Source organism: Psittacula echo (genome assembly GCF_963264785.1).
Source record: "Psittacula echo genome assembly, chromosome: 24".
Classification (NCBI taxonomy): Eukaryota; Metazoa; Chordata; class Aves; order Psittaciformes; family Psittacidae; genus Psittacula; species Psittacula echo.
The window spans coordinates 4,117,446-4,259,576 of record NC_137759.1 but is presented as its reverse complement, the minus strand read 5'-3'; the positions used below and the strand labels follow the sequence as shown (position 1 = coordinate 4,259,576).

The window sequence follows — 142,131 nt, the reverse complement described above, 5'->3', positions numbered from 1 at the left end:
TGCCTTGCAGCAGAGGTCCAGGCGGCATCTCCATGTACTTGTGTTGCTTTCAGACACTGCCTGTTTCTGATGGTGAGCGATGGTCTCTTTTGAGTCTGTGGTTAATGTCAAGACTATGCTGGTGCTCAGAAGTAAGGTGAATGCATGTGCACTGGGATGCATGGCAGGAAGCCTTATGAAGGCACGGAGAAAGGAGCAGAAACAGGGATGGATGAACCTCCTGGGGCAAGCACAGGCCAGCCTGGAAGCCTGCCTGGAAGCAGGAGCGGGGCAGGCCAATGCAGGGAGGCAGCAGCTGGGTAGGGAGAGATTTTCTCTGTGTTCCCTTTGCCTTTCCCAGTGTTATAAATTCAGGTCCTGTCTGGACCCGGAGACTGTCTGCAGGCCAGAGGGCACTGCGGCTGCCAGCAGACGTGACGGGAAGCGGGGTGAGATGGATCCTCTGTGGTGAGCCAGGCACAGAGGAAGGCTCTGGAAGGTCAAATGAGCCCCAGGCTGGGGTCCCACCGTGTGCTCACCCTTAATGAAGGCAGGGGCAGCTTTGGAAGGGCAAAAATCCCTCGGGAAGGGTACATGGGGCAAGCAGAGGGCTCAAGGCTGCACAGAGAAGCGTCTGCCTCGCTAATGGAATGAGCCTCCAGCTTAATGCAAGGCAAATCCTGACATAACTGAAATAAACCATGTCCAAGTGGAACTTCTTCCCAATTACAATTCATTAGCGAGCCCTGAGCTGCGGGTCTGACCACAATCAATACTCAGCTGGGTTAGAAGCAATTTGCATCCCTCCCTGGGGACCTCAGGAGGAGGCAGGTCCATCCCATACCAGCATGGCTGGAGCAGAACCTACCTCCAGAGTGGGGTCCCCCGTGGGTCCCAACTGGCTTGGACCCCTGTGTATGGCACAGGGATGAGGACATGGTCCTCCTTCCCTCACCTTGCCCCTCCATGGTGTGAGAAGACACCCACTGTTGGGGTCTTGGTGTGATTTGAGGTGGGTTGGCCATAGAGGACACGAGCTCCTGGCAGCTCCCCACATACCCTCTGTTTGGAGGAGCTGTTGTAGAACCATAGAATGGGTTGGGTTGGAAGGGACCTTCAAAGCTCATCCAGTCCAACCCCCCTGCAATGAGCAGGGACATCTTCAGCTTGGTCAGGTTGCCTTGGGAAGGCTTCTGGGCATTCTCCATTGCCATGGCCACTGGGTCAGGAGGATGCAGTGGGGCCATCGACTGCAGTGGCTGGGACATGGCCCTCTCCTCTACCCAGGTTATTTGAGGGCTTTGGAGATCAGCGATGGGGCCAGAGGGCTCAATCCTGCTCTGGCCAAGAGCTACTTTTTGCCAGTGAGTGGGGAAGTGCCTCCTTCTTGGAAAGCCAAGGTCACCCCATGGAGCACAGCATGCCAAGGGGGGCTGTGGACATGTCACTGTTGCCTGCTGCTCCACAAGCACTGTCCCTGCAGACCAAGAGCCACTGCAACCTGTGGTGGCCTGGCTGCCCCTGGGTAGTGCTGGATCCAACTGAGGGCATTGAGCCAGCTGGGTCTACAAATGCTCCCATTGAATTCATGGACAAAGTCTTTAAGAAGTGGTGGTATCTCCACTAAAGAAGGCTTCAGGCCTGGATCAGATGGCTTTTGGCAACAGACATCTTGGCCAGTCATAAGTCTTGGGCAGCATGGTCTAGCGTGAGGTGTCCATGTCCATGGCAGGCGGTTGGAACTGGATGAGCTTTAAGGTCCTTTCCAACCCAGACCATTCTATGGTCCTATAAGTAGGTACCTGGCCTGCATCACATAGAAGGTCTGACTAAATGATCTGCTTGTCCCTTCCAGCATCTCCACCATCAAGATGTAGGAGCGGTCTTGATACCCTGAGGAGCAGTGGGATAGATTGCCATCTCAGACCTTCTCCTGCTGTTATCTCCAGGCACTGAGGGCTTTGCCCTGCTGTTCCTGCTGCCTTTGAGCTTGCAGTGTGTGTTTGCAGACCAAACACTTCTCACAGAAGATTTTGTTCAGCCATTTCCAAGTTTTATGCTTGATTTTGATCAAGTGTGGCACTCGGGATAGTTCTTGAACGTGTCCCCAGTGACTCCTGTGGTTCACTTGGTTGTCTGTTCCTCCACCAAATGGCACAGATTGGGATGCAGCCCGTGCTGCCAGATGCAATTGTCCTCTTTGGACTCTCTGGCACAGGCTTGTTTCTTTTCAGACTTTAGCATACAAAATGTTCACTGCCAAATTACAGCTCCGAGGTAAGCGCTGTGCCAAGAACAATGCCTCAACCTCATTTAAGAACAGCTCATTAGAGGTGGAAGTTTGGGGCAGGAGGTGTATTTCATCTCAGGAACGTACCTGCCTGGCGCAGGTACAGCTTTATGGAACAGAAGTGTTGTGTGCTGCCTCTCAAGACGCTCATCTGCCAAAGCCTCTGAGACGGGTTCATTCTGGTGGTGAATGACTCCAGAATGATTCTGGAGAATCATGGAATGGTTTGGGTTGGAAAGGACCTTAAGATCATCCGGTTCCAGCCCCCTGCCATGGGCAGGGATGCCTCACACTAGACCATGGCACCCAAGCCCCATCCAACCTGGCCTTGAACACCGCCAGGGATGGAGCACTCACCACTCTTTGGGCAGCGTGTTCCAACCTCACAGCATCCATTTACACACGGATAAGCTCTGCGAGCACAGAGAGGTGGTTCCTAGCGCTCAAGGCGGGTTTGAAGGCGCACGTGTGAAATGTGCCGGCTCTTAAAGTGCGGAGTCACCACGGAGACATGAAACCTGATCAAAGCAATGGCCACCCTCCTCTTGTCAGCTCCGCATTATGATCTGGGCAGCAGCTGCAGATGCCATCAGCAATTTGCTTTCCAGAGGGAAAGTGCTCAGCGCTTCCAAACATCACATCCACGTTAAAGTGTCTAGAGGCAGATGCCCAAACTGAAAAGCATCCTCGCCCAAGCTCAAGCAGGTTGGAGCATGTGGCCAAACACGCTGCAGCCAGGAGCTGTCAGCAACAAGGCACAAAAAGCTTGCAGACGCCTATGGGAAAACTCCCAAGGATGTTCTGGGAACGGAGAGAGGGGCTGGAAGGGCCTTGGAAATCCCATTGGGACCCAGCACATCTTGTGTTCCCCTTTAAAAGCCATCCCACTTCCATGTAATATTTGTACTGCTTGTTTGCAGAACAACTCTTAATAGACAAATGACTGCAGATTAAAAGATGAATACATTAGTTTTCTTTTGTCCTTGATCTAAATCTTGTATTTCCCTGGTATGCTTTCAAGTGATGTGTTGTATACAACAGCTTTCCTTCATCTTCACTCTGCTGCTGCAATGCTACTAATTGGTAACTGGAGCTATTTGATGGCATTTACGTGTTATTTTGAAAGAGAGAAACATCCCCAAAATGCCACATTTTAAAAATACAAATGCAGCAGAAACTGAAGGAAACCATTTCCTTAAAATACACTGAAAATACGCCGTGGTTTTGGAAGACTCCTTTCTCCCAGGAACGTTAGCTCTTGGAAAGGATGCGGGGCTGAATCCTAACATCCTGACAAGCTCTAATTGCGGCGAGGTCTGTAACCATGCTCTGACTGCCCAGGCAGGAGCAGCTCCTCAGCACGCACTGAAAGCTGCCTGGGAACATGTGCCAAGCGGGTGGAACGCGTTTCCCTGCCAGGCCCACCTCATGCCTGTGTGTGTGGGATGGTTGCTTCTCCCGATTCGGTTGGCATTTGGGTTGCATCCCCATCGGTTGCTGTGTGGGTCTGCGTGGAGCACCTGCCCTGATGGAGATGAGCTCCCGCAGTCTCTATTGACACCATCAAGTCTGATTTCCCCGGTAACGTCTTTACATCCTCTGACATGATCTGCTGTAACCATAGAGACACAGCAACACTTTGCCACGGTTGGGTTTGGGTTTTTTTCCCCTCTCAGATGCTGTCAGCCTCCTTGGGTATGCGACGGCTCGGGCTGTTCCCTGAGCTCAGCGTTTGAAGCAAATACAAACAAAAGCTTCTCTTTGCTCTGAGCATCCCACTGCTGGGAGGCAAAGGGCTCTGCCTCACCAAGGCCACCTCTTCCCATTTAATGAGAAGCCAACAATGAACTTCTGCCCCGGGCGTTGCTTTGAGGCAGCCCAGAAGCTTCCCTGCTCTTGGGAAGCCAGGAGGCAGCCTCAGGGCAGGATGGAAAAGGGGAAAACCTGGAGAGGGGCTTGGGATAAGGGCCTGTAGGGACAGGCCAAGGGGAATGGCTTGAACCTGCCAGAGGGGAGACTGAGCTGAGCTCTTAGGCAGAAGCTCTTCCCTGTGAGGGTGCTGAGGCGCTGGCCCAGGGTGCCCAGAGAAGCTGTGGCTGCCCCATCCCTGGCAGTGTTCAAGGCCAGGTTGGACACAGGGGCTTGGAGCAAGCTGCTCTAGTGGAAGGGGTCCCTGCCTGTGGCAGGGCTTGGAGCTGGAGGAGCTTTGAGGTCCCTTCCAACACAAACCAGGCTGGGATTGTGTGATTCTATGATTCCTGCACCTTCTCCTGAAGGCTGTGCAGACCCTGCAATGCCTGGAGGATGCAAGAGGAACCAGAGGAGGGGAGCAGGATGGGATTTGCTCTGTACATACAGTGGTCACTCCTGCCTTGGCTTCAGTACCAGCGCCAGCCTCCAGACCAGGCATGGGAACTCCTTTGCAGCATCACAGCCTGTTCTTACCCTCTGTGGCACAGATGCAGCCACATTACTCTGGGATCATCTCTTTTCAAAGCAGATCCAGGAGCTGCATCCACGTCCTCTGCACCCGGGCAGGGGGAGGCACAGCCCTTCTGTCCCCATAAAACCAAGCGTGCCCCTTTGCTGAGTGCCCAGAGCATCCTCAGGAGGGACAGTTCCCTGCCAGCGCAGTTGTGGCTTCTTCCAGACGCTGGTCTGGGAGGGTTTCACATCCCTCCTTGTCCCAGTTCATCTGGGCATATCCAACAGCTCCCGTTGGCCAGAGCAGGGGTAACACTGGGCCCCATGGGCCCAGCACCCAGGCAGTGCTGGAGCTGCTCTGCAGGAGCAAAGAGCTCAGTTAGCGAAAAAGGACTTAGCAGAAGGTGCCTGTGCTACCGTGATACAAAGAGCCGGGCACAGGCCGCTGCAGTGACCTTGCCTGGGCACAGCTCAGGCTGCCAGCACCCAGTGTCACAGCATAACCCCCACCGGTCCCCAGAGCCAGCATCCCCCAGGAAATGAGCTGGAGGGAAGGAGGAGCATCCATTGCCGTCAGTGGTGGGTCCAGCACTGCTGAACACTGGGCTGGGTCCTGCTATAGGAGCGTTAGAGTACCTGTGTGTGGGACACAGGCCTGCAAGCACAGACTGAGCATCAGCAGGAGCTGTGTTGACCCGTCCCGTCCTACCCACCAGCAGTAGCTATGGCTTTGAATGCTCCTCTAACACCTTTATTGCTCTGTGCATGTATTCTGTACCATTGCAGAGGACAAGAGTCCAGGTGACACAATCCTGCCTGAGAAGATGCTGGAACAGGACACAGGAACACAGGAGGCTGGGGAGCTTGAAGCCTCTTTAGGCTGAAACAGAGGAAAGCGGACATGGTCATTCTCACTGTGTGCAGGAAGCCAGCTCTGGTGCATTGCTCAGGAGAGCAGGAGGGATGGATCCAGGCAGGGATGGCTGCGGTGCAGCAGCAGCAACTGTGCTTGGCTGCAGGGATGGTCTGAGGGTGCGCTGGTAGCACCTCGCTCGGGAGGACCTGCAGCTCCATCACTGCTCCTGTCTCTGCTATCACCCCCTGCTGGCTCTGCAAGTCCCCTGCAGACGCCCCAGTAGGACAGGGGAGCTCTGCTAATCTTTGATAGCCAAGTGTGCTCCCAGCTGTGAGCTGGTGCTGAGCACAAACAGCAGCAATGCTGTAACAGGAATGCATTAGACAGGGATCTTTACCTAACTGGAGAATCCTGGATTCCTCCTGCAAACTGTCTACTTCAAGGCTGTGGTCCCTTCCCCAGCATCCCTTGGCTGCAGCTCCTCTCTTGCCCCTCTGCTGCCCACAACCTCCTGCTCCGACCTCTGGCAGCATCATCACCCCTTTGGTCCCACAAGCACTGGGGCACTCCTCACGCACTGTCCACCTTACACAGCCACCCCTCCTCATGGCACCCTCCCTCAGGACCACCATCCTCCTCACAGCACCACTCCTTGTGCCCCCCCCTGCACCCTCAAAGTGGACCCACAACCTCCCCTCACTGCTCCCTGCTCCACAAGCCCCTCACCTCCCGTGTCCCCACAGTAGCCCACCAGTCCTGCATCCCTGCTCCTGTGCATCCCCAGTGCCGCACCCCTATCACCCCAAGGCCATACCTGTCCCCTGCATCCCCACATGGGACTGCCATCCCCCTGATCACCCTCCACGCCCCTGCAGCTACCTCACCCCCCCTTAACCTCCCTGTGTTTCCACAGCAGCCCCATGTCACTATTCCTCCCTGCAGTGGCCCCCACTGCATCCCCAAGGTCCTCCCACAGTACACACCAGCACACACCCACTGCAGCCCCCAGCCACCCGGGTGGCCTCCCCAGGGACCCCGTAGCATCACATTCCCCTGCATCCACATTCCACACACCCCTCCTCATGATAGCACATCCCTTGTGTGCCCCACACTTCCCTCATCCTCAGGGTACCACACCCCCCTGCAGCCCTCCTCAACCCCCTGTATCACCCCAACATCCCCTGCATCCCCAGGGTACCACATGCCCCTGCAGCCCCCCACATCCCCCTGCAGCACCCCAACATCCCCTGCATCCCCAGGGTACCACATGCCCCTGCAGCACCCCAACATCCCCCTGCATCCCCAGGGTACCACATGCCCCTGCAGCACCCCAACATCCCCCTGCATCCCCAGGGTACCACATGCCGCCGCATCCTCAACATCCCCAACTCCCCCCCACTCCTCCCCTGCATCCCCAGTGTCCCACCCCCCCGGGCACTCCATCCTCCCCCCCTTCCTGCATCCCCACGTTATCCCACCCGCCTGCCAACCCCTACCCCCCCTCCTCATCCCCACCTCCCCCTCCCGCCCTCCCCTCCTCCCAGCCTCTGCATCCCCCCGTTCGCACCCCCCTGCATCCCTCCACACCCCCCCCCCCGCTCCCAATCCCGGGCCCCACCCCGGTGCCCCCCCCCTCCTCCCGCAGCCCAATCACGGCGGGTCGGATGAATTCAAACCCCGGCCCCGCAAGCGCCGGCGGCGGTTCCGTTCCGGGAAGCGGTCGGGGACGGGGCCGGTCCGGATGGGCTCGGGGAGCCGCGGAGCGCAGGTGAGCGGAGAGGAACCGGGGATGGAGGGGGGATGCTCCCGGTACCGGCTTCTGCGTGTCCCGTTCCTCCCCCCCCCCCCTCGTTCCCGGTGTGTGTGGGGTTCCCAATGAGCCCTGGGAAGATGGGGTGTGCAGGGGATGTGTTTGTGCTCCCGAGGGTCTGTTTGAGGCTGGGAAGGGGGGTTTGGGCAGGAATAGCGCTCCTAAATGGGAAAATCGGGTGGGGCATTGTGGGGAAGAAGTCGGAAACAGGGAATTTCTGCGGCTGCTGCAAACGCGCTGATTTTGGAGTTCTTACAGCAGGAAGAGATGGGGGGGGTGTCTGTGGAGCACCTCTTGGGTTGAGGGGCCTGGGGGATGCTCGGGTGTGGGGAGCCAGCGCTGATCTGTGAAACTTTTGACTTAAATCGGGCTGATTTCTCCCTTGTGGGGCTGTGCGGGAGCAGGGGAGAACGGCACCGAGACTGGGGCAAAGGAGCCAGCCCAGGCAGCCCCACGGAGGAGCTGGGGTCATCTAAACCTCAGCCCCCTTGGGAAGAGTTGAAGGTGCGGGAAGTGCCCGTGTGGTGCTGGGAGTGCCGGTGAGCCCTGCCCGTGGCAGAGGGAATTCGGCTCTCCTGAGCCCTGGGCAAGCCGGAGGCAGTTTTTGGTGCAGGGCCTCATGTTAAACATGAGGATGCAAGCTGCTTGTAGTGGCAAGTGGGGATGTGACAATGGCTGGGGGCTCCCCAGCGCTTTACTCCCATCCTCGCCTTCCTGCCATTCCCAGGGATGTGCTGTTTGATCCCAGCTGTAATGATTTTTCCCCCAAACCAGAGGAAGAAAACCTTTAGGCTGGCAGGGCAGACCTGTTTGCAGTGCATGGGGATGCACTGTCTGCTGGACAAGGCTCCCTTGTCTCTAAGCACAGCAACCTCATCACCCCAAGCTTTGCTGTGTTAACACAGAGCTCAAGGCCTCCAGCCACTTCAATACCTTGCTTGGGGCATGGCTCTTGAGCTGGATGGAACCACCCCACCCAGCAGGAGCCTATTGTCCCAGTAAAACCCAGTTTGGGGCTAAGTGGGCAAGGCTCCTGCAAGATAAAACCCAGGGGACGTGGTGGTGTTCCTTGCTGTTAGTGTCATTGGGAGCGTGCTGGTCCTTGGGTTTGCAGCTGGGAGGTGGCAGAGTTGGAAGCATCCTTTGGTTTTGCTGTGGGTGGTTTTTGGTAGGGCTGGTCCATGGGATGGGAGGTGGGGAAGGGTGTCCTGGGTCCTGTTTTGTCGTTCCTCTGCTCTTGCCTTCAGCAGCGCAGCCCCAGCCTGCTCCTTGCAAAGCTCTGGGTGAGGCCATGCTTTTCCCTGAGCTCCAGGGAACCCCTGCGGATGCGCTGTGGGATGAGTGCTCAGGATGCTCCCCATGGCGCTGGGAAGGGAGAGACCTGGCATCATCCCTGCAGGCTGCATGCACATTGCACGGGCGAAATGCCCAACCTGCACATCCCCCTGGAAAGCCTTTTCCAGGGGGATCAGGGTTGTGCTGCGGGATGCACAACCTCGCTGCGTGCTGCCAACCGGCTCCATAGGCTGGGAGAGGCTGGTTCTATCCTCACCATGCTGCTCACTTGTTGCAGGTGGCACAGGCTGGGCCATGGAGACCAAGTCCTGCTGCTTCCCCCTGTGCTTCTGCCAGAGAACCTGCTCTTTTGTCCCTAGCAGTTGGCAGCTCCACTGCCCTGTCTGCAGCGTGGCCAGGGCAGCAATCCCAGTCCTCAGTGGGGATGAGGTGGGCTGCACACCAGTGACCAGCGCTCCCTCGGTGAGGACAGGGCTGGAGCAATGGCTCACAATGGGAGGATGCTGGGTTATAGCAGCAGACCTGTTCTATTGCCTCTGTGCTTTCTTCAGGGGTGCTGATGGGGGTGGCATCCTCCGGCTCATGGCTCTGAGCTACCTCCTATTGCCAAGTAAATCCTGAGCCGATGTGTTATCTAAAGAGCTGCTCCCAGGAAGAAACCCCTGTTGGGCTGCCGGGAGCCCAGGAGCTCGCTCGGATTTTACTGCAAATATTCTCTACAAAGTAAAATTGATGGATCTAAATGTAATATTCTGGAGGGGAACTTAATGGCCATTAGGCTGCTTCTTTCCAGCTTTGAGTGCGGAGCTGCGCCATTTAACTGAAGGATTAAAGGCATAAAGATAAATGAAGAGGCTGCCAGATGGGTGGAGGGTGGCAGGGGGTGGCTGCTCCGGGGCATGAGGCCAGGCAATGGAGAGCAAGGACCTAGAGGCTGCAGCAAGGTCTGTGGCAGCAGCACTTGTGTAAGGAGGAGCTGCTGCCTGTCAGGGCAGAGCTGTAGTGACCCAAACCTGACCAGTGATGTGGACAGCCAGTGTGTGCCCAGGCAGCCAAGAATCACCCAGCATCCTGGCCTGGATCAGCACCAGTGCAGCAGCAGGACCAGGGCAGGGATTGTGCCCCTGCAATGGGCACTGGTGAGGATGCACCTCGAATCCTGTGTTCAGCTCTGGCCCTTCACTACAAGAGAGACATTGAGGGGCTGGAGCGGGGCCAGAGAAGGGCAATGGGGCTGGTGCAGGGCCTGGAGCACAGTGTGATGGGGAAGGGCTGAGGGACCTGGGGGGTTCAGTGTGGAGAAGAGAAGGCTCAGGGGGACCTGATGGCTCCCTAAAACTGCCTGAGAGGAGGATGGAGCCAGGAGGGGCTGGGCTCTGCTCCCAAGGAACAGGGATGGGACAAGAGGAACCGGCCTCAAGCTGCACCAGGGCAGGTTTAGATGGAGCTGAGGAACAATTCCTGCCCCAGAGGGTGCTCAGGCATTGGAACAGGCTGCCCAGGGCAGGGCTGGAGTCAACGTCCTGCAAGGGTTCACACCCCGTGGAGATGAGGCCTCAGTGCCATGGGTTAGGGGTGGCCTTGGCACTGCTGGGAATGGTTGGACTGGATGCTTTTAAAGGTCTTTTCCAACTCGGCTGATTCTGTGATTCTGTGTGGGTCTGAAGTGGCCAAGCCTCCATGGGTCAGCATCCTCAAATTCCCCAGTGTTGGCTCTGCTTTCAGCAGTGTTCTGCTTGTGGCTCTCAAGCCTGTGGTCCCTTCTGGGGACACGATTCAGCCCCTGACCTGCTGCCCAGCATTGTCCTGGTGCCCTTTTGGTTGCGCTGTTGAGACAAGCAGGGCAATTCCTTGGGCTGTGCATGTGCCAGCAAAGCCAGCATAACCTCTGTCCTGGCCTGTCCCTGGCCCCTTCCAGGCTCTGCTGTGGCTCCTGGAGCTGCTGAATGGTGTCTTCCCTCCTTAGCTGGTTGCTATTTAACTGGCTTTGAAGCAGTGCTTAGCCCCGGTTCAGGCATGTCTTGATCAGTCCCTGCTTGTTGCCATCAGGCCAGTTCTTGTTTGTGCTTCCCCAGCTAAAGCTGGAACATGTCCCTGCCTCATGCATGTGCTGGTGTCCATATGAGTGTAAATCAGGGCTCTCGCCTCCCCTTCTCTCTCCAGCATCCTGCAGCCAGGCGCAGGCCAGCAGCACCCCATGTACCCCTGGGGATCACGGCCAGCCCTTCCCTGCACGTCTCCATCCCTCTGGGCTCACTGCAGCAAGCATCCTTCCTGCAGGGCTGCAGAGTTGAGCTTGTGGCATTTCCCTTCTATTGAGCTGGGAAGGGGCAGTGCCAATCCTGCTGCAGCCTTTGCCACCCAGCGAGGTGCTCACAGCATCCCTGCGGTCAGGAGTGCACTTGTCTGAGGCTGAAGCTGGTGGGGAAGCTCTGGGGGTCCCTGGCTGGTTGCTGCTGCTGCTGGCTCTCGTTAGGCAAGAGCAACCCCAACCCAAAGCCCCTTTGTGGGCCAGGGGCTGGCCTTGATGGAAGGGCATTTCCCCAGCGTCCCTGGTTGGGCAGCTCAGATCCGTGCTGATTCACAGAGGTGCTGCAGGGTCCTCTTGGAGACCTGGATGTGGGCGCCTCACACCCTGCACTGTTGTCGCAATACAGTTGCTCAGCACCCGCTGAGCGGTACCCAGCCCAACCCCAGCAGCAATCGGTCCCTTCCAGGTAACTGCCCCAGTTTCTATACTGGACATGATGTGCTGCGGGATGGAATAGCTCTTTGGCTAGTTCAGGTGTCCTGTCTCTGTCATTCACAGAGCATGCGACTCGATCACATCTAGGACCACTCCGCATAGGCAGAAGGTTTCTGTTGTGTGGGGAAGCAGGATGCTGTGTTGAAGCTGGGACATAGCTGGGGTGTAGATCTGGAGCCTGGGCCAGGATCCAGTAATACAGACATAGCTGTGGATATTAATGGCCTCTCAAGTCCTTATTTGCCATTCTCTTCCTATCCTGGCGGGGCTTAGTGCCTACTGGACCTCTACATCCCAGACACTGAGGAAGAACCTCCTTTGGGGAGGGTTTTTGTACTCTAAACCACTGTATTTGGAAGCACACTTAGCTGCTGCTTGAATTACCCAGTTAATGGAAGCATTTAGGAGCAGAAGGGGGTTGAGCAGGGATCATTGTGCCCACAAGAGAGCGATCACTTGAGTCCATGGAAAGGAACAAACAACCCCTGGGAGCTCCAAATTAGGCAGAACATCATTTACTGAGCTTTGCTTTCAGCCCTGGTTGGGCTCTGAAGCACTAAATGCTTCTGAGCTGCATTAGAAGGCTGTAGACCAAAAGCAAGCTCGCTTCTCCTCCCACATTCCAGGGGTGTCACAAGTCACATGCAGGGTCTCTGGGAGAAGGGAGGTGCTGTGGGCATGGGATGCGGTTGGATCTGGCTTGGCAGTGTGCTGGTGCTGTCCTTGATCTGCCTGCCCAGCCCTGCTGCTCAACAGGAGGTGCAGTGATGTGAGTGCAAGGAGTTCGCTGCCCCTCTGGGTGGGATCTGAGGGTTAAACTGCATCAGGTCTGGGGCCTCAGAGCTGGGGGGCTGAGGAGTCACCTTTGGGTGTGATGGGCTCTCAAGGATCTTGGTCGTGTCCAGGCCTGCGTTAACCCTCCTGTTCCTTGCTTGCTGCAGGGGCTCTGAATGTGCAAGGTGGCAGCATCCACTGGCACAGCAATGGATGTAGTGCCAGCAGGACGGGGATCCCTTCAGCTCAGGGAGCCATGGGGCAGTGCTGCTCACAACCGATGTGGCTTAAGGCTGTTGGGAAGGGATTCACCCCACAGCTCTGTGAGCTGATGGTCATCTTCAGACTCCCTTTAACAAATGCCATGGGCTGGAGCAGCCTGATAGTAACCTACAGTGGGTTGGGTTGGAGGGGACTATAGTGCGGTGGTGCTGCAGTGGGGACAGGCACAGAGGTGTGGAGGACACTTTGGAACAGAAGGTGTTTAAGTGCTGGTGCTCCCCAGATTTGGGGCAGCACATGTTCTCCTGCCCTTCCTTAAGCAGTGTGGGCTTTGAGAGCAAGGACCTGGGGTTGCTCAGCCCCATTCCTGAGCATGGACACCTTAGTGGTGTCCCACTCTTTGAGGTCCAGGTCATGACTTAGCTCTTCTCTGCCTGCTCATCCCCGTCTGCCAACGGTGCTGTCTCAGAGCATCACTGGTCAGTTAGCACCGAGGCAGTGGTTGAGGGGTAAAGGGGTGATGCTGGCCATAGGAATAGATTCCTAGCTGCTGTTTCTCTCAGGGTTGGAGCTGTGGCTTGATGGCTTTGGGGGGACAGGGCAGCTCTGTGGGATCAGGAGTCTGGGGTGGTGGGAGTTTGTCCTGCCTGCAGGAGGCTTGGAGATGTTGCCCACACATGTAGGGGTTGGTGTCCGCACACCTTAGTGCCAGTTTTGCAAGGGAGAAGGGCATGAACAACCGGATCTCCCATCTGGCCTCCAGTACGGAGATGCTGGAGATGCCAACGCTCCTGTCACACTCATCCTAGGTGTGGGCTGTGCTGATCTCATCTTCAGGCTCTTTGGTGAGATCCAGGAGCAGACTGTCCTCATCCCTCCTCAATACCAGGGGCTCCTCCACAGAGCCCAGTGCATGGGGTGCAGCTGGACTTGGGGGCCAGCCCCACAGAACTGGATGATATGGGAAATGCTCCTTGGCTTGGGAAATACCAGTTGATGCAGAGATGAGTTCAGAGGCCCCTTTGCTGGAGCAGATGGTCTGCATGGCAGATTTGGGACTTTGTCTTTCATTGCATTGCGTATGTGTGCTAATGAAGGGATTAAGGCCTGGAAGGGTGAGCAGGGCAGGCCAATTTTTCCTTGCCTATTTCAAGGTCTTGGTTTTATAATATCCCTCCTCTCTCATTCCCCTCCCTCATCCCTGTTCTCCACCTGGGGCAGCCTCCTGGTTTGTCCTGCATTGGAATGGGGTGATGCTGATCCACCTGCTGGGTATGGACCACTTGCCCCACACTTCCTTCTCCCAGCAGCTGGCCAAGCCCTACCCATTGACAGAGGGCCACAGGGACACTGAATGAATCTGAGCACGGAGGTGATGGAGGAGGAGCAGGGCACAGCCTCTGTGTGCAGCACATGGGCTGCAAACAAGGCTTGGGGGAAGCGTCAGCTCCAATAAGCTCAATGGGGAGGTGGATGGTGACTGAGATGTGCCATGGGTCCAGTTACACCATTAGACCTGGTGTTTGCTTGGTGGAGTTGACATAAATGACAATGGAGACTGGAGCTGGGGCAAGAATAGAGCAAACCTCAGCAGATGGCAAGGGAGAGAGCATCATCTCTATCAGCCAAAGGAGTTCTTGTTCTGGAGGTGCCAGGGTTTGGGTAGAGACCGTGTGTCTTTGGGTTATGATTCTCTTTTCCAGTAAGAGCAGTCTTGGAGGAGGCAGCAGGACTCGGACCAGCCACGCATCCCGGTGTGCCAACATGCTTCCAGGAATGAGCATGGGGATGCATTTCTCAGTTGTTATGTGGCAGGGAAGCAAATCCAGAAGTGATGACAAGTGCTTGGCATCGTGATGGCACACAGTGTCCTGGCACAAGGGGCCTTGTGCAGTTAGCAAGGGGAGTACAGACAAGACCAGCAGTGCCCTGTGAGTTTAGATGCCTGGCACCTTGCCGGAGCTTAGCTCAGTGGCAGCTGGCCTCGCTGCAGCCCGAAGGATGGGATGCGGGTCTCCATGGAGCGTGGTCCTTCTCCCGATGTTCTGTAGCTGCAGACAGGCAGCCCTCGCTCCTGCTTGTCCCTGCCTGTTCCTGCTCTGCACACACAGCATGAGGCTGGCACAGCGGATGTGGGAAGGGGGAAGTGTTTCAGCAGTGGGCTGAAGGAATAGGGCGTCTTTGTTGCCTGTGGCTCTAGTTCTGGAGATGCTCTTGCCTCCCACTGCACCTCGTGCTCTGCTTCCCAGGCTCACAGATACAGGTTTGGCTCTTCCAGAACATGGGACTGATCCTGAATTTCACCTCCCCGGTGGGGGATGGCAGCAGCCACAGGACTCGGGATAAAAAGCACCATGACCCTCAGCAAAGCTCTAACAGCGAGAGCTGAGCTTTGGGAAAGGGCTTCGGGTGACAAAGCCCACACAGAAGGAACCAGCCCACAGGAGCCAAGTGCCTTTGATTGCTCTGAACACACTGGCTCCATGGCAGGGTGCCCCATGGCTCTGGTGATGTGGGCAGCCTCTATCTGCTGGGGGTCTGGTGGGCAGCCTTGCATCAGGGTCTGTGATTGTGACCCAGGTAAGAGAGGGCTTCAGCCACCCGTGTGCTGAGCTGCAGGGGTAATGTTGCTGCTCTGGTCCCCCACATCAGGGTCGCTAGCTCTGAGAGGAGAGCAGGGTAGCTTTGTTTCCCCTTATATTATATGGTGAATTCCAGAGCTGCAGAGTCCAGCTGTGAGAGCTGCAGTGGGATGCAGAAGTAGCAACCCTTTCCAGGTCTGAAGGTGATCTTCTGGTGCATCCAAAAGATCCCCAGGGTTCATTAGCACCAAAATATGTGCAGATGAATATAACAGGCAGCATCAAACATCAGGGCTATCTTTTGTACTGCTGAATAAGCTCACAGTAGGGATTAGAGAGCCTTGCCCTGTGCTGGGTGAATGTCTGAGCTGTTTATAGTCACTGGTACAAAAGCAAAGTCCTGGGCCTCCATTAACACTAAAAAGCCATCAGGCCAGGCAGGAAGGTTGAGCCTGGCTGTCCTCTTTGTGTCACTCATCCCACCATTCCCTCATGGATGCATCCTTGGCCATGGTGTCACACTGGGGAGGTTGTGGGCAGTTCTGGCTCCAGCTGGGGTAAGGAGATGACATTGGGTCAGAGGGATCTGCTTGAGCCCTTGTTGTGATCCATGGCAGTGCTGTGTCTGTAGTGGGTTCATGGTTGCCCAAGTACAGGTTGGGCTAAGGGAGTGCTTCAGATGCTGGGAACTGTGGCCAAAGTGAGATTTGATGAGCACCTTCCCTAAGGGAAGCAGAAATGGGATACCCTGGCTTCCTGCAGCCTGCTGTCTCTTGCTGCTGATGGTAGATAACATTACTTGAGTTAGTAGCAATCTGCTCCAGTCACGAGAACAGCATCGATTTACACAGGCTGGAGACCTGGCATCGATCTGCATCTTTATCAGCTCATCTCAGCTGACAGGAGCTGCAGAGAAGCTCTGTCCTGGGGATGCTGCTGTTGGTTGCTTCAGCCCCTCAGGTCTTTGCCTGGTCCTGCAATGTCATGCTCCTGCCTGCAAAGACTGGAGGGATGTTCTCCAAGTGAAAGCTCTTGCAGGGGTTGCAGTTTCCCCCCGTTAACCCTGCAGGATGCTAAGAGTCAGGGTGCTTTGTGGAAGATGCAGACCAATTCCAGCAAGGCTTTGCCTTCACTTTTCTCCCTCCCTCTCCTGCTTCCATTTGCCTCTGAGCTGGAGGGGTGGAAGGGATAAATCCCAGAGCATTCAGATGCCAGCAGCAGGGTGATGGCTCTTTTTGCCTTCGACATTCCTTAATGAGAACAATTGGCCCATGCTGGCTTTTGAAATCTTCGTTGTCCCTTTGAATTTGCCATTGTGTGGGGATGCTCTGATGGAAAACGCTTGTCGGGCCCTTCGCAGAGGAAGCTCTTTAAGGCTCTTTCAACAACTCACTCTTTGCGGGGCCCTGGCTGTGCAGTTTGCTCTGCCCTTCCTGGCTGCTGGTTTCTGAGTCTGGCAGGAGCCACCTGGAGCTGGATCAAAGCCGTTACTGTCTGTTCGGATGGATGGCGTAGTCCTCTCCAGTGAAGAAGTCCAAGCAGGGCTGGACTTCTCATTTGGAGAGCAGGAGCTCCTCAACTGAATAGCAGGAGTCCTGTCCAGTTTGATGGGACCCTGCCTCTATGTGCTTTCATGAGTGTTCCCCTCTGCTCAGCAGTTGCTTCCCTTTAACTCCTGGCTATGCCCTTTCTAATGCAGCCCAGGACCTAGATACTGGAGTCAGGTTATAGACGAGTTCCCCAGCACTGTGGCTTGTCCATCTGAAGATGCCAGCAGTGTAGAGCAGGCTGCAGCCACCTATACCCTGAGCTGTGGATGCTCCTATCCCCACCACAGCCAAGATTACTCTGGAAGGATTTGATTGCACCAGACCAGGCTGGCTCCTGGGTCCCTTCCAGTCTTTGGGTTCCTTGTCACTGAGCAGAAGAGTGACAAAAACTCCCCAGGAGCTTGTGCTTGGTTTTGCTGTTAACCTCAAGCTGAGCTATGGGGCGAGAAGGCAGAGTCCTTGCTAGGAAAAGCATCCTGTGCAATTCCTCCTTCTTCCTTCTCCTCCATGCTCCTGCCTGCCAGCAGACAGGAAGCTCAGAGCAGCAAAGGGGGTTGGTTTCACAGGTTGCCATTGCTGGAATGGAGAAATGGAGCAGCTTTGGGCAAAGCTGGAGTTCTCTTGCCAAAAATGGCATGAATAATTCAAGTCCTCAAGGAGGTGTTTGCTGATTTGGAAGGATTTTTGATGCAAAAGGCTGACGGGTACCACCTGAGCAGGGCAATGCATTCATCTAATGCTGCCTCTCTTAATGTTACCTATTTCTATGATTCTGTTCTCCACTGAAGCTGCAGTTGAGCATGCTGCCTGGCAGGTGCTGGGCTTTGGTGGTGATGCCACTGTCTGAGCAGGAGGCTTGCCCAGAAATGATCTCATTTCAGCCCAAGAGCAGGCAGCTCCAGGCTCCAGCTCATCCCCTCTGACCCCAGGACTCATCCCTTCTGCACAATGTGGTGCAATCCAGCCCTCTGTGACTGTGTCCCAAGCAAAGCACAGTCAGCAACCCATAGCAAGCAGGCTTGGGGTGGGATGGGATGGGATGGGACGGGACGGGATGCGGTGCTCCTCTTGCAATTGTTATCTTCTTCTTGGGCTTTCCCATATTCCACCAGACCTGAGAAATATGCTTAGAAACTGGGAAGTGATGAAGAAGTGTGGGAGCAGGGAGCCTTGGCAGAGTTTTTTCTGGGTGGCCTGGTTCCCTGCTGGAGATGCATCCTTCTGCAGAGCCCTGTGTGTTCCAAACATCACTCCCACCCAGCTGCAGCAAGCAGCAGGACTTGAGAGAGTTAAGAAGGATCAGGGGGGCTGGCAGAACGAGCTGGATTTGATTAGCAAAGAAAGGGAGCGAACCCTTCCCAACGCATAAAGCTGTTATAAAGTGATCAATTGTTCTGTGCGTCTGCTGGGACAAGATGAGAAGTGATCAGCTTAATCTGGAGGTAATGAGATTTAGGCTAGAGATGAGTGAGATGGAGATGGGCGACAGAGTTCTGGGACAATCCACTCCAGCTGAATTTTAACAAAGCTCCGGGCTGTTCTCAGCATCCTTGGGCTCATTTCAGTGCTGGGGGCAGGTGGGTTTTGGAGATGCTCATGCTTTCATCTTGTTGGTGCCAGCTCTACATGTGCAGACGCACTGTGCTGCAGCATGCCAAGGGAGCCGGGCCGCCTGGGGTGGGCAATCCAACTCCTGCATGTTTGCAGCCACCATGATGGAATTCGGCTCCATCATCGACAGAAACCACAGAACAGTTCCGCTTGGAAGGGATCTTAAAGCTTATCCAGTTCCAATCCCCTGCCACGGGCAGGGACACCATACCCAGGCACCAGTCTGCATGTTGCTGCACATGAATGGTGGCAAGCAGGACAGCAAGCCAAAGCAACAACTTAAAATCACTTAATTGCAGCAATGGATTTCTTTGCAGTAGCTTATTTGCCCACTTGCTAAATAATTAATATGAGAGCCTGGTAATTAAATGCTAAGGCCCTGATTCGCTTTGCATTGTTTAAAGTTCTATTACTATTTAAATCCAAGAAATTACCAAGTAATTTAATTACCAATTAGCAGTAATACAGTTACTTCCCATCTTACAAGCATTAGTCAGCATTTATGTGCGTTTTTTGCACAGGGCATAAACACTCGTGCTCTTTCTTCAGCAGCTATCTTGTAAGCTTATCAAGCATTTGTGCTGATGGAAGGCCTGTGGCACATCTGCTTTTAATGGCTATTCAAAACATGAGTTAAAATGCAGATCCAAAGGCACAGGCTGCCTGTGGAATGTGCCCAGCTTTGTTCCCCATCTTCCCCCTTCCTTTCCCTGCTGAAGGTCCCATGAACACCAGTCCCTGCTGCATGTAACTCACACTTACAAGCTCTTTTGCTGTATATAGCCTTGGGTGCACTGGTATTGAAGGTCCTAGAGCTAGAGAACAGGCCTGAGCATCCAAGATGTTGTTTTCAGGTTAGGAGTGACAAATAGGCTAAAAAGGCATTTTCTAATCCCTGAGAGCTGAGCTTGTTGGGAAAGGCCCTGGAGGAGGCAATGAGATGAGCTGGGATGTTTTGAATTGTGCAGAGGCGTCAGGAGGAGGGTGAATAAGATCGAAGATGCAGGGACTGAGGAGGGCCATGGAGATGCTGCGAGGGCTGGAGCAGCTCTGCTCTGGAGCCAGGCTGAGAGAGCTGGGCTGGGGCAGCCTGGAGAAGAGAAGGCTCCTGAAGGGGAGACCTGAGAGCAGCTCCAGTGCCTAAAGGGGCTGCAGGAAACCTGGAGAGGGGCTTGGGACAAGGGCCTGTAGGGACAGGCCAAGGGGAATGGCTTGAACCTGCCAGAGGGGAGACTGAGATGAGCTCTTAGGCAGAAGCTCTTCCCTGTGAGGGTGCTGAGGCGCTGGCCCAGGGTGCCCAGAGAAGCTGTGGCTGCCCCATCCCTGGCAGTGTCCAAGGCCAGGTTGGACACAGGGGCTTGGAGCAAGCTGCTCCAGTGGAAGTGGTCCCTGCCCGTGGCAGGGGTTGGAACTGGATGAGCTTTAAGGCCCTTTCCAACCCAAACCAGTCCAGGATTCTATGACTGGAGCTCCCAGTCTTAAGGAAGGCTGTCAGGAATTAAAAGCCATGCAGGTCTGCTGGATCAGATGAGGGATTTGGGTGCAGATCAGCGGTGCGTTGCTTTGGGCTGTGTAGGCACACTGAAGAGCGCATGTACTCACTGCGGGTGGGTGGGAAGGAGAGGATGCATGTGGATGTATGCAGAGATGGGGGACGTATGCATACGTGTTGCATGCCCGCATGCCTATGGAGGCTGTGTGCATGTATGGTGTATACAGCATGTGCTGGGAGTGTGTGTTGGGGGGTACCAGGGGTGTTTGGGTAAGGGACTGTGTCTGTGTTTGTATGCTATCCCCAAGAAACAGTGACTGCTTCTCAGCTCTTCCAAAGGGAGCTTGAGGGATGTGCTGAGGTCTTGCTCCGATGAACTCATCATTAAACATTTGTAATGAGTCACACGCTCCCAATCAGGAATACTTACTCAATGTCAGTTCATTACCCAGCTTCTTCCAAGGATTTACTCATAGCTTTTGATACGGGAGCAGGACAGGCCACATTCACAATGCCAAAGCAAGGCTGGGTCCCTGTAAGGCAAAGTCTCTGTGGCCCCTTTCTAAGGGCTTCCATGCTAGGGTGGCCTCTGCTAACTTCATCCCTTCCTAACCTGGGCCGCTGTGTCTGACCCACTTATGGGTGCCTACCTACAGGGCATCTTCCCCACTTCTGGTGGACCCAAGCCTGACCTAAAGTGGGTCCTCCAGTCTCTCAGTGATAGTGCTGGATGAGGGCTTGCATTTCCTTGGTTCCCTATGGATGAAGATTTCCTGGCACTCTTTTCATCAGCATCTTAATGTTTTGGTCAATATTTTCCATGGGGAAAATGTTAACTTGGAGAGAAAACCAAAATGCTGTTCTGAATGAAAGCCTTCAGCTTCAAATGCTAATTCAGATGAGAGGATTCTGCTTTGTGCAACGTTTTAGCACAGTGTTCAGTGCTGGAGCGGGGACCAGTTTTGTTCCTGTTAATGATGGGAATGCTTCATTCTGGGAATCTCCATGGGGAGATGTTTACCTCCCATTGGGATGATTTCACTGCGATCTCTGAGGACCTCAGCCCTGTCCCCAGACGTATCCTTGTCCCGTCCTCACACTTCTATTGCATTCAGAGATGTCTAGAGCAGAGAATGTATCTGTAGCCTAAAGAGGGGTCTGGATGTGGCTCTGAGCTATCCAAGGCCCCAGTTTACTGAAGGAATCAAGTCATCACTAATAATAGTCTGCCAGTTTCCATTAGCCTGGGTCGTTTCCTTCTCTGAAGTGATAATCAGAAATGTGAGATGATTCCTTTTAGCTGCTGAGTTCAAGCAGCTCTGGTGAAAGCCACTTTGCTTTGCACCCTCCTGGAATCTGAGCAGCAAAGAAGGGACTGGGGCTTCTGGGGGAGACAGGAGAATTGCTCCTGACCATGCTGCAGGGTGGTGGCATTGCTGAAGGCTTTAACTGGTTCTCCAAGCTCTTGGAAATGAGTCCCCTTGGCTCTGGCACCTCTGTCCTTTCTGCTGCTCCCTCATTTCACTCTCCAGTGGAGCTCTGCTCCTCACTTGTGTTTTGGTTGATGGGTTCAGCTAATGCCTTCCCTACATGATGCAACAGTTAGCTGTATACCCTGGAGGACGTGAAGGCTGACTCGTGGCCAATGTGTCCACCAGGATCTCCATGTCCTCTGCTGCAGATCTGCTCTCCAGCCATTTGGTCCTGGTGTAGAGCGTTATTTTGCCTCCATGAACCACAAAATCAACCAGGTTGGGAAAGACCTTTAACGTCATAAAGTCCAAACTTTACCTTTACTGCAAGTCCACCACCAAACCAAGTCACTTTGTATCTGCTGAGGTTTCTGTTAGTTCTTTCCTCCAGCTTTCTGGGGTTTTGAGACTGCATCTGGACCAGTATTGCCCTGTGAAGAGCATCACTGGTAATCAACTGCCTGTTCCACTTAACCATCAGCCTTTGAGTCTAGCAGTCCATGTAGGTTTTCACCTACCTGCCATCCAACGTTCAGCCTCAGTTTGTTTTCCAGGACACAATGGAACACTGGAACCCTTCCTGTTTGTGTTTTAGCCAAATGTGAGATTTAGCCCAGTTGGTGATGGCATCATACCACAGGTATCCCGTGTGGTGCTGCCTGGCTGCCATAAGAACCTGTGTTGGATGCAGTGAGGGTTGTCAGGCTCTTTCACAGTTGGATCAGCTGGAGCACTCTGGGGACACCCCTGACCATGAGCTGGCTGAAAAGAGAACTGATGGACTTCATGGGGCTGGGGTGATGCTCTTCTGGAAGGGCACTAAAGCAGAAGATGGGTTGTTACTCTAGGCTGCACACTTGTGCAGGCTGAGAAACAGCTCTGAGAGCTAATGACCATGGATAGAAACTGGGTTCTGCAGGGCTGCTTCTCCTTGGTGATCAATGCCTGGAAGAAAACCAAAGTATGATCTCTGAAGACCTTTGTGGGGGCTGTGAAGACACAGAGGGAGGTGTCTATATGTGATTGAGGAGGCAGCTGATGGTAGAGGTGGGTTGCTCCTTCAACAGGCTCATCCAGCCAACTGTGTGTGTGTGCTGTTGAAATGAAAGAGGCTTGGGGAAGCCGGGAGAATGCTGAATGGGATCTGGGCTTCCAGCGTGTGGCTGTGACTAACACTCCAATGAGATCCTTGGCTGGGGAATTGCAGTCTGGAGCAATAGTGCCATTACTCACCAGGGCTCATCAGAAGGATATTAATGAGTTGGAGAGAAGTCAGTGAAGAAAGTGACTGATGAGTGAAGATGAGAAATGGAGGCTTTACATCAACAGCTTGGCTTATCAGAGGTATCTTCATCACAGGGTACTAATGTCTGGCTGGAGAACCGCCTTGTTCTACCAGCAGAGATGTACCTAAGCCCAGCAGCTGAAAGCTAAATCTAAATAAGCTCAGGCTAAGTACAGGTGCAGGTTTTAAGGATATTATCCAGTTACCAACAGCACAGGCAGTTTGCAAAGAATAAAGCAGTTTGTGAGTATCTACTGTGAAGAGGAACCACCTCAGGGCAGGTGAAGCACTTCAGCTTCCTGACATTTGCCTGGCAATAAGCATCTAAGGAAAACAATCTACAATCTATTGAGTGCTTATTTGTGGTCTAGTTAAGATTTGATTCCTATTTTTAGCTGGTGTTTGACAGCTGGTGCTGGTTTAAAAACAACCCCCAAAAACCTAAACCCAATACATCCTCCTCTGACACCAGAGGCCTGGCAGGAGACTTCTGGCAGCACAAGAGGTATGAGGAAATGGCAAGGACTGGCAAGTACTGGTGATTCTGGGCTTTCGGAGAGCCCTGGCTTTGCGTTTGCTTCCTCTTTCAGTGGGATTCCTTTTGTCTTGCCAAGCTCTAGACACTGGTTCTGTTCCTGCCTTTGGATCTATTGCCCCTAAGCTCTCTGGATCTGGTTCCATCTGCTCAGAGAGGGAGACCTGCAGGAACATATTCTTACTGGTGTTGTGATCTCCTCATATTGCCCTGACCACCTATTCCTGTTATGTTCAAGGTGCTCCCTTGAGATAGAGCCATTTGTCCCTCTCTTAAAGCTGTCAATGCTATAGGATGTTCGGGGTTGTAGCCTCAAAGACTGACTCCTGTATTTCAACCCTGTGTTTTGGGGATGGAAGGCAAGACCTGAGATAGGCATCCCTCTAGAGAGCTCCTGGGGGCTTGGGAAGTGCATTTTGGCTCTCCTTATGGCAAGCCTGGGTCCCGAGGAGCGGACACTGCACCAGTTCCTGACCTGCAGTGGAGTGGCAGAGACGCTTGTAAGGGTGTTTTAGTTACTGAGACACTCATTCTAATTGTGTCCCCTGGTTCCTGTTCTGCTGAGATTACATCTGCTCCTCATTTTCTGTATACTGGCTCTTCTCCAAGCCGCTCTGCTGCGCATATGGAGCATGCACAGGGGAAACCGCCCAATAGACCAGACAGTGGGATGCTCACTGCCCAATCCCACCTACTGCTAAGGTAGGGAGGAGACCTCGAACACTGAGGATGGTCCCAGTGCAGCCTTGGTCATGGCTTGGTGATAACTCCTGTGTCCCCATGATGGCCTTGCAGACCAACCCCATGCTTGTGCATGCAGCTGTGTGGTTGCAGTAGAGATGCAGGCATCCTTCAATGCGATGCTGCTGTGGTACTAGCAGACCCTCAGGGAGATGCAGCTTCTTCTGGCCAAGGACATTTTGCAGGTGCTTTGTGTACCCAGCCCTAGAACAAACCTAAGGTTGTTTCTCTTCCCTTTGTGACCATCTCCAGTTCCACTGCTGCAGTATTGTCAGCCAAGTTGGTAGCATCTGTTTTATGCTCCAGAGTGCCTTAGCTTTGCTGGAAAGGGTTTGGAGTGCAGACTGCTCTCAGACATTGGAAGTGGATAATGGGGAAACATCTCAATGGAGGAACATCCAAGCCTGCTGTGGTTTGAATGGATGGTTCAGGATGTTCTGGGTAGCAGCCATCATCTGCATCTCTGAGGCATCCAAAGCCCTGGGAGGTACCTAGAGGGACAAGCAGCTGTATGTAACCTTCTGGTGAGCAGATGGGGGTTCCTGTGCCCGGGTCAGGATGTTCTCAGGCTGAGGATGAGTAGCGCCTGAATCCAGCCAAAACGTTTCCCTGCTGGCCTAAGACCCTGTGCTTGAGCCACTCTTGGCCTTTCTATTTAACAGCACTTCACCTTCTCTGCTCTTTATTTCACTTGTGGATTTTTTTGGACAGCAGCCATTGCCTCTCTGCTGGTTTTTCACTAGGCTGAGCTCTTCTGGTCTCTTATCATAGAACTTCCCATGCCACTGATGAGCTGCACAGCTTTCAGTGCATCCAGCCCTGTTTGAGGCCATGCTTTGGAGCTGCACGCACTTCCAGATGAGGGCTCGTAAAGCCTTACCCTTATTACTTGCCTTGTTTCCTTCATATCCCCTCTTCTTTACGGTTTAGGCTCCTTGTGAATGCTCCATCCTTGGCTGTGTTCAAGGCCAGGTTGGACAGAGCTTTGGGTGCCATGGTTTAGTGTGAGGTGTCCCTGCCCATGGCAGGGGGTAGGAACTGGATGATCTTAAGGTCCTTTCCAGCCCAAACTGTTCTATGATTCTATGACCCTGTGGTCTTCCCAGTGATCTCCAAGTCTTCCATGAGCTCAGTGATGCCTCTCAGACTCCCATAGTCCATTTGTTCCCTTACTCTGTTGTGTCTGGCCAGTTACAGCACCTAAATGCAGTCGATCTTCAGGAGCAGGCTGTGAGAACTCCATTAGGAACAGCTCTGCACACTCCCTTCTTCTCAGCACCCCCCTCACATCTTCCTCTGTGGCTGACAGCTCATCCTATTTCCTTCGCCATCACCCCCAGCCTAACTACAGATTTCTCACCGTACCAAGTACTTTGCTGAAATCCTGGGAGATGCCAGTAATTGGGATTTATTTCTATGAACAGGGGTCTTGGTAAGGAAACCCATCAGCTTGCCTGCCATGGCCATGCATGGCCTGCCATGGCTGGGGCATTTTATCTCACATATATGTCTTTGCTTTGTTCCCAGTTTGCTTTGAGCCATGAGTGCTGCCGTAGCTGGACTATATGGAGTCTGTAGTTGCTTGTGTATCTATTTATATCATTGTGTATTGTTCTTTCTTCAGCCCAGGAACTATATTTGCTGTTCTCTAGAAAGAAGAGAGTAATCAATAGCCTGTAATCCCATAGCCTGGTTTACCATAGTTATCAGCATTCCCAACCAAATATTCCTGACTTTAAGCACTGTTTTTCCATGGGAGACACGACATAGGTTATCTGGTCCTGCTGATTAAAACGTGTTAGATCTCAGACTGATGCTCAGCTTAACCAAGCTGTTCCCACTGGCCCAATGCCTGTCTCTCTCTCTGAATTGGCACCCTCTTCCTGTGCCCTGGCTGCAGCTCAGCTTCCCAGAGCAGTTAAGGTGAACACAAGAGCCCTTTGCTCTGACACCCAGCAAAGCCAGGACATCTGTGCCTGCCGTGCCCCAGCCGGTCCCCCTGCGCTGAGGAGATTTCTAGGTAATCTGAAGCAAAACCAGGCACCAGGTTCCCTTCCCTTTGTCAAACAGCTTTTCACTGAGGTCCAAGCTCTCCGACTCTCCTCCCATGGGCATTGCTGGGTTTCTGGGAGAAGGAATTGCAGGCCATAGGGCCCGTAGAGTGGTTCCTGGAATGCACAGGGCATCATAAACAGAGGGTGAGTGGATCTGTTGGAACCTGAATTTTCCCATGGGTGATGCAGAGGAACCCCACAGGAGCAGAACCATCACTGTTGGAATACCTGGAGAATACTGGGGTTGTTTCTTAGCTCCTTGAGCACATTGCTTTAAGATCAAGGCCCTTTAGCACTGTGATACTTTGACACACAACTGCCCTCACTGTAACGATGGCTGCACCTCTGGGTGCAGGGGCAGCCCCTCCAATATCTTTATATTGCGCACCCTCCTGCTCTGGGAATAGATTTCCAGACAAAACTGGGTTATGATGCAATTAAGACTGAGAAGATGAATCAGTGATTTTAAGGGGGGGGGGGGGAAACACCTAGTGAGGGAGGTGGCAGTGATCCCACATCGAGCTCTGCTCACTGTTAAGGCAGAGCAAACCAGATAGAGACAGTGGTTGGATGTGAGCACCTTAACTGTGCCCGGGAGCTGTGCCAGGCATCGAGGGCCACCGAGCTAGAGCAGCGTGATTAGGTGGTTAATGTCAATGCAGTTAAAGAACATTGTGGGTACCATGGCAACTGCACTGGCCACCGGCTTGCTCTTGGAGTCGGGATGCTGCAGGAGCCTCAGAGATGAATGAGCTGGGAGAGAAACTGCACTGGTGAAGCATCAGGAGGGTGCAACAGGCACCGTGCATGGGTTGATCCCCACTGGGGGTGGTTTTGTGTCCTCCCTGATGTGGCTGCACTTCTCATTTGCATGGATGTTGAGTGTTTGAGGATAAATAGTTCAGAGCACTGGACTGGATGAGCCCTAAATCAATAGACAAGATGATGGGAGACTGGCAATAAATACCCTGGCAATTTTCCCCATGACATTAGGAGAGGTCATGAGGTCTTTGGGATGGTGGCAATGTCTCTGCTATGCCTGAAGGAAGATGCTGAGGTCTCTGGCTGTATCGGGATACAGACAGAAGACAGAGGAGCACAAGTGCTGAAGATGAGCAATTAGCTTGTGGTGCTCACACTCTTCCAGATTGTCAGCACAGCCCCAAGGAGCCAGCTCAGCACTCAGAGTCCCAACCTACAGAAGCAGTGACTGTGCATCTTGGTTTCACCACTGAGTTTAATGAGGCTGAATGCACACATCCACGGCTGGAGCTCCTGTCCCTCGGGGCTCAGTGATCCTCTGGTCCCCCTTGGCCTAAGATCTCTCGTTCCTGGTCAGGGCACAGCAAACAACACCTTAGCATCTGCAAAGGTTGCTCCTGCTCCTGGGGAGCTTGCTAATGAGATGGTGAAGGGCTGCTGCTCTTCAGAGCAGATGTTCACTGGGAGCTTCTTTCAGCCAAGGAATTGCTGAAGTTGTTTTACACAGCCCTGCTCAGGGCTGTGGAAGTTGAGCACAGGAAGGTCCCTGTAGGCAATTTACCTGCTGTTGTCAGCCAGCACATGGTGGAAAGGAGCTGGTTTTGTACAGAGAGGACGGAAGATCTGTTCCTTGTCACTTAGGGGGTATTTCCATGCTTATCCAAGGAAAGGCTCATTAAATTGTGCATGGACTGACCAGGTGTCTGGCAAACTATCCCAAAGGGTTGGAGACGGCTCTTGTCCTATGTTGTTCGTTTCAGTGAAGTCTCAGAGTTGTTGCCCTGGCCTTGGAGCAGGGATTGTAAATCAGAGAGCTGAGGAGAGTGGAACACGTTTATGTAGTGTTGGACGAAAGGCCCCTGGGGAGCTCTGGAGATGGGTTATCTTGATGGGGTCAGAGCTGTAGGCATGAAAAAGAACACAAGTGATGTGCAAGACGCCGATAGCATTTGCTTATTCCTAGCTTGAAGTTACATTGAGCTGGTTTTTTTGCTGCCTAAGCCCTTCCGTCTGCCCTTTCTTCCTTTCATTCCCAAATAACAGACTCTAGAGGCATCTCGGTTCCTTCACGTCAGAGCCAGAATCTGAATTAATAATGTGCTAAGAAAATAAAGGCAGTTCCACAGACTTTAAATCAAGGAGAGAGCAGCATGTTAAAGAGTTTGAGCAAATCACATTACTTTGGGTGCAGTTTTAAGGCTGGCAGAAATAAATCTCCCAGCAAATTATTGATGGTGACATATTCTTTCAGAAAGAGCCTGCTCAAGGGATGCTCCTCTTTATCATTAGGCTCTCAGTGTGAAGGACCAGATTAATGTGTCCCAGTGAAGGTGTCAACACGATTTGTGTCCCAGAGCCTCCATGTCACCTGGGCTGCCACATCATTTGAATATCTGCTGAAAACCATCTTGCCTTTGTGGATGCTTCTCCCTTTGCCATTGTGTGGGCCTGGGTTTGGCAGAACCATTCCCAAAGCCGGGCAGAAGATGGGTCTTCCCAAGTGGAGGAGGATGGGTCAAGAGCCTGGCTCTGGGGGGGGGTCTCAAGCACTGTGAGCCTGCCCAGATACCACTCTTCACTCAGCAGCTACATTCCAGCTTAACAAGGAGGAAGGCAGAGAAGTTAATTTATTGCTGCAAATGACTTTGAAGTAATTAATTGATCTTGTCAAAGGCAAGGGATAATTTCATGGCTGTGTAATCCCAGCAGAAAGATACTTCTTGTCCCCTGACAAGGCAGCTTTGATAGAGCTATTTCACCAGCACATGCTGGAGTCAGGAAGGGGACATCTTATTTAATGCTTCACACTAATTAGAGTGAAGCAATCGTGTTCCCTCTCTGTCCCAGGGGGGGCTCAGCATGTGCCACACAGGCAGGTCCCTGGTGACCAGCAGGTCTCAGCATCCGTGCATGGACTTGGTTGGGACCAAACGGAGCTGGAAATGAGAAGATTCCTGACCATCGGATGAGGGAAAGGGGGATGAAAGCAACCTCCCATCCCCGGTGGAGCAGAGCTCCTGTTTCAAGGGCTTTTAGCAGATCCATTCTGCAAGGTGGCAACTCCCGCAGCGTTGTCTTCCTCAGTGGTGCTGCGCGCTGGGTTTGGGGTAAAAAAGTGCAGGTTTCTCCTCGTTTTCCCATCTCTTTGTAGCGCCAGGGCTGCCCAGTGGCTTCTGTTGTAAAATCATATATTGATTGCTTGTCACCATGCCCAGCTCTGTCTGTTTACAAGAGCTTGCTGTGCATCCACCGCAGGGCACGGTGGGTTGTTGAAGGAAAACCTTGGCTCAAATGAAAGCGGAAGGAACTCGAGTTTCCTTCTTGTTGCAGATAAAAACCGGTGTCGTTTAGAACCAAACCACAGCAGTGAATTCCTCTTTGTTGGCCCATCCTTGTCCATGGGAAGAAAACATCAGTTCCCTCATCTGTGAGAGGAGACTGAAACCAGCAATGATTTCCTCCCAACCCTTTGTGCTTACGGATGTGAATCTTCAGCACTCCTGGAGCTTGGCTCCACCATAGTCATAGTGAAGGGGTTTTGCATTCCAGGCAGGGTTGGATGCAGCACGTGGACCAGCAAGGCCAAACACTGAAAAAGGAGACTAAACAGAGACATTGAACAGCTGCCCAGGCATAGGAAGGAAGAGTGAGTGGTTCTGTCATTGATTGCTGTATCATAATGCTGTTACAGAAGGGGCTTAATTGGAGTGGCAGAGGAAACCTTCTGTGTGACAAATCCCAGCTTTCAAGTGGCTTGACCTTGTAACATCAATAGCATTCCTTAGCTGTGGATTTGGGGACTTAATCCAGCAGCTGCCAATGACCTGGCCAGCTCCTTGGCATTCTGGGGCTGTTCAGCCTGGAGAAGAGAAGCTGCATGGAGACCTCAGAGCAGCTTCCAGTGTCTGAAGGGGGCTGCAAGGATGCTGGAAGGGGGCTCTTCATCAGGGACTGCTACAAAAGACAGCACACATTTGCTTGAAGCCTGGTCTTTGGTGATGGCTCCAAATTTGCATCCCAGCCTTGGGTCAGCCCCATGAGCCTCTTCCTCTTGGTCACTGGCAGTGGAGCAGTTTAGCTTCAAGAGAATTATATGGACTGAGCTGGACAAAGTTAGTTGAGTAAGTAGGAGATCTCGATAGTCCATTATCAACAGTCTAATGACCAACGCCAGCCACCAAAGCCAGAGTGACTGATGACACATCCATCCTGGATTTCCTTAAGACTGTCTTTTGGGTGGAAGATGTGATGGCAGCAGCCTCTGGGAGCGAGGAGGAATGACCTCTGAGGTGCTTCTGCCTTACCTGATGCAAACAGACACGGAATGTGGAGGTTTGGGGCCCATGGCAGCTGGTCTTACCACCCCTGCACTTGCGCACCCACCAGACATGGCCTAGGAGCTGTATCCCAGTGCCCTTTCATAGAACCATAGGATCACAGACTGGCTTGGCTTGGAAGGGACTTTAAAGTGCATCCAGCTCCAACCCAAGGCAGGGACACCTTCCACTGAGCTTCCCTGGTCCTCTCCAGGGCTGACGGTGCCTGTGGCAGTCCCAAGCTGCAGAGGACTTGGAGATGACGCTGTCATGAACTCTACAGGTGCTGGAGTATCTGAAGGACCATGGTTCTTTCCCTTGTCCCATAATGGTTAAGGGAAGCACTTGGTAGCTACTGAGCCAGGAGGCTACCCAGGGAGAGGTCGCAGTACTGAGAGATATCAAAGAACAGGTCAGCTCTAAAGCATCATTCATGTTATCCATAATAGCTTCGCGAACTGGACTTGGCTCGCAGGAAGAGCAATGAGGTGCAATTCTCTGCTTGATCAGCTGCCATTACAGAGGAGTCAGCGGCTCCCAAGTGCTCCGGGTGAGCGTGGGGAAGGACACTCTTCCCTCATGGTCACCCAAGTGACAACGTGGCACTGGGGTGTCCTCAGCCCTTGGAAGGAAGGGTCAGGTCAGGACTTGCCGGGAAAGGGGATGGCAATGTGCCACCAGCCCTGCCTTCTCGGGGGAGGAGGAAAGGGAATCAGTGCATCCTGGCCCCATCCTCGCTCCTTGGCCATGTGCTGCAGCTCAGGACATTGCCTTCAGGCCAAGAAGCTTCCCAGGGCTGTCCAGCCCTCCGGAGGCAGCACTTGCTGCAATCCAGCCTCGCCGTAAGTCAGAAGAGATTCTTTGTTAATTGCCATTGGCAGCTACATTAAAACCTTTCCTAGGTGAAACCGGCATGAATAAAGGGTGGCTTTCACTGAGCCGCGGGCAACTAGTTTGGCTTTGAAGTGGAACATCCAAGTGCGCGCTTGCAGTCGCCGTCCTCCAAGACAAAACCAGTCATTCCATGCCACGGGGTTTTACCCAGGGCCGTATTGCACAATATCTCTTTGTCAGCACTAAAAAAAGAAGTGCTCAGATCCCTTTCCCAAATGTATTGCGTTTCATAGGTGAATGGATTTTTGATTAGACAAACACTCTGCTCTTTCCTTTCAAAAGTGCTTGGCTGAGAGAATGCAAAGGCTGAACCTCATTTAATTACCAAGCTCTATAAGTCCAGGAAGAACAAACTCTCTTGCTGTCTTCATGGTGCAATTAGTTAATCCAAAGCCCGGACCAGCCCTCCTGGTGCTTTGCTGGGATGGTGACTGTGGCGCAGCATTAAATCCATGCTCTGAAGTGCACTCAGAGTTGATAGTTCTGATTGCCAGAGTCTTCCACGTGCCTCGGGGAACCTGTGTCCTGCGTTTCCCCGAGGCTCATCCAGCTTTTCTTGTTCTAAGAGGTAAAATCTTCAGCAAAAGGGTACCTCCAGGTCTTAGAGCCTTCCAAGGGTTAGGGCAGGGTGGGAAGCTCCCACCAGGCATGTGCTTTTGGGCAGACGCTGCAGGAGGTGGGGAGGAAGTTCAAGACCAAGTTATCAGAGCAGTTGGAGTTGGACTTCCAGCACAGACAGGGCTCGTCTCTATCTGCTCAGGGACAGAGGAATGGGATATGGGGCTGGGAACCACATCCTCCTTCACTGAGAGGTTTCATTGTTTTGTTGCATTATGTTGTAATGGTGATTCTTTTACATGTTACATCCCTATCTCAAGTGCAGGGATACAGCTGGAATCTTTGCCTGCATGCTGAAATCTTTACCTCCATGCAATCAGCTTTCACATCCATCCATCCATCCAACTGCCTGCAGGTGTCTTGGGAGGCAGAGCAGAGATGTTCCTGCATACACTACAGGTTCTGTGTTCTGTAGGGCCTGGTATCCTGTGTATACTGGAGCTGGAGAGGGGCTCTTCATCAGGGGCTGGAGCGACAGGACAAGGGCTGATGGATACAGACTGAAACAAGGGAAGCTCAGGTTGGAGATAAGGCAGAAGTTCTTTACTGTGAGGGTGCTGAGGCGCTGGCCCAGGGTGCCCAGAGAAGCTGTGGCTGCCCCATCCCTGGCAGTGTTCAAGGCCAGGTTGGGCACAGGGGCTTGGAGCAAGCTGCTCCAGTGGAAGGGGTCCCTGCCCGTGGCAGGGGTTGGAGCTGGATGGGATTTAAGGTCCCTTCCAACTCAAACCATTCCAGAGTCCTATGATCCTGTGTACAAGTCATGGCTTCACTATAAAGGGGTGCAGGGGTAATTTGGGCAATCCACATGTTTAGTCACTACAGCTGGTTTTTTGCTCATCCTGCTTTTGCTTTCTTGAAGGAGAAATCTGCTCTCCCCATACAAACCCCAGAGCTGCAGGGTCCTGCACAAGGTCTATTGAAGCCTTGCTCCAATGGGATCTTTGCCTGCATTCCTGGTTCTGGACCAGAGGAGCCCTGCTTGCTCTCTGCAAGATGCCACCATGCAGAACAGTAGAAGCTGCTGCCAAGGAGTGAGCCCAATGCCTGGTGTGGGTTTGTGCTCCACAGCAAGCCAGGGCCTACACCATCTCCTGGCTCTGCTGCTGCTGACCCGTACTCTATTCCTTGTGCTGTTGGGATGGTGCAGGCTGCACCCCTGCATGCTCAGCACTCTTCCTGCTCCTCTTGGCTCTCCCTCAGTGCGAAGCGCCCAGTCGGTGTCACAGATGCAGCCTGCTCTGCTGGAGACAATCCCAGCAAGGGAAATCCTGTCCGACCCACACCATGGCTCAGCTCCTGGAGAGCTCTCAGTTGGAGTAATTGTGGTTGCACAAACAACCCTCCTCAGTTTAAAGAGGATAAAATCAGCAGGAGCTCATTGAAATGCAGCCCCGGTCTCCGCTGTGAGCAGAGATGCTGTCACAGTCTGACACCGCAGCAGCTGGACCAGAGGATGCCCTGGGGGCATGGTCCTTCCTGGGCTGGTGCAGGGTGCTGGCTGCAGCCTGGGTGTCCAGAGCATCTCTGTGCATTGCACCCAGCTGCCTTCCGAGAGAGGAGAAAGGCTGGAGGAGGCATTGAGGACCCCTTTGAATAGATTGGGCTTAGAAATGGTAGCAAAGGCTGGAGCAGACTTCTTCCTAGAAAGCAAAGGGACACAGAGAGGGACTGGTTTGTATTCTTTTGTCCTCACAGCCCAACAGCCTGGGGAACAGAGTGATGGGGAAAGACCCAATCACTCTGAGAGATGTGATGGGCAAATGAGGCACCATGAGGATGCTCATAGCAACATCTGGAACTGGTGACCATTGATGCCATCATCTCAAGGGACCTGCTGCTACCCTGAGACTGGACACTGTGCAGCAGCAGAGGCACGCTCGTCCTCTGGGATCTTGTGCAGGGCTGCTGGGCAGCAAGGGCTGTGCTGGGTTCCTGCTCTGGGTCCAGGCTTGTAGTCAGGCTCCTGCAGAACCTGGGCATGTTTCCCTGTGAGCTGCGTGTGACTCCCTGCAAGCCCTGTGCATCCCAGGATGCTGGGTTGCTGCTTCAGCCTGGGGTGGGAAGGTGCTCATGGGGCTGCTGTGGGGTTCTGCAGTACCTTGAACATAGAATCACAGAATCAGCCGGGTCGGAAAAGACCTTTAAGCTCATCCAGTCCAACCATTCCCAGCCCTGCCAAGGCCACCCCTAACCCATGGCACTGAGGCCTCGTCTCCACGGGGTGTGAACCCTTGCAGGGACGGTGCCTGCAGCCCTGCTCTGGGCAGCCTGTTCCAATGCCTGAGCACCCTCTGGGGCAGGAATTGTTCCTCAGCTCCATCTAAACCTGCCCTGGTGCAGCTTGAGGCCGGTTCCTCTTGTCCCATCCCTTGTTCCTTGGGAGAGGAGACATCTCCATGGCCAGCTGTGTCCTCACATCTCTTTGATGCACAGCCCCTTGTCCTGGGTGCAGCAGGCAGTGGTCTGGGTGGCAGGGCTCTGCCTGCCCAGCAGAGATGCTGTGCTTGCTCCAGCGCATCCCAGGCTTCCAGGACTGGGGCTGCTGGTCTGGGATAGGCACACTGGGGACAAACAGAGGTTTTGGATGCATTGCCCTGGGGATTAAAGGGTCTTTTACAGAGGTAACAGAGGGATTCAGGAGCTTAAGGCCAGGCTCAGCCCCCAGCCCTGTGCTCTCCCATGGTCTGGCATTCCCAGGCAGGCAGCTCAGGAAACTTCTCTCGTCTCCAATTGCTGTGCTCCACCTTTTATTCTAATTGATTCTGCATCGCCATAGGAACCCGCTCCAGCGTGAGTGAGGAGCAGCTGCCTTCCCTTCCCTTCCCTTCCTTCCCTTCCCTTCCCTTCCCTGGGCGCTCCGGGAGAGAGGCAGCTGCTCCTTCCCTCGAGATGGCAAGTGATGGAGCCGGGATTCCGCGCCAGCCAGGTACCACCCGTGCCCCATCCATCCCCTCTGGAGCACTCATGGGGAGTGCAGGGGGGGGGTAGTTCCCTCTGTGCTTGGCTACCAGGGACCCCCCCACCCCTCACGGTGGTGGGCGCAGGAGATGGGGCTGGCGCTGTTTGTGTGGTGCTGGGGTCCAGTGGAGCTTCTGATGGATGGAGAGGGCACGAGGCTGGGCTTTGGGGTGGGATGGGTGGGAGCAAACTCTTGGGGGGGGGTTATCTTCTTCTCGGGTTGGCAACAGCGGGTTTTCCGTGTGTGCTGGGATAACCATGGAGAGGAGGCAAGTGAGGGTGTGCTGCAGAGCCCTGCGCTTGGCTGGGCTTCCCATGCCCTCCAGGGAGACCAGGGACCACAGAGCCTGCCGTTTGGAGGCAAGCATCTCCCCATGGCTGAAGGGTCACCCCTTTCCCTTGCAAGAGAGTGGATGGGACACCCCTCACACTCTGTGTCTCATGCTCCTGCACTGGCCTGATCCACTTGGTTCTCCCCTCCATGCCTGTGGTCTGTTTATCTTCCCCTGGTCCTGTGGAAGGGTATCTCCTGGACCCCTCATCCATCCACATGCTGAGCCCTCGCAGGGCCAGGTGATGGAGAGGGGTTCATGAAGGACCCCCCTGGATCCTTCTGTAGGTAACAAGCATTAGCAGACAAGGAGCTCTGGGACCTTGGCAGAGACTGGCCCTGCCTGCCCCTGGGCATCTGCCCGGCGTTTGCCTCTGCAGCCCACCCATAGGTGGTTCAGACACAGCCAGGCTGATGCAGGGGGGCCTCAGCATCCCTCCTGGACCACAGTGTTGTGTACACATACATAACCCACCTTGATGGGGACAGGGGGGCATCTCCCTGCCAGGGATGGTCAGTGCAGGGTGCTGGGGTTAAGGCTCGGGTGCAATAAGAGGGAAGCTGGGAAGGAGAGGTTGGACACGCTGGATTCCTGAAATGGGAAACAACTTTGCTCCTGCTGGGCCTGGCTGTGTGCTGAGGAAGGGCAGAAAACATGGCCCCTGCGTGAGTCCTGCATCAGCAGCTGGTGGCAAAGAGAGGAGCAGATTCCCAGGGATAACGCAGCACCTTGGCTTTGGGATGCACAGGAAGGGAGTACAGAAAAACATGCGGATAGCCCCAGCCCTGTTGGCTCACAGGGCCAGGGCGCATCCCATCAAGAACCTGGAGGTTCACAGTGTGCTTTGCTATGGGGCAGAAACACTTCTGAGGGCACAGTGCAGCTCTTTGCTCCAGGGGTCTGCATCCCATTGGAAGCGCATCTTCCCTGGTTGTGCTCACACCGGCAGCCATGCGGTGTCAGCACCATTCCAGTGGGATTCATTCGCTTGACCCAGCAGCAGCATTTACTGGAAAAGGCAACGAATGGGAGCAACATGGGACAGTGCCAAGCACAAGGGTGCACTTCCTAGAAAGGCATCCAGCTGCCTCCATCCCAGCAGCATCCTGTGGCGAGCGGATCTGCCTTGGGCTTTGGGATGCAGCAGTGGATGGGGAGCACCACAGCCCTGCTGCACCCGCAATCAAAGCCTTTCCCCATCCCTTAAGGAGCTTTGGACCTAGAAATCCTCCTGCTCGGCAGATCCTGTTTGCCTGCAGCCCTGGCGAGGGCGTTTGCTGTTGGGTCTCCCTGGTGATCACATTTGCTGTCTGGTGGCAACAGGCGGTTGAGCACCATGTGCAGCGCTGCAAGGGATATTTACCAAGGGGAGCACACAGGGCCTGCGAGGTCCCTGGCTCTCAGGGAGCAGCAGATGCGCCCAGAGCCCTTTGCCAGAGCCCTGTGTCAGTGCTTGTGCCACGTTGCCCCCCCTGCTCTGCTCGTTTTGGCCACAGAACCAGCTCCGTTTCACATCCCGAGGATGCTGGATGCAGCGTTTTGACTTTTACTCCTCCACGTCTCAGACCTGGGGAGCAAGAATAGGGTTGTCCTTTCCAAAGCAGGGTTATTTTAGCACCGGCCTGATGGATTCGCTCCAGTTCTTCTTCTGTGTGCAGTCATTTCAGGCTGGTCTCTATCACATCTTCATTTGAATTGAAGCGATTTAGCCCCTCCTGGCTCTCCTCCCTCAAAACTGGCTCCACTTTCTCCTTTGAAGACTAAAGTCGCATTTCTCATTGTTATATAATTGTAAATGTCTATTTTGGGGTATAAAAGCACTAAGTTGGGTTTATTTTCAAGTGTGCAAATTGGATAATTCCCTAGTTGCTGGACTGCATTCCTGACACCTTGTCATGAAACCCTGCTCCACAATGCCTCGCGTCATCTTCCAGTGTCATTCTTTGAGCAGATCAACCCTTCCTGGTGCAATTCTGCTTCATTGTGCACATCATGGGGCTCTTTTTGACTCCCTGCTTAGGAAATACTCATCCTGCACCCAGAGCTGGGCTCCCTGCTCACCATCCCCTCTACACCACGCATGGAGCATGGGCTGTGCACTAATGCACAGCAAAGCGCGGCTGTGCCAAGGCTCCAGGCTTCATCTTTTATTTGCTGGTGGGTGTAAGGTGTTTGGAGGAGGAACAGATTTGTTTGAGCAAGGTTACTGTGCTGTAAATTGGAAGTAAGCAATACCCCAAATGTTAGCATCCAGAAATTGCTTTCTGGCTGACACAGGAGACTTCCTCCAGCTGCTTTTCCTAATTAGGTTCTGATTCTGCTCTGGACACTTCCAATCCCAGCCTGGTTTGGGTTGGAAAGGACCTTAAAGCTCATCCAGTTCCAACCCCTGCCACGGGCAGGGACCCCTTCCACTGGAGCAGCTTGCTCCAAGCCCCTGTGTCCAACCTGGCCTTGAGCACTGCCAGGGATGGGGCAGCCACAGCTTCTCTGGGCACCCTGTGCCAGCGCCTCAGCACCCTCACAGGGAAGAGCCTCTGCCTGAGAGCTCATCTCAGTCTCCCCTCTGGCAGGTTCAAGCCATTCCCCTTGGCCTTGCCCATCGCCTCTCTTCTGTGCCCACTCAGCTTCTCAGCCTGGAGGTGTGTGCAGTGGGAAGGGTGAGCCCTGCATCCCAGATGGCATCCTGCATCCTGCATCCTGCATCCTGCACCCTGCATCTCATTCCGTGTTTGCCATTCCCAAATTAACATTTGCAACATGTTTCATACCCAGGAAGATCTCAGCCCGGCGCTGCTGGGTTGTTGACAGTGATCCTCTTCCTTTGTGAGTTCTGTCCCTATTAAGCAATTTCCTTGCTCATAGATTCTTTTTAGTTACTAAGGGAACATGAATCTTAATAAAACTCAATCAGATGTTCCTTAAATAACAGCTGCCTTCGTTTAACTGCCTCATCAGTGGGTTTTTTCCTCCAGGATCTGCTTCTTTACACTGTAATGAAAAAGCAACAGATCCCAAATGTGAGGGAAATCCTGGATACTACAGGATATGATACTAGGAACAGCATTGAACAGAAGATCCTCTGTTCTGTCCTGAACGTGCCATTTCCTCCCTGTACTTTTGACGTGAATTAGTTGGGCACCTCCAGATACATGATTTGTGCTCGGGTAGCTCCTATTGCAGCAGTGCCCGTCCTGCACATCTCTGGCACTGAGAACCACGGAGAACCATGACGAGGGGATTTCTCAACCCAGATGTGTCCATGGGAAGCATGAATCTCCCGTGAGCACAGGGAATTGCAGCCAAGTGGCAGGAATGCCAGGAATGCGACGCTTTCAAAGCCCAAGGGGTACCTGAGGAGATGGAGGCTGTAGAGAGCTGGGATTGCCCCCAAAGACCTCAGTGGAGAGGAGCAGGATGTGCACTTCCGAGGTGCCTTGTGCTGTTTTGCTGTGACTCTGAGTGGCTGCTGGTCCTTTTTAACCTCTTTTGCTCTCTTTGTCCTCTGCTTTGCTTCCCCAGCCCAAGAAAGCTCTACTGTGGAGATCTTCCCTCAGTGACGTGGCTGTTCGGACGCAGCCTTCTCCTCCTCCTGCTGCAATAGCGATGCTAGTGTCCCCATGCAGCTGCAGTGAGGTACGTGCCCTCCTCCTCCATCAGGACTCAGCTTCTTCTATACCTGCTTCAAAACCCCCTCAATAGGAGCGAGCAAACTCTAAGCTCGTGTCCACCTTGAAGACCTTCAAGGCCAGAGCAGCTGAAGCCCTCAACCCGCTCTGACTCCACTGCTGGGGTCCTTTTCATTGTGAATGTCCCTGTGATCCAGAGCACTTGGTCCAAAAGGGTTCTGCAGCATTGGCTTTGGTGGGCCCCTTCTCCAGAGCATTGCTGGGGATTTGTGACCAGAGAGTCAAGCTCTGCACCACTGCCCATCCATCCCATGCCCTCATCCCCTTGTGAGTGGCTTCTTGAGCTTGCTGGAAGACCCAGCATCCACTTGGGAACTTCCCTGCTCCTGGTTATTTGGCAGCATTGCTGTAGCCCGTGGCCAGTTCCTCCTCCCTCACCATCTCTGCTTTCTCTTCCAGGAGCTCTTGGCTTGGTCAGGAGTGAATCCCGAGCTTGGCATAGCAGCGCCAGTGGCTATGGAGTGACCTGTGCTCCGAGTGCATGCCTGAAGCGACCGCCCAGGCACCGAATGCGCCCGGCCCACGTGCTCCTCGCCTCTGCCATGAATGATGCATCGACGATGGATTATGAACTGCTGTCCCCCTCCTTGGTTGAGCACCCAGCCGGCGCTGCGGGTATGGATGCTGAGCAGAAAACCGTCTTTGCCTTTGTTATCTTCCTTCTGGTCTTCTTAGTGATGCTGATGGTGCGCTGCTTCCGCATCCTGCTGGACCCCTACAGCCGCATGCCCGCCTCCTCCTGGACTGACCACAAGGAGGGGTTGGAGAGGGGCCAGTTTGACTACGCCTTGGTGTAGAGGGCAGGGATGGGGCGAGCCTGGGTGCTCCGTGTGCCTCCCACCCCGGCTGGCCCCGGCCCCGGCCCCCCCTTCCTCTGTGGTGTTGCCCTGGGCCAGCAAGGATGCTCTGGGCCGGGAGGGGAGGTCAGGCTCTCGCCCGGGGTGGGTTTTGTAGGGGGTTTCTCTCTTTTCTAAGCACTTTTCAGTCCTCTTTGCAGTCTGCAGGACTCTTGGAGAGATGTGTTGGAGGGGGGGGATGTGGCTCTGCATGGTCCCTGCTGCCCACCTTGGGACAGGGGCAGGAGGTGATGGGGCAGGGCATGGCGGGACCTGCCCTTGGCCACAGCCCACGGGGCTCCTGCTCTGGGTGGCTCTGCCTGGTGCCAGGCCAGAGCTTTGACCCCCACCTCCTCCTGCCCCCCCCATGTCACCCTTGTCTGTGTCCTCCGGGGAGTGCTGATCGTGGTCCAGTGCGTGTGTGTGTGCGTCCCTGTAGCTGAGCTGTGTCTGTCAGGGGGTTTATAGGCACCAGACCCAAGTGCTGGCTTTGTTCTTCTCTGTGTGGCAGCCCCAAGTGCCCCCAAACCCCAGTCCGCAAGTGATGGGGAGATGCAGACTCCCATGTGCAGCCCCCTGTGCGCATCCAGCCCTGCAGCCTGCTCCGCTTTACACCGCAGTGACCTGTCCCTGCCCAGCTGATGAAGATGGTGCAGGCAAGCAGCTTCCTGCATTCCTGCTGGGGGGGCCCTGCTGGGACCCCAGGAAGGATCCATGGTCCCACACAACACTTGGGAGATGCTTCTCAGCCAGCCCAAGCCTGGCAGCCTCCCACCATTATCCCACTATGGCCAATCCCTGCTCCAGCAGGATTGGGGTGGCTTCCCCATGGCTGAGGGCTGCTAGAAGGGGCAGGGGGGTGGCCCTTCCCTGGCCATCCTGCATCTGGGTATCAATGTGTGTGTGAGTAGCTGAGGGGAAAGCCAGGCTGTCCTCCTGCCGCGCTGCTGGACCATGCCTGGTGAGTAGGGATGCTGCAGCTAGCCCAGGGCTAGCAAAAGCCGTGGTGGGTTATGGCTGTGGGCTGGTGAGAAGGTTTGTACTAAGGGATGTGAGCACAGGAGGGAGAACCTCTTCCTCCACCATGGAAATAAAGCTGCACTGTGCTAACCCCACACAGCTCTTCCTCTGCTCTTTGATGCATGCCATCAGGTGCTCAATGGAGAACCGGCTGCTGGGCTGCCCCATGTCTCTGTCTGAGCCAAGGCCCCACGACTCCCAGCACAAGCTGGAGCTGCTCAGTGGGGGACAGGAGCATCAGCGGTGGGTGCTCCATACCTGGGCATGTGTTCTCTCAGGGATGTGCTCCTTGGCCACAGCGCGTCCCCTCGGCCAGTGTTGCTGGGCAGGGATAGTCCCAACCTGGCCATGTCTGCAGCAGGGCCCATGGGTCATGCCTGGATGTGTCTTCTACATCCATCAGTCCAGGTCTCAGGTGCCCCCAGGGTTGCATGAGCACGGGCATGGAGGAAGAGGCAAGGAAGGCGTCACTGCAGAGACCCGCAGGACCTGGGTACCAAGCCCAGCACCTCCTCTGGTGCCACAAGTCTATCACCACTCACCTACCGCCAAGCGCAGGCAGCTGTTTGAGGGACAGTTTCCAGCTATGAGCTCCATGGGATCGTGGTTTCCTCTGCTCTTGTTTCATGGCTTCACTGTCCCCTGGTCCAGGAAAGCAGCAGCTCGCTCCCTGTCGCGGGGATGCTGCAGCTCTGCAGCCCTCTTGTGGCACATGGCTGAGTCCAGAAGGGGAGGTCAAGGAGGGATGCTCAAAATGAGACCATCAGCAGGACCCTGACTCCTGGATGAAGGCACAAGCTGTGGGCAAGTGCCTGTATCCCTGCACACACCATTCACTGCACAGGCCACACGAGCCCTGCCCTCTGCATTGCAAGCAGTGAGTGGTGCTGCTCCCCAAAGGGGGACGAACCAGGAGCCAAGGGTGAGCACAGCACAGGCAGGGTGAGCAGGGCAGGAGCTGGGGGAGCAGCAGCTTTGTCCCCACTCTCCTGCATCTCCTCTGTCTCCTCTTTGCCAGCCTTTGTCCTGGTGCCTGGAGCTGCTCCTCAGCCCAGCAGCACTGAGGGATGGGGTGCAGACACCCATCCGGACCTGCTGTCAATCACTTTCCTTCCACTCCCCTTGCTGGGATAGAACAACAGATCAGAAGAGACTCCGCTGACGGGTCCATCCTTCCTCTGCCTATTGATTGCTCCGGGAGGGACCCCAAAGCCCCTCTGGGTGCTGAGACACGAAGGGGTGGGCGAGCTGGGTGATGCTGTAAGACTGATTCTGTGTCCGTGAGGAGAGCAGAGAAGAAACCAGCTTGGGCTCCATCCGAGCTGGAGCAAGGACGGATCCCGCCACATTCCCAGGCTTCCCGGCAGCGAGGAGGAAGAAACAGCCCCGCTTAACCCAAAATAATTTTATTGTTGCTGTTGCTTCTGATACAAAAAAGGGATTCCACAAGGAGCCGCCTCCGTGTGCGGGACAAGGGGGGCAGGGGCTGGGATTCAACGCTTCCCCCCCCCCCCAAAATCAAACCACCCCGCAAGAAATGTCAATACAATAAACACCACAACAACCAAAAACCAACCCGGCACCAGAGAGGAAGGAAGGGCCCTTGAGCTTTGTCACGCACACACCAACCAGCGCTGCTCATTATTATTATTATTAATAATAGGTTTTGATTCTTAAAAATAAAAATTCAAAAAAAAAAAAAAAAAAAAAAAAAGCACCTGTTGGAAAAAAAAAAAAAAAAATTAAAAAAAAAAAAAAAAAACAAAAACAAACAAAAAACCAAACCAAAATAATACTAAACCCAACCCCCAGCCACGAGCCCCCCCCCGGGCACAGCTCCAGGACTCTTGCACAACCCAGAGCCCGGAGCTGCGCTATGGAAAAGCTTCTTCAAGTTTGCCATTAGCCCCAATCCAGTCCCCATTGACTGCCCCCAGCCCACGTGGAGGCAGCGCACGGGGGACAAACCACCCCCCCCTCCCCAAGTACCAACCCGGGACTGCAGGAATCTGCCCTCCCCAGAGCCCCCGGCAGCCCCACGTGTGGTGGTGATCCATCAGTATGGAAGGGGGGATGGCTACAGTGCACTGACGCGGACCGTTCGATACCAGCTTCGGGGAGCTGGAAGCACCTTAGGTTTGGTGATAAGGTAGTTCTGTGTGTCACCGGAGTGAATTAGCACCTTTCTTTCCTGTGATGAGGAAAATGCAGCCAGGGTTGCTGCAGAAGTGAAAAGAGGGTCATGCAAAACGAGGGGAATGGCATTGCAGAGAGGAGCTGGGTGAGGAACACTCGTGAAGGAGGAAGGAAAGCCAGGACAGAACAGTCTGGACAGGCTGCTTGAGGCAGCAGGGAGACCCCAGTTCACTCAATTCATACTTCCCAGGCTCTTTTTAGTGCATTTCACTTGTCTGCATTAACCAGAGAGCATCCATCCCGGCTGTCACCTTGGCATGACAACCAGAGGGGAGGCACCTGCAGCCCCTGCTCCTGACCAAGGGGGATCTGGCCCATAAGCACCACTCACACAGATGGGGTGGCTCAGAGTCGAGGGCTGTTTGCAGAGTGAAGCTCTGGCTGCCCCTGCCTCTTCCTTCCTGCCAGGCTGCAGACACCTCCCCTCCCACTCCATCCCCAACTTGTTCCTGTTGGTGGGAAGCTTTTCCCAGGATTTTCAAGCACTCCATCAGTGCTGGCAAGGAAATGTGCCCTGCAGCATCCACACACATCCGGCCAAGCCCTCCATCCCCGCTGGCATGCGAAGCAGCCAGATGCTCTTTACCAGACTCATGGCCTTTTTCCTGCCCGTTTAGTTTGTCCAACCACATTCAACAATGCAATAATTTGCCTTTCCCCAGGGCTCCTCCTCCACAGAAGGACACCTTAACCCCTGAACTTGCTGGAGCTCTGGAAAAGCCCTTCCAGCTCCAGTCTTTGGTGGCCATGAGCACGTGTTCAGCATCCTGCAGTGTGAAAACCCTGGCTTCCCTTCAGGAGCTTATGGTCTTGTAGCCTGGCTGCTTCGTGATGTGAGGCTCACAACGTGAACTGCCCCTTCACTCAGAGGGGACCTTTTCTGTTTGACAGAGGAGCCCGAAAGGACCAGAGAAAGACACGGAGGACAGAGAAAGACAGAGCACGGGCAGTGCGGGGATGGGATGGTTTCTGCGCAAGCAAAGGAGGAACAAGAGCTGTTGGGAAATGCACTAATACCACACCGTGCCATAGCTCCTTCCAAAGCTGCCCCCAGGCCCCCCTCCCATTTCCTGGCCTGTGACCATGAAGGACAGGCAGCTTCCCCGTGGTACCACCCTTGCCAGCTCAGGCTAACACAGTATCTTGGTTAAAGGAGACAGGCAAGAGCTGAGCAGAGGGCTGGGGGCCCTGCCGCCAAGGTCTGAGCCTTTGGCACAGGTTGCCCGAGCTCGTTTGTGGTGTGGCTTGGTTTGGACCCAAGCCCCCCCGTGAAGCGGAGTCATCGCTGCATGGCCAAGGTGAGTGCTGAGCCCAGAGGGACATTGCCCATCAGTTGTACAGTGCAGTGGGGGAGATGGTGGCAGGGGGTGCAGTGAGAGAGGAGGCAGTTGTTTCCAGATGTGGATGGCAAGGCGAAGGACTGGACTGTCGGCTGGGCGGGTGGATCTCATGGATGTTAGTAGAGCTGGAGCTGAAGCTTCATCCTCAGTGCTTGGCCCAGCTCCCCTGCTAAGTAGTTGAGGTGGTTCTTGGCCTCCAGTTTCTGCAGTTCCCTCTTGCGGTACAGGGGCACGCTCACGATCTCCAGCAGGTAGGTGCCCGGCAGGATCTTCTTGCGGCCGAGGTGCAGGAAGCTGAGCCCCTCCTTTTGGTGGATGCGGAAGTAGCCATCCTCATTCCCATGGGAGATCAGGTACCGCACGCGGTTCTCCAGCGGCTCCACAGCCGGCAGGAGCTCCAGGATGTGCTCCTTGTGAGCCAGGTCAGAGAGGTTCAGCATCATGGACAGAGGAGCATCCACATCCATACTGGCCAAGTTCACAGTGTGATCCTTCGGAAGGAACCAGGTATATTACTTACAGACACCAAGAAAAGCTCCTGGCCAGGTGAAGGAGGACTTGATTTAGAGGACTTCTGCCTCACAGAATCCGAATGGATTGGGCTGAAGGGCCCATAATGACCTCCCAGTCCAATCCATTCCTCCCAGGCCTGTGAAATCCTTGGGGAAGCTTTAGACAGAGGCCAGAACTTCCCTCCAAGGAATAACCTGTTATTTATAGTGACAGGTGCAGTCTGGAGTGAGACAGTAAGTGTTTGACAGGCCTCTATGGCTCTATGGGAACTTCTCCCCTGTTCCCTTGCAAGGAAACACGTGTGTTTCATTCCTTGGTTGCATGCATCTCCAGACACTTGTGGTCAAATGACACAAGTGCATCTCACTTCAGATTGTCCTGACCTTCTCTAATGTGTTGTGAAGGACCTTGTATTCCTGCAGGACTTCTGGACTCAGTGGCACTGACCAACACCCAAGCACCCAGCACTGGCAGATACAGAGCTGCTATCTCTGCCTGGGCTGAGGCAGCTCCACGGGAATGGGTACAAATGCATGGGACCTACCCCAGGCAGTTATCCCTGAGTGCCCCAGCTCTTCCCTTGCTCCACCCCATGCAGGATGCCATGGATTTCTCACCTGCTGCTTCTCAGTGCCATTGACACTGCGTCGCTGCCGACCCCTCTTGGGGTAGCCATTTATCTTGCACTCATAGCAGGTTTCAGGGGAGAGCAGGTTGTCCTCATCCTCTTCTTGGGGGGCAGGAAGGTAGGAACCCTTCCCAAAACCCAAGCCAGAAATGCAGTGTCTGGTGGCAGAAGAGCAGAGAGCCCCATCTCAGATTCATGCTTTAAGAAGGAAATCTTACCATTGCTCCCACAGGTTCTCCACGTGGCACCCAGAAACACATGAAGGATAGGATATAGGGTATAAGACATGGCTTGTACAGAATGACTTTAAATTGGATTGGTGGCAGAGAACACAATTGTGGTGATTGAGCATGTCTGGGGGTACCATGCACTTGGCAGCCTGCAATATCCCCCAGGACCATACAGGGACTACCTCCTGGCTGCTCTCTTACCCTTGTCCTGCTCGGAAGTAGCCTCCAGGACATCCACAGAGGTAACCTCCATCTGTGTTGGAGCAGCCGTAACTGCAGGGGCTGCCGCCTGCTGAGCATTCATCCACATCCTGGCACCCACCAAAGGCTTGGTCAAAATCAAAGCCCGATGGACAGACACACTTGAAGCTTCCCAGAGTGTTGTAGCAGGAGGCAGAGCCGCAGGCAGTGGGGCTGGAGCACTCGTTTTCATCTGTACCCAAAGACAGAACTAGTCAGAAACTCATGGTGCTGCTGGTGCTTCCCCACCCCTATGGCCAAGGACATCTGCCCATGGCCATTGCTGAGCTGGCAGTGAGCTCCCTTCTGAATAGAATAGAATCACAGAATGGGTTGGGTTGGAAGGGACCTTCAAAGCTCATCCAGTCCAACCCCCCTGCAATGAGCAGGGACATCTTCAACTGGACCAGGTTGCCCAGAACCACATTGTCCAAGGGTGGCTGGAGAGGGACTTGGGGTTTCAGTGCCCTCTATCCCCCATCCCACAGCTACAGGACACAAGAGCCCTCATCCTGCACTTACCCACACACTGGTTCCACTGGTAGTGCTGCACGTAGCCCTGTGGACAGCCACAGCGGTAGCCCCCGAGCACGTTCTGGCACCCATGCTGGCACCGGTGGTTTCCATCACACTCATCCACATCTGCAGCAACAGAACCCAGATGGGGGTGAGACAAACTCTGCCTGACTCACGGACAGCACTGGGGGGCACAGGGGCCATTGCACATGGTATGTGCCTGGCAGCCAGGGCCCTTGAGGGTGCTCAGGTGGGTTCTGCCTAATTCAGTCTCTGCAGCTAGGAACAGAACGATACCCACAGCCCCCAGGCCAACATCCATGCTCTTGCAGCCCCTGCTTGGATGTTCTGGCCTTAAGATTCTGTTAACTTAGATTCTGTTACCAGATCTACTCTGCTCCAGGCTGCCTGTGCTGGACACAGGCTTTTCTTTAGTGTAGCACATGGTGGGTTTTGGCCAGCGTGAGATCTCCCCTGATGAGCTACAGGACCATTCCTATCCCAGCTTTGGCTGCTATGGCTGCAGCACTGAGACCTTCCTCTACTTGTCCAGCAGCCGGTGCTCCTCCAAGCAGGTCAGACACTGACCTCTTATTTGCACCAAGAACCTCTTCTTTTGCAAATCCCACGTGGCTTTCTGGTGCCCCACAGTAAGGAGCAGTCCCTTGTTGCTGGACTGCGCTGCCTTAGAGAGTGTGAGTGAACAAGGAATTCGTCCACATGGACCATGCCTGTCAAAGCCCCAGAGGCACAGACCCACCTTCGCAGTTGACTCCAGAGCTGTCCAGGGAGAACCCTTTCTGGCACTCGCAGTTGTAGCTGCCTGGCGTGTTCAGGCACTGGCCCTTGGCTCCACACAGAGAGGGCTGAGCCGTGCACTCGTTATTGTCTGCAAAACACAGGTGCCCACTTGTAAGTCCATCGCCAGGGCTGTGGCTGTGAGCAGCTCTGCAGGCGGTCACCTCCCATCATGGAGCTTAGCAAAGTCTGAGCAGCAGATGCACCCCTGGAAAGGGGCAGTGCTCTGGAGCCAGAGCTGGAGGGCTGGAAAGACTCTCCTGTGCTTAAAGCTAACCCCTGGAGCCCCTACTCACCGATGCAGGATGAGTGGTGCTGAGTGAAGCCTGGGGGGCATTTGCAGTTGAATCCCCCGATAATGTTCACACAGAGGAACTGGCAATTGTGCTGCTTGGTGGAGCATTCATCCAAGTCTAAAGCAACAAGCACAAGAACACGTGTCTCAATTTGTCTTACGGAGAAAGCTTCGTGGTCTGAGTCTGCAACACCTCCATGGACATGGTGATGCACAGTGGGCCTGGGCAGAGCACGACCTGACCTGGACCAGCCTCAGCAACAACACACACAAAGTTCTTACATGCAAACCCCAAGTCCAGCGAGCCTCTCCCCACCTCATACACAGACACATTTAGAAGATGTAGAGATTCATCTCTGCTTATCCTGTAATCCCCAAATCCCAGGCCCTCCTGCATTCTTAGGGCACCTTCCCCACAGCCTGGCTGCCAGCACCAGGAGGAGCCCTGACAGTGACATGCACAGCCCATGATGATGACACAGGTCTAGAGTGTCTGTGGAAGGATGAAACCCTATTGCATCAGTCCACAAGGTCCAGCAAGGCAGCTTTTACCCTATCCAGCCTTGTCCTGGGGCTGAACAGTAGGACCTGACTGGTCTGTCAACCAGCTCGTGTCACCCCCCCTCAGCTGCCAGAGATGAAGCAGGGTCTCTGCTGCCTTCTCCTGGATGAATACCTTTGCAGATCTTCCCATCTTCTTGCAGAATGTACCCTCGGGGGCAGGAGCACTGGTAGCTGCCTTCTGTGTTCTTGCAAATGAAGTTACACGGCTTAGGGGACTGGTTACACTCATCCAAATCTAGACTCGAGAGACAAGACACATCAGCATCCGCGGGTTGCATTGCTGGACTCTGTCCCCACCACCCCTTGGACCATTCAGTCTACACATGGCAATCCCAGGTTTCATGGCCCCACATAACTAAGTGGTCAGATGTCCCTATGATTCTGGCATTTCCTGCCCCAGATAAATGCATCTTTTCCACTCTCCAGGAAGCAGGCGAGCAGAGACAAGGGCTTGGAGGGAATACCTCAGTTCGAGCCAGCACAACAAACCTAGGAGATCTCCTGCAGGAAAAGAGCTGGATCAGCTCCGCGCTCAGACCATGGGGTGCTGTGTGACCTGGTGGATCTGAGTGACACCTTTCCCAGGCTGAAGAGATGGGGAGATGCTCCTTTTGAGTACTGGGAACATCAGGGATAGGGCCAGCCCCTAAGTCTGCAGCTTTGTCACCTCTGCTCATCAGAGTTAGGGAGTTAAACAACATACAAAGACAGGCTGAGAACATTGGGGCTGTTCAGCCTGGAGAAGAGAAGCTGCATGGAGACCTCAGAGCAGCTTCCAGTGTCTGAAGGGGGCTACAGGGATGCTGGAGAGGGGCTCTTCATGAGGGGCTGGAGTGACAGGAAAAGGGGTGATGGGTTCAGACTGAAACAGGGGAAGTTCAGGTTGGAGATAAGAAGCTCTTCCCAGTGAGGGTGCTGAGGCCCTGGAATAGGTTGCCAAAGAAGTGGTGAATGCTCCATCCCCAGCAGTGAGAGCTGGTCCTGGGCAGGGGATGTGTGCGTGTGTGCTTCAGGACCCTACGTTTGCATGCTGAAAGTAGGGGTGGAAGCCCCCTGAGGCCACGGGCTGTCCAGAGACTTGGGTTTCCCTCTCCCAGCTCACCCACACAGGCAGTGCCGGTGATGTCCGCGGTGTAGCCGAGCCTGCAGTGGCAGCGGAAGGAGCCGATGCTGTTGATGCACTGCCCATTCTTGCAGAGGTTGGGCAGCACCTTGCACTCATCGATGTCTGCAGGAGGGAGGGAAGGACCTCTTAGTGATGGCGCTGCCTTTGCCACCATGCTCCTGTGCCAGGGGAGATCAGACCCTCCCAGGGAGCCAGAGACTATGGTCAGGGAGATGAAGGGGCTGGAGCACAGTGTGATGGGAACGGCTGAGGGACCTGAGGGGTTCAGTCTGGAGAAGAGAAGGCTCAGGGGGGACCTGATGGCTCCCTAAAACTGCCTGAGAGGAGGATGGAGCCAGGAGGGGCTGGGCTCTGCTCCCAAGGAACAAGGGATGGGACAAGAGGAACCGGCCTCAAGCTGCACCAGGGCAGGTTTAGATGGAGCTGAGGAACAATTCCTGCCCCAGAGGGTGCTCAGGCATTGGAACAGGCTGCCCAGGGCAGGGCTGCAGGCACCGTCCCTGCAAGGGTTCACACCCCGTGGAGACGAGGCCTCAGTGCCATGGGTTAGGGGTGGCCTTGGCAGGGCTGGGAATGGTTGGACTGGATGGGCTTAAAGGGCTTTTCCAACCTGGCTGATTCTACGATTCTGTGTAAGGTAATGTCACAGAGGCTTCTTATCTGCTTCAGGCACTGTGTTGGTCTATCCCAGGGCAAGTCTGCCTGTTTCTGCATCTTTGCTTTTGCCCCAGCTCACCTCTGCCATCAGTGGAGTACCCTGGCCCATGAGGACACATTTTCTTGTACTGGGCAGTCCCAGGAAGGGGGCAGAGCTCGCACTGGGGGCCCCAGCTGCGCCCACTGTTGCAGCAGCACTCGGATTTGGTGACCAGGTTGCGGTTGGTGGAGGACATCTGGCACATGGTTTGCAGTACTTCAGTGAAGCAGAATCCTTGGCGGGTGTCTGGGCAGAGAGAGTGAGGAGGCAAGGTCAGGATCTGAGCCAGGGTCATCTCCAGGGATAACCGAGCAGCTGGTCCAGCCTGTGCCAGTCCCAGCACAGAGGGTAACGTGGTTTGGGTACTGCTAAAGGCAAACCCCAACAACGTTCTGCTCAGAAACACCTGAAAACCATCATCTGCTGCTACAGAGAGGCAGCTGAAGCCCCACAGGACTTGGTAATTACCAATACACTCTGTGCCAGAGGGGCTGACTTCAAAACCTTCATTGCAGTCACAGCGGTAACTTCCCACCGTGTTGATGCAGCGGCCGTTGGGGCAGATGCCAGGCTTGGTGCGACACTCGTTCTCATCTGGGAAGGAAGGAGCCACAAAGAGGTGAGGCACAGGACAAATTCCAGCTTTCCATGAGTCCCTGTGTTTGCAACACCCTCACATAGACCTCGAGGACAACTTCTACATCCTTAAGCAGCTGACGAACACATCCACCTGCTCTGGACCTCTCCCAGAGCAGGGTGGCTTTGGGTGAGAACCCAGCTGCCCTGCTTTGCACATTCTCCACCTGCAAGTGGCCAAGCTGCTGGGCTAGGAGTGGAGCTGGGCTCGCTTTGCATTCCTGCTGTGCCTAACACTGTGCAGGTCTGGGCTGTCCAGTGCTGGCCCCTCCAAAAGCTGCTCAGTGCGAAGAAGCTTGACACAGACCTGGAGAGACTCAATAGAAAGGATACATGGCATAATGTTGTGCTGGAAGTGTATGGACCATAGGTCCAGAGGTGAACAGAGGTTTTGTGTGTGTAGGCATCTAATAGGACATCCCGGAAGTTCTGACACATGGGCAGCCCTGGGAAGGAGCTGTTTGACAGAAGGACATCATATAAAGCTACATGGACAATGCCTAGAAGAGGATGGCCTCCAGCCCCACTGGGAATCCCTCCCAGCCTGGTCCTTGGTACCTGTGCAGCCCTCTCCATCGGGCCTGCGCTGCATCCCTGGTGGGCAGATGCACATGAAGGTGCCGATGAGGTTCTTGCACAGCATCCCTCGGGACTCGCAGTCGTGCAGTCCTTCTGCACACTCATCCAGATCTGCAACCAAGAACCTCGTGAGCCCACGTTCAACCTGCCAGCACTGTCGAAGCAACTAGGAACTGACTCCTTGCATCTGCACTGCTCCAGCAACCCCTTCTGCCTTGGTCCAGGCTGGCTGGCACACAGCATGAACATCAAGGTAGGTGAGAGCAAGCCCAAGGCCAGGGATGCCAGCTCAGAAGTCCTCTGCACAGCACCAGAGACCAACTGAGTACAGGAGCTGGGGAGGGTGTGGGAGCTCCCCTGATGGGCGCAGAAGGGGATTTTACCTCTGCACATTCTTCTGTCTTCTCGCAGGGCGTATCCGGACGGGCACGTGCACTCATAGGAGCCAAAGGTGTTGATGCAGCGGAAGGCGCAGAGCAGAGGGTTCAGTGAGCACTCATTGATATCTGGGAGGCAGGAGAGAGGAGAGGGCTCCACTCTGTGCTCTCAGCTGGGCAGTAACAATGGTGGGGCTCCCCCCTCCCTGGGCATTCATCTCATGAGAACTCTGCTCCACCAAGGCTTCCTGCCATGGTCTCCAGCACTGACAGACACCTGGTGTCAGCAGCTTTGACAGTCCCTGCTGAGGCAGCTCCTGCATTAAGCACGTCCCCAGACCTCCTCTTGGGCTCCAGCCTCAGAGGAAGCTGGAGGGGACCAGTGCTGATGTGCACACTAATGTGGAGATGAGCCCCAGCCAGCTTTTCTGCACTGCCCATTGGAGGCTGACCTGCTGCTCACTCAGGCAAATGACCCAGTGTGCAATGGGGGCGAAGGGATTGCCCCACAGCAGCATTACCTTCACACGTCATCATGGGACCTGGCTCAAAGCCCTCGTCACAGGCGCACTCAAAGCCTCCCACCACGTTGGTGCAGGTGCCATTCCCACAGGGATTGCCAATGGAGCACTCATCAGTATCTGGAGGAAGCCAGGACCATGTTAGATAGATGAGGTGCAGGCTGGTTTCTTCTTGTAACCAGAGCACTCAAACAAGCCCAGCGAGCTTTAAGGCTTAAGATCCTAAGGATCTTAAGGTCCTTTCCAACCCATTCCATGATTCTATGATGGAAGCAAGAGAAAGCAGGCGCTCCCCACGCACTTACCCACACAGTTGACTCCTGTGTAGTCCAGGTTGTAACCAAAGGGGCACTCGCAGCGGAAGGACCCATCAGTGTTGATGCAGGCCCCATTTATGCAGACACCCAGGTTCTCTGAGCACTCATTAACATCTAGAAGGAAAACCAAGGCAATAAACCTCATGTGAGCACGTAGCCAGAAACATCCCTGTCCTCTCAGCACTGACCCTGCAATCCCAGATGCTTCCTCTCCAGAGCTTCAGTGAGCAGCCAGAGATCATGAGCCTGGGAGAGCACTCAGCCCTATGTCTCTCCATCCACTGACATTCACCCTCACTCTCCAGACAGCCCCTGGTTGCTTCTAGGCAACCTCCCCATCCCTAGACCAGACCTTACCTTCTCGGGTGTCACCGGGGCCTGGGATAGCTCCATGGCCATATGGACACAGCTCCTGGAAGGCAACTGGAAGAAAGCAAGCAGAAAAGTGAGCTATTTTTACAAGTGAAATGTGCTTTAAAGGCTTCTAGAGTATGATGGAGTTTGACCGCTCACTGCCCGTGAGAGGCCACAAACCCTGGCTGTCTGGAAAAGACCTGTGCTCGTCTTGCATCTGGAGGCACAGAGATGCTTTTGCCTTATCTAAAGCCCTGCAGAGAGCTGAGAGCAGACCCTCTGGACATCATCCAGTCCAACATCCTGCCAAGGCAGGGCCACCCAGAGCAGGGCACACAGGAACGTGTCCATGGGGGGTTTGGGATGGCTCCAGAGAGGGAGACTCCACAACCCCCCTGGGCAGCCTGTGCCAGGGCTCTGCCACCCTCAACGCCACCTCAAGCTCCTCCTCATGTTGAGGTGGAACTTGTTGTGCTTTAGTTTCTGGCCATTTTTCCTCGTCCTGCCCCTGGGCACCACTGAGAAGAGTCTGGCACCATCCTGCTGGCACCTGCTATTGATCTGCATTGATGAGGTCCCCTCTCAGTCTGCTCTTCTCTGACGAACCAGGCCCAGCTCCCACAATCTCTCCTCATCAGAGAGATGCTCCAGACCCCTGAGCATCCCTGTGGCCTCCGCTGGACCCTCTCCACTATGTCCAGAACAGGACATAGTCCAGTAAGGGCTCCTAGGTTTGAAGGCAGTACTCTCCAGATGGAGGAGCCCACTGTGCTGGCTGTCTTAAACCCTTAAACCTTCCCCACCCTCTGCACATGTCAGAGACACACAGAGCCACCTCTCCCATGGAGCTGGCCCTCAGCACACCTACCATTCCCTTCCTGTGGGCACAGCTCACAGGGGTCTCCCCAGCCTTCTCCTGGCATCTTGCTGCAGCAACAGCGAGCCTTGGTGGTGTTGAAGGCCTTGGGGACGGAGCACTTCCCGTTGTCAAAGCGAGTGAAGCAGAAGCTCTGGCGAGTATCTGTGAGAGGATGGGTTATGCAGAGCTCGTTGCAGATATCCATTGTCCTCCCTTCCCACCAGGATGAGCTGCACTCACCAAAGCACCGCCGGCCATTGTCGGACAGCACAAAGCCTGGAGGACACACACACTGGAAGCTGCCAGGGGTATTGGTGCACGTCCCAAAAAGGCAGATGTTGGGCTCCTCTTCACACTCGTTGATATCTGGGAGCATCAGGGACACACAGAGGAGCCAAAGGTGACTCCTTTCATCGTTGCATTAAAGCCAGCCATGAATCTGTGATGTGTGGGGAGCTCTGATGCCTGCAGGACATCATCCCAGCCCTGATCCTTAACCTTCCCTCAGGGCATATGGGGCAATGAAGAGGCCAGGGCACAGCAAAACCACCAAGCCCCCTCTGTCATGGGAGCAGGCCTTGCCTTGCCTTGCTCTGGGTCCAATTGCTTTCAAGAAGATATTAGGGGGTGGTGATGCCCCAGCCAGCTCAGGAAGAGCAAGGCTGTGGTGGGATTAGGCCAAGGTCACCCCCCAGTGCCATGGGTTAGTGGTGGACTTGGCAGTCCTGGGTTAAGGTTGGACTTGATGACCTTAAAGGGCTTTTCCAACCTGGTTGTTTCTATGGTTCTATGAAGCAGATGAGCTGTGCTGGAAAGGGAGGAGGCACAGAGCCAACATTACCGATGCAGTTGTCATTCTGCACCTCGTAGCCAGGGGGGCAGATACAGCGGAAGGAGCCCTCCAGGTTCTGGCAGGTACCCGGGGAGCAGGTCCCAGGCAGGCTCACACACTCGTTGATATCTGCAGAGGAGAGGAAACCACCAGGGATAGCATCTGTGCTCAGCACGGAGGGCTTGGGCGCGGGGTGTATTCCTGCCCTACATGCAGCTGCATCCTTCTCCTCCCAAAACATGGAGAGGAAACAGGTAAGACATTTTCCAGGATGCTCTACCTCATGTACTCTGGGGACACGGACTGAGCCCTGCAGGACCTGGCGCTGAGTGGTGGGCACAGAGTGCAGTGTGCCTGTCTGTCCCCACAGCCCCTGGCTGCAGGGTAGCTCCCAAGGCATCCCTTGGTGCAGGGGCATGAATAGGACAACATTTCTTCTCACTGCCCACAAGTCTCAGCACATAGAAAGGGACTGCCTTGACGGCTCCCTGCATTGCTGAAAGGGAGATGCAGGCACAGTGAGGTCCAGTCCAGCTTTCATGGGCAGTCAAATGATCAGGCTTTGGTTCTGGAGGACTTGAAGCCCTGCGAGTGGAGCTCTCAGTTGCCTCTAATGGGACCATCTTGGGGACCACCTCTCCTCGCACTGCACAGTGCTAGCCACACCAGCATGCAGCAAAACCCCCAGAGGAGGGCCAGCCTGCTGCCTGGACACTCACCTACACAGTTCTTCCCGTCAGGGGTCCGGTCATACCCTTCTTGGCACAGGCACTGGAAGGAGCCAATGCTGTTGATGCACTGGCCGTTCCGACACACCTGCCCCACCAGGGATGAACACTCATCAATGTCTGCGGGAGGGAAACGAGAAGCACAATGGGAAGAGGGATGCGCATCATGGGCGCGTCAGTCCTACACCTCTGACACATCCAGCTACCCCTACAGCCACTGCCAGCTGACACCCAGAGCTGGTCCCTGTCTGCCACTGTGTGACACCCCAGGCCCCCCAGCCCCTGCCACGTCGACCCCAGTCAGCAATCCATGCAGTCAGGATTTCATGCAGCTCACCCATGCAGTCGTTGTTGTGTGTTAGCTCGAAGCCAGGGAAGCAGAGGCAGTTGTAGGAGCCAACCGTGTTCTTGCAGGTCCCATTGCCGCAGGGCTGTCGGTCACACTCATCAATATCTGCACAGAGAAGGGCACAGCTCATTCAGGGGCTGGGTGAGCTGAGAGCCACGGTTTTGGGTGTGCAGATGGGGTCCAGGTACAACACCCCTGTGGCTTTCAGGGGCAGCCTGGGACCCATGGGACACCGTGGCCCTTGGCTGCCCTTGGCACTACCCAGCGGGTGCTGGATGGAGCTCACATCCATCCTGATCAGTGATTGCCAGCAGGGCTCTGGCACCACACTGACCCATGCACATGGTCTGCTCCCCCGTGGCCTTGAAGCCGTTGTGGCAGATGCAGATGTAGCTGCCCTCGGTGTCCACACAGTCCCCGTGGCTGCAGACGTTGGGGATCTCCTGGCATTCGTTGCGACCTGAAACAAAGGCAAAAGGGCACCAATGAGCAGAAGGGCTGGACGAGATGGGGGCAGCGTGTGTGTAAGAAGCAGCTCAGCATAACAGGGTCTCTGTTTCCTGAGAGCTGGCTTCACAGAGAACAAGATTTCTGCACCATGGTCTCTAACAGAACAAGTAGACATTGAACTGGAGCAAATGGCCTGAGCAGCCAGACTAAAGCTGCACTTCCCAGAGACCTTTCCTCACCCCTCAGCAGCCCTCAGTCCCCAGGGATTTTTCCAGAAATAAAGGTGTGCCATAATCTTTACCCCTCTTCACTGTGAGGGTGCTGAGGCGCTGGCACAGGCTGCCCAAAGAAGTGGGGAATGCTCCGTCCCTGGCGGTGTTCAAGGCCAGGTTGGACAGAGCCTTGGGTGACATGGTCTGCTATGAGGTGTCCCTGCCCATGGCAGGGCATTGGAACTGGATGATCTTAAGGTCCTTTCCAACCCAACCCATTCTATGAGTCTATGGTAATCACAGCACAGCCAGGCCATAGCCCATAGGCTTGACAAAAGACAAGGAACCCACACGTGGGACTGGCACATCCTTCATCCTGTCCATTGGACATGGAACATCCTTCATCCTGTCCTTCCTCTGGTCCACACATGGGGGTCTGTAAAGCCACCTGAAGAGCCTAAGCAGGGGTGTCAGCACCTCACACACATGTCTCTGGATGGATTAGGTAGCAAAGAGCTCCCGTCTTACCCACGCAGGCTCCGCTTGGCGACAGCTTGTATCCGGTGGAGCATTCGCACCTGTAGCTGCCCGGGATGTTGATGCAGTCGGCGTTGCGCTGGCAGAGGTTCTCCCCACTGCTGCACTCGTCGATGTCTGGGGAGGAGAGCAGTGCAAAGCCGGGCTGTGCACAGGGCCAAGCACCAGCCACCGCCAGCCTGGCAGGGCTGGAGTGGCCCAGAGGAGTCCACTGAGGGTTAGCCCTTGGTTTGGGCAAATCAGGGGCAAGTTTCGAGCTTTCACCATTGCCTTGCAGGAAAATAATGGGAATTTCAGTTCTATCTCAAAACTTGGAAACAGTCATGTTTGCAAAAAAAAAAAAAAAAACCAAAAATGGAGAAAGGGAAAAGCAGGCAGGAAAATGACTGGAAATCAGCAAATTTTGCCCAACCACTGATGTGGAAAATGAAGATTTCAAGAAGGCTGAGAGCACGTAGACTCTGTCCATGTCTGCTGACAGCCCTCACCCTGGTGCCCCATGGGCTGGGGAGATGCTAGTGCCACACTGAGATCCCCCCTCGTGGGCATCCTTGGCCTGGCTGCCCCGTTACCTTCACAGATGAGCAGGATGTTGTTGTAGCTGAATCCAATGGGACACTCGCACCTGAAGCTGCCAATCTGGTTGATGCAGACACCGTTGGTGCAGATAGCAGGGATCTCACTGCACTCATCGATATCTGCACACAGACAACATCTCTCAGCATCCCAGGAAGGCAGCAGGGAGGAAAGCAGCCCCCATAGCTGTTCTATTTCCTTGTCTCGCCTCTGCTCAGGACTTCATTTACCAAGGAAGGGGAAAGGAACAAGCTCATGGGCACTGCAGGAAGAAAGCAGAGGGGCAAAGAGCAGACCTGGCTCCCAGAGGCTCCACTCACCAATAGGCTTTCCTGTGTGGATGTCGATGATAAACCCGGGAGCCTGGTTCCCGCACAGGATCTGGTACTCAGCTGGAAGAGGAACATCAAGGTCATGGCCATGCCTGGTGGGCAGAGCAGGGTGCGGCAAGGGACAAGACAGACAAGGGCCAGCTAAGGCTGGAGTGATGAGAGGGGTCTGCCAGGCAGGTGGCACACATCCTGTGCTCAGCTCTGGGCCCTTCACTACAAGAGAGACATTGAGGTCCTGGAGCGGAGCCAGAGCAGGGCAATGGAGCTGGTGCAGGGCCTGGAGCACAGTGTGATGGGGAAGGGCTGAGGGACCTGGGGGGTTCAGTGTGGAGAAGAGAAGGCTCAGGGGGACCTGATGGCTCCCTACAAGTGCCTGAGAGGAGGATGGAGCCAGGAGGGGCTGGGCTCTGCTCCCAAGGAACAAGGGATGGGACAAGAGGAACCGGCCTCAAGCTGCACCAGGGCAGGTTTAGATGGAGCTGAGGAACAATTCCTGCCCCAAAGGGTGCTCAGGCATTGGAACAGGCTGCCCAGGGCAGGGCTGCAGGCACCGTCCCTGCAAGGGTTCACACCCCGTGGAGACGAGGCCTCAGTGCCATGGGTTAGGGGTGGCCTTGGCACTGCTGGGAACGGTTGGACTGGATGGGCTTGAAGGTCTTTTCCAACCTGGTTGTTTCTATGATTCCATGATCATCTCCTCTCCACAGATACTGGCCCAGTCCCCTGTGTCCTTCTAGTGCCATGCCTGTCCCCACAGCAAACACCCACAGGCACCCCCCTTCTCCTCCTGTTTTGTCAGTGTCTGTGCCCCACAGTGCAGGGGCTGGCTGGAAAAGCAAGGGGCAGCCATGGTGCCAGCGTGACTTACGGCTGGCCGGTGTGGGGCAGGGCTCGCACGGCTTGTTCCAGGCTTTGCCAATGTTGTAGGAGCAGCAGCACATCTTCTTGGTCATGTTGAAGGAGAGCTCGTTCTCACACGTGTCGTTGTAGTTGCGGTAGCACACGCTCTTCCTCATGTCTGCAAAGGCAGCCCAGTGTCTTGTGCCAGCCCCACCACTTCTGCTCCGTGTGCTCAGTCAGGGTGCCCACACTGTGCTGCCCACAGCACAACCCGGGGGTTGCACGCAGGCAGGGCACTGCCAGACCCCTGCCCACAGGTTCAGACCATGCCATACCCATGCAGTTGTTTCCTCCGTTGACTTGCATGTACTCAGGGGGGCACACGCAGGTGTAGTTGCCAAGGGTGTTGTAGCAGGTCCCGGGGCCACAGATCCCAATGTGAGCAGAGCACTCATCAATATCTGCCAAGGAAAGGAGATTGGAGGTCAAAGCACTGGGCAGAGGGAGAAAACCTGACATGGGAGTGGTGGTAGGTTTGGCACAAGGTTTGGATGGGCCTGATGCAGGACAGGGCTTGAGGATGAGGATGGGAAGTCTGGAAGAGAAAGCGGAAGTGATTCTGCCAGCCACTCCTCGGGCAGCCCAGATACACACACAAGCCTGTTGCACACACATGCACATGTGCATGCACACACGTGTGTGCCATACACGCCAGGCTCACAGCCAAGCACGGGCACCACGCTGCAGCTACCTTCACAGATGCGCGTGTCCTCATTGAGGTAGTAGCCAAGGGGGCACTCGCACTGGAAGCTGCCAAAGGTGTTCACGCAGTTGCCACCCTGGCAGAGGCCCGGCAGCTCCTGGCACTCGTCGATATCTGAGGAGGGAGAGCAGGCAGGAGATGGTCATTGCCTGCCACAGCAGCGCAGGCAGTGCCTTCACGCTGGCATCCACAGTGGGTCCATCCCACCACCTCCAGCCCCTGCTGGTGCCAAGGAGCACATCCGAGGAGAGCACACACTTGCTGTTTGTCATTTGGTGGTCAGGGGCTCAGCATGCACCCAGCCAGCCCAGTGCCACAGCAGAGAGTGCCCACATGAGGCTGGGTGGGCTCGCCCAGCACCCAAGCCCCCGGTAAGGGGCATGGGGTCCATGTCAGCTTACCTTCCAGGATGACAGTGATGGGGTTGGGCCGGAAACCTTCCCCTCCAGGGCACAAAGTCTTGTATTCAGCTGCAGAAAAAGTCAGTCAGGGGGGTCCTGGGCTTAGCGGGCCCCCATGGAACAGAAAGGATAGGGAGAACCAAGAGAAACCCAGGAGACATAGGCTATGAGGATGGTGGCAGTGGTCCAGATGGAGCATCCTGACTCACACTGCATGCCAAGCCAACTTAGCCACGCTGTCTCTGCCTGCCTGCCCTTGAATGGGGTTATTCCACATCCACATGCCCTCCCCTAGCCCACTGGACTGGAAAGAGGGATCCCAACCTATATTCCTCAGGCACAACCAGCCTGGTATCCCACACCTCATCTCACCCCTTCCACTGCACTGATACAACAGGGTTACTGACTTCTCCCTCAGCTCCCCTTGCTCCATCATGATGATAGCATATCCCGGACCGAGGGCCCCCAGCCCCATTGAAAAGCCACAGGGAAGTGGCCCCATTTCTCTTCTTGGCTCTATGCTGCCCATCCAGCCCATGCCCAAGCTCACCCCAGGTAAGTTCCCAACTCACTCGTGTTGGCTGGAGGACAAAGCTCACAAGGGTTGCCCCATGCACGCCCCAGCGAGCAGCAGCAGGATGCCCGGGTGACCCCGACTCCAATCTCTGCGCTGCAGGAGATCCCCCCATCTCCTCGATCCTGAGTGTCGAGGAAGCAATTCCCAACACGGGTATCTGCCCAAAGACAGCAGTGGGTGAGCAAAGCTCCTCCAGTAAAGACTTGTGTGCACAGGAGGAAAGAACGGCACTATTGCCTCAAGAAGCAAGGAGAGGGATAAGACCCCAGTCCTGTCCCAGATGCCCACACTGTCAGCCACCTGTGTTGTCTGTGTTGTACTGTCCTTGCAGCTTTGTCTGCCATCAGTATGGCTGGAGAGCATGACCCAAATAATGCCCCCAGTAACTCAGGGCCTTTCAAGAAGCAAACACCGAAGAACAGCTCCAGAGCTGCCCAGGAATAACATTGCTTCAACCAGGAGAGCACCCACACTGGTGACACAAGATGGGCCGGGCTTAACAGGAGGCAGGTACTCTTGTGCTGCTGCAGGGTTAAGGCCAGCATGGACAGCCAGGCCTGGGATGTGGGACCAACAAGGACTGCCAAGGTCTTGGATGGAAGGTGTCCTCTCCACTCACCCACACAGCCCACACCAGTGGGGTTCAGCTCAAAGTCCTGTGGACAGTTGCAGAGGTAGCTGCCAGGGGTGTTGACACAAAGGCCGTTGATGCAGTTCACAGGGTCTGCACATTCATTGATGTCTGCAAGGATGGAAAGATGAAGACTGAAACATAAATAGATGAAGAAACCACAGAAACCACAGCCCTAAGCTCTGCACCGTATGGTCAGGGTGTATCCCCACGACCACAGTGTTGCTAAGGCTCTTCATGTGATGGAAGGCAAAGCCCTTCTAGAAACAGATCTTGCTTTGTCCTACTTCACACCACTACACCCAGAGTCAGAAGAAAGGAGCTGAGCCACAGCTTTCCCTCCTATCCGACCGAAGGCCCACCTCCCACCAAGAGCAAAGACACATCACCACATCACACAGGGATGCTTAAATGGCTTTAAGCTGCTAGTGCCACTCCCAGTGTCACGGCTGGGGCAAGGTCCCACCAGCAGATCACAGAGCAGTGATCCTCATCCAAGAGCCCTGTGCAAGTCCTATACCTGTGCAGTTGCCTCCACTCCTGTCCAGTTCATAGCCTTCATCACAGGCACAGCGGAACATCCCAGGCAGGTTCTGGCAGGTCCCAAAGACACAGATGTTCTGGAAGGTGCATTCATCAATGTCTGCAAAACAGGGAGAGCTGGGGATTCAGGATGTGGCATCCCACCTGAAAGCAAAGCCACAGCCTGGCACCACCAGGGGATGGCTGGGCTTGTGTAGGAATAGATCAGGCGGTGACAGTGCAGTGGAGAGACCAAGACCAGCAAGGAGGTGGACACTGGACCTCCCAGAGCAGCAGTGAGAACCCTGGGCACTCACCCTGGCAGGCCTTGCTGTCCTCTGTGGGGTTGAAGCCCATCTCGCACTCGCAGCGGTAACCCCCGGGTGCATTGAGGCATTGGCCGTTCTCACACAGGTTCACGTTGTCCGCGCACTCGTCCACATCTAGAGAGGGTCAGGCCCGAGACTGAGCTGGTGTCCACCCCGTGAGCAGGAAGCCCCCACGAGCTGCTTCCCACCCCGCTGCTGGGAGGCCGAGGAGGGGGCTGCAATGCTCCTCATCGCCTTGACCCTCCCCAAACACATGCTGAGAAGAGGGGGATCTCTGCTGCAGGCAGCTGAGCAGGCTGCGGCTCAGGGCAGGCTGCAGTGGCTTTTGGGGGATGTCTGCTTTGGGGAAGCCCAGACACAAGCAGCTGAACCAGGCTGGTGGTTCCGAGGGGGTGACTCCATGTCCCAGCAGGATGCCCATTGAGTCTTTGGGCCTCACCAGAGCAGGAGAAGCCATCCCCATTGAAGCCTTCTCGGCAGGCGCAGCGGTAGGAGCCTGGCGTGTTGACGCAGTTGGCATTCAGGTTGCACTTGTGCTCTTCAGTTGCACACTCATCCAGGTCTGGGAAGGGAGAACACCCTTGTCAGTGCTTTCCCTCTAAGCCCAGGCAGGTAGTGCAGGGCAAAGAGGACATGCAAATGGCCCAGGAGACTGCAGCCTCCAGGCACCTGGAGCACTCATGAGGCTCCAACACATCTCTGTGAGCCCCTATGGCCATGAGACACTGCCATGGCAGTGCTGGCACACACAGTACGGCACTGAGACACTTCCACACAGATACCCACACTCCCAGTACCTCCCCAGTGCAGACACACGTACCCTTACATCCCTTCACAAGTGTCCATAGAGCGCCTGGACACACAAAGACCCTCTCCTGGGATGAGGAACTCACCGTTGCACTTCAGCCCATCTCCAAGCCAGCCTGTACGACACTTGCATTTGAAGCTCCCGGGCACGTTGATGCAGGAGGCGTGCATGTCACAGTTGTGAGCCCCAATCTCACACTCATCAATGTCTGCAGGAAGGAAAGACATCAGAGCTGACACAGCGCAGCTTCCCTCAGAGAGGAGGGGGTAAAATCCCGCTAACGGGTCTGGGTACCAACAGCTCCTGGGATTCTGAACCCCAGGGGATGGGAACAAAGTGCTTTGAGGAAGAGGCTGCCCTGAGTCGTACCCTTGAGCTGAAGTGCTCAAGGGTACAACTCTCACCCTGCTCACCCCTGGAAGATGAAGACAAAAGGAAGGGCAGGCCCCTGGCTTGGCTATCGACTAGGAGAGTGCCAGTTCCTGCCTGCAGCCTGCCTCCTTGGCAGTCTCTGCCTGCCCAGGAGGGGCTCCCAGCACACAGCCACATCCCTAGGTGTGCCCAGCATCCCGCAGTGCAGGGCTGGTTTCTCTCCATGGCAGCTGCAGGAGGTGTTTGTGAGGGCTCCCACCAGCACCCTCCCAGTCTGGTGTGTTCCTACCTGTGCAGCCTGTGGTTCCCTTCTTGACAAAGTAGCCCAGCTGGCAGTGACAGATGAAGGAGCCCTTTGTGTTTTCACACTCGCCATGCAGGCAGATGTTAGGGTTGAGGTCACATTCATTCACGTCTGCAGGAGAAAAAGGACTTGCTTGGAACAGCACAAGAACCATGACACGACTCTGGGGTAACCCTCTGTAGCCCTTCCTCCATCCAACAGCAGTCTTGTGGTGCAGTGCTGGCCACAGCCTTGTCCTCACCAATACAGGTCTTCATATCCAGGGATGCCATGAAGCCATCGAAGCAGAGGCAGCGGTACTCCCCAGGGATGTTAGTGCACTGCCCCCCATCACAGATGTCTGGATTATCCTCACATTCATCAATATCTAGAGAGGAGGCCAGAATAAAGTTGTTAGAGGCAGTGAAAGGGTGTTGTGGGAGCAGGAGGGAGTCACGGGAGGGACTTAGTTCCAAATTATGTAGTTATAGGACTCTGGAGCCTTTAATGAGGGGCTGGACATTGCAGTGCAAAGCAAAAACATCTGTCCAGGAAAATCACCCCTCTGGAAGTGACTTAAAGCCAACACTAAGGCTGACTGGCCATGGATGCAGAGGTTCCTGGGGCAGCACCTATGAGAGCCAAGCTGACTGCTCACCTGCACACGATCTCTTGTCTGGCATCAGAGCATAGCCTTCACTGCAGCTGCATTCATAGCTGCCCTCCGAGTTGGAGCAGTGTGTGTCACAGCCACCGTTGGTTATGGTGCACTCATCAATGTCTGGAGGAGAAGGGAGAGGTCAGGCAGCTGCCTGGGTCATGGGCCCATAAGTGCCTTGCAACAGGGCTGCTCATGGTGCCAGTAACAGAGACAAGGTGGGAGAGGTGCTGAAGAGGAAACAAAACCCCCCAGCCACAAGAAAGCATCTCTTGCTTTCCATGCCAACCGCTTGCAGCTCACACTAGTTTCGTAGCTGATGACCAACCTGGCTGTAGCTCAACCAGGAGGTTCCCCCCTTGCCATACCCTCAGACACCCCACTGAGCATTTTAAGAGGCATGGGGCTAGGAGGGTTCTGGATGTACACTGCGGTCTTGGCACAACTATTTGGCAAAGAGAAGCACTCACCAACACAACCCTGCCTGTCCAGGGTAGCCTGGAAACCCGAATCACAGGCGCACTGGTAGGTACCAATGACGTTGACGCAGCGTCCATTGCGACACAGGTTGTCACTGAGGGAGCATTCGTTGATATCTGCAGTGGGAAGAACAGTTTGAGCAGCCAACCATGCTGACATCATGATAAGCATCATTTAGTCTCCCCTTTGGGTACCCCCCCCTACTTCTTTCTCCAGACTGAATGTCATTGCCCCACTGATCAGTCTTCAGTGAACAGCAGGCAGAAAACAGGCATCATAAGTGCAATGAAACCCTGCGAGTGACCTCAGTCCCTCCAGGATGAGTGTGTTCTACCCACATCCAAGTCTCCCTGTATCATTACCCTTGAACACACTCTGGTCCTAACATCATCTCACCTATGCAAGTGTTCCCTTCAGACGTCAGCTCATGTCCGGGGGGGCAGATGCATTCGAAGCTGCCATCTGTGTTCATGCAGATCCCACCTCTGCACAGCAGTGGGTCCCGCTCACACTCATTGATGTCTACAGAGAACGACATGAAATCATAGAATCATAGATGTGGTGGACTGTCCCCTTCAGCTTGGTTTTCCAGGTGACGGGGTGGAGCTGGTGCCATGCACCACAGTCCCATCACCACAGAGGGACATCACAAAATCAACAGGGCAGTGAATGCAGGGCTTGGGTGGATTGATGGCTGAAGTATGCGCTTGGGAAATCACAGCTCTTGTCTTGAGCCCAGTCGAATGGAAAGTGTAACACGAGGAGGCAAGAAGTCATTAGCTTTGTGCACATTAGCCAGCAAGGAGTAGAAAGATAGTTCCCAGCTCCCATCCACCTCTCCTGGGACATTGTCCTAGGATAACTATGTTAACATTCTTGTTACCAGCCTTCAAGTAGTGCCAGCATCACACACAGGGCTAGGAAATAGGCTGTGCACGGCTGAAAAAAATCACATATGGACAAAGAGATTAAATGTACTGGGAAGTGGAGGAATTCCTGAAATAGATGTAACTGCTGGGAGAGGGAGGTGATCCAGGCAAAGACGGAACCAGGCTGCCGAAAAAAGGGATAGAGAAGTTTAGAAATGCCAGAATCCAAAATAAACCCAAGCAAGGGAAACGACTGGAATGGTGATGGTTGGAACCAGAAACCCACGGAAGCAGGAGATGAAGAACTGCAAGTATGGAAACTGGGAAGCCTTGGTATTGATTCCTGATCCCCTGGAGAAAGCTCTTTGTGATCTCCTGTGGTACTGTACAGGTCTTTGAGCTACTTGTGGTGCTTCCCATAGCAAGTGCTGGATGAATCTCATCCTCTAACTCTGGAAACAGGAATCTGAGAATGAGCTGCTCTGGCTGGGTCCCAGAATAGAGCCAAAAGATTTTACAGTCTTGCTTGCCCCTAGCACTGACTCGAGATGGTTTGCACTGACAGTAGGAGAGGGGATATAAAAGGGAAGCCTTCCTGGAACTGCTCGGAGGATTCATCTGTCCACAGCTGCACTCTGAGACATGGGCATTCAGAATACAAAGCCATGGAGTGCAACATGAATGAACTGAGCGAGCTAAAACGAATGCCCCCAAACCCCTTTAGTGCCAGGAGGTTGTCTCCTGCCAGAGGCTGGCAAGAATTCCTCCCTCGTGAGGCTGAAGCCAAGTTCTTTTGGCAAACGCAGGCAGGAAGAAGTTGATCCTTGACTATGGGAAAAGCCATAGTTGTCACAGCACACTTTGGGGTGAAATGAGCCCATCCCCTGTCACCTGGAAGAAAGGATAAGGTGGAATGGGCATTATAAAGAACCCCAAACAACCCAACCCAGCGACAAAATACAACATCCCTTGTGTAAAGACACCAGAAATCTCATTACTGAAAGAACTTAGCAGGGCATCAGTGGGGCTGTGAATCTCAGTATCCCAGAAACGGAGACGGAAAAGGAGGAGGATCAGTGTGAGCCGTGGGAAGCCACACTACGAATCGTACAGAAAGACACAAACCCACGCCAGTGGCAGGGATGCATTACAAAGAACTCAGAGAATCAACTATAAAAAGGAAATCCATGGTATTGAAGCAAGCCACAGATTGAAGTGGTTTGAAAGTCCAAGCCAAAGCAGAAAGAGCAGAATATGAAGACTGTCAGTCAGACAAGTTCTCCTGGCTAGACAGACAAGGAGAGGAACGTTGTATGCCAGGAATTAGAGGACAGCAACAGTCTGGCTGACTTGTTGGAGACAAACTGAGGTACTGAGGCCATTGAGGGGATTTTTTTTTAAGCTACAAATGAGAATCATTCAACTGAAAGCAGATGAGAAGCTGACAGAATAAAAACCGAGCATTGGCCACATGGGAGGAGCTGTAAAGAATGATCTGAGGAGAAAGGATGGTTAAATGGGCAGGTGAAAGGGAGCCCTTACAACCCTAACTGGCAATAGAGTGGGGTAGAAGAGTGCAGATGGTCTACCCGAACTCCTCACAAAGGACTTGATCTGTGCTATGTGTTAGAGGAACTGGACAGGGGCTCGATTAATGGTTGAGGCTATTGATTCATGGTTCAGGTACGAAAATGCTGCGGATCCCAAGGAACGGGGCAGAAACAGCAGCAGTTGATGAGAACTCACCCAGGAGTGAGACCAGGTTGAGAGTCATTTCAGCAAAGAGTGGGTGGAAAGCAGGCCAAGGAAAATTGGTTGAATCAGCAAGATTCAAGCTGGAAGAGACGCAAATGGTGAACCTCTTGCTGAGCAAGGTATTTCTCCATGTTCTCATGCCAGTGGAGGCATTTGATTTAACGGCACGTGACTGTGGGATGTACAATGACAGCAGTGCTATAAAGACCAAAGCTTAATGTGTCTTCTAATAGAGAAGTAGAAATAATAGGTCTACTAATCTCAGCAGTGATGTAATCACGATATAACTGACAGCTCCTTGCAAGGAACACACATTAGCTAAGAAGGGGACCAAGCTACATGTAACTGGGTTTAAATGACCGATGTAGTATGTGAGACATCATTTAGGGCAGGTAGATGAACCAAGTTAGGACGATAACTGTGGTGGCATGGAGACACCTACAAAAACATCTACAAGTCGAGAAACATTCTGCAATGGTGTTGGAAAAGACATGGTTCAATGTAAGGGTTGAACATATGATATGAATCATGTCTGGAGATGGGTGTACGTTTAGAGTGTGGATATGTAAATAATCAGTGGCAGAATAAATAATAGATGGGAAACACAAGGCTCAAAATAAGTAGAAGGAGATGAGACATCACCCAAAGGAAAGAGCCAAGCGTGCGTGAGAACTGGAGCTCACAGCCAATGAGTTCAAGCTGCTGGCCTGGCAGAGCTCCACTGGGCAGTAGCCAATCTCCAGTACAAAGGTTGCTATCTCCCTACGTAGCAGGAATGAAAATACCAGGCAGGGTTCCTGTCCCAGCTCAGTGGCAATGCCAGGCTCAAGCTCCAGCTGCAGGTGGCTGAAACAAGAGGAAAGGTTAGTGGCCAAGGTTCGGTGCAAGGGGGGGTCGAAGCGAAGGAAGAACGAGCATCGTACATGAACAAGGACAAGATGGAAAAGGAAACACGAGGCCTTAGTCTGATGTAAAATAAGGGAGGCAACATTGCACTGGGATTGCAGGGAAATGCCCTTTGGGTACAGCAAGCAGGAAAGGGATGGGAAAGAACTGGAGAAAAGCCGGTTGGTGGCACCTGGGCTTCCCTGTGGCCTCCCACAGCTGAGGTAACGGTGGCCAGGAGGTGGCAGGGCAGGACCAATGATATCCCATGAATGCTGCACAGGAAGAGCCCAGGATGCACTATGCTATATATATATGTATAAATATAGAGTCCTCCCTGATGCTGGTCTGGCTGCCAGTGTCCTTCCCTGGCTCATGGGGCACCACCAGCCCTGGTGCCAGGCACAGGCTCTGGCCCCTGGACCAGGAGGTTGTCATGAATAGAGGTTTCTGAGGGAAGAATCCCAGTTTTGGGCTCCAAGTTTCACAACCTTTTCACTGCCTCTGCATGGTGCAGAGCCTTGGGGCACTGCCAGCAGGGACTGCGTGGAGCCCTTCACAGATGGGATATTGGCCCAGGTAGAGCACAGCAGTCCCGGGATTACATCTGCGGTGCCCTCAGCTCCACACACAGCATCCCTCTCTCGACACGTGCTGCCCTTCAGCCCAGCTCCACCTCTGCAATCAAAGCAAGGCAAAAGACTCACTACCCTGGGGAGGGCAGAGGCTGCCAGAGCTCTCTGCAGCACCGGGGACTCCCACCGCTCCCTTAGAGGGCAATGAGAGGTTTGGCTTCATCCCAAGGAACAGACAGACCGGATGCTAGAGAGCCAGACACACAGAGAGCAGCTTGGCAAAGGCCGTTGTGGCACCAGCTACTTTATTCCCTGTTGCAAAAGAGTGAGGTACAGCCCTGCCCTGGAGACAAGTCCTTACCCATGCAGTTCTTCATCATCATGAAGCCACTCTCGTAGCCTTCGAAGCACTCGCACTCGAAGCTGCCCGGCGTGTTGACACAGGTGCCATGGCCACACAGGTCTGGTGAGATGCGGCACTCATCGATGTCTGTGGGGATGAAGAGCAGCTAGCGGAGGCAGAACAGACTACAAGCACCACTAGAGCTGCCTGTACTGCACATCAAACTCAATGAACAAGGCCTGGTAAGTCTGGCCCTGCAGACCAAGGAACTCCTCTTCCTGAAGGGAGAGACAGCAGTTAAACTTTCTCTCTGGTGCAGCATTCATCTTTCATCCCATGAGCAGAAGGAAGCTTTCCGCTCATGGTCCCGCCTTTGGCTTCTCAGTATGTCCCTAAGATAAAAGCTGTGGCTCCTCTGGGTACCACCATCATGCTAAGAATTCCACGAGGTGAACAAGGCTGCAAGATGGGCAAGAGTGTGCCAGAGGAAGCTGCTCTTCCCTTACCTGTGCAGTTCCTTTCTTCAGCATCCAAAGCAAAGCCGTTGCCACAGAGACACCTGAAGCTGCCAATGGTGTTTCGACAGGTCCCATGAGTGCACAGGCCAGAGAAGACCTTACATTCATTCACATCTGCGGATGAAGACAGAACAGCAATGTTTCAGGGAGGGGATGTCTGCAATGAACCTGAGAGTCCGCAGGCTCCTTGGGCTGAGCACAGCCTGTGATCAGCAGCTCCTCTTTCTTCTCACCTTTGTAGAAAGGCCTTCCTGAAAGCACGTCTCCTCGGTTGGCGAAGCCGGGTCCCCTTGGGCAGATGGCCTTGTACTCACTGGAGCCAACCTTGGGACATTCTTCACAGTCGATGCCCCAGGCTGAGCCCACGGAGCAGCAGCACATGTCGATGCGGTACTTGCCTGGCAGAGGCTCCGTGCACTCGTCTTCATCCCATTTCATGTAGCACTGTTCCACACGCACATCTGGGGAGAGAGCAGAGCTGAGCCCTTGCCTGCAGCACCCAACCCCAGGGAAAACTGGAGGTACCGGTGCCTGTGACGCAGTTGGCAAGGTTTCTGGAACAGCTTTGGCTGGAGCATCCTCCAAACAATGCCCACATAGGGACCATGTGGATGAGGCCACCTTGTTTGCGATGCTATGAGAGACTTAACAGTGTCATGGTTTAGTGTGGGGTGTCCCTGCCCATGGCAGGGGGTTTGGAACTAGATGATCTTAAGGTCCTTTCCAACCATATCATATTCCAACCAATCATATTCTATGATTCTAAGATTCTATGGACCCGGCCAGCCTGTGACTGCAACAGGACCAGAGAAAGGAACCTCCACAGTGTAGTTAGTAGTGCAGATGGCCCATATGAAGGGCAGAGTTTTGTCATGGTGTGCCCAGAAAGCAGCCAGGAGTTGGTTTAGGGCTGCTGGGCCATGTCGTTAACCAGTTAGGTTAATTGTATGTCTACCCCTGAAGTCCACCCAAGGAGAACGATTGCATTACTAGCTGAACCTGCAGACATGAAGCTATGGCAGCCTTGCAGGTATGATGTGCCATCACTCAGTTCTCAAGACCGTTGCACGTGGTGGATAGGGGGTGGTTGGACCACTGCAGGTAAGGCTGAACAGTGACCAGGATGTGGCTGAGAGGAGGTGTCCTTACCCACACATGTCCTAGCAGTGCCATCAAGGGTCAGTCCTTCTGGACACTCGCACCGAAAGGAGCCAGCAGTGTTCACACAGCGCCCGTTTGGGCAGACACCAGGGAAGACCTCGCACTCGTTCACATCTGTTGGCACAAAAGCAAGAGACAGGCATGAGAGCAGCACAGGGACAAGGCCAGTGTGGCCTTGAGGAGCTCTTGGAGGAGATGGAAGGAGTCCAGAGCTGCCCAAAAGACTAAAACTGGCCTCCTGTCACACAGGCACAGCCATGCCCAGGCACTTCTGCAAGGGCATTCCAAAGCCTTGTCAGAGATAGAGTGGTCCTGTTGGCTGGCATAGCACTGATAGAGTGGCAGGAGGACTCACATGAGTACTGCTGATGGAGCAGCTAAACTTGGAAACCCATTTCCAGGTACATGAATGACAAGAAAATCATCAGCAGGAGTCAGCATGGATGGGCCAGGGGGAGCCATGACTGATGAGCTTGATCTAATTCTATGATAAAGTGGCTGGCCCAGCAGGCAAGGGAGTAGAGGTGGACATTGTCCACCTAACCTTCAGTAAGGCCTTGAGCGCTGCTTCCCATAAGGTCCTCATACAGAAGCTGCTGATGTATGGGCTGGTTGAGCAGACAGTGAGATAAACTGAAAACTGAATGGCTGGGCCCATTCAGCGCTGTTCAGTGGCCTCAGTACTGGGTCTGATCCTGTTTAACGTCTTCATTAGTTATCAGGATGATGGGGTAAAGTGTAACCGCAGCAAAGCTGCTGATGGCACAAAACTGGGAGGAGTGGCTGCTACACCAGAAGGTCACGCTGCCATCCAGAGGGGCCTTGGCAAGCTGGAGAAATGGGCTGCCAGGAGCATTCATACATGCTGGAGGTCACCCAGCTGGAAAGCAGCTTGGCAGGAAAGGACCTGGGGTCCTGGGAGACACCAAGTTGAACATGAGGCAGCAACGTGCCCTCGCTGCAAAGGCCAATGGTATCCTGGGCTGCATTAGGAGTGTTGCCAGCAGGCTGAGGGAAGTGATGCTTCCTCTCTACTCAGCATGCGTGAGGGCACAACTGGAGTTCAGTTCTGGACTCCTCAGTATGAGACAGAGACGGACACACTGGAGAGAGCCCGACAAATGGCCACAAAGTGTAGATCCGCCACCAAAGACTCCAAGTTGCAGGACAGCAATAAAGAATGACCACGTTCCCAACGAAAACCCTCGTCTTCCGTGTCCTGCAGCAGTTTACCTTCACATGTGACCCCCTTCATCCTAGCGTATCCCCGGGGGCAGGCAGTATCTGCAAGAACACAGAGGAATGTCAGCAAAGAAATGGGCTTCCCCCTGCCTTCCTGAGGCTGGTGCCAGCAGAGCCTTACCGATCTCACAGCGCTCACAGGGGCTGCCCCACGCTGCCCCCAGCGTGGCACAACACTCTGATTTCAGGGTGGCCCCGTTGATGTTCACCTCACAACGTCCATCCTGGATGTTCAACCAGCACGTCCCTTTCATGCTGTCTGGAGAGGCAAAGACAAGACATGAGTGAAGAGCTGCTCCTTGATGGAGGTTCCCAGCTCCATGGAAACCAGGCTGCCATGAGAAGCAGCTAAGAAGCAGCTATCATGGAGCTGCAGTGGGACTATTGCTCTCTGGTGTCACTTTATCCTTCCTGCTATGGAGTAAAGCACATGGGCACAAACTCTGCTGGTCTCCTGAGCACTGCTGTGCTGTGAAGCAGCATTTCTGTGCTCTCTGATACAACTATTGGATCAGTTCTGTGTCCTGCCCTTCTCCTAGTTCCAGCCTGCCCCTCTTCTGGGTAGAAAGAGTCCTTTCCTCCAGCTGCCCCTGATGATCTAGGAGTGGGAATTGGGTACCTCACCATCTTGATGAGAAGGGATCTACTTCATCCTGATGTGCCTAAATGTCAGCACACTACAAACCCATCTGCTGCGTGAGAACCCACCATCCTGATGCCCTGAGGACCCTGGCACCCCATGGCTATAGCACAGTGTCCTGGGTTCAGCAGTGGCAGTCAGTTTTTTGGTTTTTTTTTCCTTCTTAGTAGCTGTTGCAGCACTGTGTTTTTGATTTTCGGCTTGGGAACAAAAAACTGATAACACCGATGTTTAGACTGACCAAGGATTTTGTGAGTCTCATGCTCTGCCAGGGAGGAGGAGGGGCCGGGAGGAAGAGGGGACAGGACACCTGACCCAGACTGGCCAAGGAGGTGTTCCATACCACAGCACGTCATGCCAGGGGATGGAACTGGGAGCTACCCGGAAGGGCACGTCCCCTGGTCTGTCGGGCTGTCTTTTCCGGCGGGCGGTATCGTATTCTCTTCCCTTGTTATTTCTCTTGTCGTTGTTATTGTTGGTGGCGGCAGTGGTGATTTGTGTTATACCTTAGTTATTAAACTGTTCTTATCTCAACCCGTGGGAGCTGCATTCTTTTGATTCTCCTCCCCGTCCCTCCAGAAGCGGAGGGAAGAAAGGTGGGGGGGGCAGTAGACTGCATGGTTCTGATTTACAGCTTGGGCTTAAACCACGACACACAGCTGGGGATTTCCATGTCTGCTGCACACTGCTCAGAGCACTGCCTGAGGTTGCAGCTTCTCAGGCTCTCTGGATGCGTGAATGAGATGTTAATTGTTACCAACAACCAAAGAAACACTGGATGAGAAAGAGAGGGGTCAAAAGATCCCCATCCCCAAGCCACGAACACAAGATGAACGGCAAGGGGTGATGATGGGCACTACTGATACCAGCCACTGTCCCAGAGCCGCCTGTCGCATCCTTACCCACACAGATGGTGCCACTGGGGTCCAGCTTGCTGCCAGGGGAGCACTCACAGGCAAAGGAGCCAGCATTGTTCCTGCAGACACCGTTCACACAGGGGTTAGAGGTGCACTCATTGATATCTGTGGGAAGAAAGGGACTGTCACTGCAGCGAGTGCTATGGGACCTGGTTTTCTGGGCCAGAAACTGGGGAGAGATGATAAAGAACATGAAGAAAAGAGGTGTTCAGCCGCCCAGAGGACCCTCAGTCCAGGCCATTTTTCACCTTCTTTACAGAAAATCTCTTTTTTTTTTCCCCTCTAAACAGCCATTTATGTGCAAAGCGCCAATTCTCAAAGGTTTGAGGACTTTGTGGTCAGCAAATCATTTCCCCCACTCCAAAGTGTAAGCTTGCAATCGAATGGCCAAAACTTGCAATTTTGGTCAGCTTTCAGCTAAAATTTGGGGGCTCTAGAAGCAATTGTTCTGGTTTTCCATCACTGAACAGTCCAGATGTTCTGGGTTTGGATGTCTGCTCTTTTGGACGAAGCGTGAAACTTGCCCCTTGCAGGAAAAGAAACCACAAACCCAAAGCCTGGATCTGCTCCAGTTCAAAGCACTGTGGTCAAAAGGGAACCGAAGGCACGTTAGACCTTGAGCTCCGTTTCAGGCATGAAGATGTTCTCCGGTCCCTTCAAGTCACGTTACCTTCACAGGTATCTGTCTCCGTCCTGAAGACAAAGCCCTTGGGGCAGGTGCAGGTGTAGCTGCCGGGTGTGTTGCGGCACAGTCCGTTGTCACACAGCAGACGATTGACCGTGCATTCATCAACATCTGTGGGCAGAGAGATGGGGTTGAGGAGCTACAGCATCTACAGAGCTCTAGGGGCCTGAGAGGCACAGCAATGCATCACCACCCTCAAAGCAATGCCATGTGGAAGGTATGTTACATCACATGCATGTAGCTCCTTGCTACACGTATATGCGACGTACATACATGTAGCTTGCTTGGGACAACGTGCTATTTAAACACAAAGCACCTTGTGCTCTTCCATGTGGGCAAGGCATCCCCGAATGGGAACAGTGCTTGAGGGCATCAGCTCTGTCACCTCAGGCTCCTGTGCAGTCAGTCAGAGGCCTGCATCTGGCTCCCAGCCCCACACTGAGTGCGTGCCACCCTCTCCCCAGCATCCCTGAGCTCCTGGATCCCTGCCCCAGGGAGCTGGAGCTGCCCTGAACTCACCCACACAGTTCTTGCCCGTGGGATCTGACTCGTAGCCCAGGTTGCAGATGCAGCGGTAGCTCCCGCGCAGGTTCTCGCACATGCCATTGGGGCAGATGTCAGGGTTGAGGGCACATTCATTGATGTCTGCACAGAGAAAGAAGGCAAATTAGATGGATCCTGGCAAATGCAAATACAGAAATCGTCCCCCCATGAACTCTTTACAGTCCCTTACAATGGGCACCCCACTGCAGAAATCCTTCCTTCCTGTCAAACTGGTTTGACCCAGTAGGTCCTGGAGACCCTTTTTCCTCTCTTTCTGGGGCTATGGCATTGGGCATCTTGTCCTGGGGATACACAGGCATGATTTAGCATAGGGCTCTGAGCTCAGAAGGACAGAACTGGATAAGGGGTTGAGATAAACCCAGGCTCAGTTCCAGATCAAGGGCTCTCAGGTCTTTCTGTTACATTCCTGACTCTCCTTACAGTATCTTTACCCCAGGTACTCAGGGCGCACCATTTAATTATCCCTCCTACTGGTAAAGCTGGGAGGAAGAACTGTTTGTAAGATGCTATGAGCAGGATGCTGCGTCCAGCTGGGGCAAGGGCAGAGCACGATGGACAACCTGCTGTGGTGCCCAGGCAAAGAGATTTTACCCTGGCAAGAGCCAGTTTCCCCAGAGAACAGGGCAGGTTTGTGTTTGTACAGCAGCATCCTCACAGTGCCATAGAGCCAGATGGCAAGAAGCCCAGGCCAGGGCTTCCCAGACACTGCTGGCCTTTGTTTCCACACAGTTGGATTTCAGTGACATCCCCAGGGAAATGCAACCCGGGAGAGCACTGAGTGCATCCCGTCCTGGCTGCGGGCAGCAACGGGCTGCCCAGAGCACGTCTGACGTTAGCTTCTTGCTAGAAAGCACCTTATCGTTAGCCTGAGACTGACTTTGGCCAAGAGACGGTGCCCTGGAAGGAAGCCCAAGAAGTCACCAGGGTTTTGCCTCTGGCTCATTCCCATTTGGAAAGTTCTGAAAGACCGGAGCTCTCTGGCTGCTCTGTGCTCTTCCTGCTGATCCAAGCACTGCCCGGGGCTGGCAGTGCAGCCGCCTGCTTGACCTCTTGCTGTCTAATCCAAAGCAGCCCATTGGCAACACATCCCAACACACGCTTATCACCTCCCTCTCCCTGAGCCCTCTTCCCCCGTGACCACAGAGCTGGAGGGCAGAGGATGGAAACAAGCACGAGGATGCAATTGGTCATGCTCTTCATTCCCATCAAAGCAGGGAGTAAAGCCAAATTCTGTGTGTGCATCCCCAGCAATGCAGTTCCCACAGGGTGCCAGGAATCAACTCCTTGATCCAAGATACAGTCCGCAGGGATGCTTGCTCAACATAAACCCATGGAGGGAGGCGACAAGACACACAGCACTCCTCTCTCCCTGTGCCCAAGCTCACATCCCACCCGCTGATACTCACTAACACAGAGAGAGGTTCTTGCATGCACTTACACCCACCCAGGCTATGCGAACTACCCTGTGCTTAGTCACAAACAGCTCGTACATACACGGGTGTCATGGACTAACTCTCCAGCACACCCTCCGCAGTGCCAAGCCTCCCATGGCACACACTCCCACAGATGCATGCACGCTCCATTAAAAGCAGCTGAAAGAAAGAGCTGAGAGTGATGTTAGAGGTGCTTGTCTAAAATCTGGTCCGTGGGATGCACATACCTCTGCCATCAGCTGTTATTCCAATGCCACTGCTGCAGAGCGCCTGGAATTCAGCTGTGTGGAAAGCACAACAGAGCTGTTAGCTTTTCTAGACAGTTCACACATGGTCACATCAACTCTTGGTCATGTTGGATTTATTGCTTGGGTGAATGTCACCTATGGGCTTCCAAGTGGTGTCTGTTTACACTTATACAATGTGTATTTTAGAGCTGACACTCACGCTTAATAGTCCAACACTGTGAGAAGCCCTGCAAAGAGATCAGCATCAGATTTGTGGATCCAACCTCCATTTATAACTCATGGCATTCCTTTCCCACTGCCTACGGCTTTCCCATGTCCCTGCCAAGCTGTCAAGGCCGTCTCCAGGACGTGAGATGTCTCTAAGCACCTCCCAAGCTCTTTGCAAACTCAGATGGAAGAGGAGCTCACCAGAGTTCTTGGCCGGACAGGGCTGGCAGGGCTCTCCAAAGCCATGGTCGGGGTTAGCACAGCAGCACTCAGACTTGGTGACTGCTCCTGGGAAGGGGCGAGCACATGTGCCCTTTTTAATGCCTCCATAACACGTGCTGCGCATGTGGGTGTCCACACAGACCCGTCCATCCACGCCGATGGCCAGGCCCCCGAGGCACTCGCAGCGGAAGGAGCCCTCTGTGTTGATGCACCAGCCATTCATACAGATCCCTGGTGTCTCACACTCGTCGATGTCTGAAAGAGGAAGGAGAAAGTGGCTGTTACCTGCCCACAGGCAGAAGGACACGCTGACAGGAGCTTTGCACTCTTTTGCAGGGTGACTTGGACGCTAAGAGGGAGCCAGAGATGCAGTTAGAGCATCACATCCCTTGTGCGCTCTGCTGACTCTTCCTGATGCTTCAAAGGAAGGAACAGGGATCTTCGGTCTCCTGAGACCCAGCCCATCCTCCGAGTAGCAGGGTCTCTGCTCTGTTTACAGCTCAGTGACCCAGAGAATTCAGCCCATGTCACAGCAGCGTATCAAAGGAACGCTGCGTCCTCCTCCTCTTCCTTTCTCCACTCTGCCTTCACATTCTGACCTTCCTGGCTTTGGGAGGTGGCCCACAAAGCGCAGTGGAATGTGCTGCAGAGGCTGGGGAAGCTGTGGAGAGGATTGCTGCCAGCTCACGTTGGTAATATGAAGCTTCACAGCCCTCCTTCACCTCCCTCAGAAGGAGGATTGAAGCTCCAATTTGTGCTGTAGTGGAGGTGCAAGAACATTTCCCCCCGTGCCCATTCTGCTATGAGGGGGTCATTTCTGATGGCAGAAGAGGAGATGTCTGGCAACAGCCTTGGTTTTCCTCAGCTCCTCTTGTCTCAGACACATCACAAGTCCCCAGGAATGCAGGCAGCAGGCTGGGAAGAGGACAGGGACCAAGGCTGGGGACCTACGCACCGACACAGTACCGCCCATTGGGAGCCAGCACAAAACCAGGCTTGCAGATGCACTTGAAGCTGCCATCCTCATTGATACACATCCCATTGAGGCACATGTTGGTCGTGGCACATTCATCATGATCTGGGGAGGACAAACAGAAACCATGAGTTGAGCCTGAGAGCATCAGCAAGACTCTCCTGTGCTCAAACACATTCTGACTCCCATCTCATGGTCAAATTGGTTCTTATGGCAGTGGGTGCTAATCCTCAAGGCAGAGTTCCCACTGCTGCTCCTGGTGAGAGCTGTCCTGCTGCATCCCTGCTGCTCTCAGTACCCTAGTCAGGCAGTGCAGCTCACAGCAGGACTCAGACACTGGCTGCTGGAGGACGTCCTCCTTCCAAACCCAGCCCTGCTCATGCTCCTGGACCCCAAAACCTACAGGAGCACTCCAGGAGCACTAGTACCCTTATAAAACACCTTCCCATTTCAGTCCTCTCATTTTAAGATGAAGGGAATACAGCAGAGATTAAAGTAATCACCAGTCCCTACGAAGGACGTAGTCTCAGTCCCAAGTGCATCAGGAGATAGCTTACCAACACAGTTCTTGCCATCAGGGGTGATTTCAAAGCCCGCATTGCAGATGCACTGGAAGCTTCCATCAGTGTTAACACAGCGGCCATTCCTACACATCACCCCGTTCATGATGCACTCATCGATATCTGCCAGGGAAACGAACACAAGAAAGTAGTGGTGAAGCAGGTGAAGGGAGAAGCAGTCCAGCTCAGGAGCAGATCCAGTTTAGGATTATAGAATCATAGAATGGTTTGGGTTGGAAGGGACCTTAAGACCATCCAGTTCCAACCCCCTGTCATGGGCAGGGATATCTCCCACTAGGCTCTGTCAATCACCTTCACAGGGAAGAACTTCTTCCTTATCTCTACCCTGAACTTCCCCTGTTTCAGTTTGAACCCATCACCCCTTGTCCTATCGCTGCCGTCCCTGATGAAGAGCCCCTCTCCAGCATCCTTGTAGCCCCCTTCAGACACTGGAAGCTGCTCTGAGGCCTCCAGGCAGCTTCTCTTCTCCAGGCTGAACAGCCCCAAAATGCCACATATAACAAGTGTTGTAAAGAGGAAGTGATGACCCGATTTCCACCACCAGAAAGAGAACCACAAGAAGAATTCAGCTTAAAAGATTCAATGTCTCTTCCAACCCAAACCGTTCCGTGATTCTGTGGCTCTTCGCTCTCCTTCCCCTTTACAATCATTGTCCTTTGGTACCTTGGTCTCTGATAACCCGCTGACACTCTTGCAGGACACTGTGTCCTCCCCAAAGGAGAAACCGAATGCACTTACCAATGCAAGCCTGCTTTGTAGGGGTGCTCTGGAAGCCCTCGTGGCACTTGCAGTGGTAGGAGCCCGGCGTGTTCACGCAGTCACCATGCACACAGGGGCTGCTGGAGCACTCATCCACATCTGCAAGAAGAAAAGCCCAAACCCATGAGTCACCATGATACACAGCAAGCTACAAGGAGAGGCAGCAAAGGCTGCCTGGAGCCTGTCCTTTCAACCCCAGCACTCAGCATCCTGATATCACAGCCAGCAATGGATGCATCCCTTCGCTCAAGTGAATCAACTGCAACACTCAACTTGGTGTCATCTGCAAACTTGCTGGGGGTGCCCTCAGTACCACTGTGGCTCTGATGAAGACATTAAAGAGTGCTGGTCCCAGAATGGACCCTTGAGGGACACCACTCGTTACTGGTTTCCACTTGGACTTTGAGCCATTGTCTGTAACCCTTTGAACACAGTCCTCCTGCCAATTCCTTATCCATCCAACAGTCCTTCTGCCAAACCCACAGCACTCCAATTTAGAGGTAAGAATGTTGTGGGGAACTATACCAAAAGACCTTAGAGAAGTCCACACAGACGACAGCCACAGCTCTTTCCTGTCCACTGATGCAGTCACATCAAAGGCCACCAGATCGGTCAGGCACAATTTGCCCTTGGTGAATCCCATCAGCTCCCAACAGACTCAGCTTCTCAAACGTGGACCCATGATTATAGAAGCCAAAACCTTGAGTATGGCAGCAGGCAGGCAACCAGGCATTCACCCTGTTTAGTTCTGCTCCTCCTTCCTGAGCCCTTTCCTCTGGCTGGGAGGACAGAGTAACACCATCTGCTCTCGGTGACACACAGCCTCTTGGTGGTTCTAAGTTGCCTTGTTGCACTATCATCAGACCCCCCATGGATCTAGGCTGCCTGATTGGCTCTTCCTGGATCTCCTCTATTCACATACCCTTCGCTCTCCAAACCCAGTGTTGTATCTCTTATGTAGAGGCACTTCAAAGCAAGGTTCTTCCTTCTGCCCTGAGCAGAAACAATGGTCCAGTCTCCATCTTGTGAGTTACTGAAGTCAGTCAGCTGGAGGTTGAATTCAGGCTTACCTCTCCCTTGCACAGCCTTAACGCAGGGCTGTCACTCAGCCTGGGCCAGCACGCAACGCCACGTAGGATCTCACCTTCCTGGCTACCACACCGCTTGTGGCGATGTTGGGGCTACCCCCTTGTAGGGCACACACCCCCTTTCTGCCACGCCGCTTTGTAACCTGACAGGAGCCCTCTATCTCCAATGTCTTGTGTGGGTCTCTGACTGCGATGGGGGCTATGGGGCAGCAGCTACTCACCGATGCACTCCCCGCGCACGTCCTGCTTGTACCCCATGTTGCACTCGCAGCGGTAGCTGGATGGGGTGGGGATGCAGCGTCCGTTCAGGCAGAGGTTAGTGAAATGCTTGCAGATGTCAATGGTCTGATTCAAAGTGGCAGTTCCTGGAAAGCACAAGAGACAGCATTAGGTAGAGGATTACAGCTCCTTTGATTGTGCCCAGGAAGCACAAGGGTCTTTAAGTCCAAACCCCGTGACAATGATGCTCCTGAACAACCATGGGGCTGCAGACACAAACTCAGCTGCCTCAGAAGCCTCTGCAGGGTGCTGCAGTACCTGGCTGACATGCACAAGATGGCTCAGCCTCTTGGAAGAAAGGTGGGAATCAATATTTATTGACATCCAGCGCATCTTCACAGGCTTCAGCCTTTAGCAAGGAGCTATACAGGGATGCCCATGAGAGAGGTATCCAAAGTGGCAGGAAAACCAGTTTTGTATGGGGGAGGCAGAGAGGGAGGTGCTAACGTGAAAGCTTCATTCCTATTTGGTCATTAGGAAGATATTGTGCACGGGAGCCAGGCTCAGCTCTTGCTCTGCCAGCAGATGCTGTTTGATCTGCTTCTGGGCTCAGCATCCTGCGCAGAATTAGTGTCACATCCCATCACTCTGCTTGTGTCAAAACAAACCCCGTAGCTGCCCAAGAACACGGCTGTGTGCAGGGACCAGCGCTGCCTGCGTCCTGAGACAAGCAGCCAAAGTGGGTCAGCGCAGTAGGAAAGTCAGTTTAATTACCAATGCTTGAGCTTCCTGCGCCCATTCCAGGCAGACCTGGGATCCCGCCTTGTCCATTTGCCCCATTTGGTCCAATGCCTCCAGGCCCATTGAGTCCTGGCCCAACACCGTTGGGCCCAAATCCAGGAATCGCTGGAAAGTTCCCAGGGAACCCTGGCACGACTGGGAGTCCTTCGATGCAAAGCCTGCGGTACTCATCTGAAACAAAACAGCTGCCTCAGTGCTTTCCCAAGAGTGCCAGAACCCTCCTTCTGCCTCTGCCTGAGTGCAGGGAACGGGGATGGAGAGGGACTGGCAGGGAGCAAAGAGGATGGGTGCTGATGAGAATAGAGCGGATGGGTGAGGAGAGCTTTAACACCCTTTACTCCGGAGCAGATGGTGAGGCACAGCTTGCCAGGGTGTTTGGCAACAGCTTCTCGGGGTGCATGGCACCATGGGCTTCCTTCATGCAGGAAAGGACAGGACATGGGAAGGTGCCAGACACTGTAAAGCTCTGCCCTGCTCAGAGCTGGTGGTGGAAGAAGAGAGGCAGAGAGCTGTATCTACACTGCTGTGCCTCCTCAAGGCCTCCTGCTGCCTGGACTCACCCTCATTTGGCCCCACAGTTCAATTTGGTGGGAGCCAAAGAGAGCTGAAGGGGCAGGAGGAAAGGGATAACTTCTTGCCTTGGCAGAACTCATCTGGCTCAACCTCAGATGAGACCCAGGCAGGAGACCCAGCATCCCCGTGTGACCCTTCCCCGCGCCGTATGGTGATGATTCTCCACATCAAACCCGGGGTACCACTATGGCCATCGGAGACTTGGCCAAGGATGGAGGTTCTTTGTGCTGCACTTACCAGAGCCCCGGACAGGGCACATCTCTGGGGTCTGAGCGATGGCCCAGCAGCGCCCGGAGTCGCAGCAGCACTGCATCTTGGTGTACTGGCCAGGAAGGTCCCCGGCACAGCGGCCCCCGATCAGCGCAGAGAAACACGCCCCAATCCGCTGGTCTGCAGAGCGAGAGGACAAGGAGCCACGTTCACAACCTCTCATCACCACGCTCCTGGTCAGCTCCTGAGCGCCCATTCCCAGTGGTGCCTTTTCTGGCTGCCCAATGGCCCAGCCTGACCTCCTGTTCTGCCTCATCCTCCCCAGATCGTGAGGTTCTCCAGCACCTCCATCTGGAGCACATCAAGGCTGCAGGGCCAGGCCTCATTTCCCAGTATTACATCTCACGTTCCCATTTAGGCTTCTGAATACTATAAGCAGGCTGAAAAAGAACCAGAAACAGGCAGTACGTGGGCAATCCCTCTCCATCGGGAGCCAGACAAGCTGACCCAGCAGATTCTGGCTGAATTCACAGAGGAGATCCCCCACCTCATCCCATGCTTCCTCACCTTCCCAGGGAAATGGGGTTATTTACAGGTGTCTCTCCTCTCACCAGAGCTTCTGCATTTACAAAACATGTCAGGGATGGGTTCCCCCACTGACCTAATGCTCCAGCTGGGACAGGGAACAAGCTGAGATGAGGTGGTCTGCAGGAGACCACTGCAAGCACTGACACAATGGACACCTGGACCTATCCCCTCACCGGGGACAGATAAACTGCTATGGACTAAGTCATATTATACAACAAAACAGCATCCTGGGGCTGAGATGCCCATTCTTCAGGTTCCTCCTCTGATGTTAGCATCTCTCTTGCTTAGTTGTATTTGTGAGCAAGGGTTGGCCATCAATACGAATAGTGAAGTCCAACAGGCCCTGAACTTGGCTACATGGAGCCTTCTCCTCTCTTGGGCCATTGGACCCAGTGTGATAGATTTTCCTCTAACTTCTGCCACTAAAAACACTTCCCTGTGATAAAAACAACCCAGTGCTGCCTGCTGCTATTCTGAGGGCTCCCAGGCTGAGCGGGCACTCCCCAGCATTCCTGCTCCAGGCTGAAGCCTTGGCTGCAGCGGTCCTTTCCCTTATTCTCACCTGGAGCAGGGCAGAGCAGGCAGACCAAGGTGGTCAGAGCTTCCCGCACCACTTTGGCCAGGCTGGGGATCCAGGTACTTCCTGCATTAGGGATCCCTGACGCTGTGCTAAGGAAGGACCTTCCCACAGCCACTGCTGTCCAGTGTGGTCCTGCACATCTCAGGCCTGGCAAGGACCTGAATCTCATTCCCACAGTTGATTTAATGGCAAATGTCCCAGGCTTCCCATGAGGATGCGTTCCCGGCCAGGTCCCAGTGGTCCCAGCATCTCTCACTAAACAAATGGACCTGTTCCTAATTCCACATCCTCCCATTCCCAGTGGATGCCCGCTTCAGGTCATGGGTCAGTTCCCACAGCCTGGATTGAGCTGGGAGGAGAACAAGTCCTGGATGGTGGTCAAAGTGCAAGAGCCTGCCCAAAGCCACAGACACTGAGGCTGGCACCAGTGTTTGGTGTGTGTGGAATCTGGACCAGGCCCAGGAGACTGAGGGTCTTTCACACGTCTAGCAGGCTCCGTCTGGCACCGAGTCCTCCAGGAAAACCTGGAATCTTCCACTCATTCATCTCCTGTCCTTATTTCTCAAGTGAATTAATGAGGGGGAAAGTCTGGTGTGATTTCTCATCTGTGCCTCTAGCCAGCAGGCTGACACTTCCCTGGAGTATCATTGGGATCAGTTGCATGGAGCTGTTTGATCTCTGGGCTGTGGTTACATTTCTTCTCTCATCACAGCTCAATGACTTCCAGAGGACAGGGACCCCATTTAAAGCCAGGGGCATTAAACCCACAGGTCTTTTCCTCAGAGATATCCTTTCCTGGGATTCATGGGTTCAGCCTCTTCTGGGAAACTTCATCCACCAAGGAAAACTTGATGGATTAGGAGAAGGGCAACTTGGGGGGGGGGGGGATTGAAGGCAACCCTGGATTAGCTCCTAATCATAGTGAAGGGCAGTACAAGCCACAGGGGTGTTTGGGTCATCCCAAGCCCTTGATCTCTGGTAGGTGGCAAGAGTGCAAGAGCAATTCTCACGTCTTGGAGCTTTCAGCGGATGCTGGAGGGTAGGAGATGGCACCTTGACAGGTTGATGCTCCTCAGCATCCTCTCAATCCAGAAAGAAGCTGCTTTCTGAACAAGCCAGGGCAGGACATTGGGGCCATCTGGAAAAGCTGCACCTCAAACCCTTAATGGGAGTTTAACTCCATCAGGGCTTAGGGCTGAGCTAAAATGAACCTCGAGATCTGAGGGTGGTACTTTGGAATAAACCCTTTGGGCATTAGAGAGGATAGATCCCACCCAGCTCCTACTGTTCTGCTGTGGGATGCTTGCTGTCCTGAAGCTGTGATACACGGTGACAGCCAGGCAGTTAATGGGTGAGGAGGGATTTGGAGAAGGCAGCCTCCTTCCCCACAGACAGGCATGTGCTGACAAGTTTGACAAGGCAGGGAGGTCACAGCAGTTTGTGCAATGGAGGGAATGGTCCAGCCCTTACTCATCTGGACACGGTTATTAAATTCAGCTGCCTTTGCTGCAGCTTGCAATAATCTGTCTCAGCAATAAAGGTCAGAGCTAATTGAAAACTCATCTGGAGCTGCCTCTGGGCAGAGAGAGGGCTGGATGGAAAGAAGAGCGGGTCCCTGCAGTCCCCCTGTGACCTCCTGCAGGACCACCCACACCAGCACAAAGCCATGGTGGGTTCGTTCTGCCTTCCCCTGCAGCTGTAAAGGGAACAGGTTTGCACAATAACCTCTGTAAATCAGATAATGCCGCAGGCAAGAAGGGAGGTAAAATTCCACATGAGATTAGACAGTGCACAGAGGTGGGGGATAGAGCCACAGGTCTGCCAGAGGTCTCTGATTCCCCTGTTTCAGTCTGAACCCATCACCCCCTGTCCTATCGCTGCAGTTCCTGATGAAGAGCCCCTCTCCAGCATCCTTGTAGCCCCCTTCAGACACTGGAAGCTGCTCTGAGGTCTCCACGCAGCTTCTCTTCTCCAGGCTGAACAGCCCCAATGTTCTCAGTCTGGCTCCATAGGGGAGGTGCCCCAGCCCCTGATCACCCTCGTGGCCTCCTCTGGCCTTTCTCCAACAGCTCCATGTCCTTATGTTGAGGACACCAGAACTGCAGGTCATTTGTGCACAAGGCGTCTAAGCCCGGATGTGCACCTGCAAAGGACTTTGCAGTTTTCATCCCTGTTTCTCTGCTTGGTGGTGGGATAGGGACAGAGGGAGATGGAGGAATGGAAAGTCCTGGTACTGCTTCCCAGGAGAGCCCTTCAAAGGGTGGGTATTCCTCTCACTCTGTGTCTTGTTGTGTGCAGAAACTGAGAAGCCCAAGCGACCAAACCCAAACCAGTGGTTGCAAAAGGCAGTTGGCTTTGTCTACAAAGGACTTGAGGGCTATTAGCTCAGAATGGAGCTGCAACACAGCAGCATGTAGCCAAAGGTCTCCCACCCAAGATGTCCAATGGTGCTTGGTTTGCAAGGAAGAAGGGGGCAAAAAGGAGCCTCATACTGCGGTGAGGACAGTCAGTCTAGACCGATGATGCCATCCTGTGTTCCCTGCTTTGGAAAACTGACCAATTTCCTTCTTGTCTGGGTAAGATTAGATGGTGATGTCTGTCCCAGTGAAGAGTCACACCAGAATCAAGGCACAAAACACAAAGCATCCCTCTGTGCACAGCTCCTGCATCCCTCAATGCGCTGGTTGCTACTGAGGAGCTCTGCTCAGGGCCCCAGCTCCTATCAACCTGTTTTGAGCCTGTAACCCTCACCCCACTTCCCTTTGTCATTTCTTGCCCTCAGAAATATCTCCTCGTATTTCCTTATTCCTCTTGCTTTTTCCTTCCCTGGATAACGACCAAGGTGGGTTAAAAGGTGTCTCCAGGCAGGTGAACTGCTCAGTGACACCCTCACAGCCTTCTCTGAGCCCAGGACTTTGCACCTATAAGCAAGATCTGGCCCTACCCAGACCTTAAGGCAATAAATCTGCTGATGCTGCCCAAGCAAAGCAAGACCCAAATCTCCCAGAGCATTTGCTGCACCATCAGGGAGGAAGAGCAAAGAAAGCGATGTGCAGAAGTGCTGGGAACACCATGTGCGTGTCTGGAAATGCATCTGCAAGGCCGTTTTCTTAAGCTGTTCTTGAAAAGCAACACATTGCACCGGAAAGGGAAAAACCGGCTCCCAGCCTGCGGGAGCTTCTGCGAGACCCTGAGCCTGCCTTTGACAAGCCTGACTGAATGAAGCTGCTCTGAACATGCGTGGAACTGGATTCCTTGTGTCAAGCACAAGTGGTTGAATCACCCGATAAATCACAGCATAGCACAGAATCATAGCATCAACTAGGTTGGAAAAGACCGCTAAGATCATCAAGTCCAACCATTATCCCAAGGCCACCACTAAACCGTATCACTGAGGGCCTCATCTGCGTGGGTTGTGAACACTTCCACGTTCATTTCAAACTCTGACAGCCTTTCTCCAGCTTTGCACCCTGCAAGCACCTAATGAGGGTTGGGCTCAACTCGAGCTCGGGGCCTTGCTGTTTCAGCTGCAGAAACTGCAGGAGATTGTTCAAATGCAATAAAAAGGTGTTTACTTTACTAAAAAGGGAGGGGAAAGGGATGGGAATATAGGAAAGCTGCCACCATAAAGTCACCACCTCGCCAGTGCTGGTGCCCCATGATATATGAGGCACTGTGGTCACGTCCAGTCTAAACATCTGGAGGTGGCAGTGTGACGATCTCTTCAGCTGTCTCCTGATGCCGTTCATCCACGTTATTTATTCATTTCCAGTTTTACAAACTATTCCTGTGATTTATTTCAGTCGGGGACTTTAACTACCATAAACCCCCAAAACCAAGCACTGAAACCCCCCTCAAGTGATAGAATCAAATCAGGGTTTGCAAAATATGGATCCCAGGGCAACGACGCCCCAAAAGTAACCGTGTCTTATGCCAGGATAAATACTGTCTGTCCCAAAATGTGACAGCACAGCAGCAGCACGAATGAGCTGAGGGAAATGGCTGGAGCATGATGTATTGAGTTCAGTTGCAGTCATAGACCACTGCAGCTAAATAAGCTCCGGTCCTTTCCAGCCCCCAACTACTCCATGATTCTACAAGTCTATGGCTATTTTTACATCTGGGCTTTCTAATTTTACTTCTTTTTCATTTCTCGAAGCTCTTGGTTTCAAGGAAAGTGGGAAATGTCCATATGACTCATCCAGCCCTCCAGGCAGATGGCAAGGTCTGGGAACCAAGGGAGGAAAAGCATTGCATTCTCATTAAACTCTATCAGAGGTGACTCTGATGTTAGACTCGACACCAGTTTTCTTTCCACAACTATTATTGATTATTTTTGGTTATTGATTATTATTGATTGTTTTGTACTCCGGTTTCTGTGGATAGAAAAGAATTTGGAAGGGATTTTTTCCCCTGTATTCATTTCCAGCACTCAACAGCAAGCGGTACCAGACGTTTGCCATTGCACTACCATTGCTCTTGTACCAGTTTCCCTTCACAAATCCGTGCACCCTTGCCTTTCAAAAGGCCAATGAACTTCCTGAACAGCGAGACAAACGCTGGGATTCATTTTGCCTAAAGTAAGTGCCCCTGCTGAGAGCAAGTAAACAGAGCGCTGATCTATTTATCATAGAGGCTGTTGTCTGTTACAGAGAGAAATGGACCATCAAATATTTACAAGGCTTGGAAAGGCGTTCTGATCTGTTAAGCATGCAAGATCCACTCCAGGCTCGGCAGCCTGGAGGCAGGACAGCTTGTCAGTGTGCGGAAAGCACGTCTGGACTCCCACCAGCTCTGGGAAGCTTTGAAATCCAGACACCTTGAGGCAAACAGGGAGCAGCACACACCAGCCCCACCAAGGCCTTCCAACACCTGAGCACTGTAATGTGCAAAAGCTGACTGATGGCCTTGTAAACAGGTTGACCATGGATGCAGGAATAGGTGTCAGCCGTGCCCTGTGCTGTCCTTGGGAAGCATCTCCTTCTCTCCACTGGGTACAAAGGGGATCCAGACCAGCAGCTCAGTGCAAAGCAGCTCACTCCCAAAAGGCTGAGTTCAATGAGATGAAGCCAATTGAGTCCACAGCCCTGTTGATGATTAGCTTGGGGCAGTTGGGATTTATGAGCCATTACCTGTGGTCTGAGCAGGAAAGAGGAAGAGATGCTAGAAGTCATTGTTTGCATTGGTTATGCAAACACTTGGAGTAACCCTTTCCCCACTTCACCTCTGCAAGGCAAGCGGATGAAGGTGCAGTTGTGGGATGACACCTGGTGAAAAGGGGTAGCAACTGGGATTCTCCCACTAGCTCATGCAGTTCTGTGGGTAGGAGCACAAGGATCCTTCCCCAACCAGACACCTTCCACCCCAACCCTCCTCCTCAGTGTCTTCAGCAACCCCTTTTCAAACACCTCAAGCACTGAGGCTCCTGCAGTCCAAATTACGGAGAGGGAGAAAGCGCTGGTCTGTAAGAGCATCCAAACCTGTGACCAGAACAGGCACACGCAGGGATGGCACAAGGAAAAGAGCATTTTCCAGCTATTGCAGAAGGAATGTGCCCTCTGATCGGCAAAGACAGTGATTCGCAAATCCTCCCCTCTGGGGTTCAGAGCGTGGTATCTCTCTGTATCTGTGGTCCTCAGATCTATTCAGCATCTTACCAATGCAGCGCGATCCATCAGGGCTGGTCATGAAACCACGTGGACACGTGCACACGTAGCTGCCTGCTGTGTTGGTGCACTCGCCACCATCGCACACGCCAGAGATTGCACCACACTCGTCCACATCTAGAAAAGAACAAACCAGCAGTCATGAGGATTCCCTGCAAATCATCTCCTTGCCTGGAGCGCAGATCCAGGACCAGCGCTGGGATCGCAGAGGAAAGCAGCTGCTGTTATGGGTTGTCATGGGATGCTCGAGACCAGCTCATGCGTTATCTGCTGCATTTCTCCATACAGGAGGGATTTGGATCAATTTTAGGTGCATTCAGGCATCTAAATCCAGGTGAAAGGGCCTCTGTACTATCAGTTAGGCAAGGAGGGTCCAGACATGTCACTCTGCAGGTTCAGCTCCTCCATCAGCAGTCCTATTTTAACGTGGTTTGCATAACAGTGCCATGAGCACACCATAGTTGGAACTGTTTTATCTCCTCACAGGGAAAACTAGAGAGATAGAGAGTCCTTGGAGAGATCCCACCTGATTATCCATGGCAATCCAAGAAACACCATCCCTCTTAGCAAGTCCCGCCTCACACTGCTTCTGCTCATCCTGCTTCTCCAGCAGCCCACTGCTGTGTGTGGGGCTGCAACAAGCCAGTGAGGAGCATCCCTCTGGATTTAGAGCATGGAAAATAAGGACATTGCCACAAGGTTTTGGAAGGTGGAATAGCCAGACCCGGACACCAGAAGGACCAGGCAGCCTAGGTGCCCAGGCAGGTGGTAACAGTCATGGGAAGGTTACAAGAGCACCAAATCTTAGAGGCAGTCATGTAGCTTCTGAACTTACAAAGTGCTCTACAAGCATCCCTCTAGGGTGAAGGTAGGGCAGGCTCCAGGTTCAAGCTGAAAGGGAACAAGGCTCCACCACCACAAGCTCACCATGGAGACCTCATAGCAGCCTTCCAGTATCTGAAGGGGGGCTATAGGGATGCTGGGGATGGACTCTTCATCAGGGACTGCAGTGATAGGACAAGGGGTAATGGGTTCAAACTGAAACAGGGGAAGTTTAGATTGGATATAAGGAAGAAATTCTTTCCTGTGAGGGTGGTGAGGCACTGGAATGGGTTGCCCAGGGAGGCTGTGAATGCTCCATCCCTGGCAGTGTTCAAGGCCAGGTTGGATGAGGCCTTGGGTGCCCTGGTTTAGTGTGAGGTGTCCCTGCCCATGGCAGGGGGGTTGGAACTGGATGATCTCAAGGTCCTTTCCAACCCAAACTGTTCTGTGATTCTATGTGCCCATCGCCAAGATCCTGGATGCCTGGCTCTGCACCCTAAGAGAGCTTCTGGAGATGAAATCTTGTTCAGAGTTAGATTTTAATCCACGCTGCAAGAACTGAGGTGGAAAGATGAGACCCTGCAGGGTTCGCTTGAGAACTGTAGGATGCTCCAGCCTTTTCAGGCCATTTCTATTCCAACCTCGACAAAGTTCTTGAGCAGGAAGTTCAACAAGTACCAGTACAGATGATACAGAGAGAGACAGAATCTATCTTCTGTGTGAGGCTATCACCTGGGACCTAAAGCTTTGAAAAATCAATGGGAACAGAGGGGTAAATCAGCGCTTTTAAAAAGGGCAATCTATTTTCCACTGATTAATATAATTAGTATATATTAATATTAATATATAATGTTAATATCATTAAATGCAGAGGTTCCAGACGTGCTTGTGGGGCACTTGACTCAAGGACCTGTCTGGGAGCAGGGTTATTGATATTTCTATTACCAACTGAAATCTGATTCAGAAACTGAGATGGAATTAGAGCCAACCGCTACTTAATCCACCCAAAGCCATCGGTTGGGGGTTATGGCCCAGGTGGTGGTAAAAGACAGAAGCAATATTTGCCCAATAGTTTTTACAGTGGCAAAATAAAAGAAACACAAGAAAATCTGTCTTGGCAATTGGCAAAATAAACTATTTCTGCTGAGCAACGTGATTTATTGGATTTTAAATCTATGGTGCTGCTGTGAATGGCTAAGGGGGGTTTATGTGCAATTCAGATGCTGCCTGGGGGCTGGCAGGAAAGTAATGAAAAGGAACTGGTCAAAACCTGCTCCTTTGAGGGGGGTTTTGCTGACGTGAACAGCACAACCACCTTGTACAGCCTGATGGCATTAGCATGTGTGAGGTTAGAGCTGCTGCAGGGCAAAGGCAGAACAGTAAAGACCTTTCACATGGGAATGGGGATGGAGAATGCCTTTGGAAGAGCTCATCCAGCAGACTTCAGTGATGAAGGGATAATGGGAAAGTTCCCTGAACCCAAGCCATCAGGGCAAGGGAGGGACCAGAAGAAACTGCTGGAAGCCAGAAGAGCTGGCTCTGATGATGGGTGTCTGAGCCACAGTGCCATTGCTGAGCAAGAGGCATGAACTCTGTGTAAGAAACAGGCGTGAGCTACCCAGAGGGGTGCTGAGCTGCGTCCTGTCCAGTGAGAAACTGGGAAAACGACTTGGAAAGGAAAGGTCTGACTCCAATCTCACAGTGCCATGCAGTGGCTACCGATGCTAGTGCAGCCCTGAGGAGAAGCAGGTAGGCGATGGTACCTCTGACCAAGGTTAATTCCTGGATAGCAGAGCTCTGTGTGGTGCCAGCTCTCACAAGAGGGTGATAACAGAAAGGAGGGGTCAGGCAAAGCGAGACACAGCAAAATTCATCCCACCCGGCTCAGCAATAGACAGTGGCAATGCGCGTGGTGAAGATGAGCTGAGCTGCCCTTTGAAGTGAGACCTACGGTATGGACAGAGACCCCTCCATTGGGTGCTTCACGTGGTCAAAGCAATCCCCTTCAACCCCTTTTCCTTGCTCACACAACCTCTTACAAACACAATCGGCTTCTTTTTCCCTTTGGCTGCAACTCCGAATCCTGTGGGATTGAGTGAAACCTCGATTTCAACACACACAAAGTGAAGCCCAAGTGCATAGGGCAGGTTGTACACCCGTACATCAAGGTGCGTTCCTGTTTGGCTTCTTAGGAACCCTGGACCTCAGCCAGCCAAAGGTTTCAACCAGGCTGTGCGAGCAGCAGAGGCATCGCCTCTGTCCTTGCAGCGCTCCTTTAGCTCTTTGATGCTCAGAGCCCTCCCGACCCACAGACACAACTTGAAACCTCCCAGGGCAGCAATGCAGATCCTCAGAAAACACTTCCCCCACCTGGGCCCCTGCAGTGAGAGAGATTTTATCACTACAGCCTGCCCTGTCATTTAATTACAGGCCTGTGTTCGGTTACAGTTTGCAGAACACTGGAAGGGAAAGAGCTTTATGAAGCAAAAGCTGGTTGTGCTATTCGAAACAGCAGCTTCAAAACCCCTGCAGAGCTCGCCTGAAGCTTGCTGTATCAGAGACCTGGAGGCCAGCTGACAGGCAGGCATCTTACTGCATCGGTACTCATGACATAGCATCAGTCATCCAAAGAGAAGTGTAGTGGGGGGAAGCAACTGCATTCCATCCTTAAGGAAAAGCAGAGGTAATTCAGAGTCAAACTGCAGCATTCTTTTCCCCCTTGACAATCCCAGCTCACGAGGGCAGTGCTAGCAAGAAGGAGGGAGAAAGCCCATTTCTCAGGGCTCCTCACACCTCCTGCACTTTGAGAAACTGAGCTCTGGGCTTCGTTACTGTTTTAGCTCTTCCCCACCACATTTTGCCTTCTTTGTTTGCTCTTTGTGAAGTGTCTCCTAGTTTTTGGTTCATTCAGAGCTGAAGCCTGTGGGGAGCTTGACGCAGTGGGGAGGATCTGTAGAGCTCTCATTAACACCCAGCTCCGGGCAGGGAATTCTTCCAACTCCAACCTGGCTACTCCAGGACTTTTCCAACCCTCTGTTAAAAACTAAAGCAATGTTCTGCGTGCTCTGCTCGTCAGACAACGGCAGGATTCAATGCAAACGTTGATCTTGGATCCGCTCTCCAAGGCGCTGGGTTGGAGTTGGCCTGACCATTGAGGCTGAAAACGCTGGAAGCCAAAGGCTACAGAGCTTCAGAAAGAGAGCTGCAGCCTGCAAAGCCCATCCACCACGGGTGCCCATAGACAGGGTGAAGCCCCAACCTTTCCATCCGCTGGGAAAACAGGGCTTGATGGGGAAAACATCCCTGTGTCACGTCGCAGAGGTCATGCCTCATCAGCCCTCTCTCGTGCAGCACATGGGGCTCTCAGACCTTCCCTTCCAGAAAGCACAAAGAAACCACAGAGGAGCGTAATGGAAGCCTCCAAACCACACCAAATCCATGGAAATGAGCTTTGAATGGATCCAAACAATGAGCTCTTCTGTGGACAGTTTGTAAGCAAATTGAAAACCGGCTAATAAAACGGCTATCATGTTCCAGTTGGGAGGAGAGGGGGCCAGCCTCCCCTCTGCTCATGGAAAAGCAGGAAAGCTCCCTCCCATTCAGAGCCACGAATGAGATTCAACAGGGTGAAAAACATAGAGCCTTGTTTTCATCAGAGGATTGGGGATTTTGGGGGGTGGTGACAAAAGAGAAGCCTGTAGGGACATAAGTAGCACCTATTATATCACCCTTCCAACGCTAAATGGGAAGGGGTGAGTAAAGAAGAGAGATCTGTGATTGAAGGATATGGCCTCCCTTGGAAGAATCTGGCTCCTGGAGATGCCAAAGATGGTCCAAAAGGCTCGAGCCTGCCTGGGTTTGGACAGAGCTTGCACTGAGCATGCGGTGCCTCGCATTCCCTGGCCTGGTGTTTCTCCATGTCCTTTTTTGTACCTTGTATTTTATCAACCCTGAACAATTTTGGATGCGAGACACTCATTCCTTTTGGGGTATTGGGAAGCATCCTGGGTGAGGCGCTGGCATTCCACACTTCACTGATAGCAGAGCTGGCTTAGCATTTTGTATACGGTAGAGGAAGGGCTATTGAGAAAAGAAGCTGAATTCTCGGCAGAGAGCCACTAGAATGATGGAAGGAAAAAGCTTTATCAGTGATTCCACCCCTAACTCCGTGCCATGGAAATGTTCCCTTAAGTGTCATTTTGACAGCTCCTCCCAGGTTAACTTCAAGCTGTCGCTCTGTGTAACAGCCCCTCACTTCCCTCTGACTTCTTGATAAAGTCTTTGTATCAGAGGATGTGTCTGATTTCAGCTTTGATGATTCCTCTCCTCATATTGCGCCATTAGTGCCAGAAGGGCTTTGTGTCCTCCTTAACAATTCCATTCTTCCAGCAGTGTTATCCATTGGATATAAGCATGCCTTTCTCTCCGTGCTCACACACTTCCCATTCCCCTGCAAGCCTCAAGATCCCGCTCTTTCCGTTTCCCCATAAACCAGGCACAGGATCTGTCAACTCAGCCCTAAGCTGGCAACGTCTGCCCTCCTTGCTCATCTTTCCATCCCAACACAACCTAAATGCAGCTCTTTGGCACTTGCAAAGCTGGCCTCATGTCCAGTGGTGCCGAAGAGAGATCCTCCCCCTTCCACCCCACTGCTGTGCTTCACTGACTGATATAAGTGAGCAGCAGCTCTCCCTGCCAGAAATGTCTCATTATACATTGCACAGCCCCAAACTCAGGAACTCTTGATCCCTCGAGCTGCCTCGGAATACAATGAACAAAGGCACAAAACGAGCCACTATTTGAAAGTGTCGCGTTCATTAGAGATGCGCTGCAGAACTAAGTCTGGAACAGAGCGACCCTGAACGTGGAGGATATTTGGGTTCAAATCCAGCCTTGATGCTGTGCGCACGTTCTCATGTGCTGCAGGCAGGAAAAGGACATCATTTGCCTGCTGGGGCTGACCAAAATTCATCCAGGGCCTCCAGCTGCAGCCCCTTACGTGCCTGGGAGATGAGGCCTGAGCTGGCCTCTTATCAGCATAGAAGATCCTGCATAAGAAAAGCATCTTTACTCTCCAGGGATTCAGGGCCTGAAAATGGAGCCTTAATTCCAGGTGCCGTTTGTGTGAAGAGATAAGTATCACCATGGGAAAGAAACAACATTATCTCTACTCCTGCCTTTTCCACCAATAAAGAGCCCCAAAGAAGATTAGTGGCACATGCTGCTGCGTTAATAAGGGAGGCATCAGTCATCAGCAGAGCCAGAGACATGGGCTCTGACCTTTGGCTCAAATGCAATCCCATCTGCTGACCTCACTCCCCAGCAGGAATCTTCTAAGCAGAAAAGACAAGCTCCTGGGAACTAGGGAAGAATTTGACATAGACATTTAATCTAGTTTTAATACTTCCTGGATGCTAGGCTTGGATAAGGAGTCTCAAAACAAGAGGAAACCATCTCCTCTTCCTAAAGCAGGATGCTCTCAGTGCAAGCTGAGAAATCCCTCCTTTCGCCAGCTATAAATGTAGTGCAAACAGGCTCAACAAGGGAACCCCTGCAGCTTTGAGATTTCAGGCTTGCAGCATACCTGAATGAAGAAAAAATCCTCTTATGCTCGTGGTTGTTATTTTGATGAACACCCTTGGCTAAGTGAGGAGGTTACTTGGACGGATGCAGCTACTTTGGCAGTACAATCTCAGTAGAGCAGGAATTCAGCGCTTTATCACTGTACCAAACAGTGCTCCCGATGTATCAAAGCACGCAGCAAACACCAAGACAGGGTCCAGATCTTCCTGTCTTTATAAAGGGGAAGCCCTTACAAGATGCTGGCTCTCTATTCTGCCATTCAGCGACTTACAGGAGGTGTATGTCCTACAGGGTAACAGTGATAACCCGAATATCCTCTTCACCTTCTGGCTGCCTGGTGGGGATGTGCTGGGGATTTGTGTCTGGGAAACAAGCCCTCAAAAACAACCTCAACCCTGTCAGTTTAGAGCAGCCTTCATGCTTATCTCATTCGCAGAGAGGGACCTCTAGGTCAGTAAAAAGCATCCTCTTTTGGTGGTCTCCTTAGCAATTGAGGTAAGATAAGTGATGGAACAGACACCATAGACACTGGAGATGTCTCTTTTTATGGCTATCCAGGAAGGAGAGTGAAAGGAAGCTGTTTATGGCCACATCATGCTGCTTTTGCAGGCGTTCTGGGAAGCAGGGACCCATGCAGAGGCCCCAAGCATCTGGATGACAGATTCAGACAATGGATTGGTTTTAATCTTGCTGTATAGGAGATTCCAGCTAAACCGATCTCATATGTGCTTTGCCTGGTCCCCAGCCAGCACGGGTGAGGCAGAGCAAGGCAAGAGTGGTTTTCTGTGTCCTGAGGTTCTAGTGCAGTCCAGCCTTTGCCCATCAGGCAGCCAAATTGCATGGGACATCATTGAATTTGGGGAGCAGGTTCTTCACCTGAGATGCACGTAAAATGCTTTGGATTCCACGAGTTCCAAGTCCTTGGATGCTGGAGCACTGAAACTCTTCTGTTAACTTGAGAAAGTCTCGTGGCATCCTGCCAAGGAAGATCCACAGACACAGATGTCTGCTCGACATGAAAGAGCATCCATCCCCCACTGAAGGATTAACCTCTGTAGGTTGTGTCTCACTATGGAAAAGCTTTTCGGAAGGGCTGAACCCAGGTCACACGGCAGGCACTGACACAGAGATGACTACAGTTTTCCTAGCCAGGAAACGTCTGGAGCACAGGGAAGTGAGGGTATGGGAACAGTCACCTGGAAGCAGTGATGCTTCTTTCCCTGAGAACTGACTGTTGGGAAAAAAACCCATAGAATCCCAGATTGGTTTGGGTTGGAAGGGACCTTAAACCCCCCCATCCAACCTGGTCTGGAGCACTTCCAGGGATGGAGCATTCACAGCTCCCTTGGGCAACCATGAGACAACAGACGCTGTCATACCCACAGTGCCACAGGGGTGGGTTCCTGTCATGCTGACTGCTTCAAGTGCTCTCTCTGTGTGCTTTTGCCACCTAGAAACAAATTCCAGGTGAAATGTCTGGGTTCTAGTGCATTTATCATCCCTTGTCTTGGTTACAACGGAGCCTGGGAGGGGAATGATAGGGAAGTGGAGTTTCTGAAGCCCAGCTAGGTGGGTTGCAGTCACATCAGTGCAATGAACACGTTTTATCCCTAAAACGGCGAACGTTGGCAGCAGGGTTTCATTAGGGTATGTGGGAAAGAGCTTTAACAACCAAGGCAGGAAAAGTTTAATGCTGGTTTCCTTTTCATTTGCCAGATGTTTGGAAAATACAACAAATGCTTATTCCCCTGTTTCTGAGAGGTGCAGCCTGCATGGCAAGGTACTGCTGTGGAATGCCTGGGGAGAGCACGTCCTTCCCATCACCCACCTCTGAGGTCTGTACGCCTCTGAGACACACCAAGCAGTGATAAAGGAGATGCTGAGACTGGACTTTAAGGAGCTGGATGCAGACCCTCATGAAGAGGGCTCAGATTGGTGGCACTATGAATGTTCAACATTCCGACTGCACCTCATCTTGCCTGTGCTCCACACTTTACCCCAGAAGGATGTGCCTTATGGCATGGACCAAGACATTGGTCTCACTGTGTGAGTCCTGAATTTAACTAAGTAACACAGTGGACCAACTTATCCTGAGTCCTAGCGCGGTTCCAGGGCTTCCAGAACCAGAGATCTCCCTTAACTGCCATGACTAGTCTTAACGTTGTTAAATCTTCACACCCCAAAGCACTTTGAAGCACTGTATCATTTCCAAGAGATGCTGAGGCTGAAAAGGTCGCTCCTATGTACACCACCATTGGAGATGAGTGAGGTGCATCCTACAGGGTAACCAGAAAGCCAGGAAAGCCAGGCAGGCTGTCTGCAGATAACCTTGGCCTAGCAGAGGGGAGTGCTTCCCCAGTGGGACTGGGACAGTACCAGGCCACTGGCTCACAGGATCAATGCTCAGAGGATGTGACTGGCATTTCATTTGCCCCTGCTTTGTACTGAAGGACAAGGTTCAGGTTCTGTCCAACATGTCAGTTTGGAAGGATGTCACCAAGTCAGTGAAGCATCACTGCACTGACTTGCTCCATACCCTCATCTCACAGAATCAGACCTTCTGCAGTGCACTGAGGGCCCTGATTTCATTTCTGGTTGTCTTATTCCATCACCATCCCAGTTAGCCAGACTCCACCTGCTTCGCCTTCCTTCCAGTCACTCTATTGAACTAGAGGTGACAAGTTGCAAGCTGCAAAAAGATAAATCTCAAGTGGATAAGGAAAATATTCCTCAGCAGGACAGTGGTGCAACCCTGGGACAAGAGCCCCAAGAGGAAAGGCTCAGACTGAGCAACCTGATAGAGCTTTGAAGCCAGTCCTCATCTGAGCCGAGATCTAAAGCCCTCCGGATGTCCCGTCTGTTCAATGAGTCTGTGCAGCCATTAAAAGATCTTTCAGAGAACACCTACATGAATAAACCCCTCTTCCTAGTTTAAGAGATCAAGCAAGCTCTATTGCTCATTGCCTTGGACTCTGGGAAGCAGATAAAGAGATCAGAAATGCACTTTGCAGTATGTTTTCCATCATGCCTTCATGCTTGCCACACTCCCTCCTAACTGGAAGCTAACACCAAGGCTGGCATGAGAGCTCTTTCACATCTCTACTTTGCCATCATCTACATCATCTACATCTACATCATCTACAGCCCAGGAGATGCCCTGGGAGCAGAAAGGTTCAGTTTTTAGTGGCTCGTGTGCTCCCAGAGTGTATCCTGAACCCTGTGCTGAGCAGGCTGGTGAAGCTGTGCAGGAGGCTGCAGTCCTACCTTCACATCTGTGGTTGGTCTCACTCTGCTTGTGACCCGCAGGGCATTTGCACTCGTAAGAACCCACTGTGTTGATGCAGTTTCCACCTTGACAGAGGCCAGGAATGGCTTGACATTCGTCCACATCTACAGGAAGAAGAGCAAAGATCTTAGAAAGTGAAGCCATTGCAGCACATGAATTTTCAATCCCGTCGTGGTGAGAACCCTATGAGAAAGAAGCAGCTTTGCTCAAAGTACATGGATTTACACTTCCTAACACAATTGCCCATCAGATCACATTAGAAATAAGGTGAAGGACAGAAAACAGGCATAAATATGTTGCTGCCTTATCTACACAAGCAAGAGGGGGACAAAAGTATAGTAATGTTTTCCAAAGCAAACAGCCATGTGTCTACCCCCTCATGGTTCATTCCACGCTGGTAGCTGAGTTGGGAAGGAGAAGTGGTTTGATGGGATGTCCTTCTGCAGCCTTCAGGGAGCAACATCTGTCACAGGGCAGAGAGGGGAACCTATGGACTCAGGTTTTGCTCTTTCCTCTCCCAGGAAGGCTCATCCTGCATCCTCATCACTGCATCCTGCAGTGTCCACAGCAGTGAGGGGACACTGTGCTTCCCAAAGCACCTCAGGAAGACCTCAGTGCTTGCTGCTTAGAACCACCCTACCTGTGTGCTGCAGGTCTGATTTATACTCCAGTTCTGTTTGCAGTAACAGTGAGTGACAAATCTATTAAATAGGCCAAGCCTTCCTGAAGATACTGGGGCCATAAAACACAGATTACAACAGACAGAAAAACAGTTCTCCTCTTCAGCCTTCCCAGTTTTGTCCTGTAGGATAACGTGGGATTTGGATGGTAATTTTGGCTTTTGATCATAGCAGGTAAAGGCTGAAGTTAGTTGCTGATGCAGAAAGGAATTCATGCAACTCTGAACGGAGACCGCTGCAACCCCTTAGAGAGGTTGCCAGCCGTATCTGTTCATAGGAGCTCCATGGACCATTCTGCTATTTGTGCCTGGTTGCCCTGGACCCTGAATGCAACCTCTGAGCATGTGATTTATGTATATTGTAGTTGCCTGTGAGATCTTGAAGGAGTCATAGCTTCCATTTTGAACCAGTAATACAATTTACAGAGCACTAGCCACCCAATTCAAGTGTTGATCGTGCTCCAGTGCTAGGACAGAAGCAGCACCACAAAAAGAGGACATATGGAAGGCTGCAACTTAGTTTTAAACTTGAAGAAACACTAGCCTGATTATCTACATCTTGTGGGATACAGGATGTCACCTGACAACCACAGCATGGCCAGACTCTTTAACTGAGCTCTGATAATCTTAGATGATCCCATGAGACACCCAAGGTCCATGGTGATGCTCTGTGACATATAATGATGGATTTAGAAAAGCTCACACAGAGAACTGGTCTCTGAACTGGGGCTCCTGGCAGGCATTCATCACTCACCCTGTCAGTGCCCACCAGGATGGGTAAGGGAACATCCTCTACATGGTCATGGCATTTACCTTGGCAGGCTCCAGTACGAATGTTGGGAATGAAACCTCGGCGGCAGGGGTGCGGTTGAGCAGGGCACATCTCACATGGGTGACCCCAGGCCCTTCCAATGGTGGCACAACACATGGTCTTGGTGCAGACGATCCCACTGAGTTGGCCCTGGCACATCTGGTTATTCACTTGGCTAAAGCAGGGACCAGTACGATAGTCTGAGGGAGAACAATAACATCCATGGGTTAGGTCAAGACACAAACACAAGGTTTCTGTCCAACACAGAGTGTCTGTTCTCCTGCCTACCAGCACAGCCACTCAGGTGCTAGGGCCCAGTACTGGAGGTGGTGACCTTCTTTCTGCCGTATGCTCAATGTCATCATCAAGAGGTTCTCCAAGCCAGCTCTTCGTGATCTCCCTCAGCCTCTTCCCATGAACTATACTTATTCTATGCCTTGAGACACTCCTTTTAAGTACTGGCCTTAGAATGAACTCAAGATACGAAGTCAGGCAAAGAGGCAGCTGTTGGGGATAGCAAACCAATGATTCTTCATTTCAGTTAGGGGCAAAGATGCCTATGGGGATGACGTGCTACAAGCATCTCTCACGGACAGCCTTAGGGTCTGAGAGCCTGTATACCATAAACATAGAGGATGATGGAGATGTCTTGCTGTCATACCACTTCTACATGGTTTGCAGAGTAAGAGTCCTAGTTCTCACCCATTAAACATTCTGGGAAAGGATTCCCAAACCTTTCCCCATGATGTCTACTGTAAATGCCACAAAAGGATTTCTACACTCCCTGACAGCCTCTGTAAAGTCAACCTCCTGCTGCTATACATGTCACTGTGATTAATCTCTTTGGTTTAACTCTTAAAGGTCCCCTGGCAATTTTCACTACATCTTTAAAACCCAGATACTGCAGAATCCACCAGCCTGTTTCCCATTCCCAGCAAGGATCCTCCTACCCCTCAAAGCCAAGACTATTTTGAAGGGCTTGTTTGCACTAAGGAATGTGGCTTTGCCACTGTCTGGGCTCTCATGACCCTTGATTAGGGATATTAGCACAGCAGGCATTCATCGGGAAAGAAGATTCTGAAACAAGAGGGATTTTCCTTCGCCTGGGAATAGATGATTGCACGCAAGTGTTTGATCTGTGGCTGGAAAAAGGGCCTTTAACCATGTTATTGTCAGGCCAGAAAATTCCCCATTAACTGCCTAAGGATGTTAGGTGTTGGTCAAAGAGCTGCTATTTCAGATAGTCTGGCTGAGCTTTCAAAGTTGCTTAGGGAATCTTGATGTTGAAGTGCCCAGTAAGTGGCTGTGAACCCAAATCCCTGCATCAGTCCCAAATCCTGCATCATGTCATTGTGGTGTCTACCTACAGAGGGCTCCTAGAAGCTCACATCACTTTAACGTATAACCCAAAACTCAATTGCATGGAGAGGAAAAGGGTAAACTTGCACCTCCCATGTCATCTCGCCGAGGCTGGGCACACTGCAGCAAGAATTCCTCGACATTGATAACGAAAGCACAGGGAGAACCCCCCCTTTTGAAACAAATAATTGACAAAAATAGGTTTTCATATGTAGTTTACTTCTTTGGAGGGAACGAAGCCAAGGAAATTGCAGTCTGGAATGCAGAAAGCCTGGCTGCATTCCACCGCCCATCTGTTGCTGATTTTAATGGTGAAATGAGTGAATTTTTAATGGGGCACCAATCAAATTTTATTAAGGAAATATGCACACTTGGATGTCTAAAGCCCCTTTACAGTCAATGTTTGGGATCCCACTTTCCAGGAACCCTGTCACAGGTAGCTCTCCTTTAGAAGCTTGGTCTTTGCTGGCACATTTCTTAGAGAAGCAGAGACAAGGTGGCTTCCTCACTGAAAGCTGAGATTTCTTCCTGTTTCCTCAACCTTACAATAACAGTGCCCAGTGCTAGGATATGGATGAGTTCCACCTTTCTATCTGCAGGCAAAGTTCTCATTAAAAAGCTTGTAAGAAATACTGGACCAGGCTTTACTTTGGGAATCAGAATCTTTCCACCTCTACGGAGGAGACTTTTAACACATATCTGGGCCTTTAGAATCACTTGTAGCTGCAAAAATCAATCACTGCCTGACTTAACCTCTCCAAATACAGTTAGAATCATAGATTTCTTGTCACCATCAGGTTAGATTAGGTTACTCTTCATGCCTACTCATCCGGAGCAGCCAGCAAGGAGAGAAAGCCCTCACATGGCAAAAGGGACCACGCAATCAGAGCTGAAGCATTAACGCGTTTGCATTAACCACAAGAAATCTGACTCTTTGCTACGCTCTTTGTGTTCAAACCCCAGCCTCCCTCCACATATGGCTTTGAAGCATCACCTCCCCTATACGAGCGACTTCTGCAGATGCTGCAGAGCCATGGTGAGGCTATCGTGGGTCGTATCTACCCAATCCTGCAGCCAACGCAGGCCCCAGATGTGCTCAGAAGAGGAAGCATAACAGGAATAGACCTCATTCCCAGTTCCCATGTTTGGCTGGTTGTCATGGAGATCGTTAGGAGCCCCTATAGCTAATGAATCCCTGACAATTCCAAGCCGCAAAGCCTTGGGGAGTTAATGGGTGGGATCCTTGCCATTACACATGCTCTTATACTGAGCCACGCTATTCCACTTGCAAGCAGCTTCCTGAAAATATCCCTGTAGACATTCTGAACTCCCCTAATGAGTGCCTAGGATGGAAGTGGAGGAACACTCTATGGTTGCTGAGGACATCTGCCTTCACCCACGTGCTGCATGGAGTCCTGCTGGAAGGGCTGAGACATTAAAGTGCAGCAAAGTGCATTATGGTTCAGTCAAACCAGCACCCAAAACCTCACAGCTTCCCCATGTCCACCACTTGAGGACCAGGGATGCTGCCCTGGCTTTGCCTACCCTACTTAACCCAAGTTCACCTTGCCAGAGCCTGTCCAAGCTCCTCCGAGAGGTGATAATGAATGATGCACTGCTCTTTATAGCCAGCCGTGGCTATAATTTAGAGCAGAAATGCAGCTTGGAGTCATTAGAAAAGAATAATCAGTTGCAGACTCTTTAAAATCACCACTCTGAGGCTATCAAACGTTTATGGACAACGCTTGGAAGGCACCTTCTCTATTGCTCAGTGCTAAATGAAAACAAGGGCTATCTTTTGCAGGGAATGGTTCCCTGGGATATTCAGTGCCATTACTTTGCATGGAAATGTTAAATCCAGCCTGATTTCTTTGACGGAGACCTCAAGCTGAACACTTCCTTAAACAAGGGTGTTCTTCAACTGTTCTGTACCACCTGAATTGAAACAGCGCCTGAGCCTGGACCATTTACAACTTTATTTCATACCCAACTCAAATTACTGCTTTGCCGGAGGGGGGAGGCATCGAAAATTAACATCCCCTCCCTTTTAACTGGTTCTTCTTTTTCCCCTTGTGGAAATCAGTAGGTTTCGACCAAGAACTTGTGAAAAGAAGCGTTTTGTTGGACATCTTTCACAAGAGAAAGGATTCCTCCACTTCTCTAACACCCATCTACCCAGCAGGGTGTCACCACGTAAACAAACGCTTGCAGTGGGAATTCCGATCCCAGGGTAAAGGTGGAAAAGCAGGAACAATCCCTTGCTATTTAAAACACAGTCCTAGAGGCACGAATACGCCTGACCCAGCCGCGTAAGCAGAGTCCAGAGGTGAAGGGACTGAAGAGCTCTCCTCTGCACCCCCAACCCCATCCTGCAGCCTCCCATTTCTCCAGCGGCCGTTTGGCTGGAATGAGCCAGGCCGTGGGCTGGGTGAATTCCTTCTTCACAACACAAATAAACAGAGCAGCGAGGAAGGAGAGATTTCTCTTTGCTAAAAACCAAATTCCTTCCCATAATAAACAACGCCGCTGCTGAAGGCTTTTGCTTCAAGCCATAGGGACAAGCGTTGCCTGTAAGCAGTCCCCAGGGAGCCACAGACCACGCTGGGATGAGGTCACTACAACATATGCCCCAGGCTTTGGCAGGCTTCCACGTTGCTTTCTATAAGCTCCAGCAGCCCAGTAGAGGAGAGCAAGGACAGGGAATATCCAGGCTGATATCTATTTTTGCTGGTTTAATGAATTATTTCCATCAGCACAAGGCTGGTCCCCCGGGCCATGGGCGCACAGCCTGGCAGCTCCTCCTGTCTGCAAGCTTCCAGGCTTCTGGAGCAAGGCAAACAGCTCTGGGAAAGGGCAAGACATGACCAAGGCAAGGCCCTAACCTGGCAGATCCCTCCGCAAGCTTCTAGCCAAAGAGATGCCCACACAAACTGGCTGCTTGTGGTGGGGCCATTCCCTAGGGAGCCTGCGGAGAACCTGCTGGGATTGCTGATAGCTTCCAAATTAAAGGCTTAATGGAGCAATTCATGTCCTGCTCATAGAGACACCACGAATGTACGGGGAAGAGCAGCATCCGAAAGCCACCAACTGAGGAGCCGACAGAAAGTCCTGTGCTTGTTTCTGTTGCACTGTGACTGCAGAGCTTTTACATCGCTCTAACACCGATCGAATGCTGATCCTAGGTCTCAGCACACAGCACAGCTCCAAGGGTCTGCTCAGCCTCTCAGGCTGCCTCCTACGTGACGGCTTTGCTGGGAGGGGGAGCGGCGGATGCAGGGAGAACAGCGCAAGGGTCTCCGTCAAGGGCTCCTTTCTCATGGCATACTTTCTCCACCTAGTCATTTCCTTACCTCATGCAAACACAGCCACATTCCTCATGTTTAACTGTTTGGACTTTTGCAGAGAAGAAAAAGCTGGCCGGGGCGGTTTCTAAGGCCAGACATTCCAAGTGCTGAAATAACATATGCGAAGGAAATAGTAAAGGGAGAACTTTTTTAAGTTTTCCTGTCCTATTTTTACAGTTTCCTGTCAAAGTCTTAGCCTGATGAAACCTGAGATAGAGCTCCCCGCACAGCCCAACTCCAAGGGCTCTCCACTGCAAGCAGCATCTGAGGCACAAAGCACACACACTGCAACACGGGGCTGTGGTTCCAGCAGTTTCAGAATCACAGAACCAACCAGGTTGGAAAAGAGCTTCAAGAGCATCAGGTCCAACCGTTCCCCAGCACTGCCAAGGCCACCCCTAACCCATGGCACTGAGGCCTCGTCTCCACGGTGTGTGAGCACTTGCAGGGACGGTGCCTGCAGCCCTGCCCTGGGCAGCCTGTTCCAATGCCTGAGCACCCTTTGGGGCAGGAATTGTTCCTCAGCTCCATCTAAATCTGGGTTGTGAAATTGCCTGGGAGTGTTGGAGCACGCTGTGTGCTCCAGCCTGGAAGAGACCATGGGGCTCGGAACACTGTGGGCTGTTGAATCACTGCCTGGTCAGTGCAGAGATGGATGGGCAGGAGTGGAGGTGCTCGGAGTAGCAAAAAGGTTTGATAGCTGCAGACTCTTCCTCATGGGGCACATGGACCCTGCTTAGTTGGACAGGCCTGGAGCAGCTGTGCCACCATGAGCTGAATGCCTTCAGTAGATGCGGACCAAGCAATGTTTCTCCTGCCAGTCTGCATTCCTCCTCATCCGTCTTCATGGGCTTGCAGAAGACAGAGTTGATGCAGAGCCTTGGGTTGGTGTCAGTGCACAGGAACTGCAGCTGTTCATGGGTCTACCTCCAAATGTGCTCAACTGAGCCTCTGCGATGTGATGCTCCACTGCACTCCTCACAGTCACCTGCAGAGCGCTGCTTCAAGACCTTGCAGAGTCTTCAGATTCATGTGAAATGGGAAAAGAAGCATTTCTCTTTGTGCCACTTTCCTTCCGCAGGGATCAGCAGGTTCCACAGCATCAGGATACGCTTGTTCATGGACACTCCTCCCCACAGTGAGAATGTCACTGCATCCAAGAGTGATGGAGAGTCAGAAGATGAGGCAGTCGCCTTCCTGCCCAACCCAGAGCAGGCAATGGAGGTGTCAGCTGCAGAAAAGGAGGTCCAACCCATGATGGTCCAGGCTTCTCAGCTCACTCAGCTATGGCCAATTCAAATACTCCCATGTTTCTCAGTTCAATGCAAATAGCTTGGTTTTGGACAAGGCTGACTCGAGCATCTCATTGCAAAGACCCTCTGCTATTACTTGTACCTTTGCCAAATTTTACCTATTTAACCTTGAAACAGGTTTGTACCAGGATAAGCAGTTTTGGAATATTCCCATCAAAACATTCCTGTCATCTTTAAAGGTAAATCTTGAGAATGCTCTTTCCATGAAGGGCTCTGGAAGCAATTCATTCTGATTCCAGAGGCTGCTTCCCATCGTGCACAGCAAACTGGCCCCTGGGCCACATGCTGAACACCAAGCCACAAACAAAGGTACCAAGAAGCTGTGCTGCGGGAGTGCTGCCCACATGGGCTGGGAAAAGTAGTGATTGTCTCATTAAAGATTGGACCATAAAGCCCACAGGCACGCAGGACAATTACATGTGCAGGATGTGCCTCCATCCACCAGCATTCCCAGCAGCCTCCGACTGGTTTTCTGCAGAGATCAGAGGGAAATGTGGTTTTACAGAACTACAATTATTTCATCAAGGAAACCTGTCTGCAGGAGGAAAATGGCAACTTACAGCTGAGAAAAGACTTGAATCCCACTCCTTGGGCAGCTGACGCCAGACCTTTCCACATAGATGCAGGTGATGCAGAGCAGTAGATGCCAGAGCTCTCTGGACCACAGTTCTCAAAATGCTTTTTCTACCACAATGTAGAGAAATGGGAGCTTTTTCCCCATCTTTGGAGACAGGCTGAGGAGAAGGAGCTCTACCACATATCTATATCATATATTCATATATTCTATAACCCAGCTACGTGCTCTGCTTTATGTCTTAACATCTGTATTAGCAAAGGACTAGGAAAGATCAGCTGAACACCCGGGTTCTAACAGCGATGAGAAATCTCTTTATAAACACAGCCTTTTATTACAAAGCTCATCTGGGGGGTGGGAGATGCCAACAGCATTCCTGCAGAAGAGATCTGATTGAAGGAATATCAAGATTAATCTGGAATTCATAGGATGAAGGGCTTGATGAGTGTCCAGCGAGTGCCCCGATGGCTTTGAGTGGGTATGGCAGAAAGGACCCAGCACAGCCAAAGCTGCCCCTGCCTTTTTGCTATCCCAAAGAACTGGAATCCAAGGAATTAGTAAGAATTCATGGCACCCTGGGACAGCCTTTCAGCCCAGGGGATGCATGGGGAGAGTCAGGCAAAGGGCACTCAAGGAGCCACATCTCAGTCCCTGGTTTTGGGATCTCTCCATTCCTCCGGGACTGTGTGCTGCTCTTCCTTCAGAAGAAGAGCTGGATTTGGGCTCAGTTTCACAATGGACGTGGACCTCAGGCACTGCCTGTTGTATGGACGAGAGATTTTTGACCTATCTTCATCTGCAATGCAAAGGCTGAGATTAAAACCTTTCTGCGTTATCCCAGAGAGCACTGAATTCCCATGAACTATTTGTGGTCCCTTTCTTGCCAGCATGATGTATGCCTTTGTGTGCCTGGGCTCCGGGGGTGTTTCCAGCTGAAGGTATGAAATCCATAAATCCCTCCCGATTACTTCACTAGGAGCAGCATCGTGGAGTTCAAGTCTGTGACCTGAGTTAGGAGAGGAGGGAGCAAAGGGACCACATTACCGCTGCCTGCTTCCTGCTATGGCTTTTACATGCACCCGGGGGGCTCAGACACATCCTGTGTGGCTGTTTCCTTTCTCCTAAGCCTCCAAATTAGACTGAATATTTGGGGGGGGGGGGAAGAAATCATTATGAAGAGGAAACAGAAAAGCTGAGACAAAGCCACTCTTCAGTCTCCTCAGGAGGGGGGTTGGAGATGCTTCACAAGCAAGAATAATGGGGTATTCTGCAATATTCCCACCATCTGGAAATCCAAGTGGATTAAAACGCAGTTTATGCTCAGCCACTCATGAGCATCCATCTGTAGGTTACAAGACGGTGTTCTGGATCGTGCATTCTCTTTATACATGGCAGGGGATGTCTGTCACTGGAAAAGCTACGGCTGGAGGGAACAGTAGAGATCATTGTGGATCTGTCTTGCCTTCAGACAAAACTGACTGTCAGCATTAGACCTAACCAAGATTCAGGTAGATTTTCACTTCAAACCAACCCAGCCCTGGCTATGGCTTTGGAAAGAGAACAGTCCTGCAGTGACCATTGTGGAAGAACACTGCCTTTTCCATGGATGTTGCACATCTGGGGTCTTCTGTGGCTCCCATCCTTGCTTTTGTTCACATGTTTGGAGCTCTGTATTCAGTGATGGGGCTTTGTTTTCTTGTACTGGCTAATGAAGAGCCAGAACTCAGGCACTGGATGCCAGTTGAAAGTTTGCTGTTATCTCTACATGGACACAATCCTTTCCAAGGCTCTCATGGGATACAGGACTTGGGAACAACCATGCAAGGCTTCAGGAGCACAGCTGGCTTTCAGCTCAGTGTTTGTATTGAAGAACATCCCCTTAGGAGTCGGTTGGTTAACCTTGCACCATGCAGACGTAGCCAGAGCCCTTTGAACCAGACAAACCAAAGGAACCACAGACGATCTCCACAAAGATCAAGGGTGTTACTCTGAAAACCCTTTTTTCCAAAGGAAAAGATTTCCTTGCATGAGAGGTAGCAACCGGCATCGGCAGTGAAGACCTCGGCACTTGGACGGAAAGAAAACCCAGTCCCACCTCATCCTTGGAACACAGGAGGAGCATCCCCACCTCAAACATGGTCCCTTTTCACAACCCTTTTCTTCCTGCTTGAAAGAGGGTGAGATCAGAGACACGACATCAAAATGTCTCCTTTCTCTGTAAACCCCTTGAAAACAGAATGTGGCCTCTTTCCCCACAGATTCATTTTTTCTGTACTGCAGCTTTTTCCTCCCACACTGATGTAATGGGAGTTCATGTTACCAAAGGCTGCTGGGGTTGTACACTACATTCTCTAGTTCTTCATCCCTGAAGATGTCAAGTAGAGGGAGGAAATGATGTTAAGATTCTCTGAGTACCCAGCTATTAAGGTATTTACCTCTGAAGTGGAGTATTTCCTGAATGAAGTGTGAAGTTGGTTAGATTGCTTCTATTACAAAGCAGCCTCTTACTGCAGCCCTGAACTGTTGAACATGAGGCTTGTTGAATGCATGGCAGCAGAAGCTGTTGCTTAGCCTTCAGGAATGTAGTTTATTCCAGTTTCAAAGGAAAATTATCTCCTTTTAGGGTTAGAGCGAAATAAAGGAAAATGAAAACCCTAAATAAATCTGCAGTCGGATTGATCTGTGGGGTTTGAATCCCTTCTTTTCATCACCACAGATGACTGGCACGTTCTCCAGTGCTTGCCACTGCAGACAGGTCCATAGTCCATATGTCTATGGCAGAACAGATCACTCCTCTGTACACACTCATCCTGAAGTCAGTGCCTGCGCATTACCCAGCAGTGATTCAAAGCAATTGCCCCATTTCAGTAAGAGAGATGGATCCTACAACACGTCCTCTCCTCTACAGGCTGTGACTGTGGTCTGATCTCCCACCCCACCTGGTTCCTACCAGTAGACATCTCACAGCAAAGTACTAAGGGAAATGACTGTACATACCACGTTATCCCTGCTTTCTTTCCAGCTTAAACCACCTGTACAGAGGGCCTTGGGTGAAATGGTCTGGGGTGAGGAGTCCCCTGCCCATGGCAAGGGAGGTGGAACTGAAGGAGCTTTAAGGTCCCTTCCAACCCAAACCATTCCATGGTTCACAAAAGCTCTCTGCCCACTGAGATGCAGGCAGAAATCCAAGGAATTTCCAGAGTACTCAACCACGTTCCCAGGCATGCATGGATGATGTGGCGATGCTCCCATAGCAGAATTGTTCTTCCTCCATATGAAGCCGGTGGCTTTCAAGCTCTGCTTTGAATTAATCTTTCTTGGGGAAAAATCTTCAGGAACGGGACTCAGAGCTATAGATGGAGCTATAGATGATCCGTGTTCCTTCCAAGCCTGCTGCTTGAGTCTCCTGTTACTGGAGACTCCCAAGGATGCTTGTAAACATGTCAAATACCGGCTGCTTTAAATGGAGACACTGAACAGAAAGTCAACAGTGGTCCTGTCTCCAATGAGTCTGGGACTTCATCAGGACAGGCCTGGAGATGGAGCAGGAGCGAGTTTGCTCCTTGGAAGGGTTAAGTCCTTCGCTGTCCCACATGGAGCAGTCACAACCACCTCACCTGGCTGCCAGCTCCCCAACTGCCCAGCCAGGAGCCTCTTTGAGAAGTGTAACTTTTAACATCTCTTAGCAAAGCAAGCGCGCTATTTGTCTTGGCAGGGAAGAGCCGTGTATACACAGCTGGAGAGCTTGTTTTGTCTCTTTGTACAAGTCTGGACTAACCCAAATCTCTAAAGGCTTTGTAAAAATGCTCTCTTTATGTAAGGGTTTTTATACATTACAAGATGTCTCCAAAGTCTGGCCCTGCTCAGACCCCTTCTTTCCCTGCCTCTTCCACTCTCTCTGCTAACCCCTCCACTACCACGCAGGCAGAGTCAGGAGAGGGGATTTTTCAGGCCCTCCTGGCATTGCTGCATCCAGAAGTTTCCTTCAGAAATTCCCAGCTTCCCTTTCAAACCCAGCCAATGTCTGTGCGGATTTACAAGCCTCAATACTTCAGATCCCTGGGAGCAAGGCAAAAAGGAAGCAGCTCTGTAGACACAGTGCTGGAGCCTGGGTTCAGGGGATGGAATCTTGCAAGGCAGAGCCTTGGAAAGAGAAAGGCTGTTACCGTAATACCCTTCCATAAGGAAAGCAGTGCATATGTGTGCGTGTGTGCTAGAAAAAGGCAAGGAGAGAGCTTAAAGAATATAGACCTGCAGTGCTCAACCGATATCTGTGTTTGCAGGAGAGCACAAAGAAGGAGCCTGGAACAATGAAAGGTTACTTCAGTAAATGTGTGTGGAGGCTTTTAAAGAGCTTTCCCTTCTCTGCAGCCAATAAATGTGAGGCTCAAACCACAGCAGAGGCCTTTTATGGGGCACCTGCACCATTAGGTTCAGTAGACACTTTTGCAACCCAAGGAACATTGCACAGCTACGTTGAGCTCTGCCTATTTCTGCTGGCCGCGATTCAAGCAGGGCTGACTGATGCTTGGGCTACCAGAAACCAACTGTTATTCCTATCTCACCCTCTAAATCCTGTTGCCAAGAATCCCCAGCTTGGAAAAAAAAACATTAAAGGCAGGAGCAGCCCAATCCTTGGACCCGAAGTTAAACAGAATTCGCCCAATCTCGGGCAAGCGAGAGGCTAGAAAAAACAGAGCATTTCCAGCGTGCTTTGATCTTAATTCTGGGAGTCTGCACGTTGGCTTCGTGTTTCAGTTTCATTTCTGCTCCGTGCCCCTCTGCCCCTTGCCAAAACTCATATCAGAGCAGCGTCGTGAGATGTCCATCTAAGCCAACAGGAAAGGGAGAAATTGCACCCTTCAGCCAAACCCTCAGTCATACCCACACCGCCCAAGTGTAAATCTGCTCTACTCAAGCACACACGGGCTGGATGAGCTACAGCAAAGCCACATGTCACTAAGAGCCATATTCTTAGCTGGTAAAAACTGTGTTTCTCAGTGGAGCTGTTTCATAGTGGAGGAGCAGCTGGCATCGAACCGCATGAGGTTTATAATAAACCAGAGTTGGCTCAGGGTTCCCTTCAAAACAGGCTGACTAAAATAAGGTTCTGTCATGGAAAAACTTCCCTTCTGGTCATAAGTTTCAATGTTTTTCGAGTAAATATAGCACTAAACCATAAAAACCATTTTGCAAAGGCCAGAACGAAACGCAGCCCTGAGGAGAAGGACTTGGGGGTGTTGGTCAATGAGAAGCTCCCCATGACCCAGCTTCAGCGTGCACCTGAGCCCAGAACCCCTCCATGTGCTGGGTGCATCCCCAGAGCATGAGCAGCAGCTCAGGGAGGGGATCCTGCCCCCCTGCAGCCCTGATCCAGCTCTGGGGCAACAGGACAGGAGGGATATGGAGCTGTTTCTTTCCCCTTCTCTCTTAGTTTTTAGGAAGGGGCTGATGGTGCCACCTTCCCTTCATGAGGATGCTGCGGTAAGAGGCTTCCTGGCATTCCTAAGCCACTCCCAGGTTATCAAGATGGGAAAGAGGGAAATGCCCAAGAGAAAAATACCCTTTTTGTACCCAGCATGGGGGTTTATTGAGGTTTAGAAATAGCTACAAGGGCCACATGTCCAGAGACACATAACCAGGGATCTCAGGGAGCGCTTTGGGCATGAGGTTGTTGTTAGAGGCTGTGCAATCAGGCAGAGGAATAGAGCAGAAATTCACATCAAATTGAGTATCTTTAATACTTAAATCTCCAACCCCCCATCCTTTGCCCTGTCACTGATAGCATCATGAAGACGTGTTCCTTACCTCTCTCACACTGGGGGCCGGTGAATCCATAGACACAAGCACAACGGTTTGGCCCAATGCATCGGCCTCCATTCTGACAGCCGTTTTCACAGACAGCTGTTTTGAAAGGGAAAGAGAAATCAGGGATTCTTGGTCTTAGTGAGACCCCAGGGTGAGACGTGTTGTGCTTGCAGGACTTGGAATGTCGCCTACTTTGTGTCGCTCACCCATCAAGAGGCTCCTCCATGCAGGGAACATACAGAGAAAAGCCTGATCTTTTTCTTCCCTAGAAAATTACTTCCTGTTTCTGAATGAACCCATTTATAAGAAGGCTATAAAGTCTCGTTTCACTTGGGAGGATTTCCTGCGCACTGGAATCTCAGTTCACTCAGGTCAGCATTGGGATTTAAACGGCAAGGTCAAGATGAACTGATACCAATGAGAAACTGCATAAAGGCGAATGTTTCACGTGTGGCAGCAGTGAATTGTGAGGAGAGGGGACTTGTCAATCCCACAGACCCAAAACAAAGAGGAACGAGTCTGATCTGCACGCAAAGTATTCACTGACTTCAAATTAGACCTGCTACCCTTAGCTGAGAAACCGCAGCTAACTGAAGGCAAAGGGGCAGGTTGCTGATGAGGTCCTGAGCTGGGGCTAAGCTCATTGAGCAGGATGGAGGAACACTCCTGCACGTGCCATGGGCAACTGTTGGCTGTGACAGATGCCATTGACCTACTGAAATCTCCGAAGCTGTAATGACTAATGAGAGGAGTAGCATTATGACACCTCCTAAAGTTCCTGCAGAGAGCTTCACTCCTCAGTTGCCCAACACCATTAGCACATTGTAGAAGAGCAGAATAGACCCTCATGAAAGTTGAGGTCCACAGCACCTCAGTGCGGCCCTCCCTGGTCTAGGGCCAAGCTCTGAGCTGCAGAGACCAGGTACTGCTGCATTTCCAAGCCTTCCAAGGCTACACTCATCTTAGAGCTGAGGAAGACGAAATCTGCTCTCTGGGATGCTGCCAGTGGGACTCTCCATTGTTCCCCACCCTGTCAGTGATGTCTTGCCAATATCTGAACCATTATGAAAACTCTACTGAGGATATTATAGGTGGAGCTGGTAGCAGCACATAATTAAGGTTGCCTAGCACGTTCCATTCTAAGCCCAGGGTTGCTGTTACTTATAATTTTCCCAAGCTTGAGCTGTTCGGAATGAGATTTTCCATATGGTTTGTCTGCTTGGAGTAGAACTGTTTGGAAAGCTGCAGCAAAAAAGGAATCAGTGACAGCTGAGGAGAAGTTTAGGGGGAAATATGGTGTTTTGCCCAGCTTTTACTTATAGACCTTACTGGGAACCTTAGCGATTCTCACAGGGAGGCAGGGATTTGAAATTTCCCTGGAAAACTCCATTTGCTCAGGGGTTCTTTCAGAGCTATCGTGCACACTTGCTTGCTAGACATGTACTAAAGATGGCACCCAAGTTGTGTGGTTGCTACTTCCACAATGTGCATGAGCAGTGATTTAAAATTGCCAAATACCTTTCCTGGAAAGCTAAGGGGGGGGAAATTCAATTTCTCCCTATGAAAGGCGGAAGTGATTTGACAAACCAGAGAACCAAGTCATAGAACACTGCAAAATGTCTTTCAATTACTATATTGAGGTTCCTATATAGCAAGTCAGTGTTGCCAAATAACAACTAAAAATTCAACTTCCCAAATGTAACCAGGAGCAATTTATAACCAAAAAAGTACCGGTTGGTTTGTATTTTTGTTGTTCTTCTAATTGAAAGCATTGAGAATATGCTGTTTATCTGAAACTATTTACATAGGAATTGTATCTAATATATATATGTATTTGTATCTATGTATATATATATATTTACAGTTAAATTACATCTAATATGTCTGTATCTGTATCTATATCCTCTAAGGGCTGAGATTCCAATGGAGAGGAGGATATAGTGATGCGACCAAAGAGCACATCAGTGTGTGCAAGGTGACCTCTCTGGTCAGTACTTGCAGGTACTTACGTTGTCCACAGTAGGTTCCAGTGTAGCCCTTCTGGCAGAGGCAGGACTCCTCATTGCAGCTCCCACCATTCATGCACCTCACATTGCAGGTTTGGACTAAGGGGAAGAGCAGGGAAATAATCATCACAACGATGCAACAGTTTGTGATGGGAGGTGAACACCTCGCACATAGGGATGTTCAAAGCTTTCTGGTCTCAGTGCAGAACCTAAGGGTGATGGTAAGTGGCCGATTCCTTCAAGTTAAGCAGAGAGACTGATGACCTCCCACGGTAGGATATGAGCCCATAGTGTGGTTAAAGGCTTACACTTTTACTGAGGTACAATTACAAAGGTAAATACCAGAGCCTGTTCTTTATTCCCTAGGTGTAAGATGTTTTATTCTTCCTGTACCTGATACTGTTCAGACAGGGAAAACCCAGGAGCACTATGGGCAGTGGGAGACTAGGAGCAATTCAGGGATGTACTTCAAGTTCATCCCATACAGGATAAGGTATCGTTGTCCTCTTACAGCAAACAGCGTTTAGAGTCATACAAACAGACCTCATTCTACAGAAACTCATCATTTTGCTTTGCTAAGGAATCTACCCCAGTTAAACAGCTGCAGCTTTGCCCTTTCTATAGGACACCGGAGCTCGTGTAACTGTGAGTAAGGGCATAGCTCCTGGTACCTCCCTTTCTTTCATAACTCTGCCATTCTGAACAAACCTTTCTTTCAGGATACTACACTTTTCAAGTATTTTCATACCCTTTCTGTTATCCTTTTGGATCATTGCCCCATTTTAGAAACACACTTTTCACATTCTGGGCTATCTAATCTTTAAAACGCTATCCTATTAAAAGACCTATGAGACGTCTGGGGGAATAGGATTTCTTTGGTGGAGGAAAAACATCAACTTTTAAGATACTTCTTTTTATGTGGCCTATTACTATGGTGCAATTCATTTAGTACAGGGGGGTTTTAAGAGATCTGAAAAGAAAAGCACATATCATCTATTCTTCTTGCTGTGTTAGAGTTCAGCTTTCACACTGGATTATGCCACACTCAAATGTGACTAATGTACTGTAGGAAAACAATAGCAATAAATAAATTGGGAAGTTTTATACTGATGTAGACACAAAGCCAGTATTGGCTTAACCATTTCATCACTACTCAATGTTTAAGTAATGTGGTATTTAAGCAGAAGAGCCCAAAAATGGGGCTTAACTGCTAAACATTGAGTTACAAATACAGGTCAAAGAGCTTTCGTCTTCCCTGAATGGCCTGGAACAATGCATTCATCCTTTGTAAGATGTGACAACTCAAACTGCAAGTGCCTGAGGTTATAGCAAGTTATGTGAAAAGGGGTTTTCAGCATGAACCACCTCATGTCTGCCAGGGATAGGAGAGGCCCTGGTTTGGCAGCTTGAAGAAGGAGAGTGCATGGTCAGCTATGGTTTGCGTCTTCTCTATTCCAAGCAGGAAAGAGTTGGGGCCAGTGCAAGTGAAACATCTGTCCAAAAGGTAGTAGGACAAGAGTCCAATAGGGATAATATATGGTTGATGCCTTGTTCATAGAAGCCTGAAAGGAAGGAGGAGTGGAATGGGAAGTCTCAGAGCTTTGCATTCAGGATGCTCAGCACATGTGCTGTACATTTAATCCATGCATTGCTGGTGTGGTTTGAATTAGTCGTGATGTCTACTACTCTTCCTATTGCTCTATGGCCAGAGATCAGGCCAAATTTAGATGAAAGCTTAATGATTAAGGAACCTAAGCTGGAGGCTTCAAAGCATTGCCCAGATTGTCAGACATGAGCCCAGTCTCCCTGGGAAAAGGCAGTTTTCCAGCACACGCTTCCCCTGCACTGCTCCCTACAATTAATCAGCCCTGGGAAAACAATTACATAGAGCAAATCTGGGAGGGCTGCCCAGAGACAGAGGTAGCTCGGACCTGTCTGTCAGAGCTGCCCGTCTGTCAGGAAACAGCATCCTGAGCTTCAGATTCAATGCACTCAGCACGGGGAAAGGCTTAGAGAAGTTGAGACCTTCGGGACTTCAGGGTCTGACATGAGAAGAACCCTGATGCTCATCCAGAAACTCTTCCTCTAAGTGACAAAGACTCCTCCTGGACCTGCACAAAGCAGGTCCCTTTCTTCTGCCATGATCCCCAAAGCCGAGGTCCCATCATCATCTCACCTATCCCCACGGCTGGCACTGTTAGAACCCCGGGCAGAAGAGCAGCTTCCAACTAAGGATTTAAAGGCCTGTTCTGCTTTGTCAGGATTTGCCAGGGTAGCAGAGACCAAAGTCCTAGGAATAAAGGGAATGGCAGCTCGCCCTGATTAACTTTTCCCAGGACTGGATTGGATCAGTTCTACAATTGATTTTAAAGGACTGGTGGCTGCCACCACCAGCACCAGTTTCCAGGCAGGTTTTCTCTCTGCTGACCGACTACTATCATCTAAACAGTCACTTGCAAATGACTCCTGAAATACCCGAGCTCCCCAAAGCAGGAAACAAAGCCTTTTGTTATGACAGAGAGAGGCAGAGTGGCTTTTATGGCCTCTGGAATGCACAATTTGTCTGCTTTACCTCCCTGAAGCATTCATGATAAATACAGACCCAAGCATCCCCACAATGAATGCCAGATTCGATGAAGCCCCTGCAGAGGAACCTACCCCCACCTCGAGCGCATGCTGAAAGCCAGCCCAGGCTCAGGGGAATGCCAGGGCTGTGCCCAAATGTATATACAGCTTACAGCATTCCTCGCATTCCGCTCTGATTGCTAACATATGGACCCTCACTCCAGAAACTTGGGTGTCTTCAGCACCTTCCTCTCAGCAAAGCCATGGGGAAGGTCTGCAGGAGCAGCACACGCACACGGGTTCTGGTGCTGAGCGCCTGCTGGGGACATCTGCAGGGCTGGAGCACAACGTGGCACTTGGGAAGCAGCTTCTGGGAATTGCCTTCTTTGAGTCACACCCTGAATGCGGGGTTGGGGGGGTTCTGGCCTTCAGTCAGATGCCTGCAAGTCACTTTAGTAACAATAGCTTGCCTACAGATGGGCAAGAATGGGAAATCAATCTGTGGGTTGCCTCTAGAAGCAGCCATCTGAGACCTCAGAAGCCTCTAAAACCCTCTGAATTCCCACCTTTTACACAGGGCACAGGCAAAACCCGTTCTTAAACCGATTCTGCACCAAAGCTCTGTTCCTTTGCTTGCAGGATTTTACTCTTTGGCTGGTGTTTGAGTAGTGGCATCACGTATGGCTGAAGTGCTTCTATAGCCAAGTGCAAATGGTCACCCAGGATTTGGTCACCCCCGTTTGGGGATCTGGATGTCCAAGCCCCCATCCACACGCTGCTGTCACTTTAGGAACAACCGAAGCCCTTTTGGGCTGCCTGTAGCCTGCATTGACCCAGGTGGGTCTCTGTGCTGGCTCATAGGAGCTCGGGTGGAAGGGCTTGCACATCAGGCTGGCTATGGCTTCGTCCCTGTAAGCCTAAACCCCCCAAGGAGAGTGATCCCCCCCCCAGCTCTGGTTACTCTCCCCAGCATTGCACCACTCTCCAAGAAAATCATCTTCATGCCTGAAGGTCCCAAGCTGGAACATCTCAAGCAGCAACTTGTGGCCATCACCCTCCGTTACGTGACTATTGACTCATATCCAGCCTGGGCTCTACATAATTCCCAGGTCCTTTCAGCAATACAATGGAAAAAGGGGCCCAAAGGAGCAATAATTCCCTTCCAGAAAGTACACAAGATCATTAGTGATCAGGATTTAGCCTCGAGCAGGAGTGTTTTCTGTGCAGAACCATGTGCTGCAGGGTAACGGAGTGGTTGCAAGCAGGGTCTGGTGTTGAATGGGCAGGGATTACCAGAGGGATACGGGAATTGCTTTCTGGATACGTGCCTGTCGCTCAGAGTTGCTCAGAGACCTAAGCCAGTCCTCTTCCCAGGTCCAAGCTGGGAGAAGAAAGCAGAAAAAGGGGCAACACAGTTTCTGCATTCCCCACTCTGCCAGTGGGGAACCTCATTGAGTCCCAGCAGTTGGTTAAAACCCTGGGCAATTCTCCCTGACATCCAGATCCCAGCCCAGGAAAAGCTGCATCATTTTTCCATTAGGAAAAAAAGAATATTTATTCGGCTCCCAAAAGCAGTGACAGATTCCATCCCGCTGCAAAGAACAGCCAGGGATGGATGCATGGACTCTATGGCAGCAGCGTCGCTCTTTGCCGCTGAGATGCGGTTTCTGAGCTGCATCCTGCAGGATCCCTCATACAGGAATTGCAAGCAGTTTACTCCAGGTATCAGGGGCAGTGAGGACCCTTAGTAAAAGGCCACAAGAAATGAGCCCTTCTGCCTGCTCCCCAATTCACATCAGAACCCGGCTGCCAAAACACGAACCATTCCAGGGATGCACAGACATTTCCCTTCATTGTGACGGGGAAATTAAGAGAGCACAGAACTGCTCCAGAGGGAGGAGCAGCACCAGCAATGTTCTTACCTCCAGCTGAGCCGCAGTTGGGAGAAAGCTGTCCGTTGGAGCACGTACACATGTTTGGCCGTGAGCAAAACCCATCACCACAAGAATTCCTGCAAATTGCTGGAGGAAGAGAAGGACACAGCGATGAGCACAGCGTGCTGGCGTGTGAACTGGCTCACAGACCTGGCTTTGGCTGCTAAAGGGCTGTGAATTCATCTCTCGTAAGGATAAGAACCTGGGCAGGAAGCTGGGGCACCTCTCGAGGACTCAGGGCAGACCAGCGGTGGGAAGGACCCACTTGTTCACAGGGAGTTCTTGGAGACATCTTCCTTTTACCATAGCCAGTGGTTGGTCCTGCTGCCACACTGCTTTTAGAGGCAGCAGAGGACAGGGAAGATATATTTCACTTTTGTATTCGTTCTATTGTAACAGATGCTATATTTGTTATTACATTTGTTTTGCCTGCTAACCAAGTTTCTCAGCAGAGACAAGTGATGGTCAAACTAAGGCAGGTTGTTCTTTTCCTTACACTGTTGTGTGTTTCCACAAAGCATTGTGCACTCTGTGGTCTGGCATTGAGGGAACTGTGACTGGGATGCATCTCCTGTGGAATGAGGGGCTGAGCCTGAGTCAGCCACAGATGCATCAGCAGGATGCCTTCATATCAATCCCCATCCTTTCTTGCCTGGGACCCCTGCTAATCTCTTCCCTTTCCTGTGCCATGGGAGCCAAGAGCCTAACTGGCAGTATTGTTCCACCTGTGTAAGCACAACTTTTATGAGAGCCCCATGAAAGTATCTCATCTCTGTGTGCTTTATAAATACAATTACAAGCCCGAGTCCCCTGAGGACCTGCAGCCCAGATGGCATGGTTTAGTTATGAGAAAAGCCAGCAGCCAGCCCTGAGTGTCACTAACCCCACATGCCACAGAGCAGCGCTTTGGCTGGGAGTTCCTTAACCCTTCGCTGCAGCCAGCATCCAACTCAAGCCCTGCATCCTTGTCAGGGCATCCCGTGTCCCAAGGATGCTGCGGAGGATTATGTGAGTTTCTCTTAGGAGAAAGGAGAGGCTGCAGAACTCCGATTCTCACCATCACCTGCGGTGAAGTTGGATGCATTTACTGCATCTCATATCCTGAGATGTGAGGCCTCTTCATTGCCCTTCTGTTTTGAGTGCACCAAAATGCCATTCTCTGGGACTGGCTAATCACTGTGTGCAAGGATACATCAACTGCCCCCATCCCAGGCCATGCTGAATGGAGCTTTGAGCAACTTGGTCTAGTGGAAGATATCCCTGCCCATGGGACATCAAGGTTGGAACTGGTTGAGCTTTAAAGTCCCTTCCAAACCAGACCATTCTGTGATCACTCCTAACATAACAGACACCGTTTCCATTGACAGGAGAGCATTTGCAGCTCCGGGCTCAGTTTTGTACATCTTGTCCCAGACTGCTCTCTATTAGGAAGCACAAGGTGTTTCTCTCCCAACGTGAGGGAGTTTTTGACTCTGAAGATGGAATTGCTTCTGAAATAGGGGACCTGTATGAGGTGGGAGATCCCACTAGAGGAGCCCGTTGTTTTCCTCTCACTGTCAACTCCTTTTAGGAAGTTTTGGAAAAGGGCACTCAATACAATTCCAAGTGTGCTCTAATGCAGAAGATTTCTTCAGGAAGCTAAAATACTGGGAGATACCAGCATCCCATAGTGCTCGCTGCTGTTTTGTACGTCCAGGTTATTAATACCTCCAGGACATCATGTATTTACTGTGTTGCAGTATGAAGCACGACCAAATGCAGGTAAAATCATCCCTATGGTCCCCAGTGAGAATCTCATTTATTTACTCCTGAGCTGACTTGCACTTCCCATCCAAAGGGCAGGCTCCTTCACCTCCCTGTCAAGCAACAAGGAACACCATGGCAATGGGGCAGCGGATAAAAGGCCAGGCACCAGTTATAACCACCCAGGTTTAATCAAGCCTCGCAGAGATGAGAACTCCCAGCACCGGTGCTCCTGTCCCAGTGGGTTATGAACTATTGTGCTATCCGCTCAACAGTGAGATGTGCATCCCTTCCCACATGGCATTTGGCTCCCTTGGTGCCCTTAACAGGAAGACGGATACTCACGGACGATGCACTGGTTCCCTCCAGGCAGCGTTTTCCAGCCGGGGCAGCAGTAGGAATGGAACCTCGAGCCACAGACATTGGGTCTGAAAATGAAAAACAATCCTTGTTTTCCTGTGTTTCTGTGCAGTGCACTGGATGAATCCAGCATGGATCCTCATGGATCATCGCTGCGGGGGAGCGGTGAAACAGCTTCTGGTGGGACATTTCTCTGCCAAATCCCATTCCCTCGCTGTGAGCTTGAACAAGACACGGTTCATTCCCACCAAAGGAACCACCATACATTATGTTAGGAACTGATTTCTGAGCTCGCTGTGCAGAATGCTTTGGGGCTCTGAGTTTACAGTGGCTCTCTTAGGGCTATATGGAGGGTGAGGAACTCAAGGAAAGCCAGGCCTAGCCTGACGCGAGGCCGTAGCATGGGACCGTAACCACAAGGTTAAACATCATCAGTCTAAAACCAGTCCATACTCAGTCTGTCAACGACCTGAGCAAGCTGCTCTAGTGGAAGGTGTCCCTGCCCGTGGCAGGGGTTGGAACTGGATGAGCTTTAAGGTCCCTTCCAACCCAAACCATTCCATGATTCCATAATCAGCTGGCGACCTGCATCTCTCTGTTGTGGGAGCTGTACCATTGGTCTGTTTTCCTGTCCTTGCCTTTGTTTCTGCCTGGAAATCTGAGTGGTGGGGAGGTTTTCCCGGTTTTCTTCCACTGAATGCCATTCTCAAGCTCCTGCAGCGAGCCAGGAGCAGGAAGGCAGAGGGGGCTGGGATGGCTGCGCACCCTGTGCACACCAACCAGTCTCAGCAGCATCCTGTGGGGCTCAACTACCAGCTTCCAGCCTCTCCCAGCAGATTGGCTAGGAGAGGGTAGTGGATCCCAGAACACCCTCAATCCATTACCCAGGCACAGACAAGTCTTCCACCTTCAGCATGACTGCAGTAGATGCATAGGAGATACACAGAAGACATGCAGCCAGGGTGAAGCATCCATACAATACACATGCAGAAAGCATGACAACCAAAGCAGGGATGCAACAGATACACATGGGATGCACAGCACATGTAGCATGAACACAGTCACACGGGCAGGGCACAGCAGAAGTGCAGCACATGTGCAGACGTGCAGCAGACCCAGCAGCTGTGCAGCAGATACACTGCAGGACCTTTCCAATGTGCAAGCAGCAGAATGCTTTCCCATGGAAGCAGGAACTGGGCAGTGCTTGCATTAATGACAAAAACACTGAGCTGGACCAAGAGCAAACTCTGAGGAACCCTCTACTGAGCAATGAGTGATGTTCCCATGTCAAAGCCATCTCTCTTCATGGCTGATGGAGGTCCCTGAGCAGCACAGACGGGGTGGGATGACCTGCTGTGCTGCTCTGCTTCCCAGTTCTGATGTTCCCAGAGCACACAGTGTCCTGTATAGAAACTGGCAACTCTTTTCCCATCTGACCTGAGAGTGACTCTACATTTTGATTCTAAAACCACCTATATTCTCCAAGAGCCTGGGCATCTGCTGCTTTTCCTGTGCTTAGAAATTAAAAGGAGACCTTGAATGCAGAGCTGCTTCTGCTGGTATGGATTAGGGTTCCCTGCAGATAGGGGTTGCAGCTCCTGGTTGCATTAGGTTGGATAAAGCACAACTGGTACTGCCACTGGTACTCAGGTGTAAATCTTTGGGTAGAAGTAGACATGTCTGTGGTTGGCATGAACTGGGAAGAGAAGTTGTCTGAGCAGAGAGATGCAGAGATCCTGTAAAGCCCAAGTTTCATCCCTCAAGTTGCCAGCATGCAGGAAGGATGGAAGGATGGAAGGACGGAAGGATGGAAGATCTTTTGATACAGGACTCCCCATGCAATGTGTAGGCAGCCAGAGACTTCAGCCAGGCACCAAAGAATGCAGTTTAACGTCCACCTGAAGCTGTTTGCTAGTTCCCCCTTCCAACATGTGTATGTGAACAGCCATGCAAGGAAGGTACCATTAACCTTCATACACTGTTATATAGCCATTTTATCAGGCTTTTTTGTCAAAGTCATTGAAGGAAGATGTATCTTCATCAATCCCATAGACTACAACAGATGAAAGTGGAAGTTGAATGAAACCGATACCGAAGTGAGTATTTGGAACTGTGGTGGCAAGTACCACCTTTTCCTACGAGACAGGGAGCCAAGGATTTCATCAAGCTCTGTGCAGGGACGCTGGGAGAGGCCCTGGGCACCCTGTTACACAGTAAGCTAAAGCACCAGATCACCATTGTTCCTCCAGAACTGAACCTTTACAAGCATATGCTAGAAATTAGCTGAGTTGCAAAACAAAACATGGGGAGAATCCATTTTGAATGGGTTGAAATTAATGGTGTCACAGAAATGACCTAGAGGGAGAATGAAATCAGATTCCAAAGCAATAACTCAGTGAGGAGAACACTGCTTTGTGAGAAAACACATAACATTTCACCAAATGGTGTCAAAATTGCTTTTGGAAATTAATAGCAGTCATCTCCATCCTGGGAACAAGAAGCTGGAAGCCCACGTTCCCATCAGCAAGAAGGTGTGGATAAAAGGCACGTCATTTAGTTGTTAAACAGCAAACTGCAGCCACAGCTTGTGGTGAAGTGCTCCTCGGATATGGGAATGTCAAGGTTAGAGGAAAAGTAATTCCAAGTCCATAAACTTGCCCTTAACTTGGGTTTTTGCTGCTAATCAAAATCCACAGGCGTTTCAGAACCAGCAAGAAACTTCATACCAGGCCTAAACCAAAAACCAAGAGGCTTTTTCTACTCCACTGGTTCTCAGCTCTGCCTCCTGAGTAGCAAGGGGGTCTCATCCAGATACGATGCAGTCCTGGAGAGACACAGTTGTACTGCTGAGATGGTGCTAGCGCCCGGGTGGCTTCTATTTTGGGTGTTAGAGCCATGGAGATAAGAGCTGCGCTGCTGGTGCAGCCCCATGGTTTGGCTGCTGCAAAAATAGACCTGCAAGACAAGGCAGATCTCCCCTTATCGCCGTCTGTGCCATGTAGGAAAAGGCTGGAAGAGCTCAGCTGCTAAAGAGAACTATTTTCATGAGTGTGAATATGGCTTCAAGGGTGATGCTAAGAAAAGGCAGAGGGAAAGGCAATGTTGGCCATAGCATCTTCTTTGTCCTCTTTAAATAAGCAGGATTCTAGAGATAAGCAGGGACAAAGTAAGCATGAATTCCAATTGATGGCACCAAATGCTGCCTGCTGGCCGTGGTTCCATCCGAGAATGGGGAGATGCCAAGAAACAAACCCACTGGAGCAGAGCAAAGTTGTGGCCATGTGATGTGAAACAGCACGGCTATTAGCAAGAGAAGCCTTTCTTCCACATCCACAATGGGGTTGGAGGCATAAGCAAGGACTGGGAGGCAATCCATACCACAGGACTGCCCCAGGCTCAGGGTGCCAGCCCGCCTGTGGGGCCAGAACACAAGCAGCATCTGGCTGTTGCTGTTAGCAGCCTGGGAAAGAGAGCCTGGAGCACTGAGCTGTTGCTCACTGGCTGAGCAAGCAGCCAAAAAGGACTCGGTCCTGCCAGTTATTGTCAGATGCCCAGTGTGACCCCGGAGGAATTCATTGTTAAAGGTAGGAAAGGGCACACAGCACAGAATGAGGAGTCCAGGCTGAGAACACTTCGCAGGCACAGATGGAAGCCAAAAACTAAGTCGTAGAATCACAGAACCAACCTGGTTGGAAAGGACCTTTACAAGCATCCAGTCCAACCGTTCCCAGCACTGCCAAGGCCACCCCTAACCCATGGCACTGAGACCTCGTCTCCACGGGGTGTGAACCCTTGCAGGGACGGTGCCTGCAGCCCTGCCCTGGGCAGCCTGTTCCAATGCCTGAGCACCCTCTGGGGCAGGAATTGTTCCTCAGCTCCATCTAAACCTGCCCTGGTGCAGCTTGAGGCCGGTTCCTCTTGTCCCATCCCTTGTTCCTTGGGAGCAGAGCCCAGCCCCTCCTGGCTCCATCCTCCTCTCAGGCACTTGTAGGGAGCCATCAGGTCCCCCTGAGCCTTCTCTTCTCCAGACTGAACCCCCCAGGTTCCTCAGCCATTCCCCATCACACTGTGCTCCAGGCCCTGCACCAGCTCCATTGCCCTTCTCTGGCCCCGCTCCAGCCCCTCAATGTCTCTCTTGTAGTGAGGAGCCCAGATTCAAGGTGCAGCCCCACCAGTGCCAAGTCAAGTCACCCTGAGCTTCCCATTCACCCACAGCTACATCCCCAACATCAGCACATGCACACAGGCTTTTGCCCGCTCCTCCAGCCATGGGCAAAAGGACGCCCAGCTAGGCTGAACTCTCCAAACCTTCAGAAAGCTCTGTTTTGAGTAATAACTGCAGTGTCCACCCAGCAAGACACAAAGCTAATGAACCCTTGGCTGTACGTAGTGTGTGCTTTCCAGACAGCAGGCTCAGCAGCCCAGGGTTTGTCTCCCCTGTCGTGAGCAATCAGTGCACCCCAGTTGTCACTGGCCATCAAAACTGGTGTTTTCATTCCTTAAATTAGAGGAAGAGAGAAGGGAATGGAAATTGGTGGATTGCCAGGGCTGGGGTAATTCTCAGAGATGCTCCGATCTGCACAGGGATTGCTCCCATAGCTGGTCATGTTCTCCCTATTGGCCTCATCCAGGGCAATGGAACACAGCAATTCAGGGGGCAAAAAAACCCCACTATAATTCATCACTCTGAGCCAATTTCCTATTCTTCTCACCAAGTGGAGACACTTGTCCAGCGACCGAGGGTACCCTGGCCTGTGACCCTGGTCTGCCTTGGTGCACGCTCAGTGGTCCAGCAAATGTTCTCCCAGCTCATTGCTTTCTTTGTGTCCGCCTGGAAAAGTTTGGTCTGGGTACCTGCTGCCAGTGCACGGGGACCCTTTCCGTTGTTTATCACAGATACTCAGTGTTTCCCTCCTTGATACAACCTAAAACATCTTCCGGCTGGGTGCAAACAGGTCCCCAGCGCTGTGACTCTCCCTCCTGAGCGCTGCTTTCCAAGATATCCTCTGTTCAATGGGAAAGGAGGCTGAGCTAAGAGGGTCCATGGGCTCTAAGCCACAGTGCTCTGGACCGGTCTGGGTTTCTTGGTGAGAGCAGAGATGCCAACACTTGACATCTCTTCTCTGCTGCCTTGATGAGGACAGGTCTAAGTTACAGAATAGGTACTCGTATTCAGACTGCTGCTTTTCTGTAAGCTAAGACTCTGCTAAGGAAAGCACTTGCACCAGGTCCCAGATGTACGTCGGGCAAGTGACCAAGCACAAATTCCTTTCTCTTTAAGTGTTTCAAGCAAAACACTCACTTAAAAACTACCCTCCTGCCCTGCCAAAGTACAACTGCGCAGGGCTGGAGCCCGCTGTTGTATGGAAGAGTGTTCAGCAACTTCCCCACCAGCACATGGGATCAATGCCTGGTGGTTTCAGGGTGAGAAGCACCTCAGATCAACTATCCCACCGCAAACCTAATGGTCAAGAGACTTCATCCGTGATGCTGGTCCTCAGACTAGGTGGGACAGATTCATCAGAGGAGAAATCCACAACAGCAGCAGACCACATCCTAGACTTGATTAGGAGAAGCATGGCCACCAGGTCCAGGGGAGTTACTCCAGGCCCAGGGGAGTTATTCCCCCCTTTCACAACCTCCTAATGTTAGGAACCCATGAAGCAGAGGAGTTATTCCCTGCTTTCACAACCTCCTAATGTTAGGAACCCATGAAGCTTGCTCAGCCTTCTCCCTCTTTCTTCTGTCCTCTCTTTGGGTTCTCTGGGTATCTTGAGAAACAGGAAAATCTCTCTTCTACTCTGCAAGCACATCCAGTTTGGGGTGCAGCAGCTCTGACAACTTACAGGGGATGACTGGAAACCCCTTGGCACATTTACAGTCACCACCTCCCCTGTCCCTTACCTCATTTGCAGGCTTTTTTCTGTCCTCAGGTTTCAGCTTTGAAATATTTATGGGGAAATCAAACCCAGGCACAGATTTAGCCCATTCTCGATGCACTTCTGCTTGTTCAGCTTTAGGAACAACCTTCAGCCCAAACACTGCTCCAGATTGCCCCAAGTCCTTCAGATTTTGCTATAAATTCACCAACTCAGTGACAATGGAGCCAACACCAAGCTAGAGAGGATTCCTGGTTTGACACTGCAAAAAGGAGCGCTGGCTGCTACCCACAGAGCAGCTATTCTAGGGAAGAGACATAGAAGTTTCTTTTAGGTTACTTGTCCCCTCTCCCCAGCCCTCCTCTTACCATGAAATCCACACCTCTGCCAAGAGTCAACATTAATGCCTATAAACACAGACACTATATGAATATACATAGACCATGAATATAGTCACTGGCACAGGCTGCCCAAAGAAGTGGTGAATGCTCCATCCCTGGCAGTGTTGAAGGCCAGGCTGGACAGAGCCTTGGGTGCCATGGTTTAGTGTGTGGTGTCTCTGCCCATGGCAAGGGGTTGGAACTGGATGATCTTAAGGTCCTTTGAACCCAAACCATTCTATGATTCTATGGTTTATCAGTTTTACAAGTCTAGGCCTGCACTATGCATGTGTTCATCGCTTACTCTCCCCCCAGGTCTATATGTGTTCGAGCAATATACAGTGTAGTAAGTTATTTGCTAATGAGAAAGTAGAGTAATTCCACTGGAGAAGCCAGCTGTTCCTATGCTGTTCCCTGTTTAATGTAAGGATATTAACTCAGTCCTGCAAAAGAGGTGCTTAATGCCTCCCACTTGAAACATCATCCTCCTGTCCTGCTAGAGCAGCCCAGCACCTGTTTAGCTTTCAGGAACGAGTTCAAGTCCCAGTGATTTCAATTAGTTTTGGTTCTAAGAGCTCGATTTTCAAGGTGCAGAGATGCCAACTTCCTGTTACCACCAGTAAAAGCCACAACCCTTTAGACTGCCAACAGCTATTTTGCTGGGTAATATCACAAACCCAAAAGTATTCAGAACTGAGCACATCCTGAAGCTGTTTGCTGAGCTATGGATCACTTCCCTAAGACTCTCTGCAGTACCTGCAATACTCAGTCTGTGGCAACACAAACCTCTCTCTCTGATCTCACCAAAGCCCCAGATTTACGGTGTCTCTCACATTCCTGCTGGAGACCCTTTACATTCCCTGGCCTCTGGAGCACCCCTACCTCCATCCCCAGGGATAGGGGTGATGCTGTGCACCAGCTCCCTCCTGAGCAAACCCGGGTTGCATCATTGAGCACTTCTCATCTCTGCTGCCCTGGTCTCTGCTTTACCCCAGACAATGTAACTGGGACTCAGAAGACCTTGACATAGGAGGCTCAAAGACACTTGAGCCCTTCAAGCATCTGAATTCAGCTGCTGATCCTCCACTGTGGCTCTCCTTCAGGAAACTGGGAAGAGGTGGAAGAGTACACCACTGCCAGCTCCTCCTGCCAGGGCCTAGAAGGGGCTCTAGACAAGAGAGATTGGTTTAAGTGAACAGAGGCTGTTTTTTCTTGGCTATTTAACAGAAAAGGAAGCCTTGATTGAAGCAGTTATTTTAATCTCGGGTTTTATGGTTTAGTTATTTTTTCCTAGAAAATGGAGGGTCTGAAGCTAAAGAGAGTCACCCCATAGACACCCACTTCACCACTTTCTTTAGTTAGCCAGGACAGTGCACGGTACCAAAATATATGCTTTTAACTGAGCAATTATAGTTTCAAATAAAGTCACTCAGGTGCTTACTGGTTTCATTTCTATATTATTAGAAAATAGGGAGAAATTAAATTATGCCTTCCAGATGGTTATTCCATTTCTACTTCTAATACATATTAAATTCTCTTTGTCTTGAATTGAAACAGCATTAAATGGGACTTTTTAATGTTTGATGGTGCTTCTCTCGTCTCTGTAGCCAGGGTTGAATTTCCTACCATAAAGCAGAGCAGAAAGCAGATTTTCAGGAACTGGTTAACGCTTCCCTTTGGGAAGCAGCATTTCCAACTCTCCCATCTTTTCCCCTCCCCTTAGATTCTGAAATCAATCAAAACTCCAAGTGCAATTCTTAAAGCTTCCAACAAAACCCATTCACTTCTCCACCAGATAACCCCTGGCCATGCCAAAGTCACCTTCATGCTTCCTGCCAAGAGCAAGAGAAACCAGCCTAGGCCAGAAGTCCAAGATCAGCCCTTTCACAATATAAATCAAAGCACACGGAAAACTTAGGAACAAGAGTCTTCAGTCAGAAGTTTCCATCTGCTGCCTTCATCCTGTTCCTCCTCTTTCAGCTCTAGCTTTATGAATAAAGGTTTACATGCCTGGAGTGGGTGGACCTGGAAGCAACCAAAGAGATAACTCAAGAGATGCTCAAGAGACAACTGGATCACAGCGCTGGAAGCTCCAGGTGCACCTTTACTGAACCACGTCCACTCACTCTAAACTTGGCTTTAGCAAGCCTCAGAGCACAGAGACCCACATCCTGCCCAGGACAGGAACGTGATGGGGCAAGGCAAGGAGGATCTGCTGCTGTTTAACCATGCTCTTCCTCATAGCTTCTAAGTGGAGATGCCCAAAGCTTTTACCGTGCAGATGGAGCCTTCAGAGCACACATGAACGCGCGTTTCACTGTCATGTAAGAAAACCCAGTATTTAGAATGACATAGAAGAGAACATTTCAGTTGGAAGGGCCCTGCAGTCATCACCTAATCCAACTGCAATGACATGTGGGCAACCACAAGCAGCACGGTCCATTTCAGATCATTCTCTAAAGCACTGGAGTGTTGTTACTCTTTGGCTACACATGGTTGCTGGTTCAGTTGTAGTTAGTGACGTACCCCATAGATTTGCTTTTTTAAGCATTTAAATCACCATAGTTACTGGCTCTTTTTCACAAACAACCCACACAGTCAGTATGAGAGTGTCTGGTAGCCTAAACCGTAGCATTAAGCTAAGCAATGGGACATTTTGGCTTCTACTGCCTCTTAGTAGCACCTTGGTTCTTACTCTAAACTGGATTTCACATTCAAGCACGTTTCCTGCAAGTCTGAGGTCTAGAAATCAACTTTTTTCTAAGGAATGAAAGCTGAACTTCCACATTTAAAGGGCTTCACTTGGAGACGTTGAAGAAATCAGTACCTCTCACTAGATCGACAGCAGGAGCAGAGATGTAACACCGCAGGCAAGAGTCGCTGACTCCCTCTTAGGGCTTTTTCCTTTCAACGAAGTCAACTAAAACACTACTCTTGAACTTGGCAGAGGCAAAATCAGGGCCTGAATCGTGAAACATCTGACATTGCTGGTTGTGCTTCGGGCATCAGCTCTTTTTAAAGGCACATGTTTCCAATAAACCTAAAGCAAGTGTGAAGAAAATTACAGCTGCTGCTGGACACCCGTTTGTAATTCCTGCTCTGAGATCCCTGTGGAACTGCAATGTCAGGGATGGAGTCGGATTAAAACACTGCTGGGAGTCATCTGCTCCTTGTGCACATCTTGGAGTAAACGACTAAAGTGATGAAGCTCATCTCTATGGCCAACCTCCCCTTGACATTGAATAGCACGCCCCATCCCTGGCAGTGTTCAAGGCCAGGTTGGACACAGGGGCTCGGAGCAAGCTGCTCCAGTGGAAGGGATCCCTGCCCGTGGCATGGGCTGGAACTGGAGGAGCTTTCAGGTCCTTTCCAATACAAACCATTCTATGAGCATCAGAGCATAAGCTCCAGTTTAGCTTGGTGCCATGTGGCCCAGAATCACAGCCTATGGCTCTCCCTCTCCACTGATCTACACTCCCAAGCTTAGGGTGGTGGATGAAGAGCTCCTTTACCTCCCAGCAACTCCTCTTCTGTTGCTGTTGCACAGTTGCAATGTGCCTTTGCTCTCCATTCCCCAGTGTCAAGTTGCAAACTAAGGAGGTGTCAAACATCTACAGGAGAGCAGCTTAGAAACTCCTCGTATTCCCCACTCCCCACACTTAATTTAGACACCTCTGTCTTTTTGTGCAAGTCAGAGCAGCAGAAGAGGTAGAGCCAATGCCTCCCCCAGCAGCCTCTCTTCATCCATCTTCTCAATTGCAGTGGCCATTTCATAATTAATGGGCCTGACATAATTAGTTGTGTTTAAAGTCAGGCTGTAGCTGAGCCTTTCTTCTTACTTGAAAGAACAGGCAGCCATGAACTTACAGGAAATCACTCTGCCAGCAAACAGCTCAGCTGGCTGCAGACTAATCATCTTTTCTTTCCCCTTTGTTAAACACATTCTTGCTCTTGGAAACTGTTCAATAGTTCATTAAACTAATAATCCCATTCAAATCCTGCCTCATAAATGGATTTGTCAGTGCTGGGCCTTTCAGGAGACGGTCATTTTAAATTGCCTTTACTTTAATGGGTTTAAGGATAGATTAAATCACGGCTTTGGCTGTGATTTATTGCTCCACGTTACTGTTATTTGTAAAAGCATTGGTGAATAACAGCCTTGTTTATTTTGCATTTATTTCATATTTTTCCCTTTAGGAAAGGAGACTGGGATGGGAACAGAGCTCCAAAGAAATGGTTCCAGCAGAAATCCAGACAATCTTTCCTCCTGCATTGCTGAAGCCTCATTTACCAGTAGGCATCTACAGCTTCCTAGTGCACAGCCAGTTCCCTCCAGACTTCAGCAAGGAGACCTTGTGCTGGTCAGAGGTACCAGACAGCAGTTTCTCACTACAAGCTTTATGACATAAAAAGGCCCATGTGATGCAGCTAAGCTTTGCTGTAGTTTAATTCCAGTTCTACTTAAATTCCTTCCACGCAGCCCTCAGAACTAAAGAAAGCCTCAGAACTGAAGCTATTTCAGATGAACCTTGGATTGAAATTAATCTCTCTAACAACAGAAACCTGCGGGCCTTTGAGAGCAAATGCCAAAGCGAATACATGACATGATGTCAAACTATTCAAACAAAACCACAGATAAACACGTTTAGCGGTTCAGGTGGGTGTTTAGAGGTGTGGTATTAGAATAGATGATTACACAAATCACATAAGCCACCTGTGTGCCTACACTGTAAAATAACACCAGATTTCTAGAAGCAACCCTACCTTCCTTCGCATTCAAAGCTGCCCCAAGAAAAAATCACTGTCCATCCACTTCTTTTGCTGCCTCACTGCTAGTCTGTGAATGAAGCAAACCTTAAATGCTGGCTTCTCTGACTTCCCCCAAAGTGTCATCAAACTCTGTTGAATCCCACAGCAGCAAAGAATCCTGATGCCTTAAGGCAGCAAAACCCAGGTCAGGGGAGACGCTGATCCAAAGCTGCAACTCTCCAGCATTGTTTCAAGCCAGAGCATAAGGACAAGGGGCTGGTGCTGTCTGGGGAGTCTGGGTCTGTGGCTCTGCAGGAGATGGGTTGCACTGGCTGCCAGACCCATCTACAGCATTGTAGCTGGTGACATCTGTAGCTGCTTTCTACGCCAAGCAGAACATTATTTAGACCATGACTCTTCAATAGATTTCTCATCTCAAGGGGTGCTGTCTGCCCGTAAAATAGAGGTTTTGGAGAGAGATTGCTGAAGGGCTGGAAACCCTGATGCAGAGATTTGAACACAAAGCCTAGGAGACTCTCATGGCCGCTTGACACAGAGCATGGGAAGCCCCTGGGGCAGAAGCTCCAGCCACGCTGACTTCTGCCAGCTTCCACTGTGATTCCCTCCCTTGAATCTCTGCTCTCCTAAGGGCCAAGAAACAATGGCTCCTCAGTTGCCTCACATTAGAGTTGCCCAGATTTCCTCAAACAGACCCTGCACTTACCCCAGTGGGGTTTTTCTTTCTTTTCCTGCAGCAATTGCTTCAGAGGGCACGAGAGAAGCAGAAGAGAACATGAAGGAGGCAGCAGTGTGGTCCTCAGCTCTCTGCAGGGCGCTGGGAGCCACACGCTTCACGTCCTGCCTGAACTTACTGTGTGGCCACCAAGAACTTACACAACCAATAATTGGGTATTGCTTTACTTCAATGCTGCTCCATGTCTGAGGCTTTAAAGTGCAGAAGGGTTTTCAGAAGGAATTTCTAACTTGGGAAACTGGGCTTCATCTTTAAAATGCACTTGGGATTTGGACCTTCAGATTCACCAAGAGTCAAAAGGATTTAAGCAGTGAATCAGTGTTGAAACCAGGATTTGGTCAGCTCAGACACCGAGTGCCGTAAGACCACCGGACACCAGTGACCCCCTTCCTGGACCCATAGGGAATGGAAAAAGTCATTTCCTTGCTCTGCCCTTCTTTTCCTTCCACAGGGCTGTGTAAGACAGCATTACCCAGGCACACAACTCCTTCCAACGCTTTCTAACCTCACTACGAACACAGTCATCAATCACACACAGCCCCAGGCGGCCAGGCTGAACAAGGATCTCTGGATCTGGTACACTGCCATCCCATCCTTTTCAAGCAACAGCCTCATCCCACTTAGCCATAAAGGTTTGGGAGGTTTTACCTGATGGACTCCAAGAGAAGAACACGACGCAAGCACTCACAGGTCATACTGGGGGAGACATAGGGTGTCCCTACCCTGCGAGGGAGCTTTGGGTACCACTTTTGAGAGGAGCAAACCCCCAGGACACCCCTTGTCCATCACTCCCGAATCCAGCGCAGCAGGAGCAATGGACACGCACGTTTGGATTCCAAGAGCAGATGCCGCCAGCCCTGCCCCGGCAGCTCAACGGCCAGACTCTGTGTTCCAGCTCCAGCCCAAACACAGCACATTTGACTGTCTGGGCTGACAGCTCAGCGCTCCAGCCCATTCAAGAAGCATTCCCCAGCAAGTGCTGGAGGACGCAGGCACGGGCCAGGCTTCGCGCGTGTATCACGTTCTGCTCCGATTCTGCCCACTGACACAGGAACACTTTCCAAGAACCACAGCCAGGCAGACTTAAAATAACCCAGAATCAGTGCCGGGGCCAGGAACCATCTTGAGAGCCTGCGAACACTGCTCAGCTCCAGCACGAACCTTTCGAGTCGAGCCCTGTCTCCCTCCTCAGGTGGAAAACACTCCTGGGTCCAGCTCTCGCATCAGTTGTGGTCTGTAGGTGAGACCACAAGCCACAACCATGCTGGGCATCAAGGGACTGAGTGCGAGACCTTCCCATTAGCAACAACCATGAGGAAGCAGTTATCAGACGTAATAACCTCTCACTACAGCCCAGAGCATTGACTGGAAGCAGAGAGCTGAAGGCAACTCCAGGGTCAAAACCTGGGTTGACAGAATCCCCCCCAGCAATGGGAGAAAAGCCCAGCCACAGCCATCACTGCACAAACAGGCAGGTTGTGGATGGCTCTTCATAGCCATAACCTCACTTGAGCCCTGAGATGCTGTGATCCCCAAAACAAAGCAGCAGAGCTCAGCACCAAGCTCTGCTCATATGGGAGTCAGCTTGGTTGTCCCCTGTGGCATGAGCTCTCCTCCTACCATAGGCCTGCAGAGCAGACTCCTTCCTGAGCTCAAGGAAAGCCAATTCCGCACACGTCTCCAGATTCTGCTTTGTAAAATAGAGAAGAACATTAAACTTACCCTCGTAAAGTGTCTTGGCCTCTTCTTCGCACTCTGTTTGCTGGCTGTCTTTCCTCGTAGCCTGCGAATCTGTCTGTCTGCAAGTCCCCTTCATATTGACCCTGGGCTTGTTCCACATACATAACTGCTGTACATCCCAGCATGAACCTGGCCAGCCATAACACCCCCATGATGGCACAGATTCCTCGATTCCCCCGGCTGCCCCGAATGCTTGTTCCAGCTGGAGGGTCCCTGCTGCCTTGGTAGAGGATGGGTTTTGGCAGCAGCCCCCAAGTGCCAAGGTGCCGTCCTGCTGTTCCCTTTCTAGAAGCAAAAACAGAGGAAAGAGAAAGACACGAGAGCTCTTAAGGGCCTTCATAGTCTCAAAATGATTGATTACCCCCAGCAGCCCCTCCCCAGAGTTAATGCAGAGGGACCATGCAGTCCTCATCAAGTTCGGCTCCTTGTACATGCAGCCAACACGTTCACATCATTCCCTACCACAGCATTACTAAACCTTTCTTTCCCAAAGAGGAAACCAAGAGAAGATCTCCAAGACTCATGGTTCTGCCTTTGCATCTACTTTCCTGCCTTTCTGATGGAGAAATGAAGAGTGACAAAAGCACATCCGTCCTCTGCCTGCCCATGGTGGTGGGTTATGACACTGACCTCAGCACAGCTCCTTGGTTCAGAGGAGCAACAGGAGATGCTATGAAGAAACCAGAGAACTTCAAGAAAGAGCAGATCCTATTTATGCACCACCTTCCCTGGTCCCAGAGCTCTGTTTTACTGCATTGTACTCCAGACAGGCCACGGCATGGAGATCAGTTGCTGGAATACCTGGTAATTGTGGCTGGCTGAGGGGAGGGATCTGCTTGCAAACCCATGAGAGGGACGTGTACACCAGGGAGGTGAAAGGATCATCATGGGCTGCAGCGGGATGGAAGAGCATGAGCTGGGGCTAGCGCATGAAGACACAGTGCACTGAGCTAAGCTTGGTTTCCATGGAGGATGAAGGGAGAGAGGAGAGATGGGCATGCTGGAGGGATGTAGAGCTGCTGAGCTAGGACCACAAGAGGCCATGAGGAGGAGGAGGATATAGGCTTCAAAGCCTCTGTGGAGGGGATGGAGTAGAGCGATAGGGGCAGAAAGGAGACTCCCCACACCTCTGGCTGTGCACACAGCTTGGGGCAAGCACAGCATGGTCGAGATGGCCATAGCTGGGCAGCGGCCAGACCCAGAGCCTGGCCCTGAATCACTCCAGGGCCGGTCCTGAGCCCCCAGAGCCCCTCTGCCCTGTGCAGAACAAGGCCCCTTCCTAGGGGGAAAGGCTTGAGCCCCGCTCCCCCGAGGGCAATGACATGGGAGGGGGGTGTCCATGGGGACAAGGAGCCCACAGGAGTCCCTTTAGTTCAGTCCTTACATCAGCCATGGGTCTGAGAGGCTCTGAGGGGCAAAGGGAAACAGCCCTGGGAAGGGGCACGGACCCTGGCACAGCGCAGACCGCCCCCCCCCCCAAGTTGTCACACTCCTTATGACAAGGCAATAGCTCCGTGCTGAGGGGCTGCAGGGCCAGGCTCAGGGTAGGAGCCCAGGGAGGCTGTAAGAAAGCTGGTTAAAAAGGCTCTGTAAAACGGATTGCAGAGGAATGCACCCCACGGACCGGTCCCCTTCTTCCCCTCTCTTCCCCAAACCTCCCAGCTCTGCGTGTGCAAATGGGGCCGGGGAGCCCTTCCTTCCATCCTTCCTCCTCAGCAGCAGGAAGCATCTCTCACCTCGAGACCCTCAAAAGTTTGCTCCTTCAGGGAGGAATCCTCACGGGTCTCCCCGGTCCACCCCAGAGTGGAAAAGCATCTGGTGCTCCTGTGGAGGCTCCGAGCCCGCTCCGGCGGGGAGGGACAGGGCCCCCGAGCCTCCCCTAACTGTCCCCCTTGCTTTCCCACTGCAGCGCTTTCCCGTTCCAGCCCGGCCCCACAGCAGGCAAAAGGGAAAAAAATCAGGCCAGAAGAGGCAGAAAATGTGCCTGAAACAAACAAAAATATAAATAAGATAAACGTAAGGATATTAAAGATTTTAGAACTAAACCCTCATTGCTCCCAGTGCCCCCGCGGGGAATCGCGCCGCTCTCGAGGGTAGGCGTTTTTCAAGGTCTAATGTTTCAATGAGAAAGACAGAGTGGGAAGGGAAAAGGCAGGGCTGGGAGCAAAGGCAGAGACAAAGAAACTGCCCTTCCTGCAGCCCGAAGAGCTCTGCTGCTTCGCTACACGCGCCCGTCTGCTGAAGGCTGGGATAGGAATATCCCCAGTGAGACAAAAGGGAGAGTTTTCCTCTGCTCCCGAGGTAGGGAACAGATGGAAAAGGGAGGTCATAAAAAGCAGCACGAAGTTGTGCGCTTCAGGACATTCCCAGCCTTTGTGCTGAAGTTTAAACTGCGGAGAGTCCACACGCATCCATTTCCTCCCGGAGCAACGAGAAGCATGACAAATGATCGATACACAGGCACGTACCCCGACAGCGCTCACACAAGGCTTACTAAGAGAGTATGGAAAAGCCATTTACACCATCAAAAGGCAGCTTAAAAAAGAAGGCTCGAAAATGATTTTGAGCTCTGAGAAATTCCCTCAAACACCCCTTGTAAGAAATAGCAAAGAGAATCAATCACTACATCAGAGTTGAAACTGAGCTTGGAGGGAACCAGGAGAGAAGTTTCCAACCCATGCTTTTGAGTGTGCAAATGAAACCAATCCATTAAAACAACAATGTGCAAATCACAGTTAACACGCAATTAGGCAGACAAACAATCAGGCAGATAAAGAGAAAGAAATGAGCTCTCAGCTATGCAGCTCTGGATTTAAGTCTGTTTAAATACCTTTACGTCCTGGAACTGGTGATGTGCCCAGAGCTCCTTTGTTTAGTGGAGATCTGGGCAGAAAAGAAGGGACTAAAACCCTCACTCTTGAAGGAGAGAAGAAAAGGTACAGCCTCATCCAAATTGGACAGGGGGAGGGCCTTGCGCCGGGGAAAGGGGTGCAGGAGGAGTGGGAGTAGCAGAGGACAACCCTACCGCATTCTTCAGCCAAAAGTCTTTCACTTCAAGGAGGGGCTGGGGGAGAGGTTGGGTTTAGCAGGAGCCGTCTGAATGCAGACGTGATTATCACCTAAGCATTCCTCCTTTGGGCCGCTTCATTAGGGAGCGCTGGCAGTTCCAGCTTGTCCCAAATTTAGGCTGGAGCTGCAGGAGGCAGGAGGGCATTAGTAACAGTGACTTCACATCAAAGGAGTTGGGGGAAAATAATTCATTTTCAATTTGGGACTCACATTCTTTCTTTTTTTCCTCCTTTTTTTTTTTTTAATGGTATGTTAAAAGTAGCGAAAAAAACCCCCAAACTTATTTCAAGCAAAAGGCACTTTTCTTGCTGATTATTTTCCTATAATTGGTACAACTATAATGAAACAATTAAGGAAAGATGGACTCGAAGGATAAGTGACCCAGCTCAAAACCTTCACATTCAAAAGATACCTCAGCTCCAAAGGACAAAATCTCTGCAGTTAAAAACACTTTCTCACAATAACTATATTTAAAGGAAAAAAGTATTTGGTGATAAAAAGTCTGAACTTTGTATCTTTATAAAAATACTTTATAAAAGTATTTGGTGATATAAAGGAAGACTTTGCCTGAATGGCAGCTCCGAGTCTCATTCCACTCTTTTTCTCCATGCAAAAATATCCTCCCTCTGCCTCTTGCTTTCGGAATCGTTACTGATGGCTCTGCTTTAAATACTATATAATAAAACGCACATGGCCTCCTCCTCCCTGAGCTCCCTCTGCTCTGGGCCACTGCACACCCACAGCCCTGCCAGGAGGTGGAAGTCCCCCAGCGTGGATACAGAGCTTGCCAGAAGGCTCCTAAAAGCCCAAACCAAGCTGCTTTTCAGGTCAAAGAGGCTCAGAGAGGTCTCCGCACCAAACGGCACCCAAACGGCCGCGCACAACCCAGGCGGGGACCCCAGGATGCCTCCTTGTTATCCCACCATCTGGCTTGGAGCTCGGTTACCTCTTTACACCCAGCAGATGAGGGTTCAAATGCAGCTATCGGCTCAGTTCCCAGAGGTGCAGAAATTCCAGGGCAAGCCCCAAGCTGACGGGGATTCTGTCATCTCTTCTGCTCCTTTGAAATGTCCTCGCTGCCGTTCTTTGGGCTCTTCCTCATCAACCCCCTACAAGCTTTATAGAAGTCAGAAGGATGCTCAGCCTAATTAGCAGCAAACTTGCGGGGACTGACAGGGAGAAGGCAGAGCTCATTTGCACAGGCAGCCAATAATGGAGCATTGCAAGGAATGCAGCTCTGTCAACACATCTGCAGAGCTCCACAAGATACAAAAGCCAGTTCCCTGGCCTGATCCTGCAATACCCGCTTCAGTTAAAGTGAGTGTGGACTTCACCTGGTTGAGAACGGCAGAACTGGGAGCGGAAGAGCAATGAGAGCACAACCACAAACTACCTTTTCCTCCCTCTCAAGGGCACAGTAAGTTGGTGACAACTGCTGGGGCAAACCGTTGGCATTGCAGTCCAGTCTAGCTTAATCCTTGCTAACACCTACATTGTGATCATCACGTTGATGTGGGCACCACATAGGCAAAGCATTCGGACAGCTAAAAATGCACACAGGGTCTCTTGGATTTGCAGAAGCTCCCAGAAATCGGTGACTTTTGGCCACCAAATATTGTAAAACCTGGTCCGAAGCAGGTGATCTGACACAAAGGGATATTACACAAAGGGACAGGTTGTATTGCTTCTTCTGCAAGTACTAAATCAATCACAGAGCTTCACTTTTGGAAAGCATTTGCAATGCCAGTTCGATTTCATTGGGGTCTAGGGTATCCAGGCTAGGGAAAAACTACTCTTTGTGCTTAGCATAGATGCTATCCCGTGCCTCACCTCTGGCATGATCCTGCTCGATCCACTTCCTCTGTTAACTCACATGTGAGTGAGTGATCTCAGAGAACACATTTAAGGAACATTTCCTGGGTGCATTTGCTCTCCTCTTTCTCTGAGGGCTGCAGTGGGGCACAGCCCTACAAGTGACTGGCACACAAGGGAAATGTAGCTCCCCCCTTGCCCTGCCTTCCACTACAGAGGGTTAAGAAGGGGTTTAAACCTCTGTGAACACGATGCTGTTCGCTCCCTCCCTGATTTTCTAGAGCAGGGCTCTGCAGCGCAGCTGCATGTGATTAGGGCATAGCAAGCCCCAGGATTCGGGCAGCCCAGCAAGACCTCATTCAAAGTCTCATTCAAGCCTCCAACTGGTTCTTTATTTCCCTGCCATCGAATGCTTGTTGCCGGCCACAGGGAGTTACAAACACTTGTATGTGTTTGTCTACCTCCCCATCTGTTTTCCCCCTGGGTGGCTGCGTGGTTTGGCATTGCTTTTGTGCATGACAATGCTCATCCCAATCATTCCTGCGTCTACCTGGTCCCAAGCAGCATGGAGAAGGCAAAGCGAATACCTAAAGCATCTTGCCTACCTCTGCTATGTGCATCCAATGTAATTCCTTAGCTTGAGCTAGGGATGGAAGAGGAAGTTGGAAGGAAATTCTTCTTTCTTTCAGGGAATAGTGGGGTGCACATCAGCCCCCTGAGAAACAAGAAGCAGTGGGACAGCTGCTGCTTCTCAGCTCCGCAAAACCCCACAGGCTAAGAGCCCTGAAGCATAAGGAGCAGTCTACATGCAATTACGCTCACTAAAAAGCAGCTGTCCTGCTGCAGGCTTTAGGAGTCAAATGGAGAATCCTTGTCTTAGCATTCCCTGAAAGAAAGAAGAATTTCCTTCCAACTCCCTCTCAATCACACAACAGACCTATCTGTAGCAACAATTGCTCTAGGAGAGGAACACCAACCGCTCGTTTAGCTAAGGCTGCCTCACTGATAAATGTAAGTTAGAGAAATTCTCTTACTTTGGCCCCTGCGGCTTCCAAATCGTACCCAAAGAAAACTCCAAGAGCCCAAACCGTTTGGAACGCACGTGAGGTGCTGTAAAATTAATATCACACTAAAAAACCCCCCTTGCCAGCCTCTGCAAAGGAGCACATGCGTTTTCATGCCAACCGCAGGGTTTAAGATCCCCGCCTGTAAAGCAGGAGAACGCCTTGCCTTGGTTCACAGGGCTGCCATGAAGATAAACTGCTTGTGAAGGGGGAAATGCTCGTGGTTAATTATTGTTATTAATGATGTGCTTAGAATAGAGCTGTACAAGGAATTGATTTTTTTGCTGCGCTGGACACACTGAAAAATGAAGAGCAAGGAAGAGTCGTTCTGGGGTGATTTGATGAGCATTTTAGCTTGACATGAACATAGAATTTGACTTTAAGCAACGAGCTTTTGGGTTTGGAGCGGGCTTTAATTCATCTTAAATGATGATCTTTGTTCAAGCTCCTGAAACGCTGGTTTGAGAGGAAGAAGGACGGCACATCATTTTACCTTTAGTGAAAGGAAAGATTTGCCCGTGATTGATTTTCTGTCAAAAGCGTTTGACAAACTGGGTAGAGATCTACAAGTTTCTCACAGGATCAGGCCAGGAATTCCTGCCATGTCTCCCGTGTGCCTGGACTGAACAGTGGGAATAAATAATGGATCTGATCATCCAACTTGGTAGAGAAAAAGATGCCATCTCCTCGCTTTGATGCACTTGCATGTGGCAATCCTATAGGGAAATAGTGTGCGATCCTCATTAATTAACATCATTATAATCGTGCAAATGTACAAGGAGAGCGTTTAAAGCTGCTTAGAAAGCTAACTTCAACATTGGCTTTTTAATGCTTGGCTCTTCTGGGCTGCACATGATATCAGGACCTTATGAATATGTTGAGATGGGAATCTGGCGCGTCAGTTCTGTTACACGTTATTACACCTCTCTCCTGTGTTTCTGTACTGAAGTGCAGCAGACGATGTCTTCAGTCCTATCAGTGACTGTCAAACCCTAGAGCAAAGCTGAGTGAAAGTAGCTTCAACTTTTCCATGCCTGACTTCATTGAGTGCAATGTAAAAAATGCACTTGCTAAAATTAGCCCATGTTGCTTCTTGCAGGATGACCCAATTGGGCTCAGGACACCAACAGCTCTTAATCGTGAGGTCATTTAAAGAGAAGAAATCAAGATCAGGCTCTTGTGCTCAGAACTGAGGTCAGGGAATGCGGGGATTTCGCTGCTGCTCCAAGCTCCCTGCAAGGCTGTGTCCTGGCAAGCCCACGGCTGCTTGCTCTAGCTCTGAAACAGAGAAATTAAGAGATCTGATTTAAAGGGAACGGTGGGAATGGTCTGAGGAGGATACACAGCGTAGCTGATCTGAGAGCCTTATGGTGCTGGGCGAGGGATGCTGCCAGAGGGCACAGATGTGATCACTGGGACCAGCTACGTGAATGATGGTGATGGAGAAGGATCCTAGGAAGCCAGACAGCTGTGGGTATGGGCTCCTCCTTAGTAGGGAGCTCCTGGATGGAGCTGTGACCCCTGGATTCCTCCCATAGGCCCAGCACAACCTGCAGATCATCCCTTCCTCCTGCAGCCACTGCAGAGTGTGGCCACAGTGCTGTCCCCAGGGTGCTTTTGATGATGTTCCCGGGTGTTCTACAGCATCTGCTGGGTTTTGTGAGATGAAAACAGAGCCCAAGGGACAAGCCCCATCTTCCTTCAGGGACGATCACCTCATCTCTCTGTACTTCAGCTTCTGCCCCCCTAGAACGGAGGCCTGATGCCCTCTTCCTCCGAAATGTTTCTGCAGTGAATAGGAGTCAAAAACAGACGCAGGGAATTTCAAGAAACTTCTCATCAGATTTTACACCATATCTGAGATCAAAAGTGGAACCTGTCAACACCACAGGAAGCGTTTAAAGGCAGTCACGAACAAACTCAGACAAAGGTTTCCTCAGGGAAATGGTTCTACATTAACTGTTTCACTTGCTTTCGCACACAGCCTAGCATGATCAACAGGTTTCTAACATCAAACCAGACGGGTTTATCATCTTATCTGACACCCTAAATAACGCAGCCCAGATCAGTTTTGCTGCCTCACCTTTTGCGAGTCCAATCGCATTTGTTTCGTAGAATCACAGAGTCACAGAATGGTTTGGGTTAGAAAGGACCTTAGAGCTCCTCCAGCTCCAACCCCTGCCATGGGCAGGGACCCCTTCCACTGGAGCAGCTTGCTCCAAGCCCCTGTGTCCAACCTGGCCTTGAGCACTGCCAGGGATGGGGCAGCCACAGCTTCTCTGGGCACCCTGTGCCAGCTTTACCTGAATTCAGTGTGGATTAACAGGATGAGAGTCCCAGGTTACCCACCCTGAGACCTCGGGCT

At 51.9% G+C, this 142,131-nt stretch overlaps 2 protein-coding genes across 2 annotated transcripts; one reads left to right on the top strand and one right to left on the bottom strand.

The window, feature by feature from the left end:
• Positions 1–39,017: 39,017 nt before the first annotated feature.
• CTXN1 (cortexin 1) lies at positions 39,018–39,305 on the top strand (the record flags this gene model as incomplete). Its single annotated transcript, XM_080633838.1, has 1 exon — positions 39,018–39,305. One exon carries the CDS (start codon positions 39,018–39,020, stop codon positions 39,303–39,305), a length of 288 nt encoding a protein of 95 aa, XP_080489964.1.
• Positions 39,306–44,016: 4,711 nt separating this feature from the next.
• Positions 44,017–133,973, bottom strand: LOC308229681 (fibrillin-2-like; the record flags this gene model as incomplete). The annotated part of the gene is made up of 64 exons (XM_080633864.1): positions 44,017–44,391; positions 45,031–45,199; positions 45,473–45,704; positions 46,034–46,153; positions 46,788–46,916; positions 47,122–47,238; positions 47,797–47,919; positions 48,787–48,912; positions 49,547–49,753; positions 49,976–50,101; positions 50,702–50,833; positions 51,106–51,228; positions 51,621–51,740; positions 51,926–52,051; positions 52,295–52,360; positions 53,160–53,312; positions 53,391–53,516; positions 53,992–54,111; positions 54,702–54,830; positions 55,048–55,164; positions 55,394–55,519; positions 56,250–56,375; positions 56,831–56,956; positions 57,155–57,226; positions 58,035–58,184; positions 58,342–58,467; positions 58,758–58,883; positions 59,171–59,239; positions 59,743–59,904; positions 60,367–60,489; positions 60,899–61,021; positions 61,218–61,343; positions 61,669–61,791; positions 62,123–62,245; positions 62,699–62,824; positions 62,955–63,080; positions 63,351–63,473; positions 63,821–63,946; positions 64,227–64,352; positions 68,276–68,404; positions 68,764–68,889; positions 69,009–69,236; positions 69,925–70,050; positions 71,170–71,220; positions 71,300–71,437; positions 72,721–72,840; positions 73,406–73,531; positions 73,940–74,065; positions 75,645–75,698; positions 76,074–76,349; positions 77,050–77,172; positions 77,625–77,750; positions 78,387–78,506; positions 79,717–79,860; positions 80,489–80,686; positions 81,326–81,478; positions 88,124–88,249; positions 97,802–97,927; positions 99,316–99,513; positions 111,712–111,807; positions 113,721–113,816; positions 118,205–118,303; positions 120,305–120,387; positions 133,804–133,973. 64 exons carry the CDS (start codon positions 133,971–133,973, stop codon positions 44,017–44,019), a joined length of 8,622 nt encoding a protein of 2,873 aa, XP_080489990.1.
• Between the last annotated feature and the right edge of the window lie 8,158 nt (positions 133,974–142,131).